Genomic DNA, 144,179 nt, shown 5'->3' with positions numbered 1-144,179 from the left:
CAAACCCTGCTCCTAGCAACAACAATTTTATACCCCTGCCCCTTTAGGAAAACTAGTTTATTTTGTAAATTACTTTCTGTTGTAAAATACTCCCATTCTATGACATTCTCTTTACTTTATTATAATGGTGCTTCCTAGTGTTTAATCTGTATAATAATATGCACAGCCACCTACTGAGGTGGACTCACGTGCTAAAGTTTCATCGATGAACTGCCATGAGCCCTATCTATGTTAGAAGCTGTGACAGAAACTGTACAAGGAGATAACTGCAGCAGAAAAGACACATCTCATTTATGTGAAGTACAAAGCTGATTGTTACTTTGTTAGAAATAGATTTTCATGTAGGAATAGATTATCATGTATTATATTGTCTAATTTTCATTTTTTACATCAGTCATGGCATAACGCCTTTAACCACCTAAGCCCCCCTAACTTAAACACCCTTAATGACCAGGCCACTTTTTACACTTCTGACCTACACTATTTTCGCCGTTTATTGCTCGGTCATGCAACTTACCACCCTTATGAATTTTACCTCCTTTTCTTCTCACTAATAGAGCTTTCATTTGGTGGTATTTCATTGCTGCTGACATTTTTACTTTTTTTGTTATTAATCGAAATTTAACGATTTTTTTGCAAAAAAATGACATTTTTCACTTTCAGTTGTAAAATTTTGCAAAAAAAACGACATCCATATATAAGTTTTTTGATAAATTTATTGTTCTACATGTCTTTGATCAAAAAAAATGTTTGGGTAAAAAAAAAATGGTTTGGGTAAAAGTTATAGCGATTACAAACTATGGTACAAAAATGTGAATTTCCGCTTTTTGAAGCAGCTCTGACTTTCTGAGCACCTGTCATGTTTCCTGAGGTTCTACAATGCCCAGACAGTAGAAGAAACCCCACAAATGACCCCATTTCGGAAAGTAGACGCCCTAAGGTATTCGCTGATGGGCATAGTGAGTTCATAGAACTTTTTATTTTTTGTCACAAGTTAGCGGAAAATTATGATTTTTTCTTTTTTTCTTTTTTTTTCTTACAAAGTCTCATATTCCACTAACTTGTGACAAAAAATAAAAACTTCCATGAACTCACTATGCCCATCACGAAATACCTTGGGGTGTCTTCTTTCCAAAATGGGGTCACTTGTGGGGTAGTTATACTGCCCTGGCATTTTAGGGGCCCAGATGCGTGCAAAGTAGTTTGAAATCAAAATCTGTAAAAAATGACCGGTGAAATCCGAAAGGTGCTCTTTGGAATGTGCGCCCCTTTGCCCACCTTGGCTGCAAAAAAGTGTCACACATCTGGTATCGCCGTACTCAGGAGAATTTGGGGAATGTGTTTTGGGGTGTCATTTTACAAATACCCATGCTGAGTGAGAGAAATATCTTGGCAAAAGACAACTTTTCCCATTTTTTTTATACAAAGTTGGCATTTGACCAAGATATTTATCTCACCCAGCATGGGTATATGAAAAATGACACCCCAAAACACATTGCCCAACTTCTCCTGAGTACGGCGATACCAGATGTGTGACACTTTTTTGCAGCCTAGGTGGGCAAAGGGGCCCACATTCCAAAGAGCACCTTTAGGATTTCACTGGCCAATTTTACAGATTTGGATTTCAAACTACTTCGCACACATTAGGGCCCCTAAATTGCCAGGGCAGTATAACTACCCCACAAGTGACCCCATTTTGGAAAGAAGACACCCCAAGGTATTCTGTGAGGGGCATGGCGAGTTCCTAGAATTTTTTATTTTTTGTCACAAGTTAGTGGAATATGAGACTTTGTAAGAAAAAAATAAATAAATAAAAAATCATCATTTTCCGCTAACTTGTGACAAAAAAAAAAAAATTTCTATGAACTCACCATGCCCCTCATTGAATACCTTGGGGTGTCTTCTTTCCAAAATGGGGTCACATGTGGGGTATTTATACTGCCCTGGCATTCTAGGGGCCCTAATGTGTGGTAAGTAGGTAAATGACCTGTGAAATCCTAAAGGTGCTCTTTGGAATGTGGGCCCCTTTGCCCACCTAGGCTGCAAAAAAGTGTCACACATGTGGTATCGCCGTACTTGGGAGGAGTTGGGCAATGTGTTTTGGGGTGTCATTTTACATATACCCATGCTGGGTGAGATAAATATCTTGGCAAAAGACAACTTTTCCCATTTTTGTATACAAAGTTGGCATTTGACCAAGATATTTCTCTCACCCAGCATGGGTATATGTAAAATGACACCCCAAAACACATTGCCCAACTTCTCCTGAGTACGGCGATACCACATGTGTGACACTTTTTTGCAGCCTAGATGCGCAAAGCGGCCCAAATTCCTTTTAGGAGGGCATTTTTAGACATTTGGATCCCAGACTTCTTCTCACGCTTTCGGGCCCCTAAAATGCCAGGGCAGTATAAATACCCCACATGTGACCCCATTTTGGAAAGAAGACACCCCAAGGTATTCAATGAGGGGCATGGCGAGTTCATCAAATTTTTTTTTTTTGCCACAAGTTAGCGGAAATTGATTTTTTTTTGTGTTTTCTCACAAAGTCTCCCTTTCCGCTAACTTGGGACAAAAATTTCAATCTTTCATGGACTCAATATGCCCCTCACGGAATACCTTGGGGTGTCTTATTTCTGAAATGGGGTCACATGTGGGGTATTTATACTGCCCTGGCATTTTAGGGGCCCTAAAGCGTGAGAAGAAGTCTGGAATATAAATGTCTAAAAAATTTTACGCATTTGGATTCCGTGAGGGGTATGGTGAGTTCATGAGTTCATGTGAGATTTTATTTTTTGTCACAAGTTAGTGGAATATGAGACTTTGTAAGAAAAAAAAAAAAAAAAACAATTTCCGCTAACTTGGGCCAAAAAAATGTCTGAATGGAGCCTTACAGGGGGGGTGATCAAAGACAGGGGGGTGATCAATGACAGGGGGTGATCAGGGAGTGTATATGAGGTGATCACCCCCCTGTCATTGATAAACCCCCTGTAAGGCTCCATTCAGACGTCCGTATGTGTTTTGCGGATCCGATCAATGTATCCGTGGATCCGTAAAAATCATACGGACGTCTGAATGGAGCCTTACAGGGGGGTGATCAATGACAGGGGGGTGATCAATGACAGGGGGTGATCAGGGAGTGTATATGAGGTGATCACCCCCCTGTCATTGATCACCCCCCTGTAAGGCTCCATTCAGACGTCCGTATGTGTTTTGCGGATCCGATCCATGTATCCGTGGCTCCGTAAAAATCATACGGACGTCTGAATGGAGCCTTACAGGGGGGTGATCAATGACAGGGGGGTGATCAATGACAGGGGGGTGATCAGGGAGTCTACATGGGGTGATCAGGGGTGATCAGTGGTTCATAAGGTGGTTAATAAGTGACAGGGGGGGTGTAGTGTAGTGGTGTTTGGTGCTACTTTACACAGCTACCTGTGTCCTCTGGTGGTCGATCCAAACAAAAGAGACCACCAGAGGACCAGGTAGCAGGTATATTAGACGCTGTTATCAAAACAGCGTCTAATATACCTGTTAAGGGTTAAAAAAATCGCATCTCCAGCCTGCCAGCGAACGATTGCCGCTGGCAGGCTGGAGATCCACTCGCTTACCTTCCGATCCTGTGAACGTGCGCGCCTGTGTGCGCGTTCACAGGAAATCTCGCGTCTCGCGAGATGACGCATATATGCGTAACTGTGCGCAGGGCTGCCGCCTCCGGAACGCGATCCTGCGTTAGGCGGTCCGGAGGCGGTTAAGGACATGAGCCTCTTGGATGTCCTGCCCATGGTAGTAAAAATAAAATAGAGCCAACCTCACCTGAACTGTAGTTCTTCCTGGCACTAGTGGCTAGTGTATAATATATGTATTATATAGAAATACAGTATCATACATGTAGCATTGCCATGTTTTACAGAGAGGTGCTATTATACAGTTGTCAGGACATGTCCTTTAAATAATAATGGGTTTTTCCTTGACAAAAAGTGATGTAGTGAGTAGCGTTGAGTGCGAATATTCGAATAGCGAATTTTAATCTCAAATATCGGCACATTGAGAATTTGCGAATATTTAGAATATAGTGCTATATATTCGGACTAACGAATATTTGTCATTATTTCCATCTGAACAAGATTACTCCCTGCTCCCTGACTCATTGGCCCACATGCAAGAAGTAGGGAGGAATCATGGAGGAGAGCATATTTAAAAGAAGAAAAACTACCACAAGAGGACACAGTTTTAAATTAGAGGGGCATAGGTTTAAAAGTAATATAAGGAAGTATTACTTTACTGAGAGAGTAGTGGATGCATGGAATAGCCTTCCTGCAGAAGTGGTAGCTGCAAATACAGTGAAGGAGTTTAAGCATGCATGGGATAGGCATAAGGCTATCCTTCATATAAGATAGGGCCAGGGACTATTAATAGGATTCAGATATATTGGGCAGACTAGATGGGCCAAATGGTTCTTATCTGCCGACACATTCTATGTTTCTATGTTTCTATGTGTTCAGATGGAAAAAATTGTGAATATTCTAAAAACGAAGATATAGCACTATATTCTATAGTGCTATAAATTTGTTTTTGACCCACGCCTGTATTGAACGTGCAATATTCGCATATTACGCGATCATTACCTTGCCAATTTTCACGTAAAAAAAAAGAATGTTGAATATAACCAATATACGAATTCATGAATATATGACGAATATTTTACAAAATATTTGTGAAATATCATGAATTCAAATATGATCCCTGTCGCTCATCACTAGTAGTAAGGTCATTTAGCCAATCATGTGTATCACAGATCAGCCAAATGTATTGAAGGACACTGTAAACTGAGGGATTAGACTTTGACTTTGTGTTTCCCAGTAGTTAAGAGAACAACTACTAACCGGATTGCTGGAGATTGGTCTTCACAAGGGAACATCACACTCCAGGGATTATTGTGTGGGGTGGCATAATGTACAGTAGTTGGACACTTTTCAGGTACAGTAACAGTTTGGAATTGTGCGCGGTCATGTTTTCTATGAGCCCCTAATTAATTGGTATATTAATTAAAATGTCATAGATGGTGGCAGCGTGTTGGGGTGCATGAAAGACTGTGTCGGAGTGTTATCTAGGTTCAATCTGAGGCCTGTGTGTAGAGGCGTGAGACAGGTTACGTGACAGGGTGGTTATCGTACGTGACGGTTACATAGTAACATAGTAAATAAGGCCAAAAAAAGGCATTTGTCCATCCAGTTCGGCCTGTTATCCTGAAAGTTGATCCAGAGGAAGGCAAAAAAAAAAAAAAAACTGTGAGGTAGAAGCCAATTTTCCCCACTTATGGGGAAAAAAATTCCTTCCCAACTCCAATCAGGCAATCAGAATAACTCCCTGGATCAATGACCCCTCTCTAGTAGCTAAAGCCTATAATATTATTACACTCCAGAAATACATCCAGGCCCCTCTCAAACGCTTTTAGTGAACTCACCATCACCACCTCCTCAGGCAGAGAGTTCCATAGTCTCACTGCTCTTACCGTAAAGAATCCTCTTATATGTTTGTGTACAAACCTTCTTTCCTCCAGACGCAGAGGATGTCCCCTCGTCACAGTCATGGGGATAAATAGATGATGGGAGAGATCTTTGTACTGACCTCTGATATATTTTTACATAGTAATTAGATCTCCCCTCAGTCGTCTTTTTTCTAATGTGAATAACTCTAATGTTGATAATCTTTCAGGGTACTGTTGTCACGACCGCTATCCCAGCAGCAGTCGTGTCGCACCAGACGGAGGGGAAGGGGGACCCTTATCTACGGATGGGAAATAGAATGGCCACCCCTGACTAACCCTAAGCTGGCACCTGTCTGCCCTGATACCCTAGACGGGGTGTCAACCCGTGCGACGAGCAGGATGCATAAACCCTCAGTCGCCCTAACAAGACTGGACTGGGGAAAGGCCGATGGGAGCGCTAGTCACCATCACTCACGTCTAGGAAAACAACAGGGGAAGACAGCAACAAACAAACAACAGCAGAGATAGACTTATCCAGTCACGAGCAGAGAAGGCGATCCCAAACACGACAGTCCACGCCGGACAAGAGCTCCACAGCAACACCATCAAACGATCTCCTTCCAAGGTCAGAGCAGCACTGGAAGTAAGGACTATATCTGGCAATGACTGCAAGTGAAACTGAAACTAATATAGTAGCTGGGAGTGGCAGACAGGACTCACCTGAGAAGGATGCCTACAAACTCCCAGTCAGGACAAAAAGGTTCACAAGGCAAAACCCAGATGACATACCCTGAACCACGGAGCAAACTCACAAGCTATCGCGAGTAGCAAGTCGCTGCGAACTTCTCCTCCCAGACCTGTCTGGATCAGTCACAGTCGTGACAGTACCCCCCCTTTCTACGAGGGGCCCCTGGACCCTCAAGACCAGGCCTCTTCGGATGGGAGCTATGAAAAGCCCGAATGAGTCTGTCCGCTTTTATCTCTGATGCTGGAACCCACATTCTCTCTTCGGAACCATAACCTTTCCAGTGCACCAGGTACTGAAGAGAGCGGCGAACATATCGTGAATCAACAATCTTTTCTACCTGAAACTCAAGACTGCCATCAACAACCACCGGTGGAGGCGGTAGCGGCAATGGTTCAGGAGGTTCTACATATCTCTTAAGCAGAGATCTTTGGAAGACATTATGGATCCTTAGAGTCTGAGGTAGCTCCAGACGAAAAGCCACCGACTTAATGATCTTAATTACCCTAAAAGGACCAATAAATCTCGGACCTAATTTCCACGAGGGAACCTTCAACTTGATATTTCTGGTAGACAACCACACCAAGTCATTCACCCCAAGGTCCGGACCTTCAGAACGCTTCCTATCTTCAAACTTTCTTGCACACTCTGCCACACTGAAGAAAGTGAAGACGCAAATCGTTCCTCCTCGGGAATCAAAGACGGCCCCCCCTCAAAAAACGTACAAAACTGAGGATGGAAACCATACGCACCAAAAAATGGTGACTTATCGGTGGATTCTTGACGACGATTATTAATGGCAAAATCGGCTAACGGTAAATAAGATGACCATTAGAGTTGAGCGAACACCTGGATGTTCGGGTTCGAGAAGTTCGGCCGAACTTCCCGGAAATGTTCGGGTTCGGGATCCGAACCCGAACCGAACTTCGTCCCGAACCCGAACCCCATTGAAGTCAATGGGGACCCGAACTTTTGGGCACTAAAAAGGCTGTAAAACAGCCCAGGAAAGAGCTAGAGGGCTGCAAAAGGCAGCAACATGTAGGTAAATCCCCTGCAAACAAATGTGGATAGGGAAATGAATTAAAATTAAAATTAAAAAAAAAAAAATGAACCAATATCAATTGAACAGAGGTCCCATAGCAGAGAATCTGGCTTCACGTCAGCAGAGAATCAGTCTCTTCATGCCATAGCAAAGAATCTGGCTTCATGTCAGCAGAGAATCAGTCTCTTCATGCCATAGCAGAGAATCTGGCTTCATGTCACCCACCACTGGAAGAGGCCACTGTCACATATTTAGGCCCCGGCAACCCAGCAGAGGAGAGAGGTCCGTACAGAGAATCTGCCTTATGTCAGCGCAGAATCTGTCTTCATGTCCTAGCAGAGAATCAGCTTCACGTCACCCACCACTGGAACAGGCCACTGTCACACATTTAGGCCCAGGCAACCCAGCAGAGGAGAGAGGTTCCCGTAACAGAGAATCTGGCCTTATGTCAGCGCAGAATCTGTCTTCATGTCATAGCAGAGAATCAGGCTTCACGTCACCCCACCCTGGAACAGGCCACTGTCACACATTTAGGCCCAGGCACCCAGGCAGAGGAGAGAGGTCCCGTAACAGAGAATCTGGCCTTATGTCAGCGCAGAATCTGTCTTCATGTCATAGCAGAGAATCAGGCCTTCACGTCACCCACCACTGGAACAGGCCACTGTCACACATTTAGGCCCAGGCACCCAGGCAGAGGAGAGAGGTCCCGTAACAGAGAATCTGGCCTTATGTCAGCGCAGAATCTGTCTTCTCTGTCATAGCAGAGAATCAGGCTTCACGTCACCCACCACTGGAACAGGCCACTGTCACACATTTAGCCCAGGCACCCAGGCAGAGGAGAGAGGTCCCGTAACAGAGAATCTGGCCTTATGTCAGCGCAGATCTGTCTTCATGTCATAGCAGAGAATCAGGCTTCACGTCACCCACCACTGAACAGGCCACTGTCACACATTTAGGCCCAGGCACCCAGGCAGAGGAGAGAGGTCCCGTAACAGAGAAATCTGGCTTATGTCAGCGCAGAATCTGTCTATCATGTCATAGCAGAGAATCAGGCTTCAGTCACCCACCACTGGAACAGGCCAATGTCACACATTTAGGCCCGGCACCCAGACAGAGGAGAGGTTCATTCAACTTTGGGTTGCCCCCGCAATATAATGGTAAAATGAAATTAAAAATAGTATTGAATAGGAAGTGCCCTGGAGTAGAATAATATATTGTTAAGGGGAGGTAGTTACTATTAATCTGCACAAGGGATCGGACAGGTCCTGTGGGATCCATGCCTGGTTCATTTTTATGAACAGTCAAGCTTGTCCACATGGCTGTAGACAGGCGGCTGCGTTTGTCTGTAATGACGCCCCCCCTGCCGTGCTGAATACACGTTCAGACCAAAACGCTGCCGCCGGGCAGGCCAGCACCTCCAAGGCATAAAAGGCTAGCTCTGGCCACGTGGACAATTTGGAGACCCAGAAGTTGAATGGGGCCGAACCATCAGTCAGTACGTGGAGGGGTGTGCACAGGTACTGTTCCACCATGTTAGTGAAATGTTGCCTCCTGCTAACACGTTCCAGTATCAGGTGGTGGTGCAGTTAGCTGTGGCGTGTTGACAAAACTCTTTCCACATCTCTGCCATGCTAACCCTGCCCTCAGAGGAGCTGGCCGTGACACAGCTGCGTTGGCGACCTCTTGCTCCTCCTCTGCCTTCGCCTTGGGCTTCCACTGGTTCCCCTGTGACATTTGGGAATGCTCTCAGTAGCGCGTCTACCAACGTGCGCTTGTACTCCGCGCATCTTCCTATCACGCTCCAGTGTAGGAAGTAAGGTGGCACATTGTCTTTGTACCGGGGGATCCAGCAGGGTGGCAACCCAGTAGTCCGCACACGTTAAAAATGTGGGCAACTCTGCTGTCGTTGCCGCAGGCACTGCAGCATGTAGTCGCTCATGTGTGCCAGGCTGCCCAGAGGTAAGGACAAGCTGTCCTCTGTGGGAGGCGTATCGTCATCGTCCTGAGTTTCCCCCCAGCCACGCACCAGTGATGGGCCCGAGCTGCTTTGGGTGCCACCCCAGCTGTGAACATGCTTCATCCTCATCCTCCTCCACCTCCTCCTCATCCTCGTCCTCTGTCCTCAGTAGTGGGCCCTGTCTGGCCACATTTGTACCTGGCCTCTGGTGTTGCAAAAAACTCCCTCTGAGTCACTTCGAAGAGACTGGCCTGAAAGTGCTAAAATGAACCCTCTTCCTCCTCTTTCCTCCTGGGCCACCTCCTCTTCCATCATCGCCCTAAGTGTTTACTCAAGGAGACATAGAAGTGGTATTGTAACCGTGATAACGGCGTCATCGCCACTAGCCATGTTGGTGGAGTACTCGAAACAACGCAACAGGGCACACAGGTCTCGCATGGAGGCCCAGTCATTGGTGGTGAAGTGTGTCTGATCGCAGTGCGACTGACCCGTGCGTGCTGCAGCTGAAACTCCACTATGGCCTGCTGCTGCTCGCACAGTCTGTCCAGCATATGCAAGGTGGAGTTCCACCTGGTGGGCACGTCGCATATGAGGCGGTGAGCGGGAAGGCCGAAGTTACGCTGTAGCGGCAGACAGGCGAGCAGCGGCAGGGTGGTGAACGCCGGAAGCGCGAACAGACGGCCCGCACTTTATGCAGCAGCTCTGACATGTCGGGGTAGTTGCGAATGAACTACCTGCACCACCAAATTCAGCACATGCGCCAGGCAAGGGATGTGCGTCAAACCGGGCTAGTCCCAGAGCTGCAACGAGATTTCGCCCATTATCGCACACCACCAGGCCGGGCTTGAGGCTCACCGGCAGCAACCACTCGTCGGTCTGTTGTTCTATACCCCGCCACAACTCCTGTGCGGTGTGGGGGGCCTGTCCCCAAACATATGAGTTTCAGAACTGGCCTGCTGACGTTTACCCCGGGCTGTGCTGAAGTTGGTGGTGAAGGTGTGTGGCTCACTAGATGAGCAAGTGGAAGAAGAGGAGGAGGAAGCTGAGTAGGAGGAGGAGGAGACAGGAGGCAAAGAATGTTGCCCTGCGATCCTTGGCGGCGGAACGGACGTGCGCCAAACAGCTCTCCGCCTGGGGCCCCAGCCGCCACTACATTTACCCAGTGTGCAGTTAGGGAGATATAGCGTCCCTGGACGTGCTTACTGGTCCACGTATCTGTGGTTAGGTGGACCTTGCCACAGATGCAGTTGCGCAGTGCACACTTGATTTTATCGGACACATGTTTGTGCAGGGAAGGCACGGCTCTCTTGAGAAGTAGTGGCGGCTGGGAACAACATACTGTGGGACAGCAAGTGACATGAGCTGTTTGAAGCTGTGTGTGTCCACCAGCCTAAATGACAGCATTTCATAGGCCAGTAGTTTAGAAATGCTGGCATTCAGGGCCAGGGATCGAGGGTGGCTAGGTGGAATTTACGCTTTCTCTCAAATGTTTGTGAGATGGGAGAGCTGAACGCTGCCGTGTGACATGGTTGAGATGCTTGTGACGCAGGTGGTGGTGTTGGTGGTACATCCCATGTTTGCTGGGCGGCAGGTGCCAACGTTCCTCAGAGGTAGAGAAGAGGCCGAGGAGGCGGCAGCAGCAGAAGAGGCCGAGGCGGCGCAGCAGCAGAAGAGGTAGCAGGGGGAGCCTAGAGTGACTTCCCTTGTTTTAAGGTGTTTACTCCACTGCAGTTCATGCTTTGCATGCAGGTGCCTGGTCATGCAGGTTGTGCTCAGGTTCAGAACGTTAATGCCTCGCTTCAGGCTCTGATGGCACAGCGTGCAAACCACTCGGGTTTGTCGTCAGCACATTGTTTGAAGAAGTGCCATGCCAGGGAACTCCTTGAAGCTGCCTTTGGGGTGCTCGGTCCCAGATGGCGGCGGTCAGTAGCAGGCGGAGTCTCTTGGCGGCGGGTGTTCTGATTTTTCCCACTGCTCCCTCTTTTGCTACGCTGTGGCTCGGATCTCACCACTGCCTCTTCCTCCGAACTGTGAAAGTCAGTGGCACGACCTTCATTCCATGTGGGGTCTAGGACCTCATCGTCCCCTGCATCGTCTTCCACCCAGTCCTGATCCCTGACCTCCTGTTCAGTCTGCACACTGCAGAAGACGCAGCAGTTGGCACCTGTGTTTCGTCATCATCAGAGACGTGCTGAGGTGGTATTCCCATGTCCTCATCATCAGGCACAATAAGTGGTATGTGCGTTAGTGCATTCTATCTCTTCCACCCCTGGGGAAGGGCTAGGTGGATGCCCTTGGGAAACCCTGGCAGCAGAGTCTTCAAACAGCATAAGAGACTGCTGCATACTTGAGGCTCAGACAGTTTCCCTGATATGCATGGGGGTGATGTGACAGACCGATGGGCTTGGTTTCATGCGCCATCTGTGCGCTTTCTGCAGAAAGACTGGGTGGGAGATAATGTGAACGTGCTGATCCACTGTCGGCCACCCAATTGACTAATGCCTGTACCTGCTCAGGCCTTACCAACCTTAGAACGGCATTGGGGCCCCACCAAATATCGCTTGTAAATTCTGCTGGCTACTGGGACCTGAGGAGTTTGTTCACTAGGACGTGTGGCTGTGGCAGAACGGCCACGTCCTCTCCCAGCACCAGAGGGTCCACTAACACCACCACGACCATGTCCACGTCCGCGTTCCCTTATTAATGTTTTCCTCATTGTTCCCGTTCACCATAATTTTGAGAAAGGCAATTTGGGAATAGTTTTTCAACCCAGAACAAAAAATGTGCTTTTACGGTCACTACAAATAACTTGACCAGATAAAACAGTACAGATTTGGTTGAATAGAAATGTCAGGGCCTGTTTTTTTTTTGCGCTAGTGTGACAGGTATAGGTTTAATCACAGAATCAGACTTCTATCTGCACGTAGCGTGTGTCTTAGGTTTTTCTGAATGACACTATCAGCACCTTCAATGTAAGATATCCTTTTTGGGATAGATTTCAAGTAGGCCTCAAATACCAGAAACTAGTTATTTTGAGAATGGCAAATTTGGGAATAGTTTTTTCAACCAGACAAAAAGTCTGCTTTTTACGGTCACTACAAATAACTTGACCAGCTAAAACAGTACAGATTTGGTTGAATAGAAATGTCAGGCCTGTTTTTTTTTGCGCTGTGTGACAGTATAGGTTTAATCACAGAATCAGACTTCTATCTGCACGGTAGCGTGTGTCTTAGGTTTTTCTGAATGAAACTATAGCACCTTCAATGTAAGATATCCTTTTTGGGATAGATTTCAAGTAGGCCTCAAATACCAGAAACTAGTTATTATGAGAATGGCAAATTTGGAATAGTTTTTCAACCCAGAACAAAAAGTCTGCCTTTACGGTCACTACAAATAACTTGACCAGCTAAAACAGTACAGATTTGGTTGAATAGAAATGTCAGGCCTGTTTTTTTTGTGCTTGTGTGACAGTTATAGGTTTAATCACAGAATCAGACTTCTATCAGCACGGTAGCGTGTGTCTTAGGTTTTTCTGAATGACACTATCAGCACCTTCAATGTAAGATATCCTTTTTGGGATAGATTTCAAGTAGGCCTCAATATACCATAAACTAGTTATTTTGAGAATGGCAAATTTGGGAATAGTTTTTCAACCCAGAACAAAAAGTCTGCTTTTACGGTCACTACAAATAACTTGACCAGCTAAAACTGTACAGATTTGGTTGAATAGAAATGTCAGGCCTGTTTTTATTTTGCGCTATGTGACAGGTATAGGTTAAACACAGAATTAGACTTCTATCTGCACGGTAGGTGTGTCTTAGGTTTTTCTGAATGACACTATCAGCACCTTCAATGTAAGATATCCTTTTTGGGATAGATTTCAAGTAGGCCTCAAATACCAGAAACTAGTTATTTTGAGAATGGCAAATTTGGGAATAGTTTTTCAACCCAGAACAAAAAGTCTGCTTTTACAGGTCACTTCAAATAACTTGACCAGCTAAAACAGTACAGATTTGGTTGAATAGAAATGTCAGGCCTGTTTTTTTTGGCTACGTGTGACAGTATAGGTTTAATCACAGAATTAGACTTCTATCAGCACGGTAGCGTGTGCTTAGGTTTTCTGAATGACACTATCAGCACCTTCAATGTAAGATATCCTTTTTGGGATAGATTTCAAGTAGGCCTCATATACCAGAAACTAGTTATTTTGAGAATGGCAAATTTGGGAATAGTTTTCAACCCAGAACAAAAAGTCTGCTTTACGGTCACTACAAATAACTTGACCAGCTAAAACAGTACAGATTTGGTTGAATAGAAATGTCAGTCTATTTTTTAGGCGCTGGGTGACAGGCTCAACTTGCCCCTGATGTAGTATATGGCCAAAAATAACCACACTGTTGATGGTTAAATGCACTTGGGTGACACAGGCTCAGCCTGCACCAGATGTAGTATATGGCCAACAAATAACCAGACTGTTGATGGTTAAATGCACTTCGTGACACAGGCTCAGCCTGCAGCTGATGTAGTATATGGCCAAAAAATAACCAGACTGTTGATGGTTAAATGCACTTCGGGACACAGGCTCAGCCTGCAGCTTGATGTAGGATATAGCACAAAATAACCACACTATTGATGGATAAATACACTTTGTGATAGCTTGTGCTGGCGCACCACAAGTCACAAAAATGGCCGCCGATCACCCCAGAAAAAAGTGATCTAAAAAGCCTCTGGGCAGCCTCAAAAAAGGTGAGCAAGTCAATATTAGCACTTGCAATGATCCCACAGCTGAAGATCGATCACAGAACGAAGTCTTTTGGAGGAGTTAATCTGCCTAATCTCGCCCTAATGTCGCAGCTGCAACCTCTCCCTATGCTTGAATCAGCAGAGTGACGTGCAGCGCAACGTGACCCAAGCTTATATAGAGGCTGGGTCACATGCTGCACTGGCCAATCACAGCCATGCCAATAGTAGGCAAGGCTGTGATGGCCTCTTGGGGCAAGTAGTATGACGCTTGTTGATTGGCTGCTTTGCAGCCTTTCAAAAAGCGCCAAGAAAGCGCCGAACACCGAACCCGAACCCGGACTTTTACGAAAATGTTTGGGTTCGGGTCCGTGTCACGGACACCCCAAAATTCGGTACGAACCCGAACTATACAGTTCGGGTTCGCTCATCCCTAATGACCATTCCTCCTTATTTTCGGAAACAAAGCATCTCAAATATGTCTCTAGGTTTTGATTGGTACGTTCAGTCTGACCGTTGGACTGTGGATGGAAAGATGAAGAAAACGACAGATGAACCCCTAAACGAGAACAAAAAAGCTTTCCAAAATTTAGAAACAAATTGGGTACCAACGATCCGAAACAAGATACGGAAGGGACCCCTGTGAAGCTTCACGATGTGTCCAATAAAAACCTGAGCCAGTGTGTTAGCATTAGTCATGCGGCAAGAGCAATAAAGTGCAACCATTTTACTGAATCTGTCAACAACTACAAGATAAACAGTCTTCCCCGCTGATACTGGTAGATCCGTAATGAAATCCATTGACAGGTGCGTCCAAGGCCTGTTGGGGATGGCCAGAGGTAAAAGACGCCCTGCCGGACGAGTATGATCTACCTTAGAACGAGCACAGGTAGCACATGCAGACACAAAATTCAACACCTCCTGGCGCCATTTAGGAGCCACCAGAACCAACGAGAAACTAACTCAGAGGTTGCCCAACTACCTGGTGTCCTCAGTGTGGAGTTATGGTGTTCTTTTAGTATCTCCCAGTCGTAAATTTTCTGGCACAAACAGTTAACCCGAGGGGCAGGAAGTCCGGGCGTCCCCTGAGCTTCCAACACCCTCCCCTCCAAACCTGAGTGTAATGCAGAGACCACCACCCCCTTTTGCAAAATGGGCTCTGGTACCTCAACATCACCCCCTCCAGGAAAACTTCGAGACAATGCATCCGCCTTAGTATTTTTTGCCCCCCGGGCGATAGGTTTATTACAAAATTAAACCTAGTAAAAAAATAACGACCACCGAGCCTGTCTAGGGGTGAGACGTTTAGCAGACTCCAGAATATAATAAGTTTTTGTGATCAGTAATCACCGGGTGACGGGATGAACCGCCCCCCTCCAAAAATGAACGCCACTCCTCAAAAGCCAACTTAATAGCCAAAAGTTCCCTGTTGCCAATATCATAGTTCCTTTCTGCAGTAGACAATTTCTTCGAAAAGAAAGCACACGGACGCCATTCACCAGGGGACGGGCCCTGAGATAGTACCGCTCCCACCCCCACCTCTGATGCGTCAACCTCTACAATAAAAGGAAGCGAGACATCTGGCTGTACGAGAATAGGGCGCGAGTGAATCTCTCCTTCAGAGATGCAAAGGCAGTTTTGGCTGCATGTGACCATTTGGAAAAATCGGATCCCTTTCGGGTCATGTCCGTCAGTGGTTTGACCACCAAGGAATAGTTCTTTATAAACTTTCTATAAAAATTGGCAAACCCCAGGAAGCTTGCAATGCCTTCAGGTTCTCAGGCAGATCCCAGTCTATAATCGCCCGGACTTTCTCTGGATCCATGCGGAAACCTGAATCTGACAACACATACCCCAGAAATGGCAGTTTCTTTTACGGCGAACACACATTTTTCTAACTTAGCAAACAATTGTTGGCCCTTAATACTGCAGCACTGTCTCACATGGATCTTATGTGTATCCAGATCCGGGGAATAGACCAGGATGTCATCAAGATATATCACAACAAATCTCCCGATAAGGGACTAAAAATATCGTTGACAAATTGTTTGGAATACCGCAGGCGCATTAGTAAGACCAAATGGCATGACCAGATTTTCATAATGCCCTTCCGGAGTATTAAAAGCCGTCTTCCACTCATCCCCCTCTTTTGATGCGAACCAGGTTATAGGCTCCTCTGAGATCCATTTTGGAGAACCATTTAGCACAGCAACCTGATTAAAGAGGTCGGGAATGAGAGGGAAGAGGATAGGGATCTCGGATAGTTATCCGGTTTATATTCCCGGAAATCCAGGCAAGGATGTAGGCCCCCATCTTTCTTTTTAAACGAAAAAGAACCCTGCAGCCACAGGTGAAGAAGAGGGTCTGATGTGTCCTTAGCCAAACTCTCCGAAATATAATCTTCATAGCCTTCCTCTCCAGGCCGGAAAGATTGTAAAACCTGTTTTAGGTAGTTTTGCCCCAGGTAATAGATTAATCGGGGCAATCATATGGACGATGAGGTGGTAAACGCCTGACAACCTTCTCAGAGAACACATCCATAAATCGACAGAAAGGCAGGTAAAGATGTTACAGAGAGTGTAGAGCACCTACTACTCAAGCAGTTGTCCTTACAATGTTCACATCCACTCCACAATCTCCCCGGCCTGCCAATCCACCACTGGATTGTGGAGTCACCAGCCAGGGAAGCCCCCAATACCATAGGAGCCGGAAGACCGTCCAGGACATAACAAGAGATATGCTCTTTATGGAGGTCCCCTACCTGCAGATGGATATATGGATGATCTGAGTTAACTCTCTCTGAGTAAGAGGGGAGGGAGTCGATGGCAAAAACAGGAATAGTTCTGCATACCGGTTCCAGAGTAAAACCCAGAGCCTGGCAAACCGTGAATCCACCAAGTTGACCCCCGCCCCCACTGTCCAAAAAGACGGAACAGATCTCAGTTTTATTGCCCGCCTCAACGGAGCGGACAACAAAAACTGAGACATGCGTATGGAGGGAAACGAATACGCCCAGACTGTTCTCGTCCGCACAATCTTGGGACTCTATTTTCGTCGCTCCTTTGTTTGTGGTCTCTGGGTTCTGAGGGACAAATCTTACAAAATGACCCCTCCCCCCACAACGAAAACAAACCTCTGACCTACGGCGGAACTTAGGAGGATTCACCCGTCTAGTGGCGCCCCCTATTTGCATTGGTTCGACTGGACCATAACAGACCGATCCCTGCCCTAAGAGGCCATCCGTAAAATTTAATAGTCTCTCCCTGAGTCGTCTGTCGATTCTTATGGACAGAGACATAGCAGCCTCAAGAGACCCAGGGACCCTCGTATACCGCCAGCGCGTCTTTTATTTTTTCAGACAACCCCTGCAGAACTGACTCCTAAGGGCCGAGTCGTTCCATAACGTATCAGTAGCCCACCTACGGAATTCGGAACAATATAGTTCAGCGGACCGGTTCTCTTGCCGAAGTCTACGTAGCTTAGACTCAGCCAGTGAGACCCTGTCCGGTCATCATATACGAGACCCAGGGCTTCAAAAAACTCCTCCACTGATCGTATAGAGCCGGAGAGTCTGATGGTAGGGAGAAAGCCCAAGCCTGCGGATCTCCTTGCAGGAGAGAAAATACAATGCCCACCCGTTGTTCCTCCACCGCCGGAGGATCTAGGGCGTAACCTGAAGAACAATTTGCAAGCTTCTCTGAAGGTTACAAATTGGTCTCTCCCTCCTGAGAACCTATCAGGTGAAGCCACTTTTGGCTCAGGAGTACCTTGGTTTCCCGTAGCAACGGTGGAACCCAAGGATTGCTGCTGCAGCACTGTTGCTTTTAATCCTGCCACTTCAAGGGATAACCCCTGTAATTGTTTCGCCAAAACCGAAACCGGATCCATAGTGGAACAAAAAAAAAACAAAGCAAAACAGCAAGCAGAAAAAAAAAAAAAAAAAAGAAATGTCACTTTTTTTTTTTTTTAAAAGGCCAGATATACTGTCACGACCGGTATCCCAGCAGCAGTCGAGGTCGCACCAGACGGAGGGGAAGGGGGACCCTTATCTACAGAGGGAAATAGAATGGCCACCCCTGACTAACCCTAAGCTGGCACCTGTCTGCCCTGATACCCTAGACGGGGTGTGAACCCGTGCGGCGAGCAGGATGCATAAACCCTCAGTCGCCCTAACAAAACTGGACTGGGGAAAGGCCGATGGGAGCGCTAGTCACCATCACTCACGTCTAGGAAAACAACAGGGAAGACAGCAACAAACAAACTACAGCAGAGATAGACTTATCCAGTCACGAGCATGAGAAGGCGATCCCAAACACGACAGTCCCACGCCGGACAAGAGCTCCACAGCAACACCATCAAACGATCTCCTTCAAGGTCAGAGTAGCACTGGAAGTAAAGACTATATCTGGCAATGACTGCAAGTGAAACTGAAACTAATATAGTAGCCTGGGAGTGGCAGACAGGACTCACCTGAGAAGGATGCCTACAAACTCCCAGTCAGGACAAAAAGGTTCACAAGGCAAACCCCAGATGACATACCCTGAACCACGGAGCAAACTCACAAGCTATCGCGAGTAGCAAGTCGCTGCAACCTTCTCCTCCCAGACCTGTCTGGATCAGTCACAGTCGTGACAACTGTAGTCCCCCCATTCAGTTATTACTTTAGTTGCCCTCCTCTATACCCTCCTCCGCTCTGCTATGTCTGCCTTGTTCACAAGAGTCCAGAACTGTACACAGTATTCCATGTGTGGTCTGACTAGTGATTTGTAAAGTGGTAGGACTATGTTCTCATCACGGGCATCTATGCCCCTTCTGATGCAACCCATTATCTTATTGGCCTTGGCAGCAGCTGCCTGACACTGGTTTTTGCAGCTTAGTTTGCTGTTCACTAAAATTCCTAGGTCCTTTTCCATGTCATGTTACCCAGTGTTTTACCATTTAGTATTTACTGGTGACTTGCATTATTCCTTCTCATGTGCATAACCTTACATTTGTCAGTGTTAAACCCTCATCTGCAACTTCTCTGCCCAAGCCTCCAATCATCCAGATCCATCTGTAGCAGCATACTAGTCCTCTTCCGTGTCAATTACTTTACACAGTCTAGTGTCATCTGCAAAAATGTATATTTTACTGTGCAAGCCTTCTACAACATCATTATAAATATATTGGAGAGAATAGGGCCCAATACTGACCCCTGAGGTACTCCACTAGTGACAGTGACCCAATCTGAGTGTGTACCATTAATAACCACCCTCTGTTTTCTATCATTGAGACAGTTACTAACCTTCATATAGAAATTTTCTCCCAGACCAAGCATTCTCATTTTAAATAATAATCTTTTATGCGGTACAGTGTAAAATGCTTTGGAGAAGTCCAGATATACAACAACCATTGATTTGCCGCTGTCAAGTCTAGAACTTATCTACTCATTCTCATAGAAACTGATTAAATTACTTTGACATGACCGATCCCTCATAAAGCCATGCTGATATGATGTTATTTGCTTATTTCATTGAGGTACTCAAGATAGCATAGATAGAAAACCTTCAAACAGTTTACCCACGACAGATGTTAAACTTACCGGCCTATAGTTTTCCGGGCTCTGTTTTTGGACCCTTTTTGAATATTGGCACTACAATTGCTATGCGCCAATACTGTGGAATGCTCCCTGTCAGTATAGAGTCCTTAAATATCAGAAATAAAGGTCTGGCTATGACATTACTTAATTCTCTTAGGATACGGGGGTGTATGCCATCTGGTACTGGCGATTTGTAAATTTTTATCTTTTTAAGACGGCCGCTGTACGTATTCCTGGGTCTGACAGGGCACTTTTAATGGGAATTAACTGTTACATTCTGCATTTCATCTGACAGTTTTTTTTATTCAGTGAATACAGTGGAGAGTTTTTTTTTTTAATAGCTTTGCTTTCTCATCGTCGCTCTCTGCAACTTCCCCCCTCATTACTCTGTAGAAAGCTGACACCTTCAGATTTATACTTTTTACCATTTATATAATTGAAAAACATTTAGGGTTATTTTTGCACTCTTTGGCAACTAATCTCTCGGTCTCTAGTTTGGCTGCTTTTATTTGTTTTTACATATTTGTATTTTTTTCCTTATAGTTTTTCAGTGCTTCCTCGCTACCCTCCTGTTTTAGTGATTTAAATGCTTTCTTTTTGTCATTTATTGCTTTCTTTACAGTTCTATTTATCCACATTGGTTTATTCTTGGTCCTTAACCTTTTATTCCTCTAAGGTATGTACCTCTCACAATTAGATTTTAGATGCTTTTTGTGGCTGTATTTTTATTTTTGAGGACTTTGTCACAGTTAGTTAGGCCTATGGGCTCTCTTAGTTGGCTAAATTTTGCTTTTTTTGAAGTTTGTTACAGATGTAGTAGAGTTAAACACTCATGCTTTATGAGATGTGTTATCTAAATTAAATGCGGTAAGCAAACACATTCAATTGCTTTTCAATGGCTTTTGTTTCAAGATAACACGATGAGTTAAGAAATTTGAGTTAAGAGTTAACCCTGCTACATCTGTATTTTTGTTCCTCCCTGAAGAAACACTCTTTTAAATGATATTGAAAAGTTATTACTTTATGGTCACTATTTCCCAGGTGTCCCCCGATCTGCACATCTGTTGTTCTGTCAGGTCTATTGGTTAATACTAAGTCCAGTATGGCCATCCCTCTAGTCGGGTCCTGAACCAGTTGGGAAAGGTAATTGTCTTTAGTTATTACCAAGAATCTGTTTCCTTTATGAGATATACAAGTTTCAGTTTCCCAGTCTATATCTGGGTAGTTTAAGTCCCCCATAACAACCACCTCATTATGATCTGCTGCCTCGTCTATCTTGTTTAGTAGCAGATTTTCAGTGGACTCTGGTATATTAGATCATTTATAATAAACTCCTATTAGTAATTTATTATTGTTTTTAGCTCCATGTATCTCTACCCACAGTGACCTCCACATTTTCATGTCCCTCACTTATATCTTCCCGGAGTGTAGGGCTTTAGAGAGGACTTTACATAAAGGCAGACCCCTCCCCCTCTCCGGTTTTGGTGATCCTTTCTAAACAGACTGTAACCTTGTACATTAACTGCCCAGTCATAGCTATCATCCAGCTATCATCCAGCCATGTCTCAGTTATTCCCACTATGTCATAGTACTCCTCACACATCACTAATTCCAGTTCCCCAGTTTTATTAGTCAGGCTTCTGGCATTAGTATATATGCATTTAAGAGGTTTATATATCTTCCCATCCTATAATGTAATTACCCTCTCCCCCAGTGCCTAGTTTAAACACTCCTCTAACCTTCTAGCCATCTTCTCCCCCAACACAGCTGCCCCTTCCCCATTGAGGTGCAGCCCATCCCTACGATAGAGCCTGTAGCCAACAGAGAAGTCGGCCCAGTTCTCCAGGAACCCGAACCCCTCCTTCCTACACCAGTTCTTGAGCCACTTGTTAAGTTAGTTTAAGTCCCCCATAACAACCACCTCATTATGATCTGCTGCCTCGTCTATCTTGTTTAGCAGCAGATTTTCGGTGGACTCTGGTATATTAGATCATTTATAATAACCTCCCTAATCTCCCGCTGCCTTTCTTGTGTGGCTCGTGGTACTAGTAGTATTTCTGAAAATACTACCTTTGAGGAAGCTTTTGACCTAAATCCCTAAAATAATTTTTAAGGACACTCCACCTACCTCTAACTTTGCCATTGGTTCCAATATGGACCATGACCGCTGGATCTTCTCCAGTCCCTCCCAGTAATCTGTCAACCCGATCTGCGATATGTCGAACTCAAGCGCCAGGAAGACAACATAGAATGCCCTATCTGTACCCCTAATAATTGAGTCTCCCGCTACCAGCACCTGTCTGGCCTGCCCTGCTCTCCTGGTCCCCTGCTTTCTGGAGCTGACATTGCCCTGACTGGCAGAGGAAGTGTCTGGCTGCAGCAGTGCTCTCCCTAAACTGACATCCCCCTCATCTGCCAACCGTGCAAACTTGTTGGGGTGTGTCAGACCAGTTACTTATACTGTTATGCCTTATGACAATGTGTTCGCCTAGTTATCTTTCATTTTCACTTAGTTGGAGCCTTACACATTGTTTACTGGAGTTAAAACTATATACTGTCTCCTTGAATGTCGTATTTGTGTTATGTGATAAATTGTTTATGTTATTTTAATATTTATTTTTCCAGTCACAATTTATATTTTATTCATGATTTTTGTGGCATGTGCATGTAAGAGGGTATGAATTATTATATACTTAATAGGAATTCTTTTATTAAAGTGCTGATAATGATACTGGCTGTTGTTCGTGTCAATGATTGAGTGTACACAATGTAGTCAGAATGGGGCTTGGGAAGACATAGGCTCTAGCCTTTAAGAATAAGTGAAGAAAATCTTGCCCAAGCAACCATAGGAGGGGCAGTAGTATGGGTATGGACATGTCAGAGAGGAAGGGTGGTGAGACTGGAGGAGTTAGGCCAATAGCACTGGTGTACCGCCCATAGCAGACCACGCAGTTGCTATGGGGCCCAGGATTTTGAGCGGCCCAGGCAGGCTGATTGGCCCCGCCCCTTTTCCAATCGAAGTACGTCTCCCTTCCTCCTTGGCCCTGCAGCCACCCACCAAATACTTTTGCCTGCTGTGCTCTGCTGCTTCCCCTGTTTAGTATCGCTACAGCAGCAGAGCACTGTGTGAGAGAGAGGGCTCGGCACGGTTAGCAGCGCTTCACTGCTCTAACCTCCTGACCACTGACCTGGTGAGCCCTGGCATGCACGGTAGTGCAAACTCCATGAGCTGTTGGGATTCCCATATCCCACAGGGAAACAAACAGCAGACAGCACATTCTAAATGACCGTTATGTAGTCGCTCACACGCAGAGGGGGAGGGGGACACACTAGGGTGCTGACGGCTGGTTAAACCCATGTGTGTTATGTAGGTGTAGCAGGGAGTTAGTGGTTGTGCTGGTGTGTATACAGGTGAAACTCGAAAAATTTGAATATCGTGCAAAAGTCAATTTTTTTCAGTAATGCAAATTAAAAGGAATTGCATTAATGCAGCTTAAAATTTGAATTTTGTGAAAAGGTTCAATATTCTAGGCTCAAAGTGTCACACTCTAGTCAGCTAATTAATTAATATCCCCTGAGCAAAGGGTACATCAAAATTGTTACTTTTGGGTTTCATAAGCTGTAAGCCATAATCATCCAAATTATAACAAATAAAGGCTTGAAAATATCTTGCTTTGCATGTAATGAGTCTATCTCATATGTTAGTTTCACCTTTTAAGTTGGATTACTAAAATAAATGAACTTTCCAAAATATTTAAATTTTTCGAGTTTCACCTGTATATACACACAGACGTGTTCACAGCTTCCCATAGACTTCAAACCCCCCATAGACATATGCTTGAAATTCCGAAGGGGGGTTCAGTCCCTGTCCCTCATTGCCTATTTGCCTTATGACTTGATATTTCTAACAGGGCAATGAGGGGAAGGGATTGGCCCCCAGAATTTAAAGTACAGTATATGTCTATGTAATATTATTAGTGTTGAGCGGACTTGTGTTTTGAAGTTCAGCGTACAAGGTTCGGGTTATCTAAGAATTCCATTATGGATTCCGCTACCATGGACCATAACTTATGGTCTATGGTAGCGGAATCCATGACGGAACTCTTAGATAACCCGAACCTTGTATGCCGAACTTGAAAACACAAGTTCGCTCATCCCTAATTATTATGTGTGTGTATATAATCATATATATTACATACACACACATACTACTAATGACAACATCTGCATGTATTTTTTTTATTGGGGGGGGGGGGGCAATTCTGAGTTTTGCTATGGGGCCATTGGGGCCCTATGATTTCTATGTATGAGCCTGGCCAATAGTCAGAAGGAAATGACAAAAAAAAATGGCAGTCAGATTAGAAGGCTGATTGCATCTGATAGGTAGTCATATAGAAAAGAGACAGACAAGATGTCAATGAGAGAATTTGATATAAGAAACCTAGTATGGGGTGGATGAGTAGAGTAATCCTTATGACAATTAGTGAGAGACATATTACAGAAAAGTGGATTATAAAATCCCTGCTAATATTATAGAAGCTAAACAAGTTGGGACTATTCAAGATGTGTCTCTTCTTGGAGATGGGAACTGGTGTAAAGCAGAACAGCTTAGTTGCCCAGAGCAACCAATCATATTCCACCTTTTATTTTTCACAGCTCCTTTGAAAAATGAAAGGTGGAATTTGATTGGTTGCTATTAGGGATGAGCAAATTTCATATTTTGAATTTCGAGTTCGGGTTGTGGTATAATCTGAATTGCTTTATAGATTCCGTTACCACGGACCATAATGCAATTCCATGACGGAATGCATAACAGAATGCCTTTAGAGGCATTCCGTTATTCATTCGGTCATAATGGAAGTCTTTGGCCTGCATAACGGGTTCGTCCGGTTTCCGTTATGCTGGAGTCCTCTCCTGCATAACGGAAACCGGACTGATCCGTTTTGCAGGCCATAGACTTCCATTAAGACCGAATGAATAATGGAATGCCTCTAAAGGCATTCCGTTATGCATTAAGTCATGGAATTGTGTTATGGTCCGTGGTAACAGAATCCATAACGCAATTCAGATTATACCACAACCCAAACCCGAACTCGAATTTCAAAATATGAAATTCCCTCATCTCTAGTTGCTATGAGCAACTAGGTCAGTTGTACTTTAAACTAGTTTGATAAATCTCCCCCACTGTATTATTTGTTCTTAGTTCTTAGCAATTTCAGACACATTCGTCCGCAAAAGCAATCCAAAGTCTTTTGAATAATTTCAGACAAATCACATAAAAAACAGCAGCCTGTGCAATTTTCCAGCTAATATCGGTGGGGAAAACCACAAAAGAGAAGAAAACGAAAGACCACATGACACTGGGAGGAAGTTGCACTGGGGATGGCCTGCACTGATTAGCTCAGAGGCGAGCAGTAGAAAGTCAGGGGGACTGTATGCAGGGAGATCCCTATGCTGACTAAGAAGAAGCGCCATACTGTGTTCAGCTTCTGACCTAGACGGAGTGTGTCTAGCAGTGTATGACAAAAAAAAAAAAACATTACAGATGCAAGAAACCAATGTAGTGTCATAGGAGCACTGTAGGGAGATAGAGATATGTATAATCTGTAGATTTTTGTGAATTTTATTAGGGAAAGCTTTGAGGGAAAGAGAAGGGCTGGTCACACTGCTTAAAACAGCTTATTGCTGCTCAGCTTAGCTGTTTATCATTACATAACCATCTGCAGAAAAAAAAATAAAAAATTTCTGTATTTGCATAGAGAGTAGTGTTGGTCGAGCACCAAAGTGCATGGGTGCTCGAGTGCTCAGGTAGAACACCTCGGGATGCTCGGGTGTTCACCCAAGCACAATGGAACTCAATGGGAGAACCCGAGCATTAAACAGGCACCCTCTGCTCTGAAGAGGGGAGGGTGTCTGGTTCATAGTAAAAGGTCAGAAATTGATGAAAACACCACTGAAATTGTTCGGTAACAGCATGGGAGGATGTCTGGATGCATCTTGGACTCCCAGGTCGCTGCTGGGAATGATGTTGTCTGAGTAGTAAGCCAATTTTACAGATGGACAATAATACCCACCAAACAGAAGATAAAATGATTTAGAGGAAAAATTGTTAGGAAACATTCTTTCCTGTATATTTACTTGTATATAAAGTGCAAGTGCTGCCAAACATTACAAGGTAGAGGCACTCCGATACTGCTGAGCTGACCATCTAAAACATTATGGGCGAGGGCCTGCTGCCGAGCTGACCATCTAAAAAATTTTGTGGGTGAGGGCCTGCTGCCGAGCTGACCATCTAAAAAATTTTGTGGGCAAGGGCCTGCTGCCGAGCTGACCATCTAAATAATGTTGTGGGCGAGGGCCTGCTGCTGAGCTGACCATCTAAAACATTATAGGCGAGGCCCTGCTGCCGAGCTTACCATCTAAAACATTTTGTGGGCGAGGGCCTGCTGCCGAGCTGACCATCTAAAAAATGTTGTGGGCGAGGGCCTGTTGCCGAGCTGACCATCTAAAAAAATTTGTGGGCGAGGGCCAGCTGCCGAGTTAACCATCTAAAAATTCTAAAACATTAGAAGCGAGGGCAGCCTAATAAGCATTAGTGATGAGCGGCATAGGCAATTTTCTAATTCGCAATATTTTGCTAATTTTTGGTCGAATATTCGCCATAAATTCACAAATTTGAGAATTCGTGATCTCCAGTCATTGTTTACTTGATTGTATAAATCTGCAATGTAATATATTCGCAATAAATTTGCGATAAATTTGTGATTAGAATAATCAACACTATTCGCGAATACAAATATATAGCACTATATTTTGAATATTCGCAAATTATCAAAGTGGCGACATTCGCGATTAAAATTTGCGATTGGAATAATCGCGCTCAACACTAATAGGCATGTTGATATGATGGAGGAGGAGTAAAAGGACGGGAAAAGGGAGATTGAACTATGTACCCTTTTTAGTGGTGGAAGGGGTGCATGGGAATACAGTGTATTCAATACACCATAAAAGCCACATTTAGAGTGCCTTTATGTTTAGCCGCTTTCCTCTGGTGGAGTAAATAAGTCACGGGCAATCCAGGCCTTGTTAACTTTTATAAGAGTCAACCGGTCAGCATTTTCAGTTGACAGGCGGATGCGCTTAGCAGTTATTATGCCCTCAGCAGTACTAAATACATGCTCTGACAAAACGCAGGCGGCAGGGCAGGCCAGTTTGTGCCACGTGTCTAGCTTGGACACCCAATAGTTATAAGGCACACAGGGATCACTGAGAATGATGACACAGTCTGCTATGTACTCCTTTACTATCTTCCAAAACTTTTCCCTCCTTGTGACACTAGGTCACGCATCAGGTTGAGGGTGCTGGCTAGGTGTCATAAAACTGTCCCAGGCCTTGGAGAGTGTTGCCCCGCCTCTGTTGAAACTGCTGTGCGTTCCCCTCGTTTCCTCTCCTCGGTTGGCCAAGGAACTACGTACTTTGCAGCCAGCGTAGTCAGCTGGAAATGTTTAAGCAGTTTTTCCACAAGGACCTTCTGGTATTGCACCATTTTGCTCGTTCTCTCCACCACAGGAATGAGAGATGAGAAGTTCTCTTTGTAGTGGGGGCCGAGAAGGGTGAACAACCAGTAATCGGTGTTGGCCAAAATGCGTACAACGCGAGGGTCACGGGATAGGCAGCCATACATAAAATTAGCCATGTGTGCCAGAGTCCCAACAGACAAGACTTTGCTGTCCTCTTCCTCCTCTTCTACCCATCCACGCTGAACAGATGGAATGAAACTTCCATGGGTACTACCCTCTGTAGCGGAGGCAACCGTCTCCTGCTCCTCCTCCTCCTCATCATTCAATTCGTGCTGAGAAGACGAACTGAAGGTGGTCTGGCTATCACCCTGTGTACTTTCTTCCCCCATTTCCACCTCTTCCACATGCAAAGCTTCTGCCTTAATTGTGAGCAGCGAGCGTTTGAGTAGACATAGAAGTGGGATGGTTAAGCTGATAACAGCGTTATCGCCGCTCACCATCTGTGTTGATTCCTCAAAGTTGCGTAAAACCTCGCAGAGGTCAGACATCAATGCCCACTCGTTGCTTGTTAAGAGCAACAGCTGACTGGAATTGCAACGACCATGTTGCAGCTAATATTCTAATACTTCCCTCTGCTGCTCACAAAGCCTGGCCAACATGTGGAGCGTCGAGTTCCAGAGCGTGCTCACGTCGCACAACAGTCTGTGAGCTGGCAATTGCAAAGGCTGCTGCAGCGTTGCCAGACCGGCAGAAGCTGTCGATGACTTGCGGAAATGGTCAAACACGTGGTGCATCTTCACCAGTAGCTCAGGCAAATTGGGGTAGGTTTTGTGAAACCTCTGAACCACTAGGTTGAACACGTGGGCTAGGCATGGTATGTGTGTGAGCTTGCCGAGCTCCAAAGCCACCACCAAGTTACGGCCATTATCAGACTCAACCATGCCTGGTTGTAGGTTGAGTGGCAAGAGCCACAGCTCTGTCTGGTCCCTTATTCCCTGTCACAGCTCTGCGGCGGTGTGCTGTTTGTCCCCTAAGCAGATCAGTTTAAGCACGTCCTGTTGCCGCCTCCCCATTCTTAGGTTGGGTCAGTGACTTCATCGTCCACCGCCTCCTCTTCATCCTCCTGACTTGTTGACCTAACAACAACCTCAGTTATTGTATCTCAACTGTATCTCACCCTCATCATGAACCTCTTGAGACACTAATTGCGGTTGACTTATTGGCAACTGTGTCTCATCATCATCATCAACCTCGTGAAACACTAATTGCCGTTCCCCACCGTCATCTTCTTCTTAATGTGAATGCTCCAGAGTTTGGGAATCAGGGCACAAGATCTCCTCATGTCCATCTTCAAGCGGGCTTGGCAAGAGGCCCAAATTAAGGAATGGTGATGAAAACAGCTCCTCAAAATATCCGAGTGTGGGATCACTTGTTTGCCAAGACTCTCCATGGTGGGTGGAAGGAGTATCAGGGTGAGGATTCTGTTGACCAGACTCTTGGCTACTGAGACAGGACTTTGTGGAAGACAGGGTGGTGCTTAACAGACTGGAAGCATTATCTGCTGCAATCCAACCGAACATCTGGTCGCACTGGTCTGACTTCAAGAGTGGTGTTCTGTGCCGCCCTACAAACTGGGACAGGAAGCTAGGTATCATAAATGAGTGTGCTTCTTGTGCTCTGCCAGCAGGCACAGTTTCACCGCGCCCAGGACCATGGTCTCAGCGTGCACCATCAGTAGCACGGCCACTTCCCCGTCCCTTACTGCTCGCCTTGTGTATATTAAATGGTATATATGCTTGCAAGTATGTCACATGTACAGTAGCGCAGGTTTTGTAAGTGTATACGCAAATAAAGTACACAGCATGTCACAGATAATTTTAGGATGCGCACACGTTAAACAAAAGGTATAGCGCAAGTAATGTCGCTGTCACCACCGCCTAATAAAAAAATATACTGAATGAATGACACTGATATTTAGGATGCGCACACGTTAAACAGGAGGTATAGCGCAAGTAATGTCGCTGTCACCACCGCATAATAAAAAATTACACTGAATGAATGTCACTGATATTTAGGATGCGCACACATTAAACAGGAGGTATAGCACAAGTAATGTCGCTGTCACCAGCGACTAATAAAAAATTACACTGAATTAATGTCACTGATATTTATGGGCAAACGTTATACAGGAGATGTAGTGCAGGTAATTTCGCTGCCACCAGCAGCAAAAATATTTGACTGAATGTCACTGATATTTTGGATACGCAAACGTTATACAGGAGATGTAGCGCAGGTAATGTAACTGTCTGCAGCGGACACCGTCTACGTAAAAAGTACTCTGGATGTCACAGATATTTTTAGGCTGCGCACACGTTACACAGGAGATGTAGCGCAGATAATGTCACTGTCACCAGCGATGAAAAAAATTACACTGAATGTCACTGATATATCGGATGTGCTAACGTTATACTGGAGATGTAGCACAGGTAACGTCGCTGCCACCAGCAGCAAAAATATTTGACTGAATGTCACTGATATTTTGGATACGCAAACGTTATACAGGAGATGTAGCGCAGGTAATGTAACTGTCTGCAGCGGACACCGTCTATGTAAAAAGTACACTGAATGTCACAGATATTTTTAGGCTGCGCACACATTAGATAGGAGATGTAGCACAGATAATGTCGCTGTCTGCAGCGGCCAAACAATTGCAAGCTATTTAGCGCAGGTTGTGCTAAATATATATATTGCTGCCACACACAATAGTCCTTAAAAGTACTTTTGGGTCTCTAACAAGTTTTAGCAATTTAGCGCAGGTTCGGATAAAAATATATATTGCTGCCACACACAACAATAGTCCTTAAAAGGACTTTTGGGTCTATAACAAGTATAAAAGCTAAAATATTCACTCACTACACTATCTCTCTCTTCTGCTCTCCATCTCTCCCTGACTAAGACTGAGCCGAACACGTGTCATCGGGTGCTATATAGCACTCGATGATGCGTTCTGGCCAGTCAATCACTGTAATGCCAGTAGCCAACATGGCCACGGCATTACAATAAATGGCAGTACTTACCTGCACATTTATTGGCTGTGTAGCAGCCAACAAACGTGCGGGGAGGAGACTCGAGTATCGCGATGTGTCGAGCATTGCAATGCTCGAGTAAAATTAGTTTTCGGCCAAGCATGCTCGCTCAACACTAATAGAGAGTTTTCCCTTCCCCCCTTTCCCCCCCTAACCTCTAGTTTCTACATAGGCTTATGGCTTATTGCCAGCATAGCACCTCAATAGAATTCTGCTGCAAACACTGAGCACTTGCACAATTTTTTCAGTGCATTTTAGCCATGTTATTAAACAAGTTGCATTACAGTGCCTTGCAAAAGTATTCACCCCCTTGACTTTTTTCGTGTTTTGGTGCCTCACAACCTGGAATTAACATGGATTGTTTGATGATTTGCATCATTTCATTTACAGAACATGCCCACAACTTTGAAGATGTTTTTTTTTTATTGTGAAGCAAACAACAAATAGGACAGAATAACAGTAAAAGTCAATGTGCATAACAATTCACCCCCCCTAAAGTCAATACTTTGTAGAGCCACCTTTTGCAGCAATCACAGCTCCAAGTCACTTTGGATAAGTCTCTATGAGCTTGCCAGATCTTACCACTGGGATTTTTGCCCGTTCCTCCTTGCAAAAATGCTCCAGCTCCTTCAAGTTGGATGGTTTGCACTTGTGAACAGCAATCTTTAAGTCTGACCACAGATTTTCCATTGGATTGAGATCTGGGCTTTGACTAGGCTATTCCAACACATTTTCTTGATTCCCCTTAAACCACTCAAGTGTTGCTTTAACAGTGTGTTTGGGGTCATTGTCCTGCTGTAAGGTGAACCTCCATCCTAACCTCAAATCATGCACAGAGTGGTACAGGTTTTGCTCAAGAATATCCCTGTATTTAGCACCATCCATCTTTCCCTCAACTCTGACCAGTTTCCCAGTACTGGGTGCTGAAAAACATCCCCACAGCATGATGCTGCCACCACCATGTTTCACTGTGGGGATGGTGTTCTTTGGGTGATGTGATGTGTTGGGTTTGCACCAGACATAGCGTTTTCTTTGATGGCCAAAAAGTTCAATTTTAGTCTCATCAGACCAGAGCACCTTCCTCCATACATTTTGGGAGTCTCCCACATGCCTTTTCACAAACTCACAATGTGCTTTTTTGTTTTTAGCTTAAAGTAATGGCTTTCTTCTGGCCACTCTACCATAAAGCCCAACTCTATGGAGCGTACGGCTTATTGTCGTCCTATGTACAGATACTCAAGTCTCTGCTGTGGAACTCTGCAGCTCCTCCAGGATTACCTTAGGTCTCTGTGCTGCCTCTCTGATTAATGCCCTCCTTGCTCTGTCCATGGTTCTGATGGGCGGCCGTCTCTTGGCAGGTTTGCTGTTGTGCCATGTTCTTTCCATTTGGTTATGATAGATTTGATGGTGCTCTTGGGGATCATCAAAGATTTGGATGACTTTTTATAATCTAACCCAGACTTATACTTCTCAACAACATTGTCTCTTACTTGTTTGGATAGTTCCTTGGTCTTCATGGCAGTGTTTGGTTAGTGATGCCTCTTGCTTAGGTGTTGCAGCCTCTAGGGCCTTTCAAAAAAGGTGTGTATATGTAATGACAGATCATGTGACACTTAGATTGCGCACGTGTGGACATCATATCACTAATTATAGGACTTCTGAAGGAAATTGGTTGCACCAGAGCTTTTTATCGGCTTCCTAACAAAGGTGGTGAATACATACGCACATGCCAATTTTCTGTTTTCATTTTCTAAACAATAGTTTTATTTATATATTTTTCTCATTTCACTTCACCAATTTAGACGATTGTGTTCTGATCCATCACATAAAATTCAGATTAACAAAACATTGAACTTAAGGCTGTAATGTAACAAAACACGAAAAAAGTCAAGGGGGTGAATACTTTTGCAAAATTGCGAGGGTGTTGGTAGCAGCAGAAATAAACAGCAGAGACAATGTATTGCCAGAACATCCCAAAAAACTGCCAGGGCAATATCTGCTTCAGGAACTGATGATGCCACTGGTACTAAGGGCGCAGGCGCAAAACATGCCAGATCAAAGCCAAGCTCAGCTGCAGCTAGCTCTGTGTGGATGTGAGAGTATTTTTGGTCTGACAGTTTTTCTCCACAGTGCCGAAAAACATGAGCCATGTGCAAGATTTTCTGGTCAAAAATAAGCTGTAAGCGGGGGGCGGAGCCTGGCCGTTGGTGTGGATGGCTGTGTGGGAGACCAGCTCCTCCACGTCCCAGCATCTTTAACCTTTTAAAAAGCGGTGACCTGTGAAATAATGGTCAAATACGGGCGAGACAGAGGGCTAGAAGCGCGCGAAGCTGAAGTAGAAGCCGACGACTCAGAGGCAGATAGTGACAGATGCGGTGCGACATTCAGATGCGGAAGGAAGGCTCCTGCTAGTCAAGGGCTTAATAGCAAACAGCAAATTTACATTAGCAAATTTTTACGTCCCTAACAAATCACCAGTTCGCTGGCTCCTACAGGCTCTAGACACCCTCAAACTGTTCGCGGAAGGTCAAATAATCCTAGGCGCAGACTTAAATCTAGTGCTAGATCCATTGGTGGACTCATCCTCAACTAAGTCCCATATATCACAAAAACTCCTTAGCAAGCTCCACAAGAAGCTTCATGAACTACAGCTAATAGATGTATGGCGTAGCCTCAAACCCTCAGTCAAGGATTTTTCCTTCTACTCTAGCCCACATGGGACATACCAGAGGTTAGATTACATTTTGACTTCTTCATCTTTTCTCTCCAACTGTAGGTCAGCTGAAATTGGAACTATCACGATGTCGGATCATGCACCATGCACAGTGACCTTCTCCCTGGCCTCCCTACCGAACAGAGAATGGAGCTGGAAACTGAACGAATCTTTACTACTCAATCAATCTCACTTGGATCAGGTTAGGACCCAATTGTTGGAGTATTTTGCGATCAATTCACTCTCACACAGCTCACAGCCCATGATATGGGAGGCCCATAAGGCATTTGTTAGGGGGTGTTTTATTTCACTGGGTTCCAGAGTTAAGAAGGAGAGACAGAAGGAAGTAGACACACTTTTGGAGAAGATAGCAAAAGTAGAGAAGATACACAAAGCTTCACTAAAAACAGAACACCAAAAAGCTTTGACAGAGCTTAGGTTACAACTTCGTGACCTTCTCAATCAAAGGATTATGAGACAGATGCTGAATTTTCAGCATAGAGTATACGCGCATGGTGATAAAGGAGGGAAGTTGATGTCTTCTCTACTAAAGAAAGCTAAAAATATAACATATATTACAGCTATAAAAAAACTAAATGGTAATTTGACACAGGAAACACCAGAGATAGCCAGGGCCTTCAGAAAATTCTATTCAGCCCTATATAATATCCGCGGGGGTGGCACACCTGCTGGAGACTTACATAGAGAACAAAATATTAAGGAGTTCCTGAGCTCCCTGCATCTACCGAACATAACAAAGGAAGACTCTACATATCTTACTAGTCCAATAACGGCAGAAGAAGTGACAAACACTCTTAAAAGTTTCCCACCAGGAAAGAGCCCAGGACCAGATGGTCTGTCCTTGATATATTATAAAAAATTTCAAGACATCTTGATCCCTAGATTTACAGAAGTCTGTAACGCTCTGCTACAGGGTGACTTCTTGCCTAGACAGACGCTAGAATCCCATGTCACCTTGATCCCTAAAGAAGGGAAGGACCCCCAGAACTGTGGCAGTTATCGTCCAATTTCCCTCCTGAACCTGGACTTGAAACTATGGGCCAAAATCTTGGCTTGCAGAATGAGTAAGCTTTTGCCAAATCTGATAGGATCAGAACAGTCAGGATTCGTCCAGGGGCGGGATGGGAAGGATAATACTCACAGAATATTTCATGCCATACACATAGCACATAAAAAAGGGTTCCCCCTAGCCTTACTAAGCATCGACGCCGAAAAGGCGTTCGACAGGGTCAACTGGATGTTCATGAAAATGACTCTGCAGAGGTTCGCCTTTCCGGATGCATTTGTACAGGCGATTCTAACTCTCTACAGAAATCCCTATGCCAGACTAAAAGTAAATGGAACTTTATCGCCGGCCTTCAATATCACCAATGGAACTAGGCAGGGCTGTCCCTGTCTCCCTCATTGTTCATATTAGTAGTGGAAACACTTTTACAGTTAGTCAGACAGTCAAAAGATATCTCGGGAGTCAAATACGGTCAGAGAGAACTAAAATGCACTGCCTTTGCGGATGACCTATTGTTCCTAGAAAAGACCCTGAAAAAGGACTAAGCCCCTTGATAGAGAAAATAGATACTTATAGCTCACTGTCAGATTTTAAAGTTAACCACTCCAAATCTGAGCTACTAAACATATCCCTCCCGAGAACCAAAGAAATGGCCCTGAGGAATCAGCTTCCTTTCCAGTGGACTAAGGGACCGATTAAATACTTAGGGATACATATTCCCAAAGACACCAAAGACTTATATTTACATAACTTTACCCCCCTCTTAAAAGAAATACGGGATCCGCTGCAAACTTACAACCTACCTTATCTCTCCTGGATGGGTAGGAAAAACATTTTAAAAGCCTATGTAATGCCCAAAATTTTATACGTCATGCTGTTAGTTCCAATATGGCTTCCCAAATCCTTTCTCTCAAGCATAAGAAGTATGTTTTCTAAATTCCTATGGAATGGTAGGAAACCTCGGATCTCTCATAGAATCCTGACTAGAAATAAGGAACAAGGGGGTCTAGGACTACCAGATGTTGCTAGCTATTATAAAGCAATACAGCTCAATAGATGGCTGGAACTAGTAGACCCTAAAACACAACCAGATGTTCAGGCTATATGCAGACAGAGTGCGGGCCAAAGTTTCCAGAAACATTTATGGCTACCAGATAAACACACAAAAAGAGATATAGATGTAGACCCCATGCTCATAGGATTAGGAGAGGTCTGGAGAGAAATGAGCAAAATCCTAGCACCTAATCCATCTCCACTGATGCCGGTAAGCCTCATTCCGGAACTCCTTAATAAAAACAGCAGAGACAAACCGCAGTTATGGTCTTATTTTACATCTATTAAGTTTAGTGAGGTCGTGCCTGAGCTGGAATCTTCCATCCTCAAATTGCTTCCAAGCGAGATAGTAGACTCATCAGGATTTTTTCTCATGAAGTCCCATATTAGAGCTGTGTGCGGGGAATTGAAAGAGCAGTACCCACTGCAAAGGTCCATGACTGATTTTGAGAAATTGATGTGCTCACCAATCACAGTCGCAAGAAAGGTTGCAAAGCTTTATCCTTTGGTGGGAGGCCTGGGAGAACCACTGAAACCCCTATATCTTAGGGAATGGGAAAAGGAATTGAACAGAACTCTAAGTGATGCAGAGGTCAAAAGAGTACTAGCAAACTCACATGGATTTTCAATTTGTACACGCTTAAAAGAAAACCACTTCAAATTGCTAACAAGGTGGTATAGAACACCTGACTTCCTTTTCAAGAGAGGATTGTCTGATACAAGGGAGTGTTGGAGATGTGGAGAGGGAGTAGGCACATTATCACATATATGGTGGGAATGTCCCAGAATTAAAGATTATTGGGGAAAAGTAGAAGCAACAATACAGAAACTCACAACCCCAAGTTTCAAACTCAAGTTAGAAATGATAGTTTTATCTCTCCCCGCATCGGATTATGCGCCATCAAAAAAGAACCTAGTTTCGCATCTCCTAGCAGCAGCCAAGATGTTAATTCCTCTACATTGGCTAGATACAGACCCTCCCTCCATACTTGAATGGAAAGCGAAGGTCAACCAAATCTGTAAATTTGAGGAGATGACAGGGTGGATAAATAGGACTCATGATAGGTTTCTAAAGGTGTGGAGCCCTTGGAGATCTCTGGCGGAGGTGCCTCCGGACGGAAACAGTACTAGTAGAAGTAATGCCAATAGCTGAAGAAATAATGTATGTCAAGGCTCCCTTCCATACTCCTCTCCTCCCCCCCCCTTCCCCCCCCCCTTCCCTTCTGTTTATATCTTAATTCTCTGTGGATCCCTTGATCCTCTCTCTGTCTATTTCAAATGGTCTCTATTTGACGTCTACTTATGTTCCCTTGCATGATTTTAATGTAGAGTCTAGGGAATGAAATCAGACAAGCGCAAAATTAAAAACATACGCTATTTCCCTTACTAAATGGGAAAGTCTAAGTATTCGATAAAATGAGAACCCATATCTGCTCATAAGTAAGGCATTAAAATGGATATTATGTGGTTTCTTATGTGACTTTCTATGACCATGAAATGCATATTTTGTTACTGTATTCTTTTTGAAAAATTGAAAATAAAGAATTTATAAAAAAAAAAAAATAAGCTGTAAGCACCAGGGGTCATCTCTCGATCCAAATTGAAGTGCCCACCATCTAGTGCAATTGTAGTGCCCTCCTTTTTCCGGTCTCCTTTGTGGCAGCCAGGCCACATCCACATACAGTACAGTATTCTTGCCAAAGTCATCATCAGTTACTGCTTCTCCCACTCACACTATTCCTCCTTCTCTTCCTTCTCCTCTTCCACAGTGCATGCCACGGTGAACACCTGGAGCAGCTGTCACTGCTCACAGGGTCAATGTTTCTCATGGCAGTGGTGAGGCAGCATGTTTGTGTCAGTCTGGTAACTGAAGGGTTAAATAGAATAAGCTATATGATCTGTATGAATGACAGGATGTATGGTGACATCATACTAGAGGGTGAATGTATTTACATTAGCCTTATTTCCATATAAGGAATTGTTTCTACTCAGCACCATGGTATATATGAACCACATCTGTTTCCTATATGGATGGATGTATAAGAAGCCATAATTGGCCAGATAAAATCAGAGCTGGTTTAGAGACCATACTGTGTGTGTGTCATTGATAGCTCTCCAGACGTCTGTCATTGGGGATGAAGGAGGAATCAGGGTGCATACAGAAGCAGAACACTTTCCGCTGGGGGCTCGTCCGGAATAGAACACACAGGAATTCGGTAAGTACAGAAACTTCCTGCCTTTAGGACTGGGGAGATTCCGATGCTTTCCGAAAACTCTGTTGTTTCTATCTTGATTCCACTTCAGACACACTGAAAGGAATAGTATCTATCTTTAGGCAAGATAGACTATAAATAGACTACTGGCCAAGTCTAAAAGATAAATTCTTTAGGGAAAGATTTACAAGAGGAATTCTTTTGGGAAGAATTCAAATATTCTCTGCACCCTGGTTTCTCTTGTCAGCCAATTTCTATTGCTTCTTATCTGTCGCTTTCTTAAGCCCTCTTTTATGTTATGATGTTATGAAGCATTAAGTCATTTTATTTTATGCTGAAGGTAAGCAGCAAATGATACAGTGAAAACTGTACTAACTTTATTATGTGTGTCCTGGAGAACCGTAAGACGCACCACCACTCTGGCGAGGGGAAACCCGCTAACCCAGAAACTGGTGAACGCAAGTGACGGTTTTAAGGGATAATACTAACAGACAGTTGAGAAGGAAGTTGAGCATAGACATAAGTCCTCTCTACCCAGTTGACAGGAATTGTCTGAGCCTTTACGGTTCAGTGTAGCCAGTCCTGGGGAGAGTTCAGCCCTGCCTCCGTCTCAATTAAGTTATAAGAAATGGGTGCAAAGCAAGGAAAGGTCTCTCCACCCCCTCCGTATGTAGGAGAAACATGTAAGGATTATGTAGCCCGGGTCTGTGGGACTGATTATTATTTAGTTATTACCTGGGTGGATAATATGGCAGGATGGACAGAGGGGATGAAGAGTAAAAAATCTGTTCCCTCGGGAAGGGGCTAATGACATCTTCCATATGGACATGGTAAAAGGGTTATGTTTGGGTGACACTGAAGCTTACAAATATTATGGTCCAGACCCCCAGTGGGACACGCAGTATATGAAGTTGGGATGGGGAAATTGGCTTACTTATGCACCATATTGGTATGACAGACCAAATAAAAAGGTTAAGAAACAGAAGGCAGAGAACCAGGAGGGATATAAAAAGAAACATGGGGTGAATACTTTTGCAAAATTGCGAGGGTGTTGGTAGCAGCAGAAATAAACAGCAGAGACAATGTATTGCCAGAACATCCCAAAAAACTGCCAGGGCAATATCTGCTTCAGGAACTGATGATGCCACTGGTACTAAGGGCGCAGGCGCAAAACATGCCAGATCAAAGCCAAGCTCAGCTGCAGCTAGCTCTGTGTGGATGTGAGAGTATTTTTGGTCTGACAGTTTTTCTCCACAGTGCCGAAAAACATGAGCCATGTGCAAGATTTTCTGGTCAAAAATAAGCTGTAAGCGGGGGGCGGAGCCTGGCCGTTGGTGTGGATGGCTGTGTGGGAGACCAGCTCCTCCACGTCCCAGCATCTTTAACCTTTTAAAAAGCGGTGACCTAAGAAATAATGGTCAAATACGGGCGAGACAGAGGGCTAGAACCCCCAGACACACCAAAATCGCATAAAGGGCAGCAAGATATGGAGAAATTTCTCAAAAAGAGAAGCTCACACTCACCGGGAGCAAATGCTAAGATGGCCGCGGCGCGCGAAGCGCGCGAAGCTGAAGTAGAAGCCGACGACTCAGAGGCAGATAGTGACAGATGCGGTGCGACATTCAGATGCGGAAGGAAGGCTCCTGCTAGTCAAGGGCTTAATAGCAAACAGCAAATTTACATTAGCAAATTTTTACGTCCCTAACAAATCACCAGTTCGCTGGCTCCTACAGGCTCTAGACACCCTCAAACTGTTCGCGGAAGGTCAAATAATCCTAGGCGCAGACTTAAATCTAGTGCTAGATCCATTGGTGGACTCATCCTCAACTAAGTCCCATATATCACAAAAACTCCTTAGCAAGCTCCACAAGAAGCTTCATGAACTACAGCTAATAGATGTATGGCGTAGCCTCAAACCCTCAGTCAAGGATTTTTCCTTCTACTCTAGCCCACATGGGACATACCAGAGGTTAGATTACATTTTGACTTCTGCATCTTTTCTCTCCAACTGTAGGTCAGCTGAAATTGGAACTATCACGGTGTCGGATCATGCACCATGCACAGTGACCTTCTCCCTGGCCTCCCTACCGAACAGAGAATGGAGCTGGAAACTGAACGAATCTTTACTACTCAATCAATCTCACTTGGATCAGGTTAGGACCCAATTGTTGGAGTATTTTGCGATCAATTCACCCGCACACAGCTCACAGCCCATGATATGGGAGGCCCATAAGGCATTTGTTAGGGGGTGTTTTATTTCACTGGGTTCCAGTGAAGAAATAATGTATGTCAAGGCTCCCTTCCATACTCCTCTCCTCCCCCCCCCTTCCCCCCCCCCCTTCCCTTCTGTTTATATCTTAATTCTCTGTGGATCCCTTGATCCTCTCTCTGTCTATTTCAAATGGTCTCTATTTGACGTCTACTTATGTTCCCTTGCATGATTTTAATGTAGAGTCTAGGGAATGAAATCAGACAAGCGCAAAATTAAAAACATACGCTATTTCCCTTACTAAATGGGAAAGTCTAAGTATTCGATAAAATGAGAACCCATATCTGCTCATAAGTAAGGCATTAAAATGGATATTATGTGGTTTCTTATGTGACTTTCTATGACCATGAAATGCATATTTTGTTACTGTATTCTTTTTGAAAAATTGAAAATAAAGAATTTATAAAAAAAAAAAAATAAGCTGTAAGCACCAGGGGTCATCTCTCGATCCAAATTGAAGTGCCCACCATCTAGTGCAATTGTAGTGCCCTCCTTTTTCCGGTCTCCTTTGTGGCAGCCAGGCCACATCCACATACAGTACAGTATTCTTGCCAAAGTCATCATCAGTTACTGCTTCTCCCACTCACACTATTCCTCCTTCTCTTCCTTCTCCTCTTCCACAGTGCATGCCACGGTGAACACCTGGAGCAGCTGTCACTGCTCACAGGGTCAATGTTTCTCATGGCAGTGGTGAGGCAGCATGTTTGTGTCAGTCTGGTAACTGAAGGGTTAAATAGAATAAGCTATATGATCTGTATGAATGACAGGATGTATGGTGACATCATACTAGAGGGTGAATGTATTTACATTAGCCTTATTTCCATATAAGGAATTGTTTCTACTCAGCACCATGGTATATATGAACCACATCTGTTTCCTATATGGATGGATGTATAAGAAGCCATAATTGGCCAGATAAAATCAGAGCTGGTTTAGAGACCATACTGTGTGTGTGTCATTGATAGCTCTCCAGACGTCTGTCATTGGGGATGAAGGAGGAATCAGGGTGCATACAGAAGCAGAACACTTTCCGCTGGGGGCTCGTCCGGAATAGAACACACAGGAATTCGGTAAGTACAGAAACTTCCTGCCTTTAGGACTGGGGAGATTCCGATGCTTTCCGAAAACTCTGTTGTTTCTATCTTGATTCCACTTCAGACACACTGAAAGGAATAGTATCTATCTTTAGGCAAGATAGACTATAAATAGACTACTGGCCAAGTCTAAAAGATAAATTCTTTAGGGAAAGATTTACAAGAGGAATTCTTTTGGGAAGAATTCAAATATTCTCTGCACCCTGGTTTCTCTTGTCAGCCAATTTCTATCGCTTCTTATCTGTCGCTTTCTTAAGCCCTCTTTTATGTTATGATGTTATGAAGCATTAAGTCATTTTATTTTATGCTGAAGGTAAGCAGCAAATGATACAGTGAAAACTGTACTAACTTTATTATGTGTGTCCTGGAGAACCGTAAGACGCACCACCACTCTGGCGAGGGGAAACCCGCTAACCCAGAAACTGGTGAACGCAAGTGACGGTTTTAAGGGATAATACTAACAGACAGTTGAGAAGGAAGTTGAGCATAGACATAAGTCCTCTCTACCCAGTTGACAGGAATTGTCTGAGCCTTTACGGTTCAGTGTAGCCAGTCCTGGGGAGAGTTCAGCCCTGCCTCCGTCTCAATTAAGTTATAAGAAATGGGTGCAAAGCAAGGAAAGGTCTCTCCACCCCCTCCGTATGTAGGAGAAACATGTAAGGATTATGTAGCCCGGGTCTGTGGGACTGATTATTATTTAGTTATTACCTGGGTGGATAATATGGCAGGATGGACAGAGGGGATGAAGAGTAAAAAATCTGTTCCCTCGGGAAGGGGCTAATGACATCTTCCATATGGACATGGTAAAAGGGTTATGTTTGGGTGACACTGAAGCTTACAAATATTATGGTCCAGACCCCCAGTGGGACACGCAGTATATGAAGTTGGGATGGGGAAATTGGCTTACTTATGCACCATATTGGTATGACAGACCAAATAAAAAGGTTAAGAAACAGAAGGCAGAGAACCAGGAGTGATATAAAAAGAAACATGGGGTGAATACTTTTGCAAAATTGCGAGGGTGTTGGTAGCAGCAGAAATAAACAGCAGAGACAATGTATTGCCAGAGCATCCCAAAAAACTGCCAGGGCAATATCTGCTTCAGGAACTGATGATGCCACTGGTACTAAGGGCGCAGGCGCAAAACATGCCAGATCAAAGCCAAGCTCAGCTGCAGCTAGCTCTGTGTGGATGTGAGAGTATTTTTGGTCTGACAGTTTTTCTCCACAGTGCCGAAAAACATGAGCCATGTGCAAGATTTTCTGGTCAAAAATAAGCTGTAAGCGGGGGGCGGAGCCTGGCCGTTGGTGTGGATGGCTGTGTGGGAGACCAGCTCCTCCACGTCCCAGCATCTTTAACCTTTTAAAAAGCGGTGACCTGTGAAATAATGGTCAAATACGGGCGAGACAGAGGGCTAGAACCCCCAGACACACCAAAATCGCATAAAGGGCAGCAAGATATGCAGAAATTTCTCAAAAAGAGAAGCTCACACTCACCGGGAGCAAATGCTAAGATGGCCGCGGCGCGCGAAGCGCGCGAAGCTGAAGTAGAAGCCGACGACTCAGAGGCAGATAGTGACAGATGCGGTGCGACATTCAGATGCGGAAGGAAGGCTCCTGCTAGTCAAGGGCTTAATAGCAAACAGCAAATTTACATTAGCAAATTTTTACGTCCCTAACAAATCACCAGTTCGCTGGCTCCTACAGGCTCTAGACACCCTCAAACTGTTCGCGGAAGGTCAAATAATCCTAGGCGCAGACTTAAATCTAGTGCTAGATCCATTGGTGGACTCATCCTCAACTAAGTCCCATATATCACAAAAACTCCTTAGCAAGCTCCACAAGAAGCTTCATGAACTACAGCTAATAGATGTATGGCGTAGCCTCAAACCCTCAGTCAAGGATTTTTCCTTCTACTCTAGCCCACATGGGACATACCAGAGGTTAGATTACATTTTGACTTCTGCATCTTTTCTCTCCAACTGTAGGTCAGCTGAAATTGGAACTATCACGGTGTCGGATCATGCACCATGCACAGTGACCTTCTCCCTGGCCTCCCTACCGAACAGAGAATGGAGCTGGAAACTGAACGAATCTTTACTACTCAATCAATCTCACTTGGATCAGGTTAGGACCCAATTGTTGGAGTATTTTGCGATCAATTCACCCGCACACAGCTCACAGCCCATGATATGGGAGGCCCATAAGGCATTTGTTAGGGGGTGTTTTATTTCACTGGGTTCCAGTGAAGAAATAATGTATGTCAAGGCTCCCTTCCATACTCCTCTCCTCCCCCCCCTTCCCCCCCCCTTCCCTTCTGTTTATATCTTAATTCTCTGTGGATCCCTTGATCCTCTCTCTGTCTATTTCAAATGGTCTCTATTTGACGTCTACTTATGTTCCCTTGCATGATTTTAATGTAGAGTCTAGGGAATGAAATCAGACAAGCGCAAAATTAAAAACATACGCTATTTCCCTTACTAAATGGGAAAGTCTAAGTATTCGATAAAATGAGAACCCATATCTGCTCATAAGTAAGGCATTAAAATGGATATTATGTGGTTTCTTATGTGACTTTCTATGACCATGAAATGCATATTTTGTTACTGTATTCTTTTTGAAAAATTGAAAATAAAGAATTTATAAAAAAAAAAAAATAAGCTGTAAGCACCAGGGGTCATCTCTCGATCCAAATTGAAGTGCCCACCATCTAGTGCAATTGTAGTGCCCTCCTTTTTCCGGTCTCCTTTGTGGCAGCCAGGCCACATCCACATACAGTACAGTATTCTTGCCAAAGTCATCATCAGTTACTGCTTCTCCCACTCACACTATTCCTCCTTCTCTTCCTTCTCCTCTTCCACAGTGCATGCCACGGTGAACACCTGGAGCAGCTGTCACTGCTCACAGGGTCAATGTTTCTCATGGCAGTGGTGAGGCAGCATGTTTGTGTCAGTCTGGTAACTGAAGGGTTAAATAGAATAAGCTATATGATCTGTATGAATGACAGGATGTATGGTGACATCATACTAGAGGGTGAATGTATTTACATTAGCCTTATTTCCATATAAGGAATTGTTTCTACTCAGCACCATGGTATATATGAACCACATCTGTTTCCTATATGGATGGATGTATAAGAAGCCATAATTGGCCAGATAAAATCAGAGCTGGTTTAGAGACCATACTGTGTGTGTGTCATTGATAGCTCTCCAGACGTCTGTCATTGGGGATGAAGGAGGAATCAGGGTGCATACAGAAGCAGAACACTTTCCGCTGGGGGCTCGTCCGGAATAGAACACACAGGAATTCGGTAAGTACAGAAACTTCCTGCCTTTAGGACTGGGGAGATTCCGATGCTTTCCGAAAACTCTGTTGTTTCTATCTTGATTCCACTTCAGACACACTGAAAGGAATAGTATCTATCTTTAGGCAAGATAGACTATAAATAGACTACTGGCCAAGTCTAAAAGATAAATTCTTTAGGGAAAGATTTACAAGAGGAATTCTTTTGGGAAGAATTCAAATATTCTCTGCACCCTGGTTTCTCTTGTCAGCCAATTTCTATCGCTTCTTATCTGTCGCTTTCTTAAGCCCTCTTTTATGTTATGATGTTATGAAGCATTAAGTCATTTTATTTTATGCTGAAGGTAAGCAGCAAATGATACAGTGAAAACTGTACTAACTTTATTATGTGTGTCCTGGAGAACCGTAAGACGCACCACCACTCTGGCGAGGGGAAACCCGCTAACCCAGAAACTGGTGAACGCAAGTGACGGTTTTAAGGGATAATACTAACAGACAGTTGAGAAGGAAGTTGAGCATAGACATAAGTCCTCTCTACCCAGTTGACAGGAATTGTCTGAGCCTTTACGGTTCAGTGTAGCCAGTCCTGGGGAGAGTTCAGCCCTGCCTCCGTCTCAATTAAGTTATAAGAAATGGGTGCAAAGCAAGGAAAGGTCTCTCCACCCCCTCCGTATGTAGGAGAAACATGTAAGGATTATGTAGCCCGGGTCTGTGGGACTGATTATTATTTAGTTATTACCTGGGTGGATAATATGGCAGGATGGACAGAGGGGATGAAGAGTAAAAAATCTGTTCCCTCGGGAAGGGGCTAATGACATCTTCCATATGGACATGGTAAAAGGGTTATGTTTGGGTGACACTGAAGCTTACAAATATTATGGTCCAGACCCCCAGTGGGACACGCAGTATATGAAGTTGGGATGGGGAAATTGGCTTACTTATGCACCATATTGGTATGACAGACCAAATAAAAAGGTTAAGAAACAGAAGGCAGAGAACCAGGAGTGATATAAAAAGAAACATGGGGTGAATACTTTTGCAAAATTGCGAGGGTGTTGGTAGCAGCAGAAATAAACAGCAGAGACAATGTATTGCCAGAGCATCCCAAAAAACTGCCAGGGCAATATCTGCTTCAGGAACTGATGATGCCACTGGTACTAAGGGCGCAGGCGCAAAACATGCCAGATCAAAGCCAAGCTCAGCTGCAGCTAGCTCTGTGTGGATGTGAGAGTATTTTTGGTCTGACAGTTTTTCTCCACAGTGCCGAAAAACATGAGCCATGTGCAAGATTTTCTGGTCAAAAATAAGCTGTAAGCGGGGGGCGGAGCCTGGCCGTTGGTGTGGATGGCTGTGTGGGAGACCAGCTCCTCCACGTCCCAGCATCTTTAACCTTTTAAAAAGCGGTGACCTGTGAAATAATGGTCAAATACGGGCGAGACAGAGGGCTAGAACCCCCAGACACACCAAAATCGCATAAAGGGCAGCAAGATATGCAGAAATTTCTCAAAAAGAGAAGCTCACACTCACCGGGAGCAAATGCTAAGATGGCCGCGGCGCGCGAAGCGCGCGAAGCTGAAGTAGAAGCCGACGACTCAGAGGCAGATAGTGACAGATGCGGTGCGACATTCAGATGCGGAAGGAAGGCTCCTGCTAGTCAAGGGCTTAATAGCAAACAGCAAATTTACATTATCAAATTTTTACGTCCCTAACAAATCACCAGTTCGCTGGCTCCTACAGGCTCTAGACACCCTCAAACTGTTCGCGGAAGGTCAAATAATCCTAGGCGCAGACTTAAATCTAGTGCTAGATCCATTGGTGGACTCATCCTCAACTAAGTCCCATATATCACAAAAACTCCTTAGCAAGCTTCACAAGAAGCTTCATGAACTACAGCTAATAGATGTATGGCGTAGCCTCAAACCCTCAGTCAAGGATTTTTCCTTCTACTCTAGCCCACATGGGACATACCAGAGGTTAGATTACATTTTGACTTCTGCATCTTTTCTCTCCAACTGTAGGTCAGCTGAAATTGGAACTATCACGGTGTCGGATCATGCACCATGCACAGTGACCTTCTCCCTGGCCTCCCTACCGAACAGAGAATGGAGCTGGAAACTGAACGAATCTTTACTACTCAATCAATCTCACTTGGATCAGGTTAGGACCCAATTGTTGGAGTATTTTGCGATCAAGTCACCCGCACACAGCTCACAGCCCATGATATGGGAGGCCCATAAGGCATTTGTTAGGGGGTGTTTTATTTCACTGGGTTCCAGTGAAGAAATAATGTATGTCAAGGCTCCCTTCCATACTCCTCTCCTCCCCCCCCTTCCCCCCCCCCCTTCCCTTCTGTTTATATCTTAATTCTCTGTGGATCCCTTGATCCTCTCTCTGTCTATTTCAAATGGTCTCTATTTGACGTCTACTTATGTTCCCTTGCATGATTTTAATGTAGAGTCTAGGGAATGAAATCAGACAAGCGCAAAATTAAAAACATACGCTATTTCCCTTACTAAATGGGAAAGTCTAAGTATTCGATAAAATGAGAACCCATATCTGCTCATAAGTAAGGCATTAAAATGGATATTATGTGGTTTCTTATGTGACTTTCTATGACCATGAAATGCATATTTTGTTACTGTATTCTTTTTGAAAAATTGAAAATAAAGAATTTATAAAAAAAAAAAAATAAGCTGTAAGCACCAGGGGTCATCTCTCGATCCAAATTGAAGTGCCCACCATCTAGTGCAATTGTAGTGCCCTCCTTTTTCCGGTCTCCTTTGTGGCAGCCAGGCCACATCCACATACAGTACAGTATTCTTGCCAAAGTCATCATCAGTTACTGCTTCTCCCACTCACACTATTCCTCCTTCTCTTCCTTCTCCTCTTCCACAGTGCATGCCACGGTGAACACCTGGAGCAGCTGTTACTGCTCACAGGGTCAATGTTTCTCATGGCAGTGGTGAGGCAGCATGTTTGTGTCAGTCTGGTAACTGAAGGGTTAAATAGAATAAGCTATATGATCTGTATGAATGACAGGATGTATGGTGACATCATACTAGAGGGTGAATGTATTTACATTAGCCTTATTTCCATATAAGGAATTGTTTCTACTCAGCACCATGGTATATATGAACCACATCTGTTTCCTATATGGATGGATGTATAAGAAGCCATAATTGGCCAGATAAAATCAGAGCTGGTTTAGAGACCATACTGTGTGTGTGTCATTGATAGCTCTCCAGACGTCTGTCATTGGGGATGAAGGAGGAATCAGGGTGCATACAGAAGCAGAACACTTTCCGCTGGGGGCTCGTCCGGAATAGAACACACAGGAATTCGGTAAGTACAGAAACTTCCTGCCTTTAGGACTGGGGAGATTCCGATGCTTTCCGAAAACTCTGTTGTTTCTATCTTGATTCCACTTCAGACACACTGAAAGGAATAGTATCTATCTTTAGGCAAGATAGACTATAAATAGACTACTGGCCAAGTCTAAAAGATAAATTCTTTAGGGAAAGATTTACAAGAGGAATTCTTTTGGGAAGAATTCAAATATTCTCTGCACCCTGGTTTCTCTTGTCAGCCAATTTCTATCGCTTCTTATCTGTCGCTTTCTTAAGCCCTCTTTTATGTTATGATGTTATGAAGCATTAAGTCATTTTATTTTATGCTGAAGGTAAGCAGCAAATGATACAGTGAAAACTGTACTAACTTTATTATGTGTGTCCTGGAGAACCGTAAGACGCACCACCACTCTGGCGAGGGGAAACCCGCTAACCCAGAAACTGGTGAACGCAAGTGACGGTTTTAAGGGATAATACTAACAGACAGTTGAGAAGGAAGTTGAGCATAGACATAAGTCCTCTCTACCCAGTTGACAGGAATTGTCTGAGCCTTTACGGTTCAGTGTAGCCAGTCCTGGGGAGAGTTCAGCCCTGCCTCCGTCTCAATTAAGTTATAAGAAATGGGTGCAAAGCAAGGAAAGGTCTCTCCACCCCCTCCGTATGTAGGAGAAACATGTAAGGATTATGTAGCCCGGGTCTGTGGGACTGATTATTATTTAGTTATTACCTGGGTGGATAATATGGCAGGATGGACAGAGGGGATGAAGAGTAAAAAATCTGTTCCCTCGGGAAGGGGCTAATGACATCTTCCATATGGACATGGTAAAAGGGTTATGTTTGGGTGACACTGAAGCTTACAAATATTATGGTCCAGACCCCCAGTGGGACACGCAGTATATGAAGTTGGGATGGGGAAATTGGCTTACTTATGCACCATATTGGTATGACAGACCAAATAAAAAGGTTAAGAAACAGAAGGCAGAGAACCAGGAGGGATATAAAAAGAAACATGGGGTGAATACTTTTGCAAAATTGCGAGGGTGTTGGTAGCAGCAGAAATAAACAGCAGAGACAATGTATTGCCAGAGCATCCCAAAAAACTGCCAGGGCAATATCTGCTTCAGGAACTGATGATGCCACTGGTACTAAGGGCGCAGGCGCAAAACATGCCAGATCAAAGCCAAGCTCAGCTGCAGCTAGCTCTGTGTGGATGTGAGAGTATTTTTGGTCTGACAGTTTTTCTCCACAGTGCCGAAAAACATGAGCCATGTGCAAGATTTTCTGGTCAAAAATAAGCTGTAAGCGGGGGGCGGAGCCTGGCCGTTGGTGTGGATGGCTGTGTGGGAGACCAGCTCCTCCACGTCCCAGCATCTTTAACCTTTTAAAAAGCGGTGACCTGTGAAATAATGGTCAAATACGGGCGAGACAGAGGGCTAGAACCCCCAGACACACCAAAATCGCATAAAGGGCAGCAAGATATGCAGAAATTTCTCAAAAAGAGAAGCTCACACTCACCGGGAGCAAATGCTAAGATGGCCGCGGCGCGCGAAGCGCGCGAAGCTGAAGTAGAAGCCGACGACTCAGAGGCAGATAGTGACAGATGCGGTGCGACATTCAGATGCGGAAGGAAGGCTCCTGCTAGTCAAGGGCTTAATAGCAAACAGCAAATTTACATTATCAAATTTTTACGTCCCTAACAAATCACCAGTTCGCTGGCTCCTACAGGCTCTAGACACCCTCAAACTGTTCGCGGAAGGTCAAATAATCCTAGGCGCAGACTTAAATCTAGTGCTAGATCCATTGGTGGACTCATCCTCAACTAAGTCCCATATATCACAAAAACTCCTTAGCAAGCTCCACAAGAAGCTTCATGAACTACAGCTAATAGATGTATGGCGTAGCCTCAAACCCTCAGTCAAGGATTTTTCCTTCTACTCTAGCCCACATGGGACATACCAGAGGTTAGATTACATTTTGACTTCTGCATCTTTTCTCTCCAACTGTAGGTCAGCTGAAATTGGAACTATCACGGTGTCGGATCATGCACCATGCACAGTGACCTTCTCCCTGGCCTCCCTACCGAACAGAGAATGGTGCTGGAAACTGAACGAATCTTTACTACTCAATCAATCTCACTTGGATCAGGTTAGGACCCAATTGTTGGAGTATTTTGCGATCAATTCACCCGCACACAGCTCACAGCCCATGATATGGGAGGCCCATAAGGCATTTGTTAGGGGGTGTTTTATTTCACTGGGTTCCAGTGAAGAAATAATGTATGTCAAGGCTCCCTTCCATACTCCTCTCCTCCCCCCCCTTCCCCCCCCTTCCCTTCTGTTTATATCTTAATTCTCTGTGGATCCCTTGATCCTCTCTCTGTCTATTTCAAATGGTCTCTATTTGACGTCTACTTATGTTCCCTTGCATGATTTTAATGTAGAGTCTAGGGAATGAAATCAGACAAGCGCAAAATTAAAAACATACGCTATTTCCCTTACTAAATGGGAAAGTCTAAGTATTCGATAAAATGAGAACCCATATCTGCTCATAAGTAAGGCATTAAAATGGATATTATGTGGTTTCTTATGTGACTTTCTATGACCATGAAATGCATATTTTGTTACTGTATTCTTTTTGAAAAATTGAAAATAAAGAATTTATAAAAAAAAAAAAATAAGCTGTAAGCACCAGGGGTCATCTCTCGATCCAAATTGAAGTGCCCACCATCTAGTGCAATTGTAGTGCCCTCCTTTTTCCGGTCTCCTTTGTGGCAGCCAGGCCACATCCACATACAGTACAGTATTCTTGCCAAAGTCATCATCAGTTACTGCTTCTCCCACTCACACTATTCCTCCTTCTCTTCCTTCTCCTCTTCCACAGTGCATGCCACGGTGAACACCTGGAGCAGCTGTCACTGCTCACAGGGTCAATGTTTCTCATGGCAGTGGTGAGGCAGCATGTTTGTGTCAGTCTGGTAACTGAAGGGTTAAATAGAATAAGCTATATGATCTGTATGAATGACAGGATGTATGGTGACATCATACTAGAGGGTGAATGTATTTACATTAGCCTTATTTCCATATAAGGAATTGTTTCTACTCAGCACCATGGTATATATGAACCACATCTGTTTCCTATATGGATGGATGTATAAGAAGCCATAATTGGCCAGATAAAATCAGAGCTGGTTTAGAGACCATACTGTGTGTGTGTCATTGATAGCTCTCCAGACGTCTGTCATTGGGGATGAAGGAGGAATCAGGGTGCATACAGAAGCAGAACACTTTCCGCTGGGGGCTCGTCCGGAATAGAACACACAGGAATTCGGTAAGTACAGAAACTTCCTGCCTTTAGGACTGGGGAGATTCCGATGCTTTCCGAAAACTCTGTTGTTTCTATCTTGATTCCACTTCAGACACACTGAAAGGAATAGTATCTATCTTTAGGCAAGATAGACTATAAATAGACTACTGGCCAAGTCTAAAAGATAAATTCTTTAGGGAAAGATTTACAAGAGGAATTCTTTTGGGAAGAATTCAAATATTCTCTGCACCCTGGTTTCTCTTGTCAGCCAATTTCTATCGCTTCTTATCTGTCGCTTTCTTAAGCCCTCTTTTATGTTATGATGTTATGAAGCATTAAGTCATTTTATTTTATGCTGAAGGTAAGCAGCAAATGATACAGTGAAAACTGTACTAACTTTATTATGTGTGTCCTGGAGAACCGTAAGACGCACCACCACTCTGGCGAGGGGAAACCCGCTAACCCAGAAACTGGTGAACGCAAGTGACGGTTTTAAGGGATAATACTAACAGACAGTTGAGAAGGAAGTTGAGCATAGACATAAGTCCTCTCTACCCAGTTGACAGGAATTGTCTGAGCCTTTACGGTTCAGTGTAGCCAGTCCTGGGGAGAGTTCAGCCCTGCCTCCGTCTCAATTAAGTTATAAGAAATGGGTGCAAAGCAAGGAAAGGTCTCTCCACCCCCTCCGTATGTAGGAGAAACATGTAAGGATTATGTAGCCCGGGTCTGTGGGACTGATTATTATTTAGTTATTACCTGGGTGGATAATATGGCAGGATGGACAGAGGGGATGAAGAGTAAAAAATCTGTTCCCTCGGGAAGGGGCTAATGACATCTTCCATATGGACATGGTAAAAGGGTTATGTTTGGGTGACACTGAAGCTTACAAATATTATGGTCCAGACCCCCAGTGGGACACGCAGTATATGAAGTTGGGATGGGGAAATTGGCTTACTTATGCACCATATTGGTATGACAGACCAAATAAAAAGGTTAAGAAACAGAAGGCAGAGAACCAGGAGGGATATAAAAAGAAACATGGGGTGAATACTTTTGCAAAATTGCGAGGGTGTTGGTAGCAGCAGAAATAAACAGCAGAGACAATGTATTGCCAGAGCATCCCAAAAAAATGCCAGGGCAATATCTGCTTCAGGAACTGATGATGCCACTGGTACTAAGGGCGCAGGCGCAAAACATGCCAGATCAAAGCCAAGCTCAGCTGCAGCTAGCTCTGTGTGGATGTGAGAGTATTTTTGGTCTGACAGTTTTTCTCCACAGTGCCGAAAAACATGAGCCATGTGCAAGATTTTCTGGTCAAAAATAAGCTGTAAGCGGGGGGCGGAGCCTGGCCGTTGGTGTGGATGGCTGTGTGGGAGACCAGCTCCTCCACGTCCCAGCATCTTTAACCTTTTAAAAAGCGGTGACCTGTGAAATAATGGTCAAATACGGGCGAGACAGAGGGCTAGAACCCCCAGACACACCAAAATCGCATAAAGGGCAGCAAGATATGCAGAAATTTCTCAAAAAGAGAAGCTCACACTCACCGGGAGCAAATGCTAAGATGGCCGCGGCGCGCGAAGCGCGCGAAGCTGAAGTAGAAGCCGACGACTCAGAGGCAGATAGTGACAGATGCGGTGCGACATTCAGATGCGGAAGGAAGGCTCCTGCTAGTCAAGGGCTTAATAGCAAACAGCAAATTTACATTAGCAAATTTTTACGTCCCTAACAAATCACCAGTTCGCTGGCTCCTACAGGCTCTAGACACCCTCAAACTGTTCGCGGAAGGTCAAATAATCCTAGGCGCAGACTTAAATCTAGTGCTAGATCCATTGGTGGACTCATCCTCAACTAAGTCCCATATATCACAAAAACTCCTTAGCAAGCTCCACAAGAAGTTTCATGAACTACAGCTAATAGATGTATGGCGTAGCCTCAAACCCTCAGTCAAGGATTTTTCCTTCTACTCTAGCCCACATGGGACATACCAGAGGTTAGATTACATTTTGACTTCTGCATCTTTTCTCTCCAACTGTAGGTCAGCTGAAATTGGAACTATCACGGTGTCGGATCATGCACCATGCACAGTGACCTTCTCCCTGGCCTCCCTACCGAACAGAGAATGGAGCTGGAAACTGAACGAATCTTTACTACTCAATCAATCTCACTTGGATCAGGTTAGGACCCAATTGTTGGAGTATTTTGCGATCAATTCACCCGCACACAGCTCACAGCCCATGATATGGGAGGCCCATAAGGCATTTGTTAGGGGGTGTTTTATTTCACTGGGTTCCAGTGAAGAAATAATGTATGTCAAGGCTCCCTTCCATACTCCTCTCCTCCCCCCCCTTCCCCCCCCCTTCCCTTCTGTTTATATCTTAATTCTCTGTGGATCCCTTGATCCTCTCTCTGTCTATTTCAAATGGTCTCTATTTGACGTCTACTTATGTTCCCTTGCATGATTTTAATGTAGAGTCTAGGGAATGAAATCAGACAAGCGCAAAATTAAAAACATACGCTATTTCCCTTACTAAATGGGAAAGTCTAAGTATTCGATAAAATGAGAACCCATATCTGCTCATAAGTAAGGCATTAAAATGGATATTATGTGGTTTCTTATGTGACTTTCTATGACCATGAAATGCATATTTTGTTACTGTATTCTTTTTGAAAAATTGAAAATAAAGAATTTATAAAAAAAAAAAAATAAGCTGTAAGCACCAGGGGTCATCTCTCGATCCAAATTGAAGTGCCCACCATCTAGTGCAATTGTAGTGCCCTCCTTTTTCCGGTCTCCTTTGTGGCAGCCAGGCCACATCCACATACAGTACAGTATTCTTGCCAAAGTCATCATCAGTTACTGCTTCTCCCACTCACACTATTCCTCCTTCTCTTCCTTCTCCTCTTCCACAGTGCATGCCACGGTGAACACCTGGAGCAGCTGTCACTGCTCACAGGGTCAATGTTTCTCATGGCAGTGGTGAGGCAGCATGTTTGTGTCAGTCTGGTAACTGAAGGGTTAAATAGAATAAGCTATATGATCTGTATGAATGACAGGATGTATGGTGACATCATACTAGAGGGTGAATGTATTTACATTAGCCTTATTTCCATATAAGGAATTGTTTCTACTCAGCACCATGGTATATATGAACCACATCTGTTTCCTATATGGATGGATGTATAAGAAGCCATAATTGGCCAGATAAAATCAGAGCTGGTTTAGAGACCATACTGTGTGTGTGTCATTGATAGCTCTCCAGACGTCTGTCATTGGGGATGAAGGAGGAATCAGGGTGCATACAGAAGCAGAACACTTTCCGCTGGGGGCTCGTCCGGAATAGAACACACAGGAATTCGGTAAGTACAGAAACTTCCTGCCTTTAGGACTGGGGAGATTCCGATGCTTTCCGAAAACTCTGTTGTTTCTATCTTGATTCCACTTCAGACACACTGAAAGGAATAGTATCTATCTTTAGGCAAGATAGACTATAAATAGACTACTGGCCAAGTCTAAAAGATAAATTCTTTAGGGAAAGATTTACAAGAGGAATTCTTTTGGGAAGAATTCAAATATTCTCTGCACCCTGGTTTCTCTTGTCAGCCAATTTCTATCGCTTCTTATCTGTCGCTTTCTTAAGCCCTCTTTTATGTTATGATGTTATGAAGCATTAAGTCATTTTATTTTATGCTGAAGGTAAGCAGCAAATGATACAGTGAAAACTGTACTAACTTTATTATGTGTGTCCTGGAGAACCGTAAGACGCACCACCACTCTGGCGAGGGGAAACCCGCTAACCCAGAAACTGGTGAACGCAAGTGACGGTTTTAAGGGATAATACTAACAGACAGTTGAGAAGGAAGTTGAGCATAGACATAAGTCCTCTCTACCCAGTTGACAGGAATTGTCTGAGCCTTTACGGTTCAGTGTAGCCAGTCCTGGGGAGAGTTCAGCCCTGCCTCCGTCTCAATTAAGTTATAAGAAATGGGTGCAAAGCAAGGAAAGGTCTCTCCACCCCCTCCGTATGTAGGAGAAACATGTAAGGATTATGTAGCCCGGGTCTGTGGGACTGATTATTATTTAGTTATTACCTGGGTGGATAATATGGCAGGATGGACAGAGGGGATGAAGAGTAAAAAATCTGTTCCCTCGGGAAGGGGCTAATGACATCTTCCATATGGACATGGTAAAAGGGTTATGTTTGGGTGACACTGAAGCTTACAAATATTATGGTCCAGACCCCCAGTGGGACACGCAGTATATGAAGTTGGGATGGGGAAATTGGCTTACTTATGCACCATATTGGTATGACAGACCAAATAAAAAGGTTAAGAAACAGAAGGCAGAGAACCAGGAGGGATATAAAAAGAAACATGAGTTAGAAAAAGAATTGACAAGGGGTTCACCTCAGAAGCCCCCTCCTCCCTATTTAGGAAATATTCCACAGATATATCCATCCCTTTTCAAAAGATGACTTATATTTACTGGCTGGATATACTGCTACCAACCACCCACAGCTCCCCAGCTCTCACAGCCACCTCCGCAGTTGCCCCAACCTATGCCTGATCAGAGTGGTCAGGATCCAGCGGCTGGTGCTGTTGGTGATGGGGATGTCATATCTCCCAAGCGCCTTAGATCACAAAAGTATTTTCCCAAACCTGAACATATACCTCATCCTGATGTGGACAGTGACCTTGAGGAACAGTTCCCTTTTATGACTGTAGGGGAGACCTTGTTAAAGAAACCTATTGAAGTAGATGATATTAATAAGATTGTTAAACACTGCCCTAAACACTCTTCATCTTCATCTGGGACATTTCATTATTTGAAGAGAGCTTGTAAAGGGAGATGTCTGACTCAGGAGGATATGCGCCTTATAATAGATGGGATAGTTGGGCACAATTCCCCCTGGGATTGGAGTAAGGTCCCCTCTATAAGCACTGTAGAGCCCCCGAATACGCCGGCAGAAAATTATAAATTAAATACTGGGGCAGGCATAGACACAATGTGGGAAGAAATTAAGTGTGAAAAGGAGAGGTGTTTTCAGACTAGGTCCTCGTTGCCGACTGCTGTAGGCTGTAAACAAAAATCAGCAGAGTCTCTTATAGACTTTTGGAAGAGGTTTAATGAAGTTTGGACTCTGGAGGCAGGAATGAGTAATCAGGATAATATGCATTCTATGCTCATTTAGACTTTCCTTACCAATCTACAGCCACATCTCCAGCTTACTCTTAAACAAATGATCTCCAAATGGCCTGGTCTTAATAAAGATCAATTCCAAAATAAGTTAATGGAGAAAGATGCGGCAGGTTGTTTTGAAATAGTAAGACCTAAAGAGGCCTATTACCAAACTCAGGATAGGAATTGTCCCTCGAATTAGCCCAATAGGGGAAGTGGCAGAAGAAGGGGTAGAGGGCCATGCTCTGGGAAAGGTGGGAATAATAGAAATCGTCCTGCAGGTTGCTTTAATTGTGGTAAGACTGACCACTGGATCAGTCGATGCCCTTACCCACTCAGGCAACATGCCCTAATTGATACCCAAGCTCAAGGCACCCAACCATATCCACAGGCTCAGATCCGAGATCTTCCCCCAACACTGCCACAGCCCCAGAATAATACCCCTCGTTTTCCCGTACCCTGGGGGCAGCAGACATCACAATGAGGATGCCAGGGGGACAGTATCCCAGCATTCACTCTCATCACAAACCACTATAAGGAATCGCCACTGATTGTGTTAACCATAGAGGATGTCCTCTTCCTTTTCTTGTGGAATCTGGTGCTACTAGTAGTACTATATGTGAGGATTATTATAGTTGTCCAAGAGAGAATGCTGAGCCCTCTGTGGGAATTAATGAGATACTGACCAGATCTTATAAAAATCTTCACCTCTCGATCCAACATCCATACAAGCACCAGTCAATGTTCACACACAGTTTTTGGATCATTCCAAATTGTCCTGTGAATTTATTAGGGAGAGATTTGTTTGTTCTGTTAAGGTTGCAGTTGGGGATTAGCAAAACGGGACACCTACATGTCACATCCTCAATTATTCCCATTCATGTACCAAAGGATAATTGTTTTTTATATTTGGGATGCCAACCTCAGGATCTGCTACTTGATCCGGTTCCTCCTGAGGTTTGGGCAAATACTGACCAAGATGTTGGCCTTATCTCTTGTACACCATATAAGGCAATGTTTAAGCCTGGCGCTGCACCTGTTTATATTAAACAATACCCTCTTTCCCCAGAAGAAGAAAAGGGGATTGAGTCTATGTTGATGGAATTCCTAGAGGCAGGGGTTATTGAGGAAATTATTTCCCCCTATAATACACCTATCAACCTAGTGAGAAAGGCAGATAATACCTTTAGGTTTGTCCAGGATCTTAGAGCGGTAAATGCACAGATCATACCTATAGCCCCTGTTGTTCCAGACGTACCATCTCTGCTATCAGCTATTCCTGCCCATGCAGAGTTTTTCTCTGTTATTGATTTAAATAATGCATTTTTTACTGTCCTAGTTGCCAAGGAGACACGGCCCCTCTTTGCCTTCACATTTAAATTTCGCCAGTATACTTGGTGTAGAATGCCTCAGGGTTATGTAGACTCCCCAGTAGTCTACTCCATTGTCCTCCAAGTTACACTGCACCCTTGGACTTCCCCTCATGGTTCTCTCCTTCTACAATATGTGGACGATCTCCTCATATGTAGTTCTACTCGGGACAGACTGTGTTAGTTTATTACTGTGGTTATGTGAATGTGGTCACAAAGTTTCTAGGAAGAAATTACAATGGTGTACGGAAAGTTTTGAGTATTTGGGCTTTGTTCTCAGTAAAGGTGAGAGGAAAATCAGCCATGCCAGAATTACCGCCGTACTGGGTCTGCCCCACCCACAAACCAAGAAAGACATGTTGACCTTTCTTGGCATGATTGGTTACTGCCGCCAAGGGATTGCTGATTGTTCCTACTATGATAATATTCTGAGGCAAGCCACTAATACTGATATGCCTGATTTCATTAAATGGTCTGATGAAATGTTACAAGCTTTTAGTCATTTAAAATGTGCAATGGTTTCAAGTCCTGGTTTGGGCCTACCCGACTATGGCGTGATGTTTCACTTATTTGCCAGGGACAATTGTAAAATCATGGCGGGAGTCATGGAGGCAAATTCCGCCCTGTTGCTTTTTTCTCAAAAGTGGTTCCCGTGCCTATCACCCTAGGTCATCCCACCACTCTGCATACCTCACACAATCTTCAGGTCCTGTTGAAGAACATACATACACAACATATGTCAGCACAAAGACTGAGTGGATATGAAGTTTTGTTGCTATCTAATCCTCAACTTCATATCAAATACTCAGCACCCACATTCAATCCAATGGCTATACTGAATGTCCTACTTGGCTACAAGGGAGAGCAGGATGATTTGCCTCCTCCCCATGCATGTACTGAACTTATTCATGAACATACCTCACCTAGGCCTGACTTACAGTCCACACCCATTGAAAGAGCACCTGATATTTTTGTGGATGGATCCTGTTCCCGCCCTAATGATAACACTTATCATGCAGGATACGCTGTGGTTCAACTCCCTGATGTTATTCTAGAATTGAATCCTATACCTTTTCAGTCAGCCCAAGCAACTGAACTGATTGCCCTAACTAGAGCTTGTTGTCTTTTTGAGGGGAGAGATGTAAATGTATACACCGATTCCAAATATGCCTTTGGGGTTGTACATGATCATGGGGTAATCTGGCAAAGGAGAGGCATCATAGCTGCAGATGGGAGGCAAATCTCACATTCCACCCTAGTACATGATCTCCTGGCCGCCATCCAATTACCAAGCAAAGTTGCTATTATCCATTGTAAGGCACATACTGGTCTCCAAACGCACATAGCTAAAGGGAATGCCCTAGCTGATCAGGCAGCAAAAGAGGCTGCTATTAGAACGGCAGCAACAGTTCAAATGCCCTCCCTAGTTCCAGACATTACCCTTACTGACAATCTATTGCTAAGCCTCCAGGATTTGGCTACTAGTATTGACAAAATAGAATGGCAGTCGGTATGTGCAGTACAAGACCCTGATACGGGTCTTATCTGCAAAGATGGGAAACCATGTATTCCAGTTGCAAGTGCCCCGATTTTAATTGCACAATATCATGGTCTTGGCCATAGGGGAGCACAGGCAACCACTGACCTCATTCGGAGAGATTTTTTTATCAAAGGTACAATCTTATGTTTCACGGTGTATTATATGTCTCAGAAACAACCCAAATAATTCAAAGAAGGTCCAACACCAGCATCTGAATTACCCGACTTCACCATTCACTCACTTACAAATTGACTTCACCCATATCCCAAAGACAGGAAGAAAGCAGGAGTATGCCCTTGTAATTGTGGATATGTTCTCTAGATGGCCGGAGGTTTTTCCTACTACCAATGAAACCACACAAATTGTGGTAAAAATTTTGTTACAAGAGATCATCCCCAGATGGGGGTGTCCTGTTCAAATTGACTCAGATAATGGCCCAGCTTTTGCATCCAGTGTATGTAAGGAGCTTTCCAAAGCACTTAGGATTGACTGGAAGTTCCACCTCCCTTATCACCCACAGAGTTCCGGGGTAGTAGAAAGGATGAATAGAACAATTAAAGAAAAAATAAGGAAAATTACTGGAGGCACGTTCACTAGTTGGAAAAAGTTCTTGCCTATAGCCCTAGCAGAAATTAGGATGCAGCCTAATAAGAATACTGGTTACTTACAATTTGAGGTCCTAATGGGAAGACCCTTCCCCACCACTTGGGGTCCAAAGGCCCCCGTGATAGAAAAAGGGGATCTAGAAGTAGAACAGGCAGAATATGTGAGGAAACTTGTAGAAACTTTAGATCAAATTGAACGAGATGTTGCTCGTGCCTCTCCTTTCTCTCCACAGGAACCTATGCATCCTTTCCAACCAAAAGACATGGTGATAGTTCAGCACCTGGCAAAAGGACGAAAACAGACTGAGTTCCCGTTTGGACCACCCACCCGAGTGGTAGCAGTCACCAGAACAGCGATTCTCACAGAAGAGGCTCCAATCTGGATTCATGCTAGCAGAGTGAAAAGGGTCCCTGAGGCTTCTTCTCCGGTGACGGACAAAGACAAAGAGGGTGAAGCAGGTGTGAAATCCCTGAACAAAGAGGGGAGCTCAGAAGAAGTTTCCCTGAAAAGTACCTTGCCACAGGCTGAAGATGATGACCACACAATATTCTGGGAGATTTGTTTGTCTGCTGATAATTAGTAATCTTTGTGTTTTCTTGCCAGTCTGGCTTATTACTACATGTATTTATCACCCAGAGGAGATGAGTTTCTTCTGCGGTGCACCAAATAATCGGTCAGTATATAAAAGACCTCAGGAGCAAGATCCCTTTGCTCCCGTCCCCTTTTATTCTGAACAGAATAGTATAGTCAGGATGGCAAATGCCCTAAATGTTAGTTCATTGTGCCTTAAAGACTTACAGAGCCCACGGGATCTTATACAAACATGTGTTATTGCTGTGCCTACACCCGATGAATCCCTCCTTGAAGTCTGGTCGATGGCTAACAATACACAATCTTTTATTCCCTTGTATGACTTCTGTGGGGAGTGTCAGAAATTAGGAAATAGCAGGGATGATATTAGAATAATTACTATTAATGTGACTACAGCAGAGACTTGTTTTACCTTTTCCCAGGATATGACTTTATATTGTGATAGTAGAGACATAAAAAGTGGATTACCTAAAAATAGAGATGGCCTTGCGGTTCGCCTGGCGGTCGTTTCGCGGCGAACTTTGCATGTTCGCGTTTCACCGAACATATGCAGAAATTTGCGCCCCGCCATATTCTTTTACATTGTGAAGAACTTTGACCCATGACACATCCATCAGGTGGTACAGGACAGCCAATTGAGACATTTCAGCACATGGACATACCACCTACCTTATAAATAAACCTGATCTGTCCGCCATTTTACATTCAGTGTTTTGCCAGTGTAGGGAGAGGTTGCTGTGTGGAGCAGGGACAGGCTGTTAGGGATACCAAACGCTAGCTAATAGGGCCTCAAAAGTCATTTTAAGCATTAGTATAGGTGTGCTATCGATATGTGTGATACACAGAGGGGTGCGATATACTTATAATATACTTTTATAATGATCACCTGGAAGTCAGGGGCCTACGGGCTAGGGGTTTACTAGGGCCATTTTTATATAGGGTAAGGTTCCGGACAGGGTCACTCTTATCAGGGCGGGTGGTCTGTGGTTAAGCTATCAGGGCCAGAATAGCACCCCTCTGTAGGGCAATATCAGGGACAGTTCTTTGCCCACCCTGTCCTTCAATACCACATCATCATCTAGCCCAGGGATGGATGTTTTTTTGCTTTCCCTCCTGTATTCATCAATGTTTACTTGAACCCCCCCGGATTGTGGTAGGACATATGGTTTCTGATTTTGTGCCGCCGAGCACCTGATTTTGTGCCGCCGAGCACTTGTTATTGCCTACAACATCTATGCTTTTTGGTTAACTTTAATAATTTCATTTATTTTCATTTTGAGGGATATATTTTCCACATGTCCGCAAAATGGGTCCGCATCCGTTCCGCAATTGGGTGCAGACCCATTCATTTTCAATGGGGCCGGAATGTGCTGTCCGCATCCGCGGATCCGCACTTCCGCATCTGTGCTTCCGTTTCCAGAAAAAAATAGAACATGTCCTATTCTTGTCCGCAATTGCAAACAAGATTAGGCATTTTCTATTATAGTGCCGGCGATGTGCGGTCTACAAATTGCGGAATGCACATTGCCGGTGTCCGTGTTTTGGGGATCCGCAAAACACTTACGGACGTGTGAATGGACCCTCATAGTAAAATTATTAAAGGTTACGTTTTATCTTCATGTATATTCTAATGGATTGACTTCCTTGTACAATGTTATAATATAATTTCTATGTTAGAAAGTATATTATAGTGCATTTGTATTGTGCAGCAGTTGTGTGCGGTTCTGCTGCGATACTGCAAGTATATATAGGGACAAGCGTTTTTGGAACAAATAATTTCTACTGGTGTGATATACCAGTCCCCCCCCCAAAAAAAACTGATTAAAGCGGGGTGTTATATACCAATATACTTTCTTTATAGTGCATTTGGGTACTGTATAGTGCATTTGCGCAGGCGCGTACGCGAAAATTAAATTGCCGATATTTCGCATTGAAAACAAAAATTAATGGAGATCGCAAATTCGAAAAATACATCGGGTATGTCACTGTCCATGTTGTGGGACTATTTGTGCCTTCTAATAATTATTTATTGGCTGCAAATATGAGCTGAAGGTTTTTCAGGTTCGCCTGCCATTAAAATGAATGGGACCCGCCGCGAACTTGCGGTTCGCCTAACATTTGATAGCGTTCGCGAACTGCCCAGGCAGATGTTCGTCCATCACTATCTAAGAATAGTGTATATGATTATATTGATGACACTTGTAAAAAGAATAGTAGGCTTGCTAGCTCCCTGAATAATTCCATGAGTTGTAATAAGACCATTGTGACTCCCAGTTTTATCAATAATATAATGTTCCCTAAGGGATGGTTTTTGTCTTGTGGTAACAGCACTTACAATTACATTCCTGCTAATGCTATTGGAGGTCCCTGTGCATTATCCATGCTGACTTTGGCCCTTCCCAGTCAACCCCCTATCAGGAGAGCTTACAGATCGGTTACCAAGACTTTATCAGAAGACTGTGACTCTACTTTACCCCTTCTCAGCCGTGCATAATATACAATTTTGGGCGCCTCTATATTAGGAGTGCCTGGAATGGCTATATATAATACTCATACTATAAATTCTATTGCATGTGACTTGGCTAAATCTCTGAATCATACCTCTATCGCCCTATCAGACATGCTTTTAGATCTACAAGGCGTAAGAGGAGCAGTGCTAGAAACTACAGGGTGGGCCATTTATATGGATACACCTTAATAAAATGGGAATGGTTGGTGATATTAACTTCCTGTTTGTGGCACATTAGTATATGTGAGGGGGGAAACTTTTTCAAGAGATTTAGTAGTTTCAGGTGCTGCACATCTTGTATCATCTGAAGGCAATCGTCTATGCTGTGAAGATACGAGATGTGCAGCACCTGAAACTACGGATACTGGAAGCCTGTGCTAGCATTTATCCTGCGGTGTTGCTATCAGTGTGTGAAGAGTGGGAGAAGAGGGTTGCATTGACAATCCAACACAATGGGCAGCACATTGAACACATTTTGTAAGTGGTCAGAAACTTATAAATAACTCATGAAAGAATAAAGTTACGTTAAAACCAAGCACACCATTGTTTTTCTTGTGAAATTCCCAATAAGTTTGATGTGTCAAATGACCCTCTTCCTATTGAAAAAACAAAAGTTGGATTCAAAATGGCCGACTTCAAAATGGCCACCATGGTCACCACCCATCTTGAAAAGTTTCCCCCCTCACATATACTAATGTGCCACAAACATGAAGTTAATATCACCAACCATTCCCATTTTATTAAGGTGTATCCATATACATGGCCCACCCTGTAGATTTGCTGTGGATTATCTGTTACTTAAACATAATAAAGGATGTCAAGATTTTAAAGGAATGTGTTGCTTTAATTTATCTGACCATTCCAGATCAATCCAGTCCCATATTCATGCGTTACATGAAATTGCCAATAATATCAAGAAGGATGTTGATTCATCCTCTTGGTGGGACTGGTTATTGAGCTGGCTGCCGGATTTGAGTTGGTTAAGAACATTATTTATCAGTATTATAATTATAATTGCTTCCTTGATTATCATATGTTGTTGTATCCAATGTATCCCTTCCCTCATACAGATTTTTTGTGTAATGTGTCCAAAACCCACAGATCCTGGACAATCATATGCTACTTACCTCTCTATGAGAGAAAGAAGATAAGTCATATTCATTACTTAAGAGGGGATTGAAGGGTTAAATAGAATAAGCTATTTGATCTGTATGAATGACAGGATGTTGGGTGACATCATACTAGAGGGTGAATGTATTTACATTAGCCTTATTTCCATATAAAGAATTGTTTCTACTTAGCGCTATTGTATATATGAACCACATCTGTTTCCTCTATGGATGTATGAATAGGAAGCCGTAATTGTCCAGATAAAATCAGAGCTGTTTCAGAGACCATACTGTGTGTGTGTCATTGATAGCTCTCCAGGCGCCTGTCATTGGGGATGAAGGAGGAATCAGGGTGCATACAGAAGCAGAAAACTTTCAGTAACCACACCAGAAACTTACCCATCTCTTTTACATCCTCCTCCATGGACATCCTCCTGTCCCCAACAGCATTAGGGCCGATTGTTGCTCCCACTCACCCTTCCTACTATCATATATGTAAAGTGAAGTGTTGCCATGCCGTGTTAGAGCTGATCGACCTGGGCAAGAGTAGTCACAACTGGCCCAGTATGGTCTGTCTATTTTTTCTTGCCCTGTCTCCAGTGTCATCTCAGAGAGGGTTCTCCACATGGTAAGGGGCATCAGGGAACCCAATTGGAAAGTGTACAAACATCACTATTGTCAAAATGAAATAGCCGCTGTGGGCCTGCCTACTATCATGTACTCTACCTTATAGCTGCTACATCCACCGTTGCCACTATCATTCCACTGCCACTGTCTGCCTGCCTAAAAGCATGTTCTGTACCATATGGCTGCTGCTACCAGTTGCAACTTTCTGCTGATAATCCCCTTCTGCAACTCCATTACCCCTATTGCCACTACCATTATCATGCCAAGTCACCACTACTACTACTACTACTACTACTACCACTAAACAGCCACACACACATCTACTGCCTTGCATGTTCTAAGCTGTACTGCTGCCACTACTATTGTTGCTGCATACCACTTTTGCACTACTCTTTTCACTTTCACACTGTACTGCTGCTGCTCCCAATTAAATGGGATAATTTTTCCAATCTCATTCAGAACAAGCCACTGTTTTATCTGACAAATAATACTTATGTGTGTATAAATCCGCTAATGTATTCTGTCCCTGTTAACACATCATTTTGAATGCTTGTTCAGAACTGTTTCTTATGACAGTAACATGTTTATGGGTATTTTAAACGCTTGGTCCCACCAAGACACTTTTTTTTCCTATGACACCATGTGTGCTTAACACCATTTGCCTCTGATAAGGGACAATTTTTGTAAGCTTTCTAATATGAAAAAGCATAACACATGTGACGGCAGTGTTTGTAAACACATTGGGGCACATTTATTACCACCAGCTTTTAGACACAGGTCTAAACCCCTGCACTGGCGTTGGATCCGCCTGAGTTATGAAGATGCGCTGTCACAGACGTACCGAGATATACGAACGTTCATACGACAGGTGGCAGGAGATCTGGGAGACTGGCAACACGTGGTTTGATCTGACATGTTTTCCTTTTGGATCAAATGACATCTGTGTTGTTTCTGTGCTTGACACACCTTCTGTCCCCAGGTGTGGCTATTGTGGTCATTTAACCTTCTCTATTTATTGTTGTTTCTTCCACTATGCTATGCGGTTTATAGCTTCTGGTGGACTTGTGGTCAGCTTGTGTTTTGGTTCTTAGCTGAGTTCCTAGTGCTACCAATGCTTCATTGAAGATAAGTGTTTCCTTTCCCTTTTGTATTTTGTTTTTTTCCGCCACATTTCTTCCTCGAATACGATGGATCCGCACTATCCTTCCAGTTTTTAATAATGCGTTGGACAGTTCTTAACCCAATTTTAGTAGTTTCTGGATCCAGAGAAAGAACATGCTATATCGGACTGGGATCGACCCAAAAATCTAAAGGCTCTTATGTGGTTTTGGGGTTCACCCACTATTACCAAAAATGTATTCAGAATTATTCAACAGTGGTGAAACCCTTTAAGTGACATGACTAAGAAAGCGACGGATGTCTCAGTATTGTCTGATTCGGCGTTGAGAGCCTTTTCTGCAGTTAAGGAGTGCTTCTCTTTTGCCCCTATATTGGTGCAGCCGGATGTATCACAACTAGTGTTGAGCGAACAGTTCGGGTCCGTACCGAATTTTGGGGTGTTCGTGACACGGACCCGAACCCGAACTTTTTCGTAAAAGTTCGGGTTCGGGTTCGTCGTTCGGCATGTATTTTGGCGCATTTTGAAAGGCTGCAAAGCAGCCAATCAACATGCATCATACTACTTGCCCTAAGATGCCATCGCAGCCATGCCTACTATTGGCAAGGCTGTGATTGGCCAAGTGCAGCATGTGACTCAGCCTCTTTATAAGCTTGTGCGCACGTCGGGACGTGCTCACTCCCGATGTGAATAGAACAGGGATAGACGCAGCTGATGCTAGGGCGAGAATAGGCAGGGATAATAGAATAACTGGAAGCAAATTTCTCTCCTCCACCTGTGATTCATCTGAACAACTGCAGCTGAGCTGCTTTTTTGATAGGGATTGGCTATTTTTAGAGTGGCCAGAGTGATTTTTCCATCCACATGTACCTGGGCTGACCGCCGGCCGCCATTTTGCGACTTGTAGTGCTGCAGCAGAAGCTGCCACAGTGTGCATTCCAAAGCTCCAAACAAGTCAGACATCTACACCTGGGATTCAGACCAATAGCGATTTAGCAGCACAGTCCAAGGCTATTTTTTTTAAAGGTTGTGCAGACCATTTTGTGGCGCATGTTACTGGGCTGATAGGCGGCGGCCATCTTGGGACTAGTGCTGCAGCACAATCTCTCCCAACGTCCATTAATCACTTGTAATAGTGGTCTGTGCCATAGAAATCCTACATCAGGGACTTGGGTGTGCTTGTGTCACCCCTACTAATACCAGTCCACCTGTAATCCATACAGTGAAAAGCCATAAAGTATTCCAGTGAGGGAATTTTTTTTTTATTTAAAAAAGGCCAAGTTAGTTTATCTGGCGTTCAATATACTAGATACAGTTAGGCCTGCGTTTCATACATCTGGAATTAGCAAACTAATGTGCTGGGGTTGGGAAAACATATATGTACCCATACTAGAATCTGTCAAAGAAAACGGTACTCACATATAACAGTCATTCCATCTGTAATCCATACAGTCAAAAGACTGAAAGTATTCCAGTGAGGGGATTTTTTTTATTTAAAAAAGGCCAAGTTAGTTTATCTGGCGTTCAATATACTAGATACAGTTAGGCCTGCGTTTCATACATCTGCAATTAGCAAACTAATGTGCTGGGGTTGGGAAAACATATATGTACCCATACTAGAATCTGTCAAAGAAAGCGGTACTCACATATAACAGTCATTCCATCTGTAATCCATACAGTCAAAAGACTGAAAGTATTCCAGTGAGGGAATTTTTTTTATTTAAAAAAGGCCAAGTTAGTTTATCTGGCGTTCAATATACTAGATACAGTTAGGCCTGCGTTTCATACATCTGGAATTAGCAAACTAATGTGCTGGGGTTGGGAAAACATATATGTACCCATACTAGAATCTGTCAAAGAAAGCGGTACTCACATATAACAGTCATTCCATCTGTAATCCATACAGTCAAAAGACTGAAAGTATTCCAGTGAGGGAATTTTTTTTATTTAAAAAAGGCCAAGTTAGTTTATCTGGCGTTCAATATACTAGATACAGTTAGGCCTGCGTTTCATACATCTGGAATTAGCAAACTAATGTGCTGGGGTTGGGAAAACATATATGTACCCATACTAGAATCTGTCAAAGAAAACGGTACTCACATATAACAGTCATTCCATCTGTAATCCATACAGTCAAAAGACTGAAAGTATTCCAGTGAGGGAATTTTTTTTATTTAAAAAAGGCCAAGTTAGTTTATCTGGCGTTCAATATACTAGATACAGTTAGGCCTGCGTTTCATACATCTGCAATTAGCAAACTAATGTGCTGGGGTTGGGAAAACATATACGTACCCATACTAGAATCTGTCAAAGAAAGCGGTACTCACATATAACAGTCATTCCATCTGTAATCCATACAGTCAAAAGACTGAAAGTATTCCAGTGAGGGAATTTTTTTTTATTTAAAAAAGGCCAAGTTAGTTTATCTGGCGTTCAATATACTAGATACAGTTAGGCCTGCGTTTCATACATCTGGAATTAGCAAACTAATGTGCTGGGGTTGGGAAAACATATATGTACCCATACTAGAATCTGTCAAAGAAAGCGGTACTCACATATAACAGTCATTCCATCTGTAATCCATACAGTCAAAAGACTGAAAGTATTCCAGTGAGGGAATTTTTTTTATTTAAAAAAGGCCAAGTTAGTTTATCTGGCGTTCAATATACTAGATACAGTTAGGCCTGCGTTTCATACATCTGGAATTAGCAAACTAATGTGCTGGGGTTGGGAAAACATATATGTACCCATACTAGAATCTGTCAAAGAAAGCGGTACTCACATATAACAGTCATTCCATCTGTAATCCATACAGTCAAAAGACTGAAAGTATTCCAGTGAGGGAATTTTTTTTATTTAAAAAAGGCCAAGTTAGTTTATCTGGCGTTCAATATACTAGATACAGTTAGGCCTGCGTTTCATACATCTGGAATTAGCAAACTAATGTGCTGGGGTTGGGAAAACATATATGTACCCATACTAGAATCTGTCAAAGAAAGCGGTACTCACATATAACAGTCATTCCATCTGTAATCCATACAGTCAAAAGACTGAAAGTATTCCAGTGAGGGAATTTTTTTTTTATTTAAAAAAGGCCAAGTTAGTTTATCTGGCGTTCAATATACTAGATACAGTTAGGCCTGCGTTTCATACATCTGGAATTAGCAAACTAATGTGCTGGGGTTGGGAAAACATATATGTACCCATACTAGAATCTGTCAAAGAAAGCGGTACTCACATATAACAGTCATTCCATCTGTAATCCATACAGTCAAAAGACTGAAAGTATTCCAGTGAGGGGATTTTTTTTATTTAAAAAAGGCCAAGTTAGTTTATCTGGCGTTCAATATACTAGATACAGTTAGGCCTGCGTTTCATACATCTGGAATTAGCAAACTAATGTGCTGGGGTTGGGAAAACATATATGTACCCATACTAGAATCTGTCAAAGAAAGCGGTACTCACATATAACAGTCATTCCATCTGTAATCCATACAGTCAAAAGACTGAAAGTATTCCAGTGAGGGGATTTTTTTTATTTAAAAAAGGCCAAGTTAGTTTATCTGGCGTTCAATATACTAGATACAGTTAGGCCTGCGTTTCATACATCTGGAATTAGCAAACTAATGTGCTGGGGTTGGGAAAACATATATGTACCCATACTAGAATCTGTCAAAGAAAGCGGTACTCACATATAACAGTCATTCCATCTGTAATCCATACAGTCAAAAGACTGAAAGTATTCCAGTGAGGGAATTTTTTTTTTATTTAAAAAAGGCCAAGTTAGTTTATCTGGCGTTCAATATACTAGATACAGTTAGGCCTGCGTTTCATACATCTGGAATTAGCAAACTAATGTGCTGGGGTTGGGAAAACATATATGTACCCATACTAGAATCTGTCAAAGAAAGCGGTACTCACATATAACAGTCATTCCATCTGTAATCCATACAGTCAAAAGACTGAAAGTATTCCAGTGAGGGGATTTTGCTTATAAAAAATAATATATTTCATTGTGGTGCGAGTTGAATCGCAACAATGAAGAAAAATACTATTAAGGGACGAGGACGCGGTCGTGGTGGTGTCCGTGGAGCCTCTGTTGCTGGTAGAGGACGTGGCCGTTCGGCCCCAGGCGCACACAGTAGGGAACGAACTCCCTCAACTAGCCGGCAGAATGTACCGCAATATCTCGTGGGGCCCAATGCCGCTCTTAGGATGGTAAGGCCTGAGCAGGTACAGGCATTAATCGATTGGGTGGCCGACAGTGCTTCCAGCCCGTTCACCACATGGTCTTCCACCCAGTCTTCTGCGGAAAGCGCACAGGTGGCACCTGAAAACCAAGCCCATCAGTCTGTCACATCACCCCCAAGCATATCAGGGAAACGGTCTGAGCCACAAGTTATGCAGCAGTCTCTTCTTCTGTTTGAAGACTCTGCTTCCAGGGTTTCCCAGGGGCGTCCACCTAGCCCTTCCCCAGTGGAGGAAGACATACCATGCACTGACGCACAACCACTTATGTCTCCAGATGAAGAGGACATGGGAATACCACCACAGCAGAGTCACCGACTCTCTGATGATGACGAAACACAGGTGCCCACTGCCGCGTCTTTTTGCAGTGTGCAGACTGAACAGGAGGAGGTCAGGGAGGGAGACTGGGTGGAAGACGATGCAGAGGACGATGAGGTCTTAGACCCCACATGGACTGAAGGTCGTGGCGATGACTTTCACAGTTCAGAGGAAGAGGTAGTGGTGAGACCGAGACAACAGCGAAGCCAAAGAGGGAGCAGGGGGCCAAAGCAGACGAGCCGCCGCCCCCAGAGTTCGCCTGCTACTGGACATCGCCAACAGGGACCCAGCCCCACAAAGGCAGCTTCAAAGAGTTCCCTGGCATGGCACTTCTTTAAACAATGTCCTACCGACAAGACCCGAGTGACTTGCACGCTCTGCCATCAGAGCCTGAGGCGAGGCATTAACGTTCTGAACCTCAGCACAACCTGCATGACCAGGCATCTACATGCAAAGCATGAACTGCAGTGGGGTACACACCTTAAAAACCAGGCACTCGCTGAGGCTCCCCCTGCTCCCTCTACCGCTGCTGCCTCGGCTTCCGCCTCGAGAGGAATGTTGCCACCTGCCGAGCAGCAAACAGAGGATGTGCCACCGACACCACCACCACCGCCACCGTCAACTAGCGTCTCCACTATATCACACAGCAGCGTTCAGCTCTCAATATCTCAAACCTTAGAGAGGAAGCGCAAATTCCCCCCGAGTCACCCTCGAGCCCTTGGCCTGAACGCCAGCATTTCTAAACTGCTGGCCTTTGAAATGCTGTCATTCCGGCTGGTGGACACAGACAGCTTCAAACAGCTGATGGCCATGGCCGTCCCGCAGTATGTGGTTCCCAGCCGCCACTACTTCTCCAAGACAGCCGTGCCTTCCCTGCACATGCAAGTGTCCGATAAAATCAAGTGTGCACTGCGCAACGCCATTTGTGGCAAGGTCCACCTAACCACAGATACGTGGACCAGTAAGCACGGCCAGGGACGCTATATCTCACTAACTGCACATTGGATAAATGTAGTGGCGGCTGGGCCCCCGGCGGACAGTTCCTTGGCGCACGTCCTTCCGCCCCCTAGGATCGCAGGGCATCATTCTCTGCCTCCTGTAGCCTCCTCCTCCTACTCGGCTTCCTCCTCCACTGCTTCCACCAGCTCATCCGGTCAGCCACACACCTTCACCACCAACTTCAGCACAGCCCGGAGTAAACGTCAGCAGGCCATTCTGAAACTCATATGTTTGGGGGACAGGCCCCACAGCGCAAAGGAGTTGTGGCGGGGTATTGAACAACAGACCGACGAGTGGTTTCTGCCGGTGGGCCTCAAGCCAGGCCTGGTGGTATGCGATAATGGGCGAAATCTCGTGGCAGCTCTGGGACTAGCCGGTTTGACGCACATCCCTTGCCTGGCGCATGTGCTGAACTTGGTGGTGCAGAGGTTCATTCACCACTACCCCAACATGTCAGAGCTGCTGCATAAAGTGCGGGCCGTCTGTGCGCGCTTCCGCCGTTCACATCCTGCCGCTGCTCGCCTGTCTGCGCTACAGCGGAACTTCGGCCTTCCCGCTCACCGCCTCATATGCGACGTGCCCACCCGGTGGAACTCCACCTTGCACATGCTGGAGAGACTGTGCGAGCAGCAGCAGGCCATAGTGGAGTTTCAGCTGCAGCACGCTCGCGTCAGTCGTACTGCCGAACAGCACCACTTCACCACCAATGATTGGGCCTCCATGCGAGACCTGTGTGCCCTGCTGCGCTGTTTCGAGTACTCCACCAACATGGCCAGTGGCGATGACACTGTTATCAGCGTTACAATACCACTTCTATGTCTCCTTGAGAAAACACTTAGGGCAATGATGTTAAAGGAGGTGGCCCAGGTGGAGGAGGAGGATGAGGGCTCGTTTCTAACACTTTCGGGCCAGTCTGTTCGAAGTGGCTCAGAGGGAGGATTGTTTAAGCAGCAGAGGACAGGTTCACAAGTCGCCAGCCAAGGCACTGTACTGGAGGACGAGGAGGATGAGGAGGAGGAGGTGGAGGGGGACGAGGATGACGCAAGTTCACAGCGGGGTGGCAGCCCAGGCCCATCACTGGTGCGTGGCTGGGGGGATACGGTGGACGATGACGATACGCCTCCCACAGAGGACAGCTTGTCCTTACCCATGGGTAGCCTGGCCCACATGAGCGAATATATGCTCCAATGCCTGCGCAACGACAGCAGAGTTGCCCACGTTTTAACGTGTGCAGACTACTGGGTGGCCACCCTGCTGGATCCCCGGTATAAAGACAATGTGCCCACTTTAATTCCTGAACTGGAGCGCGACCGTAAGATGCGCGAGTACAAGCGCACGCTGATAGAGGCGCTCTTGAGAGCATTCCCACATGTCACAGGGGAACAGGTGGAAGGTGAAGGCAGAGGAGTGGCAAGAGGTCGCCAACGCAGCTGTGTCACGGCCAGCTCATCTGAGGGCAGGGTTAGCATGGCAGAAATGTGGAAAAGTTTTGTCTCCACGCCACAGCTATCTGCACCGACACCTGATACGGAACGTGTTAGCAGGAGGCAGCATTTCACTAACATGGTTGAACAGTATGTCTGCACACCCCTCCACATCCTGACGGATGGTTCGGCCCCATTCAACTACTGGGTTTCGAAATTGTCCACGTGGCCAGAGTTAGCATGTTATGCCTTGGAGGTGCTTTCCTGCCCGGCGGCCAGCGTTTTATCTGAACGCGTATTCAGCACGGCAGGGGGCGTCATTACTGACAAGCGCAGCCGCCTGTCCACAGCCAACGTGGACAAGCTGACCTTCATAAAGATGAACCAGGCATGGATCCCACAGGACCTGTCCCTCCCTTGTGCAGAGTAGTCCTTATTAACTGCCTAAAACATGTCTTGTTGTGCTACGGGCCACTTCTTTATTTGATACAAATTTTATGAAACCCACAGTTGAATGAAACTCTTCTCTGTCTGGGCGCCGGGGCCTAACCAGATGAAAGTGGCCGGTTAAACTAACGGGTGACATGAAGCCATAACCTCTGCCATGCTACCTCTGTCTTCTGTCTGGGTGCTGAGGCCTAAGTCAAATAAAGCGGTCTTCTGCTGTGCTGGGGGATATGAAGCTAATCTCTGACCTCTCTCCTCTGTCTGGGTCCAAAGGCCTAAATCACTGAAAGAGGCCTTCTCCTGTGGTGTGTGATATGATGCCAGAATATGTGCTGTGGGGCCTCTCTCCTCTTCCTGGGTGCAGGGGTCAAAGTAACTAAATGGTGGCTTCTCCTGTGGTGGCTGATATGATGCCAGAATATGTGCTGTGGGGCCTCTCTCCTCTTCCTGGGTGCAGGGGTCAAAGTAACTCAATGGTGGCTTCTCCTGTGGTGGCTGATATGATGCCAGAATATGTGCTGTGGTGCCTCTCTCCTCTGTCTGGGTCCAAAGGCCTAAATCACTGAAAGAGGCCTTCTCCTGTGGTGTGTGATATGATGCCTGAATATGTGCTGTGGTGCCTCTCTCCTCTTCCTGGGTGCGGGGGTCAAAGTAACTCAATGGTGGTTTCTCCTGTGGTGGCTGATATGATGCCAGAATATGTGCTGTGGGGCCTCTCTCCTCCTCCTGGGTGCAGGGGTCAAAGTAACTCAATAGTGGCTTCTCCTGTGGTGGTTAGTATGATGCCAGAATATGTGCTGTGGGGCCTCTCTCCTCTTCCTGGGTGCAGAGGTCAAAGTAACTCAATGGTGGCTTCTCCTGTGGTGGCTGATATGATGCCAGAATATGTGCTGTGGGGCCTCTCTCCTCTTCCTGGGTGCAGGGGTCAAAGTAACTCAATGGTGGCTTCTCCTGTGGTGGCTGATATGATGCCAGAATATGTGCTGTGGTGCCTCTCTCCTCTGTCTGGGTCCAAAGGCCTAAATCACTGAAAGAGGCCTTCTCCTGTGGTGTGTGATATGATGCCTGAATATGTGCTGTGGTGCCTCTCTCCTCTTCCTGGGTGCGGGGGTCAAAGTAACTCAATGGTGGCTTCTCCTGTGGTGGCTGATATGATGCCAGAATATGTGCTGTGGTGCCTCTCTCCTCTTCCTGGGTGCGGGGGTCAAAGTAACTCAATGGTGGCTTCTCCTGTGGTGGCTGATATGATGCCAGAATATGTGCTGTGGGGCCTCTCTCCTCTTCCTGGGTGCAGGGGTCAAAGTAACTCAATGGTGGCTTCTCCTGTGGTGGCTGATATGATGCCAGAATATGTGCTGTGGTGCCTCTCTCCTCTTCCTGGGTGCGGGGGTCAAAGTAACTCAATGGTGGCTTCTCCTGTGGTGGCTGATATGATGCCAGAATATGTGCTGTGGGGCCTCTCTCCTCTTCCTGGGTGCAGGGGTCAAAGTAACTCAATGGTGGCTTCTCCTGTGGTGGTTAGTATGATGCCAGAATATGTGCTGTGGGGCCTCTCTCCTCTTCCTGGGTGCAGGGGTCAAAGTAACTCAATGGTGGCTTCTCCTGTGGTGGCTGATATGATGCCAGAATATGTGCTGTGGGGCCTCTCTCCTCTTCCTGGGTGCAGGGGTCAAAGTAACTCAATGGTGGCTTCTCCTGTGGTGGCTGATATGATGCCAGAATATGTGCTGTGGTGCCTCTCTCCTCTGTCTGGGTCCAAAGGCCTAAATCACTGAAAGAGGCCTTCTCCTGTGGTGTGTGATATGATGCCTGAATATGTGCTGTGGTGCCTCTCTCCTCTTCCTGGGTGCAGGGGTCAAAGTAACTCAATGGTGGCTTCTCCTGTGGTGGCTGATATGATGCCAGAATATGTGCTGTGGTGCCTCTCTCCTCTTCCTGGGTGCGGGGGTCAAAGTAACTCAATGGTGGCTTCTCCTGTGGTGGCTGATATGATGCCAGAATATGTGCTGTGGGGCCTCTCTCCTCTTCCTGGGTGCAGGGGTCAAAGTAACTCAATGGTGGCTTCTCCTGTGGTGGCTGATATGATGCCAGAATATGTGCTGTGGGGCCTCTCTCCTCTTCCTGGGTGCAGGGGTCAAAGTAACTCAATGGTGGCTTCTCCTGTGGTGGTTAGTATGATGCCAGAATATGTGCTGTGGGGCCTCTCTCCTCTTCCTGGGTGCAGGGGTCAAAGTAACTCAATGGTGGCTTCTCCTGTGCTGATTGATATAAAGCTGATGGTTGTGCCATCTGACATGGTTGCCAGGGTCTGATTCAATGGGGGCCTACTCCTGTGGTGGGTGATCTAAATGCCTGATTCTCTGCTGTGAAACCTCTCTCCTCCGTCTGGGTGTAGGGGTCAAAGTCTTTCAAAGTCGCCTTCTCCTGTGCTGATTGATATGAAGCTGATGGTTGTGCCATCTGACATGGTTGCCGGGGTCCCATTAAATTGTGGCCTACTCCTGTGGTGGTTGATATGATGCCTGATTCTCTGATGTGGAACCTCTCTCCTCTGTTTGGGTGAAGGGGTCAAAGTAACTAAATGGTGGCTTCTCCTGTGGTGGCTGATATGATGCCAGAATATGTGCTGTGGGGCCTCTCTCCTCTTCCTGGGTGCAGGGGTCAAAGTAACTCAATGGTGGCTTCTCCTGTGGTGGCTGATATGATGCCAGAATATGTGCTGTGGTGCCTCTCTCCTCTTCCTGGGTGCGGGGGTCAAAGTAACTCAATGGTGGCTTCTCCTGTGGTGGCTGATATGATTCCAGAATATGTGCTGTGGTGCCTCTCTCCTCTTCCTGGGTGCAGGGGTCAAAGTAACTCAATGGTGGCTTCTCCTGTGGTGGCTGATATGATGCCAGAATATGTGCTGTGGGGCCTCTCTCCTCTTCCTGGGTGCAGGGGTCAAAGTAACTCAATGGTGGCTTCTCCTGTGGTGGTTAGTATGATGCCAGAATATGTGCTGTGGGGCCTCTCTCCTCTTCCTGGGTGCAGGGGTCAAAGTAACTCAATGGTGGCTTCTCCTGTGCTGATTGATATAAAGCTGATGGTTGTGCCATCTGACATGGTTGCCAGGGTCTGATTCAATGGGGGCCTACTCCTGTGGTGGGTGATCTAAATGCCTGATTCTCTGCTGTGAAACCTCTCTCCTCCGTCTGGGTGTAGGGGTCAAAGTCTTTCAAAGTCGCCTTCTCCTGTGCTGATTGATATGAAGCTGATGGTTGTGCCATCTGACATGGTTGCCGGGGTCCCATTAAATTGTGGCCTACTCCTGTGGTGGTTGATATGATGCCTGATTCTCTGATGTGGAACCTCTCTCCTCTGTTTGGGTGAAGGGGTCAAAGTAACTAAATGGTGGCTTCTCCTGTGGTGGCTGATATGATGCCAGAATATGTGCTGTGGGGCCTCTCTCCTCTTCCTGGGTGCAGGGGTCAAAGTAACTCAATGGTGGCTTCTCCTGTGGTGGCTGATATGATGCCAGAATATGTGCTGTGGTGCCTCTCTCCTCTTCCTGGGTGCGGGGGTCAAAGTAACTCAATGGTGGCTTCTCCTGTGGTGGCTGATATGATTCCAGAATATGTGCTGTGGTGCCTCTCTCCTCTTCCTGGGTGCGGGGGTCAAAGTAACTCAATGTTGGCTTCTCCTGTGGTGGCTGATATGATGCCAGAATATGTGCTGTGGTGCCTCTCTCCTCTTCCTGGGTGCAGGGGTCAAAGTAACTAAATGGTGGCTTCTCCTGTGGTGGTTGATATGATGCCTGATTCTCTGCTGTGAAACCTCTCTCCTCCATCTGGGTGTAGGGGTCAAAGTCTTTCAAAGTCGCCTTCTCCTGTGCTGATTGATATAAAGCTGATGGTTGTGCCATCTGACATGGTTGCCAGGGTCTGATTCAATGGGGGCCTACTCCTGTGGTGGGTGATCTAAATGCCTGATTCTCTGCTGTGAAACCTCTCTCCTCCGTCTGGGTGTAGGGGTCAAAGTCTTTCAAAGTCGCCTTCTCCTGTGCTGATTGATATGAAGCTGATGGTTGTGCCATCTGACATGGTTGCCGGGGTCCCATTAAATTGGGGCCTACTCCTGTGGTGGGTGATCTAAATGCCTGATTCTCTGCTTTGAAACCTCTCTCCTCCGTCCGGGTGTAGGGGTCAAAGTCTGTCAAAGTCGCCTTCTCCTGTGCTGATTGATATAAAGCTTATGCTTGTGCCATCTGACATGGTTGCCGGGGTCTGATTTAATGGTGGCCTACTCCTGTGGTGGGTGATCTAAATGCCTGATTCTCTGCTGTGTAACCTCTCTCCTCCGTCTGGGTGTAGGGGTCAAAGTAACTAAATGGTGGCCTACTCCTGTGGTGGGTGATATGATGCCTGGTTCTCTGCTGTGGGACCTCTCTCCTTTGTCTGGGTGCTGTGGTCAAAATAATAGTAAGTGACCTTCTCCATTGGTGGGTGACTTGAAGCCTGATTCTGTGCTATGGGACCTCACTCCAATTAATATTGTTTAATTTTTATTTATTTTATGTTAACTCATCATTTCCCTATCTACATTTGTTTGCAGGGGATTTAACTACATTTTGCTGCCTTTTGCAGCCCTCTAGCCCTTTCCGGGTGTGTTTTACAGCCTTTTTAGTGCCCAAAAGTTCGGGTCCCCATTGACTTCTATGGGGTTCGGGTTCGGGATGAAGTTCGGGTCGAGTTCGGATCCCGAACCCGAACATTTTTCGAAAGTTCGGCCGAACTCGTCGAACCCGAACATCCAGGTGTTCGCTCAACTCTAATAACAACCTTTCATTGTGGAAGTTGATGTGTCCGAGGTGGGGGTAGGAGCAGTTTTATCGCAGGGCCCGTCACCTGGTAAATGGTGCCCATGTGCATTTTTCTCTAAAAAACTCTCTGCCGCAGAGAGAAATTACGATGTGGGTAACAGAGAGTTGCTGGCCATTAAGTTAGCTTTTGAGGAGTGCCGTGATTGATTGAAAGGGGCGATTCATCAGATCACGGTGTTAACAGATCACAAAAATCTGGCTTACTTGAAGTCGGCTAAACAATTGAACCCGAGGCAGGCCAGATGGTCTTTGTTTTTACCAGATTCAATTTCATTGTCTCTTATTGTCCTGTGGTTAAGAACATCATGGCAGATGCTTTGTCATGTAGTTTTCCTGGAGGTGGTGATTTTGAAGATCCGAGTCCAATACTGTCGGAAGGGGTGGTTATATCGTGATCTAGAGGTGAAGGTGTTAAAGGCTGAGGGAGCCACACTGGAGTCTTGCCCCTCTGGGAAATTGTTTGTTTCATCAGAATTGGGTCATAAGTTGTTTGAGGAACATCACTATACGGTTCTTATGGGACACCCTGGGAGTAGATCCACTGCCGAGCTCATCTATCGTAGATTCTGGTGGCCGGGGTTTTGCGTAACTCTGTTGAGGACTATGTGTCGTCCAGACCATGGACTCACTTGTCTATGGATTTTATTACTGATCTGCCCAAGTCGTCTGGAAAGACCGTTATTCTGGTGGTAGTTGATTGCTTTAGTAAAATGGTGCACTTTATAGCATTGCCGGGTCTACCTAATGCTAAAACACTTGCACAAGTGTTTGTTGACAACATTGTAAAACTTCATGGCATTCCCTCTGATGTGGTCTCGGATCGTGGGACTCAGTTTGTGTCCAGATTCTGGAAGGCATTCTGTACTCAGCTGGGGGAACAACTGTCTTTTTTTTTCTGCTTTTCATCCTTAGACGAATGGACAGACAGAGCGCACTAATCAGAGTCTGGAGACTTACTTAAGATGTTTTGTCTCTGAGAACCAGGAGGAATGATCCTCATTTTTGTCTTTGGCAGAGTTTTCCATAAACAATTGTAGAAGGAGTACACTGGTAAGTTGCTGTTTTTTGGGGCATATGGGCTTCACCCGCAATTTGACACATTCTCTGGTTCGGATACTTCCGGTATCCCTGAGGAGGAATGTTTTTCTTAATCATTGTCTTCTATATGGCGGAAAATTCAAAATAACTTGATGAATATGGGCAACAAGTATAAACGTGTGACTGGCAGGAAATGTATGAATGGTCCGGACCTAAGTGTGAGTGATTTTGTGTGGCTGTCCACAAGAAATATTAAGTCGAAGGTTCCTTCTTGGAAGTTGGATCCAAGGTTTATTGGTCCTTATAAGATCACTGCCATTTTTAATCCTGTCGCTTTTCATCTTAAACTTCCTCAGGTATTGAAAATTCATAATGTGTTTCACAAATCTTTGTTGAAGAGATATGTTGAACCTTTGGAGTCATTCCCCTTGCCACCCGCTCCTGTCATGATGGACGGCAGTTTGGAATTTCAGATCGCCAAGATTATTGACTCTCGAGTTCTCCGTAGATATCTTCAGTATCTTGTTCTCTGGAAGGGTTATAGACCAGAGGAGAGGATGTGGGTACCGGCATCTGACGTGAATTCCAGTCGTTTGGTGAAAGCCTTGCGCACAGGTCTCAATTGGATAAGGTTGGTCCTGGGTGCCTGGATGTCACCCGTAGAAGGGGGGGTACTCTCATGGATGTAGCGAGACATACAAATATTTCTGCGACAAGTGGCATGAGATCTATGAGGCTGGCAACACGTGGTTTGATCTGACATGTTTTCCTTTTGGATCAAATGACGTATGTGTTGTTTCTGGTGCTTAAAACACCTTCTTTTCCCATGTGTGGCTATTGTGGTCATTTAACCTTCTCTATTTATTGTTGTTTCTCCCACTATGCTATGCGGTTTATAGCATCTGGTGGACTTGTGGTTAGCTTGTATTTGGTTCTCAGCTGAGTTCCTGGTGCTACCAATGCTTCATTGAAGATAAGTGTTTCTTTTCCCTTTTGTATTTTGTTTATATATATGTGTGTGTGTTGCCTTTCCCTGTTGTTTGTCATTAGGCCTGAGGGAGACTCCTGTTCGTCCTTCCCTTTGGAGGAACAGGTATACCCATCCTGAGATTAGTTCCAGGGTCCTAAAGGGAGAGATAGGATTCTAGGTATCCGGTGTATGAACTTGTCTACCTTTGTGTCCTGTTCATACTGGTAGTCTGTCAGGATTGGAGTTAGGGTTTTCTCTAGGAAGTGTCCATCTTCCTTACCTAGTTTACAGGCCTTATTCCGGTATCCCCTTTCCCATCTATGCTCGGTGTGGTGTTTTCCTCCCACACACGAGCGTGACTGGCGCAGGCCAGCAGGCAAGCCAGTTCATAACATGTGACTTCCTTCATTAGCTATCAGCTGCTAACGTTAAAAGTAGAAAGTGGTCCTAATAATGTGACTCGACTGTGTGTATGTGTATTGTGGAGTTTCGCTCTGGTAGATAGGGTAAGCAGGTGCAGTACAGAGCCAAAATACATGTTCTTAACTCAAAATGCCAGTGATTATTCACACTTGAAGCAATTGCACAAAACAGCACATAACTTTGTAGTCTTGGGTAGAGATGTCGCGAACATAAAATTTTCCGTTCGCGAGCGGCGAACGCAAATTTCCGCAAATGTTCGCGAACCGCAATAGACTTCAATAGGCAGGCGAATTTTAAAACCCACAGGGACTATTTATGGCCACAATAGTGATGGAAAAGTTGTTTCAAGGGGACTAACACCTGGACTGTGGCATGCCGGCGGGGGATCCATGGCAAAACTCCCATGGAAAATTACGTAGTTGATGCAGAGTCAGGTTTTAATCCATAAAGGGCATAAATCACCTAACATTCCTAAATTGTTTGGAATAACGTGCTTTAAAACATCCAGTGTGTGTATGCGATCAGGTATGATGTTGTATCGATCAGGTAGTGTAAGGGTTACGCCCGCTTCACAGTGACAGACCAAACTCTGACAGACCAAACTCCCCGTTTAACGCACCGCAAACAGTCCATTTGCACAATAGCAAACTGCCCATTTGCACAAGGTTGGATACCAAGCTAGCCATGTCCCGTTCCTTGTCCTCACTGACTTCATTGAAGGTCTCTTCTGCCACCCAGCCACATACAACACCAAGGGTCCCCGAAAGGTGACAACAAGCCCCCTGGGACGCCTGCTGTGGTTGGTCTTCCACCTCCTCAAAGCCACCTTCCTCCTCTGACTCCTCTTCTTCAGACTCCTCTTCCAGCGTTGCCGCAGGTCCAGCAATCGACGATGACAAGGCTGCTTCTGGTGGTGATGGTGACCACAACTCTTCCTCTTCATGCTCATCTACGGCCTGATCCAGCACTCTTTGCAGGGCACGCTCCAGAAAAAACGCATATGGGATGAGGTCGATGATGTTGCCTTGGGGTGACTGACCAGGTTTGTCACCTCCGCAAAAGGACGCATGAGCCTACAGCCATTGTGCATGAGCGTTCAGTAATGCGGCCAAAAAATACCCAGCTCTGCAGAGGCTGTCCTCTTTCTTTTTTAAATTAAAAAAATCTGTTCTTACCAGTTTAATCTCTGTTTTGTCCTCTATCAGGGGCCGGTGTATGGAATAGATTTTTGGAATCGGGAGATGGAAAAAGATGGTTGGTCGGTCCTCTTACTTCCAATTTGGGGCACTGCGCATGCGTCATGGAATGTACTGTGCCACCCTATATGAGTGGTGTGTTAAGTAGTACTATTCCTATCAGTTAAATCCCTGCTACGTCCCCTATCAGGGGACGTGTATCGAATAGATTTTAGGAACCGGGAGATGGAAAAAGATGATTGGTCGGTCCTCGTGCTTCCAATTTGGGGCACTGCGCGTGCGCCGTGCAATGTACTATGCCACCCTATATGAGTGATGGGCAGTGGGCACAGTACAGTCTGTGGGCCTGACACTCACTGGCAGGCAACTGCAATTATATTACGGAGGAAAAATTAAATGACTTTTTTATCTGCAAGGTGCTGTGCCACCCTATATGAGTGGTGGGCAGTTGGCACAGTACAGTCTGTGGGCCTGACACACACTGGCAGGCAACTGCAATTATATTACAGAGGAAAAATGTAATCAATTTTTTTATCTGCAAGGTGCTGTGCCACCCTATATAAGTGGTGGGCACTGGCAGTGGGCACAGTACATTCAGTGGGCCTGACACACACTTGCAGGCAACTGCAATTATATTAAAGGGTAAAAATAAAAATACTTTTTTTATCTGCAAGGTACTGTGCCACCCGATATGAGTGGTGGGCACTGGCAGTGGGCACAGTACAGTCTGTAGGCCTGACACACACTGGCAGGCAACTGCAATTATATTAAAGGGTAAAAATTAAATTACTTTTTTATATGTGGCCTGGCTCATCCACTTGAGAGGGGAGTGGTCAGTCACCAGGCAGAATTTTCTCCTGAATAAATAATAGCGGAGAAATTCTAGTGCCTACTTGATAGCCAGGCACTGTTTCTCATTATACTGTACCTGGTTTCGGCTGGGGTGAGCTTGCGGCTTAGGAAGACAATTGGATGCTCCTCCCCGTTGACTTCCTGAGACAGTACAGCATCTATGCCTACTTCGGAGGCATCCGTTTGTACCACAAACTTCCTCTTGAAGTCGGGCGTCACTGAAACCTGTGACCCACACAGGGCCGACTTCAAAGCGGCAAAAGCCTCTTCAATCCGATCATCCCAGCAAACCATCACTGATTTTCGTCCCTTCAAGAGCCCTGTCAAGGGCACGGCTAGAGTAGCAAAGTGGAGAACATACCTCATGTAATAGCCTACCATTCCCAGGAATGACTTTATTTGCCTAGTGGTGACAGGTCGGGGCCAAAACCGTATCACCTCTATTTTGTTCACTTAGGGTTTGATGACTCCGCGCCCAATGACATACCCCAGGAACTTAGTCTCTTCTAACCCTATAGCACATATTTTTGGGTTAGTGGTCAGGCCAGCTTCCCGAAGGGAGTCCACTACAGCCTGCACTTTGGGTAGGTGACTTTCCCAGTCAGTACTGTGGATGACAATGTAGTCCAGGTAAGCCGAAGCTTACCGATGATGTGGACGAAGCACAATGACCATTAGTAGCTAGTGGCGGGGGTGCCATGCAGACCAAAGGGTAAGACCTTTTATTGATACAGCCCCTCAAACGTGATGAAGGCAGTTTTCTCTTTGGCAGGCTCTGTTAAGGGCACCTGCCAGTACCCTTTCATGAGGTCCAAAACAGAAAAATACCGGGCTTGTCCTAAACTCTCGATGAGCTCATCCACCCGGGGCATGGGATACGCATCGAATTTGGAAACCTTGTTAAGTTTTCGAAAGTCGTTACAAAACCGCAACATCCCATTCGGCTTGTGTATAGTATACTATAGTACTGGCCCACTCACTTTTTGACTCCTCAATGACGTTTAGCTGCAACATTAGCACGGACGTCCGTAGATGTTTTATGTGCAGCAACTTAGAGACTTCCCTCATCACCTTAGACATAAAAGGGATCTGTTGGTCGGTCAGAACCTCTTTAGGTAGTCCTACTCAGGAAAACATCTCCATTAACTCCTTAGCTATGAGTTTGGCCGAGGTATGTCGCAGTGGCACCGCCTCCGAGTACCGAGTGGCGTAGTCTAGAATGACTAAGATGGGTTGATTCCCTCTGGCAGACTTCGGTACTGGGCCTATGAGGTCCATAGCTATTCGGTCAAACAGTACTACGCTAATCTGGAGATGTACTAGGGGACTACAGAAATGTGGCTGGGGGCTAGTTATCTGGCAGGTCGGGTAAGACTTACATAACTTTTCCACTTCTTTGAATATGCTGGGCCAGTAAAACCGCTGTAGAATACGATCCTGAGTTTTCTGTACCCCCAGGTGACCCCCGAGAATGTGTTGGTGGGCTAAATCTAACACAAGCTTGCAATAAGCCTTGGGGACCACCAACTGTTAAATATGCTTACCCCGTTAATAGGTTTACCCAATGCAACATATCCTGATGAACCACAAAATGGGGAAACACTGACTCTGCCCCAGGTTGTTGTGGTTCACCATCTACTATTAACACACTTTCCCAGGCGCGGGATAGGGTTGGGTCCCGACGGCCGGTACCAAAATTATTCCCAGAGACATTTAGGTCTGCCAATTCAGGACCCAGCAGCACGTCCTCCACGTCTTCCACCATCACACTTAGCGGGGTTGTCTCCCTCCGAAGTGGTAGTCACCTCTACCGCTGGCCCTTCTGTCTCAGGTTCCCAGGGTTCTGGTCTCCCCCCTGAGCTGCGCCACTCTGCTAAGATTACCTCTGTCTCATGGGTATCAGTCACTCTCATAGCAGGCCACAGTGCCGGGAAGCCCGGGAAGTCTCTCCCTATTATAAGTTTGAGACACCAGGGCGGTGGGAAAGTCTTTTAAGTCTCAATGGATGCACATGACCCTGACTTTCCGGCCAGTATACTCTGCTGACCGTACCAGCTGAGCCCTTACTAGGGACACCCGGACTCCCGGAGTCCAGCAGAGCCTACGCTGGAGTGTCTCCTACCTCCACCTGGCACAGGTGATTTAGATTTTTTGGGGTACCTGCTGCACACAGCTTCCTGGCATACATAGCGACTGATGGTAGCCATAGTTAGTATCCATGGGTTCCACCTGATGGGTACAGTCAGCTCTTACATGGCCGGCTCCTGTCACTGACAGCAGACTATGGGAGCCAGGTCCTTCGAGGGTACACCCCGGGTGGGTTTGGTTGATACAAGTCGCCGGGTCTGGGATGGAAATTTCCGGGGTTTGACTTCCCCCCTCCAGAAAGAGCCCCCTATAACAGTCTTAGTAGCCTTGTAGCACTCCACCAGGTCCACCATTTCTAGGGCGTTGCCAGGAGACACCTGGTCGATCCAGTGCTGGAGAGGGGGTGGCAGAGCCTTCTAGAACATATCAGCCAATAGTCTATCCAGCATAGCCAGGGGACTCAGCACATCAGACTGTAGTCACTTTTGCAAGAGGTGCAGTAAGTCATAATACTGGTTCCTCGCAGGCTCAGCCGGCTTAAACCCCCACTGATGTACCCACTAAGCCCGGACCAACACATTCACCCCCAGTCTTGCCAAACTCTCATCCTTTACGTTTTGGTAGTCGGCAGCTTGATCGTCCAGCAAGTCGAAATACACCGGCTGGGAATCGGATGCAAGGAATGGAGCGACGACCTCAGCCCACTGGTCACAGGGTAGCTTTTCCCTGATGGCCACTTTCTCGTACATCGCCAGGTAGGTTTTAATGTCGTCTGCAGGGGTCATCTCAGGAATCGCGGCACGGACTGCTTTCCGGGAATCGTGGACGCTCGGGGTTGCTCCTGCTGTCTGCAAAGCCATCACATGTTGTAGCAGCAACTGGTTAGTCTCCTGCTGCTGCTTATTAGCCTCACATTGCTGAAGGTTTGTCTCTCGCTGCTGCAGATTAGCCTCCATGAGGGCCTACACAACAGCCTCCATTTTGTCGTGGGGCACTGGTTGTAATACAGCTGGTTTAATGTACGACATACAACCGTGCCTGAAAAATGCGGAAACCAAAAATATTGGCGTTCACGCCAGCCTCACTGCTTTTGCCCACATCCTCCACCAATTGTGGGGTTTTGCTCTGGTAATTAGGGTAAGCAGGCACAGTACAGAGGCAAAATACAAGTTCTTAAATCAAAACGTCAGTGTTTATTCACACTTGAGGCAATTGCACAAAACAGCACGTAACTTTGCAGTCTTGCTGATAATTCACACACAATGGAAAGTTCATATAACACAAGTCACCTTGCTGGCAGTTCTGCCTCCAGTAGTCCACAGCAGGCTTTAGGGGGCCTGTTTCTTCAGCGTGTGGCTCTCAGCCCTCCAGCACAAAGCCTCAAATCCTCAAAACAGAGACATCTCTGCTGAGCCCAGCTGCCTATTTATGGATAGCCAGGTGCTGCCAAAAACCGGACTGGCACTTAAACTCCGGTCCGGTATTTGACCTCACCTGGCTGGAAAGGTGGACAACCTTTTCTCAAGTATAGTATATCCAAAGAAAAGGCAGCCCTCCGACTGTGGTGAAAGGTGATGACCCGTTTATTCCCTGGCAACGTTTCAGCCCACACAATGGGCTATATATATATATAACTCAGGGGTTACCTAGCCCTCTGAAATCGCCCCTCTTCAACATCATAGATTTGGGTGCAAATTGACCACAAATAGCTTTATTATTATTGGCCACTAACTACACATTAGTTCTTCTTAACTACCAGGAGCTAGGTCTATCACCCAGTGTCCCCAAAACATTTCACATTTCATACCATATGTCTGGTGCTGCAACTCCCATAGGTCTTGGCACTGCCTGATTCTTCTTCCGACTGGGAGCCCTGTTGAAAGAACTCAGTTCTTATGTAAATGAAGTCTTCAGCTGGCTACTAATTAAGTGTCATTAAAGGGGTTTTCCAAGATTTTGATATTGATTACCTATCCTGAGGATAGGTCATCAAAATCTATTTGATGGGGGTCCGACTCCAATCAGCTGTTTTGAGAAGGCACAGGGCTCCTGTAAGCACCATTGTCTGTTCACCAAGCATGACACCGTACATCATATAGCGGGTGTGCTTGATTACACAGCTCAGCCCCATACACTTGAATGGGGCTGAGCTTCCCTAGGCCACGTCACTTGCCTAGAGAAAGATGAGAGAAGGCCACGGCACTCCAAGGAGTGCCACAGCCTTCCCAAACATCTGATCAGAGGGGGTCCCGGGTGTATGACTCCCACAATCAGATACTGATGACCTATCCTGAGGAAAGGTCTTCAGTATCAAAATCTCAGAAAATCCCTTTAAAAGCACAGTTGTTAAAAAAGTGCCCACATATTTGCTAGAAGGTATAAGCAAGTCAGTGGTTAAAAAAAAAACATACAGTAGTAAACATATTATAACCTTCTGCCTATAAACCTCTGCAAACAATGAGACACAAAGAGAGAGAGGCATTTTTCCTTTCAGTTGCAATAACTTTGTATATACAAAGAAATTATTTGGAACAATCAATTTGTATACTTTAGTTAAATGTTTATTTAATTTTAATGTGTGTTCTCATGTGAATTTTTTGCTCTATTGTCTACAGCAGTGGCCAGAAATGCTATTTAAGACAGTTATACTTTCACAGCTGTTATTTGTCTATAAAGTATGTTTTAAACCCTCAATTTCCTGCTTTTAAACAAATATGTATTATAAACAGCATAGAGAACATTATTACATAGTAAGAAACAGCAATAAAAACATGCATTGGTGTATTACAAGTTAAAGTGGTTCTCAGCAAAGTTATGGAATTACTTTGGTGCAGAAGTCATATCTGAAAAATGCTTTGTGGCTGGAAAATCTAACTCTCTTCTGATTCTACCGAATTTATTTAGAAATGTGGGTTGAATTTTAATAGTAATAAATCAAATTGCTCATTTCTTATATATATATATATATATATATATATATACAGTACAGACCAAAAGTTTGGACACACCTTCTCATTCAAAGAGTTTTCTTTATTTTCATGACTATGAAGGCATCAAAACTATGAATTAAAACATGTGGAATTATATACATAACAAACAAGTGTGAAACAACTGAAAATATGTCATATTCTAGGTTCTTCAAAGTAGCCACCTTTTGCTTTGATTACTGCTTTGCACACTCTTGGCATTCTCTTGATGAGCTTCAAGAGGTAGTCCCCTGAAATGGTCTTCCAACAGTCTTGAAGGAGTTCCCAAAGATGCTTAGCACTTGTTGGCCCTTTTGCCTTCACTCTGCGGTCCAGCTCACCCCAAACCATCTTGATTGGGTTCAGGTCCGGTGACTGTGGAGGCCAGGTCATCTGGCGCAGCACCCCATCACTCTCCTTCATGGTCAAATAGCCCTTACTTTCAAAGTTTTCCCAATTTTTCAGCTGACTGACCTTCATTTCTTAAAATAAGGATGGCCACTCGTTTTTCTTTACTTAGCTGCTTTTTTCTTGCCATAATACAAATTCTAACAGTCTATTCAATAGGACTATCAGCTGTGTATCCACCTGACTTCTCCTCAACGCAACTGATGGTCCCAACCCCATTTAAAGGGAAGAAATCCCACTTATTAAACCTGACAGGGCACACCTGTGAAGTGAAAACCATTTCAGGGGACTACCTCTTGAAGCTCATCAAGAGAATGCCAAGAGTGTGCAAAGCAGTAATCAAAGCAAAAGGTGGCTATTTTGAAGAACCTAGAATATGACATATTTTCAGTTGTTTCACACTTGTTTGTTATGTATATAATTCCACATGTGTTAATTCATAGTTTTGATGCCTTCAGTGTGAATCTATGATTTTCATAGTCATGAAAATAAAGAAAACTCTTTGAATGAGAAGGTGTGTCCAAACTTTTGGTCTGTACTGTATATAAGAGTAGAGATGTCGCGAACATAAAATTTTCAGTTCGCGAACGGCGAACGCAAATTTCCGCAAATGTTCGCGAACAGGCGAACTGGGCGAACTGCCATAGACTTCAATAGGCAGGCGAATTTTAAAACCCACAGGGACTCTTTCTGGCCACAATTGTTTCAAGGGGACTAACACCTGGACTGCGGCATGCCGGAGGGGGATCCATGGCAAAACTCCCATGGAAAATTACGTAGTTGACGCAGAGTCGGGTTTTAATCCATAAAGGGCATAAATCACCTAACATTCCTAAATTGTTTGGAATAGCGTGCTTTAAAACATCAGTGGGTGTATACGATCAGGTATGATGTTGTATCGATCAGGTAGTGTAAGGGTTACGCCCGATTCACAGTGACAGACCAAACTCCCCGTTTAACGCACCGCAAACAGTCCATTTGCACAACCGCAAACTCCCCATTTGCACAAGGTTGGATACCAAGCTAGCCATGTCCCGTTCCTTTTCTTCACTGACGTCATTGAAGGTCTCTTCCTCCACCCAGCCACGTACAACACCAAGGGTCCCTGAAAGGTGACAACAAGTCCCCTGGGACGCCTGCTGTGGTTGGTCTTCCACCTCCTCAAAGCCACCTTCCTCCTCTGACTCCTCTTCTTCAGACTCCTCTCTCTGCATTGCCGCAGGTCCAGCAATCGACGACGACAAGGCTGCTTCTGGTGGTGATGGTGATCACAACTCTTCCTCTTCATGCTCATCTACGGCCTGATCCAGCACTCTTCGCAGGGCACGCTCCAGAAAAAACGCATATGGGATGAGGTCGATGATGTTGCCTTGGGTTTGACTGACCAGGTTTGTCACCTCCGCAAAAGGATGCATGAGCCTACAGCCATTGTGCATGAGTGTTCAGTAACGCGGCCAAAAAATACCAAGCTCCGTTCTTAACAGTTTAATCTCTGTTTTGTCCCCTATCAGGGGCTGGTGTATGGCATAGATTTTAGGAACCGGGAGATGGAAAAAGATGCTTGGTCGGTCCTCATACTTCCAATTTGGGGCACTGCGCGTACGCCTTGCAATGTACTGTGCCACCAGATATGAGTGGTGTGTTTAAGTAGTACTATTTCTATCAGTTTAATCCCTGTCACGTCCCCTATCAGGGGACGTGTATGGAATAGATTTTAGACAACCGCAAAGAGTTGTCACTTGTTGACACACTCATGGCATAAATTTTATTCCTCTATGCGTCAATCTTGGTGTAGTGATGACTGTGCTCGTGTGCACGTTTGGGAGATTGCAGGCGATGGGGTTTTTTCAAAGTCTATGGTCGTGCTGAGGTAGTTCAGTGACAGTTAAGTGACCCAGAAAACAATGATTCTGCAGTGTGGGCCCATTGTTGGCCTAGTAGGCTTTAATGATCATCTTAGATGATCACAAAGAAAATTAATGTTTTTTGTATGCAAAATTATCCAGCCGATCGCTTTTGGTCTGTTCACAATGAAGCAACGACCTTATCATCTGGGGTGTGCCAACATTGCCATTGCCAACACACTCATAGAGGTGGTCGCTTCATTGTGATACGCAAGCCCCTTCACCACAACAAGGTAATGATCACAAAGTGGAATTGACACCTGTATGTGCCTTTTTTTTTGTTTTGTTTTTGCAGCCACAGTGCAGCACCAGCGGCCAGAAGAATTGATGTTTTCCAGGCAGAAAGTGCACTAAAACATTGCGGCTTGAACCCTAGTTGGTGGCAGATAAGTCATGCAAGTCATCCGGCATGCAGAGATAAAATACAGCAGCGTGTGGACCATTTTTAGCCCAAGGCAGCTCATCTCATCACCAGGCCTTTATTAGTCAAATGTATCGCCCTCTGTCAGTCCCTTCGGGATCCATGCCTCATTCATCTTAATAAAGGTGAGGTAATCTAGACTTTTTTGACCTAGGCGACTTCTCTTCTCAGTGACAATACCTCCTGCTGCACTGAAGGTCCTTTCTGACAGGACACTTGAAGCGGGGCAGGCCAGAAGTTCTATCGCAAATTGGGATAGCTCAGGCCACAGGTCAAGCCTGCTCACCCAGTAGTCAAGGGGTTCATCGCTCCTCAGAGTGTCGATATCTGCAGTTAAGGCGAGATAGTCTGCTACCTGTCGGTCGAGTCTTTCTCTGAGAGTGGACCCCGAAGGGCTGTGGCGATGCGTAGGACTTAAAAAGCTCTGCATGTCCTCCATCAACAACACGTCTGTAAAGCATCCTGTCCTTGCCGGCGTGGTCGTGGTAGGAGGATTACTTTCACCTCTTCCCCTGTTAGATTCCCGTTGTGCTGTGACATCACCCTTATACGCTGTGTAAAGCATACTTTTTAATTTTTTGGAACTGCTGCATCCTTTCTGACTTGCGGTAATTCGGTAAAATTTCAGGCACTTTCTGCTTATACCGGGGGTCTAGTAGCGCAGCCACCCAGTACAGGTCGTTCTCCTTCAGCCTTTTTATACGAGGGTCCTTCAACCGGCACGACAGCATGAAAGACCCCATTTGCACAAGGTTGGATGCCGAACTACTCATGTCCCGTTCCTCGTCCTCACTGATCTCACTGAAAGTCTGTTCTTCCCCCCAGCCACGTACAACACCACGGGTACCAGATAGGTGACAACGAGCACCCTGGGATGCCTGCTGTGGTTGGTCTTCCTCCTCCTCCTCAAAGCCACATTCCTCCTCTGAATCCTCTTCCTCACACTCCTCTTCCACCGTTGCCGCAGGTCCAGCAAGCGATGCTGATAAGGCTGTTTCTGGTGGTGATGGTGACCACAACTCTTCCTCTTCCTCTTCACGTTCATCTACGGCCTGATCCAGCACTCTTTGCAGGGCACGCTCCAGAAAGAAAACAAATGGGATGATGTCGCTGATGGTGCCTTCAGTGCGACTGACTAGGTTTGTCACCTCCTCAAAAGGACGCATGAGCCTACAGGCATTGCGCATGATCGCCCAGTAACGTGGCAAAAAAATTCCCAGCTCCGCAGAGGCTGTCCTAGCACCCCGGTCATACAAATACTCGTTAACGGCTTTTTCTTGTTGGAGCAGGCGGTCGAACATTAGGAGTGTTGAATTCCAACATGTTGGGCTGTCACAAATCAAGCGCCTCACTGGCATGTTGTTTCGCCGCTGGTTATCTGAAAAGTGCGCCATGGCCACGTAGGAACGCCTGAAATGGCCATACACCTTTCTAGCTTGCCTGAGGACATCCTGTAAGCCTGGGTTCTTATGCACAAAGCGTTGTACAATCAGATTCAACACATGTGCCATGCACGGCACATGTGTCAACTTGCCCAAATTCAATGCCGCCAACAAATTGCTCCATTGTCACACACCACTTTGCCGATCTCCAGTTAGTGCGGAGTCAGCCACTGATCCACCTGTGCGTTCAGGGCGGACATGAGTGCTGGTCCGGTGTGACTCTCTGCTTTCAGGCAAGTCAACCCCAAGACGGCGTGACACTGTCGTATCCGGGATGTGGAATAGCCCCTGGGGAGCTGGGGGGGGGGGGTGCAGTTGATGTGGAGCAAGACGCAGCAGCAGAAGAGGACTCAGCCGAGGAGGTTATAGAAGAGGATGGAGTAGGAGGAGTAGAGGAGGTGGCAGAAGGCCTGCCTGCAAGTCGTGGCGGTGTCACCAACTCCTCTGCAGAGCCACGCATTACATGCTTGGCAGCCGTCAGCAGGTTTACCCAATGCGCAGTGTAGGTGATATACCTGCCCTGACCGTGCATTGCAGACCAGGTATCAGTGGTCAGATGGACCCTTGCCCCAACACTGTGTGCCAGACATGCCATGACTTCCTTTTGCACAATAGAGTACAGGTTGGGGATTGCCCTTTGTGAAAAGAAATTTTAGCCGGGTACCTTCCATTGCGGTGTCCCAATAGCTCCAAATTTTTTGAAGGCCTCAGACTCCACCAGCTTGTATGGTAAAAGCTGGCAGGCTAAGAGTTCCGACAAGCCAGCTGTCAGACGCCGGGCAAGGGGGTGACTCTGTGACATTGTCTCATATTGGGCAGACTAGATGGGTCAAATGGTTCTTATCTGCCGACACATTCTATGTTTCTATGTTTCTATGTTTCTTCTTACGCTCAAACATGTCCTTGACAGACACCTGACTGTGGGCAGATGAGCAGGAACTGGTCAAGGTGAGAGACGAAGTGGCGGATGGTTGAGAGGGGGCAAGGAGGACAGCAGTGGTTGACGTGGCTGAAGATGCTGGACCAGGAGGAGGATGGCGGCTTTGAGTTTGTGTGCTGCTTGTACTCATGTGTTGATCCCATAGGCGTTTGTGATGATAGCTCATGTGCCTTCGCAAAGCAGTTGTACCTAGGTGGGTGTTGGACTTCCCACGACTCCGTTTCTTTTGCACAGGTTGCAAATGGCATCGCTGTTGTCAGAGGCAGACACACAAAAAAAATGCCACACTGCTGAGCTTTGCAATGGCGGCATTCTGGTGGTGGCAACAGCATGCGTTGACTGGCGTGCTGTCTGGCTGACCCCGGGTGCCGATGCATGCTGTCTGAATGTGCCACTAGCTCTTTGCGACGACATCCCCCTGCTTCCAACTCGTCTCCTCCTCCTCTCTGTTTCCCCATCTGAACTTTCCCCCTGTTCTTCTTCTCTTCGAGCGGGCACCCACGTGACATCCACGGACACATCGTCATCATTAACCGCTTCACTTGTATCTGACAACTCAGCAAAGGAAGCAGCAGCGGGTACAACATCATCATCATCACACCGTACGTCCATGTGTGTAATGCTGCCTGACTGAGACATATCCCTGTTATTTACATCCTCTGGCAATAATGGTTGCGCATCACTCATTTCTTCCAACTGATGTGTAAATAACTATTCTGACAGATCAAGTGAAGCAGCTGTGGTGCTAGTGTTGGTGGTGGCGGCAGGCGGGCGAGTGGTAACTTGAGAGGTGCCCAAAGCTGAGCTGGAGGAGGATGGTGCGTCAAGGTTACGAGCGGAAGCTGTAGAAGATTGGGTGTCCTGTGTTAGCCAGTCAACTATGTCCTCAGAACTTTTCAAGTTCAGGGTACGTGGCCTCTGAACACTGGGCATTATTCTAGGGCCAAAGGGAATCACAGCACCACGACCACGACGGCCCCTGCGGGGTGGCCTGCCTCTGCCTGTCATTTTTTTTAGATTAGTTTAGTTGTACTATGCGTGCAAGCTACTGTGACACCAGATATGAGTGCAAGAAAACAGGATACGTCCCACGGCGCGAAATGCCGTCAACCAGTCACCAGGATCAAGAAGGAATCTTTTATTGCAGCGATACAACGCGTTTCGGGGAATCACTCCCCTTCATCAGGTACAAAGAAGCTGCAGACTGTGATTCGTGCCGTGGGGCGTATCTTGTTTTCTTGTGCCTACATTTGCACAACCACACAAGGTGAGCCTTGCTAGTTCTCTCTGCTTATAATTTTATACCCACAGAATTACCCTATGGTGCGCCCATCAGTTTTTTTTACAGTTTTAACCAGCCTGTCATATCATAACCAGATATGAGTGGCACTGTGCACTGGCAGAAGATGGCAGAGTAGACGCTGTAGGCCTGACACACACGCTTGCAGACAACTAACTGCTATTCAATCTATTACAGTCCAAATTTTTTTTTAAATGTAATCTACTGTGACACCAGATATGAGTTGCACTGGTGACACTGTGCACTTGCAGGGCCTGAAACACACACACGTGCAGGCAACTGACTGCTATTATATTACAGTCAAAATTTGTTTTTTGTTTGTTTATGTAATCTACTGTGATACCAGATATGAGTTGCACTGGTGTGACACTGTGCACTGGCAGGGCCTGAAACACACACGCTTGAAGGGAACTGACTGCTATTATATTACAGTCAAAATTGTTGTTGTTCTTTTAAATGTAATCTACTGTGACACCAGATATGAGTTGCATTGGTGTGACACTGTGCACTGGCAGGGCCTGAAACACACACTCTTGCAGGCAACTGACTGCTATTATATTAAAGTCCAAAAATATATATTTTTTTAAATGTAAACTACTGTGACACCAGATATGAGTTGCACTGGTGACACTGTGCACTGGCAGGGCCTGAAACACACACTCTTGCAAGCAACTGACTGCTATTATATTACAGTCAAAATTTGTTTTTGGTTTTTTAAATGTAATCTACTGTGACACCAGATATGAGTTGCACTGGTGTGACACTGTGCACTGGCAGGGCCTGAAACACACATGCTTGCAGGCAACTGACTGCTATTATATTACAGTCAAAAAAGTTTTTTGTTTTTTTTTATGCAAGCTACTGTGACACCAGATATGAGTGGTGGCACTGGGCAAGTGGGCACAGTATACGCTGTGAGCCTGACACACACGCTGGCAGGCAACTGCAATTAGATTACAGAGGGAAAAAAAGAAGACTGATGTACTAGCCCTAAAAAGGGCTTTTTGGGGTGCTGTCAGGACGCTGCCCTTTACAGCAGAGATCAGATGAGTCTTTCAGGACTGGAGTGGACACTGAATACACTAGCCTAGCTATCGATTTCCCAATTAAATCAGCAGCAGCTACACTGTCCCTCCTCTCACTAAGACTGCAGCTTCCGAATGAATCTAAAATGGATGCTGTACAAGAGGTGGGAGGGTCTGGGAGGGAGGGTATGCTGGTGATTGGCTAAAATGTGTCTGCTGACTGTGAGGTACAGGGTCAAAGTTTGCTCAATGATGACGAATAGGGGGTGGACCGAACATCGCATACAGTAGGTGAACCCGATTTTGTGTCAATCTCGCTCTCTTTCTCGGCGAGATTAAGCACCTACGAGCCCCATCGCGGGAGCCAGCGCCGAGCTGGCTTGCCGCGATGGAGACAGAGCCGTCATAGAAGCGACGGGAGATCCGACTTGGATTCCCGCCAATTCTACACGTGTGCGGCGTTTGTTATGAATCCTGAGGGGGAAAAAATCCGGCATGGGTCCCCCCCTCAGGAGAATACCGGGCCCTTAGGTCTGTTATGGGTTGTAAGGAGAGCCCCCCCTACGCCGAAAAAAACGGCGTAGGGGGTCCCCCTACAATCCATACCAGACCCGTATCCAAAGCACGCTACCCGGCCAGCCAGGAAGGGAGTGGGGACGAGCGAGCGCCCCCCCCCTCCTGAGCCGTACCAGGCTGCATGCCCTCAACATGGGGGGGTTGGGTGCTCTGGGGCAGGGGGCGCACTGCGGCCCCCCCACCTCAGAGCACCCTGTCCCCATGTTGATGAGGACAGGGCCCCTTCCCGACAACCCTGGCCGTTGGTTGTCGGGGTATGCGGGCGGGAGGCTTATCGGAATCTGGGAGCCCCCTTTAATAAGGGGGCCCCCAGATACCGGCCCCCCACCCTAAGTGAATGAGTATGGGGTACATCGTACCCCTACCCATTCACCTGCAAGAAAAGTGGTAAAAACACAAATAAACCACACAGTGTATTAAAATATTTTCTTTTTCTGCTCCGGAGGCCGCCCCCTGTCTTCTTTATTAGCTCTTTTACCAGGGGGGGCTCTTCTTCTTCCGCTATCCCGACGGGTCTTCTCCGCTATCCGGGGGGTCTTCTCAACTCTCCGGGGTTCTCCTTCTGTCTTCGCCGCTCTCCGTTGTTGACTCGGCGCACCCCGGTTCTTCGTCTCGCTAAATTTTTATTTAAAATCCGAGATCTCGCGAGACGAAGAACCGGGGTGCGCCGAGTCGCACCCCGGTTCTTCGTCTCGCTAAATTTTTATTTAAAATCCGAGATCTCGCGAGACGAAGAACCGGGGTGCGCCGAGTCAACAACGGAGAGCGGCGAAGGGGGGGCTCTCCTTACAACCCATAACAGACCTAAGGGCCCGGTATGCTCCTGAGGGGGGGACCCATGCCGGATTTTTATTTAAAATCCGGCGGGGACTTCCCCCTCAGGATTCATAACAAACGCCGCACACGTGTAGAATTGGCGGGAATCCAAGTCGGATCTCCCGTCGCTTCTATGACGCGCTTGCTGGGATGTGCTGTCACTATTCCAATGAGTGCGAGATCTCGGCACCATGTCGCCGAGTATCAGCGCGACGCTGTCGTGCTAAAAGCACAATATCACAAACACCTACTGTATGTTCGCTCGCGGCGGCGAACGCGAACAAGCTACGGATGGAGCAGAGTTAACACTCCTGTTTTCTGAGATTTCTGAGTTGTGTTATCTAATCTAAGCAATGGCTTTTGTCTCAAGATAATGCCATGAGTTAAGAAATTTGAGTTAAGAGCTGGAGTGCTAACCCTGCTCCATCTGTATGTTTGCTGGGAACTGTTCGCCGGCGAATAGTTCGGGACATCTCTATTAGTGGAAAAAGAAAAAATATATTTGCCGGTCAGCGGTGCAATTATATGTTTTAAAGCCTTTTGTGTTGTGTATAAGTGGAAAAGAATAAGGGCCTATTTGCCGTTCAGTTGTGCAGTTATATGTTCTAAAGCTTTTTTTGGTGGGTATTAGTGGCACAAAAAAGTACTTGCCGTTGTGTGGTGAAGTGAGAAAATTATAACCCTTTTTGGCATGTATTAGTGGTAAAAAAAAAGGGCTTATTAGGGCTCTTTGACACTTGCGTTGTCCGGATCCGTCGTGCACTCCATTTGCCGGAGGTGCCCGGAAGTGAACTGAAAGCATTTGAAGACGGATCCGTCTTCAAAATGCGTTCAGTGTTACTATGGCACCCAGGACGCTACTTACAGTCCATGCGGCTCCCAGGGCGCTCCAGAATGACGTCAGAGCGCCCTATGCGCATGGATGACGTGATCCATGTGATCACGTCACCCATGCGCGTGGGGCGCCCTGACGTCACTCTGGGGCGCCCTGGGAGCCGCACGAACGGTAAGTATACTGCTCCCCCGCTCCCCACTACACTTTACCATGGCAAACAGGACTTTAGTGTTCTGGGAGCCATGGTAACCATTCAGAAAAAGCTAAACGTCGGATCCGGTAATGCGCCGAAACGACGTTTAGCTTATGGCTGGATCCGGATTAATGCCTTTCAATGGGCATTAATTCCGGATCCGGCCTTGCGGCAAGTGTTCAGGATTTTTGACCGGAGCAAAAAGCGCAGCATGCTGCAGTATTTTCTCCGGCCAAAAAACGTTACGTTCCGGAACTGAAGACATCCTGATGCATCCTGAACGGATTTCTCTCTATTCAGAATGCATGGGGATAATCCTGATCAGGATTCTTCCTGCATAGAGCCCCGACGACGGAACTCTATGCCGGAAAAGAACAACGCAAGTGTGAAAGAGCCCTTAGCCGTTGTATACTGACAGTTTTTCAAATTCTTTTTATTTATTTATTTATTTTTTTATTTTATCTAACAGTATGTCAGACATAGAAGTGTCAGGCCCTGCACAGGGGAGTGGCAGAGGCCTAAATGTTTCTGGCGCAGGCAGAGGTCACAGCAGAGTAAGGGGGCGTGGTAGCAGGGGTCACAGCGAGAGGCCTGAGCTCCCGGTGTCATCTAGAAGTCATGTCTTGACCAGCAACTCAGCGGTTCTTGAATGGTTGACTTGGTCATCCACTTCGTCCTAAGTGACATCAGACACCCCCAGCCAAGAGTCAGTGGATTCCTCTGACACTACGCTTAGTTGGCATGGCCCGGGAGCAGGCCCTGTGCCCTCACCTGTCCTCAACCTGCCTCTGTCCTTTTCTGTTCCCTAAGCCAAAGAAGTATTGGATGTTGTGGGCTCAGCTACACTATACAGTGGAATACAAGCTACAAGCCAAGATCTGGAGGAGACATCCGCCGCTTCCTCCACTATGTGTGCAAGTAGTGATGAGGAGAGTGGCGTGGGAGCTGGTGTTGCGAGCGGTCAGACTCCTGATCAAGAGACGATTGAGAAGGACATAAGTGACTTGCAGACAGTACTCGATGATGATGATGTAGCTGATCACACTTGGGAGCCGGGTGACGAAGGGGCTTAATCATCATCGGGAGAAGAGGGTGGCAGGTTGCGCATGAGGCAGCAGCGGAGCCAGCAAGTCGCTAGCATTGACAGGAGTCAGCAGGCTTGCAGCAGTGGGAGGTTGGGAGCCAAACGTGCCTGGGGTAGATTACCCGATTCGTAGGAGCTTACCTGCCTGGGAAGTAGCGATGCAAGGGTTCACGGAGGCAGTCAGTCATTGCGTAGTGTTGGTGGTAAAATCACTGTGCAAAACCAACCTCGCCACTGGGTGCTGGAGAAGCCTTGTTGCCAGCCTCTTGCCCCAGGATTATAGGCCCTCTCATCAGCCCATGCTAAACTTAAACCCCATGGCGATTTGACTGTGCTTGTGGCATCTGAGCGCTGTTTGGATATATTGAGCGCTCAGATCCAAGCCATCTGGGGATATGTTAAATGTCTATGTTTACTGTAATGGTTGGGACATTGTATATTTGAGTAGTGATGTCTGTCCTATTGTCTCTACGTGTGTATTGGCGATTTCCCTTTGTCCTGAGAGATAATTGAATTACTCCTTGGTTGTCTCCAGGACAGAAGACATTGTGTATTCTCCTGCCTGTGATAATTACATCAACCCATTGTGTAAGGTAATTGTATCACAGGCAGAGGGAAGGATTTTGTGTGGGAGTGTTTTACTGTATTGTACGTGTTTATTGGTTGTTTTTACAAAACCCTGTGGGTGGTACCAATGTTATATAAGAACAATGAACACACAGCTCTGGCTGACCACTGCTTTACCCTCAACACGGAGCTTGGTCTCGTTCTTGGGGGGATTCACTGTAAGCTGTTAGAGATTGATTGCTAGGAGTGTAAGCCGCTTGGGTGCATTTCCTATTCGTCTGCTAGCAGTTGTTTGTGAGGTTCCATTCGGAGTTTGGAGCATTCCCTTATATGCCGTTAAAATCACCTTCTCAGCGGTGTGGCAGTTTTTTGTTAAGCCGCCGGAGGTGGTGAACAAGGCCATATGCAGAATATGTGGGCAGAATCTTAGCACCACGGTCCTGCGTCTACATCTGTGGCATTACCATAAAGTGGCTCGGGAGAACCGTGGCTCCGATGTGGTGGTCCAGCCTGTCACAGCAACCACTGCATCACCCAGTGGCACGCGGCCGATTTTAGGCAGTCAAGGCTCTACCATCTCAGCCAAAGGGAGCTGTCTGTCCTTCCCATCATCTGCTGGTCCTGATGCTCCTGCTCCTCGCCCTCCTACTTCTCGTCAGTCATTCCATCAGCAATTGATCACAGAAGCTATTGCCAAGAGACAACAGTATGCATACAGTCATCCAACGGCACAGAAGCTGAACATGCTCCTATCCAAGTTGCTGGTGCTGCAGTCCTTCCCTTTTCAAGTGGTGAACTCTGCACCTTTCAGAGAACTGATGGCTTGTGCCGAGCCGAGGTGGAGAGTCCCAAGCCATAATTTCTTTGCCAAAAAGGCAGTACCAGCCCTGCACACACATGTAGAACAGAAGGTGGGCCAGTCCTTGAGCTTGCCATGTGGATTTGTAACTACGGTCAGGGACAATACATAGAAACATAGAATGTTGTGGCTGGATGGGCCACTAAGACCAAGAGCACCTGTTCCACATTGTCTAGCTGGAGTGATCCACAGATAGTTTATCTACATAGAAAACATAGAATGTGTCAGCAGATAAGAACCATTTGGCCCATCTAGTCTGCCCAAAATACATGTCCTTTATGGCCCACTGGGTGAATGTGGTTCCTGCACAGCCACACCAGCAACTTGGCCAGGTGACGCCGCTTCCGCCTCCACGTTCTCACGCCGTTGGTACTGCGGCAATGTCTGCCTCCTCATCCTCCAGAGTGTCCTCAGCCTCCACTGCAGAGACAATTCACAGTGCCCTCCAGCATACCACATGTGCAGGGCACGGCGGTGTCACTCTGTTCTGCACCTCGTTTGCCTGGGCGAACGGAGTCACACAGGGGAAGAGCCGCTCCGTGTCCTTTATCAAAAAATCGAATCCTAGCTTTCTCCGTGACAACTGAAAATTATAACCATGGTGATGGACAACGGGAAGAACATGGTGTCAGCGCTGCGTCAATGAGGGCTGTGCCATCTGGCCTGCATGGCACATGTGTTCAATCTGGTTGTCAAGCGCAGTGGCGTAACTACCGGGGAAGCAGCTGCTTCGGGGCCCGGGCTGCCAAGGGGGCCCGGCAGCGTGTGTGATCGATGTCTTACTGTTCAGGGCCCCTTCACAGCAGCTGATCAGGCCCCCTCGCTAATGTGATCTAATCTTACTGTCTCCTAAAGTCTTCCGATGTGTCTGGGATTCGAACCCACAACCTCCAAGTCTGAGTGTATCAGATGCAAAGCATTTACCCTCACAACCATAAAGGCTGCATTACAACTGATTGAAAAAAAATGAGACTTCAACTGTTATAGCTGGCTAAGTGTACATCTATACACATGACAGCTGCCCCAACACACCCAGCACTGCTATATCTCTATATGAAAGCTGTCCCAGCACACTCAGCTCTGCTATATCTCTATATATGAGCAGCTGTCATGTGTATAGATGTACACTTAGCCAGCTATAACAGTTGAAGTCTCATTTTTTTTCATTCAGCAACAAGGCATCTCTTATGGTCTAGAGGTTAGGTGCTTTGCCTCTGATACAGAAGGTTGTGGGTTTGAATCCCAGCAGAAACCTTTTCTGAAATACAAGCACTGACTCCATATATGGACATACAGGAAGAGGCTGCATCGCATCGCTGACATGGAGGTAAGTAGAAGTGTTTATTTTTATTTTTTTAATACCCGACTGTTACTGCCATGGGGGAGCGGGGGGCACTTGATACTGGCACATGGGGGGGGGGGAGGCACCTGATACTGGCACATGGGGGAGAGGGGGGGTTGGCACCTGATACTGGCACATGGGGGGGGCAGAGGCACCTGATACTGGCACATGGGGGGAGGAGGGGTTGGCACCTGATACTGGTGATTGGGGGGGGAAAGGGGTTGGCACCTGATACTGGCACCTGGGGGGGGAGAGGCACCTGATACTGGCACATGGGGGAGGCACCTGATACTGGCACCTGGGGGGGGGAGAGGCACCTGATACTGGCACATGGGGGGGAGAGGGGTTGGCACCTGATACTGGCACCTGGGAGGGGGGGTTGGCACCTGATACTGGCACATGGGGGGGGAGAGGCACCTGATACTGGCACATGGGGGGAGGCACCTGATACTGGCACCTGGGGCGGGGAGAGGCACCTGATACTGGCACATGGGGGGGAAGAGGGGTTGGCACCTGATACTGGCACCTGGGGGGGAGGGGGGGGTTGGCACCTGATACTGGCACATGGGGGGAGGCACCTGATACTGGCACCTGGGGGGGAGGGGGGGTTGGCACCTGATACTGGCACATGGGGGGGGAGAGGCACCTGATACTGCCACTTTTTTTGTGGGGGGGGAGATGGCACTATGATACTGGGACATGTGGGGGGGGGGAGGAGAGAGGCACTTGATACTGGCACATGATGGGGGGGCATTATGGGGGACACTAGGCCGGCAGCCTATCAGAGGCCGGAAACTGAGGGGCATCTACTGGGGCACTATATATGGGGCATTTTATACTGGTACATTATGGGGGGCACTAGCAGGAAGGGGGGAGAGGAGCACTATGGAGGCATTTACTGGGGGCACTATATAGGGGTATTTTATACTGGGACATTATGGTGGCACTATGGGGACATTAGCTCAACTGGGGGCATTACAAGGGGGTATTTTTGCACTGTCACATTATAAGGAGAATTATTACTACTGGGGGGGGCATTATGGTGGGCTTTATTACTCCCCCATGGTATGACCCCCTAGTAGCAGCACCAGCCTCACCCTGCTCTGCTATCCCTCTGCCCCTTCTCCAAATCCTTATTATGAAATCTTTCTCATTAGGATAAAGCACAACATCAGCTCCGCCGAGCCCCCGGCCAAAGTGTGGAAGTGGCGTCTGAGATCCCCAAGGGTCAAGTAACTGTAAGTTTTCATGTGAAATATGTTTATGTTATACACATATAGCATCCACTGTGCTCCACAATATACAGTATACCGCTACACTGTGCCCCACAATATACAGTATACCGCTACACTGTGCCCCACAATATACAGTATACCGCTACACTGTGCCAAAGGAGTGGGGTTTACACCGGAGGAGGGAGGTGCGAAGCGCGCTGGGGGGGGCCCTTACAAATATTTGCTGTGGGGCCCAGTCACTTCTAGTTACGCCCCTGGTCAAGCGGTTCCTGAAGTCTTCCATCCATCTGCAAGACATCCTAAAAATGGCTAGGAAACTTTGCATGCACTTCGTACACTGTAAAGCACGCCCTCCTTGAGCTGCATCGGAAGAACAGCATCCCCCAAAATAGGCTGATATTCGACGTTTCCACCCGTTAAAATTCCACCCTCCATAGGTTGGACCGACTGTACGAAACAGAGAAAGGATTTCTTGATGTTCCAAGGAGACAGGAGTACTCCCCTGTGTAACTTTGATGTCAGCCAGTGGCAGCTCATGTGTGGACACCTGTCGATTGCTCAGGCCCTTTAAGGAGGCCACGTTATTTGTCAGTCGCCAGGACTACGGGATGAACAACGTCATTCAAATGCTTCATGTCCTGGAACAGATGCTGGTAAATCTGGCTAGTCAGGGGTAGTGTTGAGCAAGAATATTCGAATAGCGAATTTTTGTCACGAATATCGCCACTTCGAGAATTTGTGAATATTTAGAATATAATGCTATACCGTATATTCGTTATATCGAATATTCAGCATTTTTTTTCCATCTGAACACATGATTCCTCTCTGCTTCTTGCTTGTGGGCCAACAAGAAGGAAGCAATGTCAAGTTAACAACAATACATAGTGCACCAATCAGAAATCTGTAATTAGACCTGCTAAAATGTGAAGTTGCGTGTAGTGCGATGAAATATTCTAATCACTGCTGATTAGCGCAATTGTGAATATATTGGAGCACTTGACTCTATCTGCATATAAAGCTATTCTAATGTTCTGCTGTGCCAACCATTTTCTCCAGTCTCAGAAAACTTATACCGGCTTGAAAAATGTAGCCAAAGTGACCCACGCCTGTATTTCACTTTACGAATTTGCATTACGCGATTTTTGCATTGCCGATTTATCGAATTCAATAAAATAATCTCGAAATCTCGAAATTTGCGAAGATATGACGAATATTCTACAAAATATTTGTGAAATATTGCAAATTCTAATATAGCCTCTGCCGCTCATCACTGGTGCCTAGATCTCACGGCCACATGAGCACTGTGGGGGATGAACTAGAGAAGGAGGACATTGGAGCACAAGCAATGTGTAGCGAAAGGGGTGGTTTTGCTACACCGGTTATAGGAGAGGAGGGGCAAGAGCAGTCAGAGGAGTTACAGGATGATGAGGGTGATGAGGCAGACGACCCAGTATGCAGTGGAGATGGAGGCAGGGAGTCCCTCTGAGTCACTTTCACAAATGGCCCAATGCATGCTTACTTGCTTGTATAGTGACAGCGGAATTGTCACCATTCGGAAGAGGGATGACTTCTTGCTCTCCACCTTTATGGACCCTCACTATCGGTGCAAAATGGGGGCCATTTTTACACCCGCTTAGAGGGAGGACAAACTGAACTACTATAGAGACATCCTATGTGGTCAGTTGGCCGCTGCCTATCTGCACCATTGTCCATCCTCACGCAGGTCTAACCGGGGGGGCCTCACGTTCCTCTGCCATGGCTGCTGTGGTAGGGTGGGGTGCAGGAGCAGTTCCAGCTCCATCAGCAGCAACTTTAGTGTAGAGTCGCTAATGAGCAGCTTTCTTTACCCGCCTAGTGAATAAAGTACTCACCAGCAGCAGCAACTAGACCTGGAGCAGAACCTCAACCAGCAAGTCGTGGCATACTTGGACAGTACCCTGCCACCCCACATTGAAGATCTGCTGGACTACTGGGCAGCCAAACTGGATTTGTGGCAGCAACTAGCAGAGTTTGCCCTGGAAAGCTGTCCTGCCCGGCCAGTAGTGTGGCATCAGAGCGGGTGTTTAGTGCGGCGGGGGCCATAGTTACCCCAAGAAGAACTCACCTGTCCACCCAAAATGTGGAGAGACTGAACTGTGTCAAGATGAATCCGGCGTGGGTCAGCCAGGATTTCCACCCACCAATGCTTGATGCATCATACTAGATCATCCATGGTGCCACACCAACACTTTGACAAAAGAGACCGGTTTCTTCTGGCTACTTGCCTCAGCTACTATTCTGATGCTTTCACCCTCCTGATGCCACACATCTGATGCCAAGTGCTCCTTTTTTCACCCACCATCTTCAGCGGGTACTGGTATTGCCACCCACCTCCACACTATGTCACCTTGCCACTCTGTGGCCTCCTCATGCTGCTGCCACCTCAACACAATGTCACCTTGTCACTCTGTGGTCTCCTCAAGCTCCTGCCACCTCCACACTATGTCACCTTGCCACTCTGTGGTCTGCTCATGCTGCTGCTACCTCTACACTATGTCACCTTGCCACTCTGTGGCCTCCTCATGCTGCTGCTACCTCTACACTATGTCACCTTGCCACTCTGTGGCCTGCTCATGCTGCTGCCACCTCCACACTATGTCACCTTGCCACTCTGTGGTCTTCTCATGCTGCAGCCAAATCTACACTATGTCACCTTGCCAATTTGTGGCCTCCTGATGCTGCTGCCACCTCCACACTATGTCACCTTGCCACTCTGTGGCCCCCTGATGCTGCCGCCACCTCCACACTGTCATTTTGCCACTCTGTGGCCTCCTGATGCTGCTTCCACCTCACCACTATGTCACAGGGCCACTCTGTGGACTTCTCATGCTGTTCTCACCCTCCCCACTTCATGACTGGACCATTATTTCACTTTTCGGCCTGACTGACATCATTTATTTGACCCTTCTGATCTGTCAGAAGGAAGTAAAAATGAGATGCACAATGGATCCTGTTTGTGTGGCAGCTGTAAGGCCTATATGGTCCTATCAGAATTGGCTTGTGATTTGGTAGCCAAAAGCAGGAGTGGGTACAAAACGCAAAAGACATGCAAATATTGCATTCATGTGTCATCTCTGTTTTGGATCCACTCCTGTTTTTTTTTTGCATTAGCAATACTGATGGATTACTGACCAACTGCTGACTGAGTTAAGGCGGACCCTCAACAGACAGGATCCATTATCTGTGGGTTATTGTTCTGAAGGATCAAAGGAAGGGCAAAATAATCAGTGACGTAAACATACTTACTGCTGACACCCTCTCCACCGGCTGAATAGAATTTTTGAAAAATTTGCTCATCTTTAATTGTAACCTTGTGCCCCAAAACCACTGAAAACAATGAGACACAGAAAGAGAGAGGCCTTTTTCCTTTCAGCTGCATGCAATAACTTTGTATAAACATATTTAGAAATGATATGGAACAATCAATTTGTATACTTTAGTTGAGTGTTTATTTCATTTTAATGTGTGTTCTTATGTGAATTTATTTCCCTATTGTCTATAGCAGTGGCCAGAAATGCTATTTAAGATGGTTACACTTTCACAGCTGTTATTAGTCTATAAAGTATGTTTTAAACCCTTAATTTCCTACTTTTAAACAAATATGTATTATAAACAGCACAGAGAACAGTATTACATAGTAAGAAACAGCAATAAAACATGCAGTATGGAATACAATTTAAAGTGGTTCTCAGTAAAGTTATGGAATTACTTTGGTGAAGAAGTCATTTCTGCAAATGGTCTAATATGGAGAGTATGCAATTTCATTTACACTGTGAAACTAGTCTGTATAAGGAAATAATTTAATGCTGGTATGGTGCTGCTCTTTTTTCATTAACTCTTATGAGGGTGCAGCCACCTTTTTCTTGCAGGTTTTTTCTTGCTTGTAGAAAATGCAAGGACAATCTGTAATTTTCTGCTTTTGAGTGACCCATTTTTCAGACTTTTTTCCTACACAGAAGTCTACAAGACAAAAATTTAAGAAAACACCACACACAAAGCATGCTGTACAAAAACAGTAAAAGTAAAAAAGAAATTGCAGTGTTTAAAATAAAAAAGACCACCCATAGACTTGTGCTGGATACATGGGACTGTTTGTAAAAGCCCTATTGGTATTTTAAAGGGGGTTATCCCATGATCAATGTAAAACATGAAAATAATACATTCTAGAAAACATGTGGGTACTTTTTTATAGTAATATATACTGTATATGTATAAAATGGTTTATGGCTGCTGCTCTCTTGTGCCTATGGCTGCTGCCTTAATGCACACAATTTAGGACCATTGTTCATATAACTCTCTTCCTTTGCAGTACTGTAAGGGTTAACCTCCTCTTGCTCTGTGAGATGCTTCGACACTGTTCCTAATTACTAATGATCTTCTGCGATATCACTGTGCTGCTGACCTCACTTCCTTTCCTGAGCAATTGGTCTGTACAGATCTTGCTAGATCTCTTTAACCTGCTAGAGCCTGTGAAAGAGCTATAATCCATTTGTCTGCCTGTGTACTGACCACTGAGTGTTTCCTAGTTCCTGAACCTCTGCTGCCTAACCTGTGCCTGTTCATTGTACTGATTTTGTGCCATCTGCCCTGACCGTTGCATTTTTTCATGGATTCACACGTACTCTGCCAGCCCTAACCCCTTTTGTTTCCTGACTACATGTCTTCCTTGTTCCCATGGTGCCACACATTGGTGAGAAAGTTAAAAACAACAAATCTTCGACACTCTGTAAAAACTTCACTTCTTTATTGGAAAATCCTTAAAAAACATCTTGTACAATGAATAAAAACCAGACTTACTGTATGCATTTCAGACATTGTATGACTTGTCCTAAATCATGGTATACCATGCTGTAGAATATTTTTTGTGGGACAACCACTTCAAAGCTCTGCATTGGAACCTTCAGCACAGATTCAGTCATCTCAGACACCTTGAAAGAATCCAATGGACCACATTGTAGGTCAATGGCACTAATGTACTGAGGGTGGGATAAGGGCAGAAGACATATTAGGTTAAGTGTTGTAGCTGGCAAAGTGCCCTGCAGTTAAATATGGTAGTTAGACAGGGAAGGAGGCAGGTATGCTATGCTAAATACTCAAACATACTTGCTAACATTTTTCTATGTTCATTATATCTATGTCCATTTTATTATGTGCTGTTTTCATTTAAGCTTACTAACCTGTTACACCTCCAGTGCATTCTGTTCACATCAGTCACTCTCTTCTTCCTTCACTGATGTACAGCTCACCTAAATTATTCACCTTCTGAATCAACGTATCCCATCATGTCCCAACACATTGTATTTCCGTGTCACAGGGGCAATCAAAGTATTTTACACCCAAAAAAGTGGCTATGTATCACCAAACACAATTAACAGACTCATTTACCCTGTGTATTGTCTGAACGTGAGTTTGGCTCGGCGGGGGGGGGGGGGGGTATCACGGAGAGGTGCATCCATAGCCAACTTGAACAAGCTCACGTTCAAGTTCTCTGCCTTGGTTCTCTGCCTCCTTGTTCAAGATTATAATTTTTTTAAATTTTATGTTATTTTAAGTCATTTATCCACATTTGTTTGCAATTGTACTGCTCTTACCCCCATTTTGCTTCCATATGCAGCCCTCTAACCCTTTGTATAACTTATTTACAGCCATTTTTCAGCCCCAAAGTTCGGGTTCCCATTGACTTCAATAGGGTTCAGTGTTCTGGGTCAAGTTCAGGTCAAGTTTGGAACCCGAACCCGACAAACCCGAACATCCACGGGTCCGCTCATCCCTATTAGTAATGAGTGCATGATTAAATTGGTGATAGCCACACCAGCAAATGCATACTGCAAAGACAAATACACTAAACAATTGAATATGAGGTTCTTAGCAAATTTTTTCAAAATTATTTATGGAAGCTTATGCTAAGTGCTACCTTCTTTTGCTGCCAACCAGTCTCCAATGAATTCAGGGCAAGCAGACTCCACACGCTGTATATACTGGACCCACTCTACATGCTACATTTCTTGGTGCCAGCAGGCCTCCGATGAATACAGGGAGAGCAGATTCCAGATTTACACCACACTAATTAAAATAAGCCCGTGGAATAGATAATAAATCATGTAATTAGGGTTTTGTTTATTACAGCGTTTATTATGTTGTAAAAATGATATGACAAACTTATTATTTGGGTTAGTATGATTATGATGATATCAAAATTTCATAGATTTTGTTTTTTATTACTTTACTAACTTTAAAACAAGTTAAAAAAGTATTTAAAATTGATTTTTATTGCCATATTCTGATACCCATACTCTTTTTAATATTTCCATCAACCGAACTGCATTGGGCTAAATTTATGCAGAATGAATTATTTCCGTTACAGTGTTCATTGTGTAAGAAAAATAATCAGAAATTTTAATAATAAATGGAAAAGAGAGTGTTTTAAATGTTTATGATATATATCAGTGCCTTGAAAAAGTTAATTTACAGAACATGCCCACAACTTTGAAGATTTTTTAAATATTTTTTGGAAGCAAACAACAAATAGGACAAAATAACAGAAAAAGTCAATGTGCATAACGATTCACCCCCCCTAAAGTCAATACTTTGTAGAGCCACCTTTTGCGGAAATCACAGCTCTAAGTCGCTTTGGATAAGTCTCTATGAGAATTGCCATATCTTAACACTGGGATTTTTGCCAATTCCTCCTTGCAAAACTGCTCCAGCTCCTTCAAGTTGGATGTTTTGTGCTTGTAAATTTAGACCTGCGGTTTGCGGCTTTACCTGCGGTTGCGGCGGCTGTGCGGCGGTGCCATCGGGTCCCCAAGAGACTGTAGGGGGGACCCGATGGCATGGAAGGCAGCGCGATGTCTAAGGAAGGCACCGTGCTGCCTTCCGGTGAAGAGCCTGTGAGATCCAGCCCCCTGGATCTCACAGGCCCCGGAAGCTGTACACACAGCCAATGCATTCCAATACTTCTGTATTGGAATGCATTGCAAAGGAATATAGCCCCCAAAGTTCAAGTCCCAAACTGGGACAAAAAAAAAGTGAAAAAAAAAGTAGAAAAAAGAAAGTTTTCCTCCCAAAAAATTAAAAGTAAAAAAATAGTAAAAAAAAAGTATACATATTAGGTATCGCCGCGTCCGTATCGACCGGCTCTATAAACATATCACATGACCTAACCCCTCAGATGAACACCGTAAAAAATAAAAACTGTGCTAAATAAACCATTTTTTTGTCACCTTACATCACAAAAAGTACAACAGCAAGCGATCAAAAAGGCGTTTGCCCACCAAAATAGTACCAATCTAAAAACTACCAAATAAAAAAACTATGGCTCAGAATATGGAGACACTAAAACATAAAAAGCTGTTATTGTGTAAAACTTACATAAATAAATAAAAATGTATACATATTTGGTATTGCCGCGTTCATATCCCCTTCACGCAACATCACGTACATGTACGTGAGGGAATGTGGTGCCTCACCGCATCCCCACGTGCTTGTACGTGATCGGCTTTCTCTGTCAGCGCAGGGAGCAAAGCGCTGAAGGTTCAGTGAAGCCGGCGTGCAAGGGTTGCTAGGCAACCAGAGAAGCCGACAGGAACTGTATTGGAGCTCTGACCCGCCCGCGATCGCTGTGATTGGTCCATTACTGCAGAGGGACCAATCGCAGCGCATCGGGGCAGGTAAGGGGGGGATTAGGGAGGGACTATGTGCTTTTCCTTCTCTGATCGTCCCAATTCCTGTCAGGGAAGCGATCAGAGAAGGAGAGAGTGTAAAAATCTTCCCGACCTATGATGAGTATACTCGTCATGGAGCACTGCTACTTAGCGCGCCATGATGAGTATACACATCATGGCATTCAACTGTCACCATGTCTGCAGACATGGTGACAGCGCTGAGATCCCGGCTGTTACACACAGCCAGGCACCTTGGGTCAATGTCGAGGGGGGTCCTGTGACCCCCCCCCCTATCGGCGATCACTGCAAACCACAGGTCAATTCAGACCTGCGGTTTGTAGCGCTTTCTGCAGTTTCTGATCCCCGCGGTCCCTGACCGCAGGGATCAGAAACTTTAGTATGTCCAAAATAAAGATTTTTCACCCCCCCCTGCACCCCTGAATGATATTATGTGGGCGGGTGGTGCAGGGGGGGTGTCGCAGGCGGTGCGGGAGGTGCGGTAAGGTGCGGGAGGCGAGCGGTGCGGCAGGCGGGACCGCGATCCCCCGCCCACCTCCCCTTGAATGATCATTGGCGTCTAGTGGGTATACCAGGGTGCCAGCACATACAGCACATACACCGTACGGACCGCTGTATGGAAAAGGTTAACAGCTCAGGGAGCTCCCTCCCTCTCCCATCGGGGGGCTGCTGTGCCTTTGCAGCCCCCCGATGGGAGAGGGAGAGAGCCCCCAGATAGCCCCCGACAGCCCCGTCCTTACCCTTCCCCGTCTGCGCAGTTCTGATCAGTACTGAGCAGACAGGGAAGGTTCCCATGGCAACAGGATGCCTCTCAGGCGTCCTGCTGTCCATGGTGCTGAACAGATCTGTGCTAAAAGGCATAGATCTGTTCAGACAAGTGTAAAATACAGTACAGTACAATATATATTGTACTGTACTGTATTATACAGACATCAGACCCACTGGATCTTCAAGAACCAAGTGGGTCTGGGTAAAAAAAAAAGTAAAAAAAAGTGAAAAAAGTAAAGTTTAAAAAAAAAACACATTTATCACTGAATAAAAAAAATAAAAATAAAATACACTACACATATTAGGTATTGCCGCGTCCGTAACGACCTGATCTATAAAACGGTCATGTTACTTTCCCCGCACGGTGAACGCCATAAAAATAAAAAAATAAAAACTATGAGGAAATTGAAATTTTGCCCACCTTACTTCCTAAAAAAGGTAATAAAAGTGATCAAAAAAGTCGCATGTGCGCCAAAAAAAGTACCAATCAAACCGTCACCTCATCCCGCAAAAAATGAGCCCCTACATGAGACAATGGCCCAAAAAATAAAAAAACTATGGGTCTCAGACTATGGAGACACTAAAACATGTTTTTTTTTTGTTTCAAAAATGATATTATTGTGTAAAACCCTGATAAATTATAAAAAGGTAGACATATTAGTTATTGCCATGTCCGTAAGAACCTGATCTATAAAAATACCACATGACCTAACCCCTCAGGTGAACACTGTAAAAAAAATTAAATAAAAACGGTGTCAAAAAAGCAATTTTTTTGTTACCTTACATCACAAAAAGTGTAATAGCAAGCGATCAAAAAGTCATATGCACCCCAAAATAGTACCAATCTAACCGTCATCTCATCCCGCAAAAATGATACCCAACCTGAGACAATCGCCAAAAAACTGAAAAAACTATGGCTCTCAGACTATGGAGACACTAAAACATGTTTTTTTTGTGTCAAAAATGATATTATTGTGTAAAACCTAAATAAATAAAAAAGTATACATATTAGGTATCGTCACGTCCGTAAGAACCTGCTCTATAAAAATAGCACATGATCTAACCTGTCAGATGAACGTTGTAAATAATAAAAAATAAAAACAGTGCCAAAACAGCTATTTTTTTGGCAAATTTTCCATTTTAATCCATTTTTTCCAATAACAAAGCAAGGGTTAACCCTTGCTTTGTTACTGGAAAAAATGGATTAAAATTGTAAATTTGCAAAAAAAATTAAATTCTGAAATTTCATCTCCATTTGCAAATAACTCTTGTGGAACACATAAATGTTTAACAAAGTTTGTAAAATCAGTTTTGAATACCTTGAGGGGTGTAGTTTCCAAAATGGGGTCTTTTTTGGGTGGTTTAAATTATGTAAGCCTCACAAAGTGACTTCAGACCTGAACTGGTCCTTAAAAAATGGGTTTTGGAAATTCTCTGAAAAATGCTTCTAAACTTCTAAGCCTTGTAACGTCCCCAAAAAATAAAATGTCATTCCCAAAATGATCCAAACATAAAGTAGACATATGGGGAATGTAAAGTAATAACTATTTTTGGAGGTATTACTATGTATTATAGAAGTAGAGAAATTGAAACTTGGAAATTTTCACATTTTTCAAAATTTTGGGTAAATTTGGTATTTTTTTATAAAAAAAAATGAAATTTTTTGACTCCATTTTACCAGTGTCATGAAGTACAATATGTGACGAAAAAACAATCTCAGAACGGCCTCGATAAGTAAAAGCGTTTTAAAGTTATTCACACATAAACTGACACTGGTCAGATTTGCAAAAAATAGCCTGGTCCTTAAGGTGAAAAATGGCTTGGTCCTGAAAGGGATATAGACCGGCTCTATAAAAATATCACATGACCTAACATCTCAGATGAACACCGTAAAAAATTAATAATAAAAACTGTGCTTAATAAACAATTTTTTGTCACCTTACATTAAAAAAAGTGTAATAGCAAGCGATCAAAAAGTCATATGCACCCCAAAATAGTGCCAATAAAACACTAAAACATGATTTTTTTTGCTTCAAAAATGAAATCATTGTGTAAAACTTACATAAATAAAAAAAAAATATATATATTAGGTATCGCCTCGTCCGTATCGACCGGCTCTATAAAAATATCACATGACCTAACCGCTCAGATGAACACCGTAAAAAATGTAAAATAAATACTGTGCTAAATAAACCATTTTTTGTCACCTTACATCACAAAAAGTGTAATAGCAAGCGATCAAAAAGTCACACGCACCCCAAAATAGTGCCAATAAAACCGTCATCTCATCCCGGAAAAATCATACCCTACCCAAGGTAATTGCCTAAAAACTGAAAAAATTATGGCTCTCAGACTATGGAAACACTACTGTAAAACATGATTTTTCTTGCTTCAAAAATGAAATCATTGTGTAAAACTTACATAAATAAATAAAAAGTATACATATTAGGTATCGCCGCATCCGTGACAACCTGGTCTATAAAAATATCACATGATGTAACCTGTCAGTTGAATGTTGTAAATAACAAAAAAAAACTCCTTCACCATGCTATGTACTCCTTCACCATCTTCCAAAACGAGGATCTATTGTAGGTCAAGTCTTGTGCCAGCAGCCGACTTGCTCCTGGCCTCCACAACGTTCACCCAGCGTGCCGTCATGGTGAGGATTGTGTTGACCAAACTTTTGGCTACTGAGTCTGGACTTGTAGGTGAGGGCCTGCTGCCGCTTTGATGACTCTAGACAACTTCTAGGTGATTGCACGTCCCCGTGACGGCGATGATCTATTTGGATGTCTGCCCTATCAACTTTGGAGCAATTTTTAAACAAGGACCTTCTGGTAAAGCACCGTTTTGCTTGTCCCCTCCACCAGAGGAATGAGAGATGAGAAGTTCTCTTTGTAGCGGGGTTCGAGAATGGTGAACACCCAGTAATTTGTGTTGTCTAAAATGTGTATAACGCGAGGGTCATGGGAAGACAGCCTAACATGAAGTCAGCCATGTGTGCCAGAGTACCAACAGGCAAGACTTTGCTGTCATCATCAGAAGGTGATCTGACCCTGCAAAAGATTGTAGGTGAGGGCTAGCAGGTGAGCTGACCCTGTAAAACATTATATGCGAGGGATAGCAGGTGAGCAGACCCTGTAAAACATTATATGCGAGGGCCTGGAGTTGAGCTGACCCTGTAAAACATTATATGCGAGGGTCTGCAGGTGAGCTGACCCTGTAAAACATAATATGCGAGGGCCTGCAGGTGAGCTGACCATGTAAAACATTATATGCAAGGGCCTGCAGTTGGGCTGACCCTGTAAAACATTATATGCAAGGGCCTGCAGTTGAGCTGACCCTGTAAAACATTATATGTGAGGGCCTGCAGTTGAGCTGACCCTGTAAAACATTATATGTGAGGGCCTGCAGGTGAGCTGACCCTGTAAAACATTATATGCAAGGGCCTGCAGGTGAGCTGACCCTGTAAAACATTATATGCGAGGGCTTGCAGGTGAGCTGACCCTGTAAAACATTATATGCGAGGGCCTAAAGGTAAGCTGACCCTATACAAAACTATAGGCGAGGTCATATATGCGACGGCATGATATGTGACGAATAAGCTTGTATGCAAATTTTTGGAGCAATTTTTCAACAAGGACCTTCTAATATTGCAGCATTTTGCTCGTCCTCTCCACCTGAGGAATGAGAGATGATATTTTATCTTTGTAGTGGGGGTCAAGAAGGGTGAACACCCAGTAATCCATGTTGTCTAAAATGCATAAAACGCGCGGGTCGCGGGAAAAGCAGCTTAACATGAAGTCAGCCATGTGTGCCAGAGTACCAACAGGCAAGACTTCGCTGTCGTCATCAGGAAGATGACTGTCCATCTATTCATCCTCTCCCTCCTCTTCTGCCCACCCACGCTGAGCAGATGGAATTAAACTTCCATGGGTACTACCCTCTGTAGAGGAGGCAACTGTCTCCTGCTTCTCCTCCTCTTCATTATCCAATTCATGCTGAGAAGACGGACGGAGGGTGGTCTGGCAATCACCCTGTGTAATGTCTTCTTCCCCCATTTCCACCTCTTCCACATGCAAAGTGTTGTCCTTAATTGTGAGCAGCGAGCATTTGAGTAGACACAGAAGTGGGATGGTTACGCTGATAATAGCGTTATCGCAGCTCACCATCTGTGTTGATTCCTCTAAGTTTTTTAAAACATCACAGAGGTCAGACATCCATGCCCACTCCTTGCTTCTGATTAGCGGAAGCTGACTAGAAATGCAACAACCATGTAGCAGCTGGTATTCCACTACTGCCCTCTGCTGCTCATAAAGCCTGGCCAACATGTGGAACATGGAGTTCCAGCACGTGCTCACATCGCACAACAGTCAGTGAGCTGGCAATTTCAAGTGCTGCTGCAGCGTTGACAGATCGGCTGAATGACTTGCGAAAATATGCACAAACGCAGCGCACCTTCACCAGTAGCTCATGCAAATTGGGGTAGGTTTTGAGAAACCACTGAACCACGAAGTTTAAGATGTGGGCTAGGCATGGCACGTGTGTGAGCTTGCGGAGCTCCAAAGCCGCCACCAAGTTACGGTCATAATCACACACAACCATGCCTGGTTGTAGGTTGAGTGGCGAGAGCCACAGCTCAGTCTGTTCTCTTATCCCCTGCCACAGCTCTGCGGCGGGGGGCTGTTTGTCCCTTAAGCATATCAGCTTCAGCATGGCCTGTTCACGCTTCTCCACTGCAGTGCTACACTGCTTCCAGCTACCGGCTAATGGCTGACTGGTGCTGCACACGGATAATTAAGAGGTGGAGGAGGAGAAGTGGGGTTTGGAGCCTCTAACGTAGATGGAGCCGGAATCCCTGCTCGATGTAGGTTTTGCAATCCTCGGCGTCGGTAGCACCTGAGCCATCCCAGGGTACGACTCGCTTCCAGTCTCTACAACGTTCACCCAGTGTGCCATCAGGGAAATGTAGCGTCCCTGGCCAAATGCACTTGTCTATGTGTCCGTGGTTAAGTAGACCTTCTCAGTAACTGCATTGGTCAGGGCACATGTGATGTTTCGGGACACATGTTGGTGTAAGGCAGGCACGGCACACCTTAAAAAATTGTGGCGGCTGGGGACAGAGTACCGTGGGACGACCGCCAACATCAGGCTGTGGAAGGCCTCGGTGTCCACAAGCCTAAATGGCAACATTTCCAGGGCCAGTCATTTTGAAAGGTGCGCATATAGTGCTATGGCCTGTGGGTGGGTGGCTGGGTATTTGCACTTGCGTTCAAATGCCTGGGGTAAGGACATTTGGACGCTTGGACAGGGAAGTGGATGTGATCGCTGAAGGTGCTTGCGAATGTCCAGGTGCAGGGCGGGAGGCATCCTCGCCTGCGCCTTCTGGCAATTGGCCAGAATGTACCATAGGGGAAGAGAAGGCAGTGGTGTGACCCGCAGACACAGATTGTGGACCCAGGCATTCGTCCCAATTATTATGGTGCTTGGATGCCATGTGGCGGATCATGCTGGTGGTGGTGAGGTTGCAAGTGTTCACTTCCCGGCTAATTTTGGTGTGGCACAGGTTGAAAACTACTATTCTTTTTTCGTCCGCACTTTCTTCAAAACACCCACCCCTTGGCAAGGGAGATTTCCTCAAGGGGGTGCTCCATGGAACAGTTGCGGGCCTGTGTGGTGTGGCCCGCCTTCGCCCTTTTGCCACTCCACTGCCTCTTCCAGCCTTTTGCGGTGCTGCAGATCTCTCCCCTTCTGTACTGCTGTCCTCGATCGGCTTTCCACATTCCTAGGTAGGGTCAGTGACCTCATCATCCACCACCTCCTCTTCCACTTCCTCACTCTGATCATCTTCTTGATTTGTTGACCTAACCACAACCTCAGTGATTGACAACTGTGTCTCATCATCATCCACCTCATTAAACACTAATTGCTATTTCCCACCGTCATGTTCTTGCGACTGTGGATGCTCATAAGGTTGGGAATCAGGGCACAAGATCTCATGTCCCTCGTCAAGCGTGCTTGGCGAGAGGGGCAAATCAAGTAATGGTGATCAAAAGAGCTCCTCAGAATATCCGAGCGTGGGATCACTTGTTTGCCCAGACTCTCCATGGTGGGAGGAAGGAGGATCAGGGTGAGAACTGTGTTGAGCAGACTCTTGGCGGAAGACAGGGTGGTACTTAACCGACGGGAAGGATCATCTGCTGCAATCCAACCGACCACCTGGTCGCACTAGTCTGACTTCAAGAGTTTTTTCCTGCGAAGCCCTGAAAACTGGGACATGAAGCTAGGTTTCGTGGATGATTGTTTTTATTGTGCTCTAGCAGCAGCCACAGTTTTAAGGGCCAAGGCCTATAAGTGAACCATCAGCATCATGGCCACTTCCCGTCCCTTAATGCTCGCCTTCTTCATATTAATATTTATATGCTTGCTTGACACACAAGATGTGTGTAACGGGGTGCCGAAGGCGCACTCGGTCTCCCATCAGCCGCAGACCTGCTGCTTAGCTTCGGGAGCGAGGATCTGTGTTTGACCTTGTTTCCTGCTCCTAGGTCTGCCTTGAGTGCCGAGCTGATCACTCGGTGCTCGACTGGTCGGTCTGTCGGTCATGTGATGCTGGCCACGTCACATGACCCTCACTCCCCACTATAAATACAGGCAGCCTGCTGGCCACAGGTTGCCTGTTAATTTTAGTTATCTGGTGATTGTTTTGTTCCTGCATACTTACCTGATCCTGTGTTCCCTGACGTTTCTCTGCCTGCTCCTCCTGTACTGCGCATCTCTCCTGGTATCCTGACCCCGGCTTCCACCTGACGATTCTTTGCGGACTCCTGGTGTACTTCGTTTCTCTCCTGGTATTTGACCTCGGCTTTTCCTGACTATTCTTTTCTCATTCCTTAGTACTGCGTAGCTCTCTAGGTATTGACCCGGTCCGTTCACGTTCCGTTATTTGTCTTGTGTGTCTTCCCAGCACGTATCCTAAGTTAGGGACTGCCGTCTAGTTGTCCCCTGTCATTAGGACTTGCGAGGCAAGTAGGCAGGGCCAGGGATGAGGGTGGAGCGCAGTGGTCACTATCCTCCCCCCTGTGTGTAGGGTACATTACCGTCACAGATTAACAGGCCGTAACCTAATCACTGTATCATGAATCCTCTGGTGACCCTGACTGACCATGTCTCTAACCTGATGCAGATTGTGCAGGAGCTAGGGGAGAAACTCTGTTCTTTTGAGTTAGGACATGGTACTTCCATCCCTCAGGCCTCCAGTCCACATTTAGAGCCCCAGATTAAGCTTCCTGAGCCCTTTTCTGGAGATCGGAAGAAGTTTGTTTCCTTTAAAGAAAATTGAAAACTTCTTTTCCATTTGCGCCCCGTATCCTCTGGCCCCGAGAGTCAACGCGTGGGCATTGTCATTTCCCGGTTACAGGGTGATCCCCAGGACTGGGCATTTTCTTTACCTGCTGACACCAGTCGTTTAACATCAGTGGAGGTTTTTTTTCAGGCCCTGGGTACCCTGTATGATGAACCAGACAGGACACTGGTAGCCGAGACTGCTCTAAAAGTTCTGGTTCAGGGCGATCTACCTGCGGAGGAGTATTGCACCCAATTCAGAAGGTGGTGTGTTCCCTCAGGATGGAATGAACCAGCACTTAAGAGTCAGTTCAGGTCAGGTCTGTCTGATAACTTAAAGGATCTTCTAGAGAGTTATCAGCTTCCAGAGACTCTAGAGGAGATGATGACCCTTGTAGTCCGACTTGACTGACGGGTTAGAGAGAGACGACAGGAACGACAGTTCTCTTCTCAGATGGTGGTCCAGCCTGAGGTCTATCCCAGAAACAATACTGAGGTCTCTACCGAAGAACCCATGCAGGTCGGCATGACTCAAGGGAATCTGCGCCGCAGACGTGGAGTGTGTTTTTACTGCAGAGATCCTGACCATTGGATCAACCAGTGTCCAAAGAAGGCCTTCTCCATTAAGTCTCCCAAGGCAAGGCAACCTAAAGACCAGGTACACCCTGATATCATGAAATGTAAGCTTTTGGTACCTATAACAATATCTCTGGGGGTTAATTAATGGCCGGGTAAGGCCTTTATTGACTCTGGTTCAGCGGTTAGCTTTATTGACTCTGAGTACGCCATTAGATTGGGTATTCCCATTTTTCCTCTTCCTACACCTATCCATGTCATGGCTATTGACGCCACTCCCCTGGTAGGTTGTATGGTAAGGTCATGTACCTCAGAGATTTCTTTAACCGTGGGGGTGTGCCACTCTGAGAAATGTTCCCTCTTAGTCCTGGAGAACTTACCGGTCGAGGTGGTACTAGGGTTGCCTTGGCTCCGATTACACAACCCCACTATTGATTGGTCCAGGGGAAGTTGGTGAAATGGGGACCTAAGTGTGACTCTTGCTTGTCTGTGGTACAAGCAGGGGTCTCAGTAGAATCTGATATATTACCCACGGTCATTAGGGAATATTCTGATGTGTTCTCATCACCTACCCCAGAGGTTCTACCACCTTATAGACCTTATGATTGCACCATAGAGTTAGTAGAAGGTGCCAGGTTTCCTAAGGGGCGTATTTATAATCTCTCTCAGCCCGAACGCAAGGCCATGGAGGATTATATTAAGGAAAGCCTCGGTAAGGGGCACATTAGACCTTCTGTCTCTCTTATGGGAGCAGGGTTTTTCTTCATTAAGAAGAAGGATGGTGGTCTTAGGCCATGTATCGATTACCGGAAATTGAATAAGATCACTATCCAGAATATATACTCTCTCCCATTGATTCCAGATTTATTTAACCAGGTTCTGGGGGCAACTTGGTTTTCTAAAATTGACCTGAAAGGGGCATATAATCTAATCCGAATCAAGGAGGGAGACGAATGGAATACGGCTTTCAATACTCCGGCAGGGCACTTTGAATATCAGGTTATGCCTTTTGGACTCAGCAATGGCCCAGCTGTGTTCCAAAACTTTATGAATGATATTCTTAGAGAGTTTTTAGGTAAATTTGTCATTGTCTATCTTGATGACATTTTGATATTTTCTCCTGATTTCAAATCTCATGTGTCTCATGTTAGACAAGTATTAGAGGTGTTGAGGGAGAATCAGTTGTCCGCTAAACAAGAGAAATGTGTCTTTGGTGTACAGGAGATACTGTTTCTAGGGCATCTCCTGACCCCTCACTCCTTCAAGATAGATTCTGGTAAGGTACTAGCTATTAAGGAATGGGTAAGGCCTTCATCCTTAAAGGCCTTACAACGGTTCTTAGGTTTTGCCAATTACTACCGTAAATTTATTAAGAATTTTTCAGTAATTGCTAAACCGTTGACCGACCTTACTAAGAAAGGGGCGGATTTGGAGAACTGGTCTACTGAGGCCATTACTTTGTTTGAAACACTAAAAAAGGCATTCAGTAGCGCTCCCATTCTGATCCAGCCAGATCAGGAGAGACCTTTTATTGTGGAGGTGGATGTGTCTGAGGACGGCGCAGGAGCAGTCCTTTCACAAGGTCCTGCTAGTCTAACTAACCTAAGACCGTGTGCATTCTTTTCCAGAAAATTTTCTTCAACCGAGAGAAACTACGACATAGGGAATCGGGAGTTGCTGGCCATTAAGTGGGCATTTGAGGAGTGGAGGCATTTTTTGGAGGGGGCAAGACATTGTGTAACTATTGTCACTGACCATAAGAGCCTTATGTTTCTCGAATCTGCTAAGAGGTTGAATCCCCGTCAGGCTAGATGGGCAATTTCAGGCCTGGAAGTAAAAACGTGAAGGCTGATGCATTATCTCAGAGCTTCCATGCTTTTCATCCTACAGAGGCACCGCCTGAATCCATCCTACCAGCAAATATCTTCATAGCAGCATTAACCCAAGATATCTAGGCTCTCATTAAGGCTGAACAACATCTGGCACCGGCAACCACCCCAACAGATAAGTTGTTTGTTCCCATACAATTTCGTCTCCAGCTGTTGGGTGAGTGTCATGATTCTGCCTTTTGTAGACATCCTGCTTTTGAGGGCACTAGAGAGCTGGTTTCTAGATCCTATTGGTGGCCCACTCTATTTAGGGATGTCAAGTCCTACGTGTCAGCCTGTGAGGTTTGTGCTAGGTCTAAGACACCTAGGACTCGCCATGCTGGTAAACTACGACCCCTACCCTTTCCCAGTAGACCCTGGTCCCATATCTCGATGGACTTTATTACTAACCTGCCGCCGGCGGAGGGTAAGACTGTGGTTTGGGTAGTGGTCGATAGGTTTAGCAAGATGGTTCATTTCATTCCTCTGTCTAAACTCCCAAATGCCAAGACCCTGGCATCTATTTTTGTGAAAGAAATTGTACGGTTACATGGTATCCCGAAAAATATTGTATCTGACAGGGGTGTGCAGTTTGTGTCGAAATTTTGGAGGGCTTTTTGTCAAAGATGTCAGATTTCGTTTTCTTTTTCCTCTGCCTACCACCATGAGAGTAATGGGCAGACTGAACGCCTTAATCAAATTTGTTTACGCAAATTTTCTGGTTGGGGATAAGGTGTGGTTATCCTCCAAGAATCTCTCTCTCAAGGTAGATTCTAAAAAATTTGCTCCTCGTTTTATTGGACCATATAAGATCATGGAGGTGATTAACCCAGTATCGTTTAGGTTGGAACTGCCCGAGTCATTCCACATTCATAATGTGTTCCATAAATCTCTACTTAAAAGATATGTTGAACCAGTAGTACCATCAAAAGCCTCGCCTCTGCCGGTTCTTGTTAATGATGCTGTTGAGTATGTGGTGTCTAAAATAGTGGATATCAGGAAGGTGCGTAATTCCTTGCAGTACCTGATTCACTGGAAGGGGTATGGACTTGAAGAGAGATCTTGGGTACCTGCCAGGGAGGTTCATGCTCCTAGACTTGTTCGAAAATTTCATTTAGAACACCCTGAAAGGCCATCCCCTGAAGCCTTGGGTCCGGTGGGCCCTCGTAAAAGGGGGGTACTGTAACGGGGTGCTGAAGGCGCACTCGGTCTCCCATCAGCCGCAGACCTGCTGCTTAGCTTCGGGAGCGAGGATCTGTGTTTGTCCTTGTTCCCAGGGCAGCTTTGCTAGCTGGGAGGCTCCCTGCTCCTAGGTCTGCCTTGAGCGCCGAGCTGATCACTCGGTGCTCGACTGGTCGGTCTGTCAGTCATGTGATGCTGGCCACGTCACATGACCCTCACTCCCCACTATAAATACAGGCAGCCTGCTGGCCACAGGTTGCCTGTTAATTTTAGGTATCTGGTGATTGTTTTGTTCCTGCATACTTACCTGATCCTGTGTTCCCTGACGATTCTCTGCCTGCTCCTCCTGTACTGCGCATCTCTCCTGGTATCCTGACCCCGGCTTCCACCTGGCGATTCTTTGTGGACTCCTGTTGTACTTCGTTTCTCTCCTGGTATTTGACTTCGGCTTTTCCTGACTATTCTTTGCTCATTCCTTAGTACTGCGTAGCTCTCTAGGTATTGACCCGGTCCGTTCACGTTCCGTTATTTGTCTTGTCTGTCTTCCCAGCACATATCCTAAGATAGGTACTGCCGTCTAGTTGTCCCCTGTCATTAGGACTTGCGAGGCAAGTAGGCAGGGCTAGGGGTGAGGGTGGAGCGCAGTGGTCACTATCCTCCCCCTATGTGTAGTGTACGTTACCGTCACAATGTGGCACAGATGTCACAGTTCACAGCAAGCACAGTATATGAAAAAAGTACGTAAAAGTATGGAAAAAAGAAAATAGATTTCACTTATATTTTTTATATCTCTGGCCCTGACACAGAAGGTATTGCACAGATGTCACAAGTTACTGCAGACACCCTTCTATAGGAAAAGTACTTAAATGTATGGAAAAAATATACTAGTTTTCACTTATATTTTACTATCTCTGGCCCTGACACACAGAAGGTATTGCAGAGATGTCACAAGTCACTGCAGACACCCTCTATAGAAAAAGTATGGGAAAAAAATTGATGGCTATATTAATTGCTGCCACCACACACAATAGTCCTTAAAAGGACTTTTGGGTCTTTGAAACATTTTTCAACTAAATAGATTGCGATCACACTCCCTACACTATCTGTCCCTTCCTAAGCGCAGCTCTCCCTGACTAATAATGAGCCGAACTCCCGCCATCGATCACGTGTTCCGGCCAGCCAATCACTGTAATGCCAGTAACCAACAAGGCTACGGCATTACAGTGATGGCAGTACTTACTTGCACGTTTATTGGCTGCATAGCAGCCAAGAAATGTGCAGAATGGAGGTTCGAGCATGGCGCTCGAGCACATGCGGTACTCGGCCAAGTATCGCCATGTGCCGAGCATAGCGATGCTCGAGCCGAACAGCAGTTCGGCCGAGCATGCTCGCTCAACACTAGTGGGCGGCCGTCTCTTGGCAGGTTTGCTGTTGTGCCATGTTTTTTTTCATTTGGTTATGATAGATTTGATGGTGCTCCTAGCGATCATCAAAGATTTGGATATTTTTTTATAACCTAACTCTGACTTGTACTTCTCAACAACATTGTCCCTTACTTGGTTGAAAAGTTCCTTGGTCTTCATGGCAGTGTTTAGTTGGTGATGCCTCTTGCTTAGGTGTTGCAGCACCTGGGGCCTTTAAAAAAAGGTGTGTATATGTATTGACAGATCATGTGTCACTTAGATTGCACACAGGTAGACATCATTTCACTAAGTATGTGTCTACTGAAGGTAGTTGGTTGCACCAGAGCTTATGGGCTTCCTAACAAAGGGAGCGAATACATACGCCAATGCCAATTTTTGGTTTTCTATTTCTAAACAATAGTTTTATTTATATATTTTTCTCATTTTCCTTCACCAACTTAGACTATTGTGTTCTGATCCATCACATAGAATTCAGATTAACAATATATATGTATATATATATATATACAGTGGATATAAAATATATATATGTATATATATATATATATATATACAGTGGATATAAAAAGTCTACACACCCCTGTTAAAATGTCAGGTTTCTGTGATGTAAAAAAATGAGACAAAGATAAATAATTTCAGAACTTTTTCCACCTTTAATGTGACCTATAAACTGTACCACTCAATTGAAAAACAAACTGAAATCTTTTAGGTGGAGGGAAGAAAAAATAAAATAAAAATAAAATAATGTGGTAGCATAAGTGTGCTCACCCTCTTATTGTTGGGGATGTAGCTGTGTTCAGAATTAAGCAATCACATTCAAAATCATGTTAAATAGGAGTCAGCATACACCTGCCATCATTTAAGTGCCTCTGATTAACCCCAAATTAAGTTCAGCTGGTCTAGTTGGTCTTTCCTGAAATGTTCTTAGTCGCATCCCACAGCAAAAGCCATGGTCCACAGAGAGCTTCCAAAGCATCAGAGGGATCTCATTGTTAAAAGGTATCAGTTAGGCTGGGTTCACACTTAAAAACCAATGCTTCCCTATGGCCCTGGTTCTCACTTGAGCGTTTTACAGCGCGTTTGAACGCGCTGAAAAACGCCCTACGCTCCAACAAGTTCTTGAGCTTCTTTGGGGCATTTTGTCGCGCTTTTGCGGCCATAGGATAGCATAGGAACGCGCATATATGTTATTTTGAGCGTTTGTGACCATCAAAACGCGTGTACGAACGCGCGTTCGGCACATAGCAACAGGCAATAAAAGGACACACCCCTAGTGAGAGGCAAATGTGCAGCCTGACCAAGATGGAGGAAGCAGGCTGTGATAGTGAGACACTGATCAGGCTTGTGCGTTCAAAACGCTGCCTGTATGACATCCAGGATGCAAATTTCAAAAATATGAGAAGCAGGAAGCAGGCATGGGAGGACATTGGCCAAAACATCTGGCCACAGTGGATGAGCTTATCCAAAACAGGGAAAGAAGGGCAAGGTATTTACATGTGTGTTCTGAGTGTAAAAAGGAACTCCTTGTGTGCACTGGTGTAAAAACTTTATATGTAATAGTCCAGCCCAGCTCTACCTGCGGCCCTCCAGCTGTTGTCTAACTACAACTCCCGTTATGCTGTGCTGTATTTTACTTGCTGTAGCCTGTCCAGGCATGCATGGATTTGTAGTTTTGCTACAGCTGGAGGGCTGCAGCTTCACCATCCCTGTTCTAGTATATGGGCAGTCAGTGTTTGCCGTCATTCACATTCTGGCACAATGTAGTGGGCCAGTATGCTCAATTTGCACTTGTTCCACTGTGTTTCGCCAGATGGCTCTGTTCCAATCAGGAAATGTATTTGAATTTCAAATGTTGGCCTACATTTGTGGTGCGGACTGGTGGTATAAAGTTGATATGGATATTGTCTACGGTTAAACATTATTGTGCTTGTGGGCTATTGCAGCACTGGCACATTATAGGTGAGTGTATGTGTACAGTACCAGTATTGGCCACATAAATGGGACCCCTAATTCCGCCCACATTGTTTTCCCTTGTTAATGGACGAGTATTGGGCCCATAAATGGGACCCCTAATTCCGCCCACATTGTTTTCCCTTGTTAATGGACGAGTATTGGTGGGCACTATTGGTGCTTCTACAAGGGGCACTATATAGGTGAAAAAGGGCATTGCACACATTCACTCTTCAAATCTTTTAATGCAGCCATTACACTAATCAAATAAAATGGAATATTAAAAGATAACGAAACAATCTTTGCAGCAGAAAAAGACAAAATAATTGAAATTTATATGGCTTGCATTTGCCAAGGTAACTCCCCCTGTGTTGACATGAAATATGCAGTGAAGTGGTCCCGAATAGCGGCACCATGTGTGGTCCCACGAACACCGCTGCGAATAGTACTCTCCATGGAATGGCTCAAAGAATCCTCAAAATTGAAGCCATCCCTTTGTCTGACAAAATTGCGAAGAGCACATGCTGCTTTCACAGCCGAGATGGCGGGTCTCCAATTTAAGATGTATGGGTGAGTGCAGAACTCGCCATTTGTTGGATAATATGCCGAATGCACATTCCACCACCCTGCGTGCTCTTGTCAGACGATAATTAAAAACACGGCGCGCAATGGAGAGACCACGGCTGGAGTATGGCCTCATAAGATGCTCACCTAGAGAAAATGCCTCGTCCCCAACAAAAACAAATGGCATAGACGGATAAGTGGTGCCAGGCAGTGTGGTGTCCCCGGGAAGGTCAAGGGAATTATTAATGAGCATTTGACCAAAGTCAGAATGCCCAAAAACAGCAGAGTCAGAGCTGCTGCCATAGGAACCCACATCGATGTAACGGAAACAATAGTTAGCATCACATACTGCAAAAAGAACTACAGAAAAGTATTTTTTATAATTAAAGAACTGACTGCCACTCCTCATTGGCTTCAGAACGTGGATGTGTTTGCCGTCAATTGCTCCTACACAGTTTGGGAAATTGCATGTTAGCTGAAAAGTATCCGAAATTTTCAGCCACTCCTCCTTGTTTGGTTGGCCCATGACAGCAGCATGTAGGACATGCCAAATGGCGATACAGGTTTCCTTCACGATCACACTGGCTGTGGATTTCCCGATCAGGAAGGTGTAGTGAAGACTGATCAAAGAGTGGCCAGTAGCTAGATAGCTGCAAAAATGATTGAAAATCAGGATTTAAATTAATGGATGATGTTTTTTTTTAAATATAGTCAACGTACTTAAAAGCAAGTGGAAGAGCCTGAAAGATGCTTTCGTTCGTCATCGGCGCAAGGAGAGGGAACAGAGGAGCGGAGCTTCGCCAGGAGCACGGTCCAGTTATGTGCATGCCGAGCAAATGGCGTTTCTTATGCCATGCACTGAAATGCGGAGGTGAGTCCAGTGCATACACATGCAGGAGAGGGTGTGGTATGACATGCATTCACTTTCATATCTTGCACATACTTATGTATATTTTCAAGCTCACAGCACCGATAGTAGCTGGTCCCAACCTCAACAGCAGGAGGAGGATAAGGGGGAGGTCAACAGAGACAGTGAGGCCTGTGCGTCAACGGGGCCACTAAGTCCTCCTCCACCCGATCCCACCCCTACATTCCAAACCCCCACACAGCCTGCACCACCTGTCGTGGAACCCGCAAACCTTAGGATTCACCGACCAAAAAGGAGAAGGCCAGAACGCCATGAGGACCGGCTAATTGCATGCCTGGATGCACTTGCCCATCCAGCACCCAAACTCTCTTGTGATGGGCTTTTCCTGTTGAGTTTGGAGGAAAAAATGCAGCAAGTGCCCAGAAGTAGAATCACAGAAGCGAGGGAAACATTAACAAGGGTGCTAGACAGCTTCATTCCATGTTATGACATCACACAGGCCAACAATGCACCACAACATCCACCACAACATCCACCACAACATCCACCACAACATCCACCACAACATCCACCAACCACTCACACATACACATCACAAACATACCCACAAACTAACATACCACACCCTCACAACACATGGCACACACAACCCCAATCCTCATACACCTATCCCTCCACCAGCATGGGCAACAACCCCTCCACCACCGCTCCAATGCAATCTGGCCAACAATCAGGCGGACTGAGAGAGGCCATGCGGGATCCTGAGCCACATTTTACCTTTCCACACTACCAAAATCTGTGAAAATTAACAGACATAATTTTGTGTGTCAGGGGTGTTGTGCATTGATTGTTTTTTGTTGTAAATTTCCGACTAATTTTACGTTCTAAAGAAAAATAGTTATGTTGTTTGTGTAAAACACACTTTGCGCATTTTTGAAGGAACTGGAACATGTTCGGTAACTTTTCCCCAAATTAAAGCCATTTGCAAAGTTTGTGTGACTCTTATTTAGAAGGGAGTGGTTCCGTATGGAAAAATGTGGGTAAACTATGTAAGTATGGTATCTATATGCCAAATTTAAAAAGCATACACATCAAATCCCCCCCCCCCCCCGCAAAAACAATCAAACGTCACAACCACCAGTTGAAAATAACAAAGGCCACACTAATATCCAGTCACCACACAATGCAAATGCTTTATAAGGCCACAATTAGAGTCTACTTACCGCAAAGTAATAATCAGTCTTTCCGCTGGTGGTATACTGTCCCGCATGAAGGTGTCCTGACGTTCTAAATGGGTGCCCAACAACCCCAGGAGCTCATCAAAGCTGTTCCAACCAAAAATGGGGAGGGTTAACATTCACAAAATACTACAACTGGTACCTTCACAATTGCAACACCACTATTATAACTATTGTATATGTACAAACCTGGTGATGGACATCCGCGTGTATGAAAAAAATTTGTCTTCATGGGCCTGGAGGCCCACGTACAGTGCCCAAAACTGTCCCCTTTCATTTGGATTGGCAATGACAGGATGGACCCAGAAGCGTCGCCTGTTCTCTCTCCTTCGCCGCAAACGTCCGAGATGGATTGCTGCAACAATTGCCACAATTGGTCGCCTTCTGGAAAATTCCATGACTGCAAACAATCCTCTCTCCCAAAACACATGAAATTGCCCACCTGCATATCTCTCTCATTAGACACCTTTCATATAGACAGGGCTGTATTTTCATAGGACAAAACTGCTGTCCATCATACAAACGCGCGTAATACGCACGTTGGCTATGGCCAAAAACGCGCACAAAAACGCGCATAAAACACGCGACAAAAACGCGCGTTAAACGCGCATATCAAAAACGCTCAGGTCTGAACCCAGCCTAAGGAGAAGGGTACAAAAGAATTTCCAAGGCATTAGATATACCATGGAACACAGTGAAGACAGTCATCATCAAGTGGAGAAAATATGGCACAACAGTGACATTACCAAGAACTGGACGTCCCTCTAAAATTTATGAAAAGACGAGAAGAAAACTGGTCTGGGAGGCTACCAAGAGGCCTACAGCAACATTGAAGAAGCTGCAGGAATATCTGGCAAGTACTGGCTGTGTGGTACATGTGACAACAATCTCCCGTATTCTTCATATGTCTGGGCTATGGGGTAGAGTGGCAAGACGAAAGCCTTTTCTTATAAAGAAAAACATCCAAGCCAGGCTACATTTTGCAAAAACACATCTGAAGTCTCCCAAAAGCATGTGGGAAAAGGTGTTATTGTCTGATGAAACCAAGGTTGAACTTTTTGGCCATAATTCCAAAAGATATGTTTGGCGTAAAAACAACATTGCACATCACCAAAAGAACACCATACCCACAGTGAAGCACGATGGTGGCAGCATCATGCTTTGGGGATTTTTTTCTTCAGCTGGAACTGGGGCCTTAGTTAAACTAGAGGGAATTATGAACAGTTCCAAATACCAGTCAATATTGGCACAAAACCTTCAAGCTTCTGCTAGAAAGCTGAACATGAAGAGGAACTTCCTCTTTCAGCATAACAACGACCCAAAGCATACATCCAAATCAACAAAGGAATAGCTTGACCAGAAGAAGATTAAAGTTTTGGAATGGCCCAGCCAGAGCCCATACCTGAATCCGATTGAAAATCTGTGGGGTGATCTGAAGAGGGCTGTGCACAGGAAATCTGACAGATTTGGAGTATTATTGCAAAGAAGAGTGGGCAAATCTTGCCAAGTCAAAATGTGCCATGCTGATAGACTCATACCCAAAAAGACTGAGTGCTGTAATAAAGTCAAAAGGTGCTTCAACAAAGTATTAGTTAAGGGTGTGAACACTTATGCAACCATATTATTTTATTTTTATATTTTTTCTTCTCTCTACCTAAAAGATTTCAGTTTGTTTTTCAATTAAGTTGTACAGTTTATAGGTCTCATTAAAGGTAGAAAAAGTTCTGAAATGATTTATTTTTGTCTCATTTTTTTACATCACAGAAACCTGACATTTTAACAGTGGTGTGTAGACTTTTTTTTATATTCACTGTGTATATATATGTATGTATATATATATATATATATATATATATATATATATATAGTCTAAATTTGATTACCGAAATGTATCTTTCCTTGAGTCAAAAGGCAGCACACAAAAAGGGTTAATGTCTTGCTCCTCCCATCTAAAACAGAAGATTAATTAACCCCCCTATAAAGGAGTGCACACCTATTAGGCAAACGTGTTTTTTTCCAAGCAATGTCTTTTTCAGGGAGAAATATATGTGCTGCCTTTGGACTCAAGGAAAGAAATTTTGGTAAGCAAATTTAGACTTTCCTTATCGTCCTTCAGGCAGCACACAAAAAGGAATCTGAAAAGCATTATTAAACAGGGGGGGGGGGGGTAGAAATGATACCCTTAATGAGCATTTATCTGTCAAAGGCTGAATCACAAGCACCAAAAACTGTACGTCCAGCTTATATTGTTTTGTAAAGATGCGTGGAGAAGACCAATGCGGCCCTGCATTTTTTTTTTCTTGCCCAAATGACTAAGTGGACTGAGTTGAGTGTGCTATGACTCCACCTGGTAACTGGAGTACTTGAAATTGAGAAGCAGACTTAATAGTACTTCTTAATAGAATAGTACTACTAGTAGAATAGTACTTGGATCCAAGTAGTGTGGGCTTGCTGGCTTTCATACTTCTCTATAAACAGCTGGTCAGCAGACTTGATGGATTCTGGTCCTCCAATGACCAGTGGGTGGAGCTCATCTTGTTCAGCTGATTGAAGATTGTGATAGATAGAAGATGAATTCCTTAACTTACATTCATGTCAGATGAGACCTTTGGTAGGATATAGGGCATCAACCTTAAAATCAAGACTACTTGATGTACTTTCTGATATGGCCCTTTACATGATAGAGCTTGCAAAGTCTGACACCTTCTTGGTTGATGCAATTGCCACCAGAAATAAAACCTTCCAAGATACAAACCTTAGTGGTGTTTCTGTAAGAGGCTGAAGTGGAGATTCAACCAGGGTCCAGAGAAGAAAAGCCAGATTCCAAGCTGGAATAGGAGGCTTAACCGATTAATTTAAATTGAATAAAGAACATAAAAAAATGCATGAATGCACGAAGGCTCCATCTATGCGAGCAGTGGCAGCACTCTTACAGTGTCAGGTTTTAACCCAAACTGGAAAACTTCCTGTAAAAAAGTGTAAGATTTCAGACAGATCAGAATTCTGCAAAGTTTACACCACCATATCTTACAGGCTTTTCCTCAGTCGTGAACTGTCAGATTGCAGGCTGTAAACTGAAACATCTCCAGTTTGAATGCTGTAGGCGTGCTTGAACCAGAAGATTCGGCTGGACTGTATCTCTAATAATTTCCTCTGTAAAGTTGCAGCCAGTGAGGGAACCATGGCCTCCTGGCAAGATGAGCACTATGGCTATGACTGAGACTCTCGTTTGATTTTCCTGAGTTCTCAGGATATGAGGGGAAATGGAGGAAAATTTGGATGAAAAATTCCTTCCCAACTGAAAGACAGGCCATCTATTCTTTCTGGTTGATCAGTTGGCTTCATAGAGCAGAACTTCATGAGCTTTGTATTGGAGCCTGTCACCATTGCATCTATATGGGTGTACCCCACCTGCACACAATCTGTTTAAAAATACAGTCATTGAGACTTCAACTGTGACCTTTTTAACAGATCCACCTGAACATTCAGAGTTGCCTTGATTTATTCTTTACAGATATACCATGACCTGGATAAATGAGAACCTTCACAGACATATCACAACTAACACTCCAGGCGATGATGATAAACTAAAGGCAAGTCAAGTAAATTGAAGATGAGATACCCTGGTGAGTGATGGCCAACCTGAGAACCTGTGATGGGTTGGCAGTAACGTGCAAGTATATATATGAGATCTTGGCTAAAAAATCATCCTGCAGGCGAATGTAGATGAGAAGAAATTGGTTTAGACATGTCAGATCTAGCCTCCATCTTACCTGTGGCTTTGGTACGGCATACACTCTCGAAAAGACCGCAGAAAATTCCTGGAAAAGAGGTCAAGATTTTCCTGTGAAGTCCTGAAACCACCAAATGAGGCTTTGTGAAGGGTTAAGTTTTATTTGCCTTGTGGGCAATTTCTTTAACCTGAGGGAGTAACCTGAGTACAAGATTCAATCCAGGTGTCTGATGAAATCTTTGCACAATTTGACAAAGGATTCTGTAAACTTGCTCCCACCGGAAGCCTGGCATCCTAAATTTTATGTTTTCCTGTTCCAAATTTCTACTTTCTAGTGCTTGGAGAGCCTGAACAGTTAGAACTTACTCTTCTTTATCTGTCCCTTCTGAACCCCTCTAAGGTGATCTTTGGAATGAAAATGACAAGAATAAAACTAGACCTACAGATGTAGCAACTAGGGATGAGCGAACCCGAACTGTATAGTTCGGGTTCGTACCGAATTTTGGGGTGTCCGTGACACGGACCCGAACCCGAACATTTTCGTAAAAGTCCGGGTTCGGGTTCGGTGTTCGGCTCTTTCTTGGCGCTTTTTGAAAGGCTGCAAAGCAGCCAATCAACTAGCGTCATACTACTTGCCCCAAAAGGCCATCACAGCCATGCCTACTATTGGCATGGCTGTGATTGGCCAGTGCAGCATGTGACCCAGCCTCTATTTAAGCTGGAGTCACGTAGCGCCGCACGTCACTCTGCTATGATCAGTATAGGGAGAGGTTGCAGCTGCGACGTTAGGGCGAGATTAGGCAGATTAACTCCTCCAAAAGACTTCATTCTGTGATCGATCTGCAGCTGTGGATCATTGAAGTGCTATTATTGACTTGCTCACTTTTTTGAGGCTGCCCAGAGCGTTTTTAGATCACTTTTTTTCTAAGGTGATCGGCGGCCATTTTGTGACTTGTGGTGCGCCAGCACAAGCTATCACCAAGTGTATTTAACCATCGATAGTGTGGTTATTTTGTGCTATATCCTACATCAGCTGCAGGCTGAGCCTGTGTCACCGAAGTGCATTTAACCATCAACAGTCTGGTTATTTTTTGGGCATATACTACATCAGCTGCAGGCTGAGCCTGTGTCACCGAAGTGCATTTAACCATCGACAGTCTGATTATTTTTTGGCCATATACTACATCTGCTGCAGGCTGAGCCTGTGTCACCCAAGTGCATTTAACCATCAACAGTGTGGTTATTTTTTGGCCATATATTACATCAGGGGCAAGTTGAGCCTGTCACCCAGCGCCTAAAAAATAGACCTGACATTTCTATTCAACCAAATCTGTACTGTTTTAGCTGGTCAAGTTATTTGTAGTGACCGTAAAAGCACACTTTTTTTTCTGGGTTGAAAAACCATTCCCAAATTTGCCATTCTCAAAATAACTAGTTTCTGGTATTTGAGGCCTACTTGAAATCTATCCCAAAAAGAATATCTTACATTGAAGCTAGTGATAGTGTCATTCAGAAAAACCTAAGACACACGCTAGCGTGCTAATAGAAATCTGATTCTGTGATTAAACCTATACCTGTCACACAGCGCAAAAAAAACCAGGCCTCACATCTCTATTTAACCAAATCTCTACTGTTTTAGCTGGTCAAGTTATTTGTAGTGACCGTAAAAGCACACTTTTTTTTCTGGGTTGAAAAACCATTCCCAAATTTGCCATTCTCAAAATAACTAGTTTCTGGTATTTGAGGCCTACTTGAAATCTATCCCAAAAATAATATCTTACATTGAAGCTAGTGATAGTGTCATTCAGAAAAACCTAAGACACACGCTAGCGTGCTGATAGAAATCTGATTCAGTGATTAAACCTATACCTGTCACACAGCGCAAAAAAAACAGGCCTCACATCTCTACTTAACCAAATCTCTACTGTTTTAGCTGGTCAAGTTATTTGTAGTGACCGTAAAAGCACACTTTTTTTTCTGGGTTGAAAAACCATTCCCAAATTTGCCATTCTCAAAATTGTGGTGAACGGGAACAATGAGGAAAACATCTAATAAGGGACGCGGACGTGGACATGGTCGTGGTGGTGTTAGTGGACCCTCTGGTGCTGGGAGAGGACGTGGCCGTTCTGCCACAGCCACACGTCCTAGTGAACCAACTACCTCAGGTCCCAGTAGCCAGCAGAATTTACAGCGATATTTGGTGGGGCCCAATGCCGTTCTAAGGATGGTAAGGCCTGAGCAGGTGCAGGCATTAGTCAATTGGGTGTCCGACAGTGGATCCAGCACGTTCACATTATCTCCCACCCAGTCTTCTGCAGAAAGCGCACAGATGGCGCATGAAAACCAAGCCCATCGGTCTGTCACATCACCCCCATGCATATCAGGGAAACTGTCTGAGCCTCAAGTTATGCAGCAGTCTCTTATGCTGTTTGAAGACTCTGCTGCCAGGGTTTCCCAAGGGCATCCACCTAGCCCTTCCTCAGAAGTGGAAGAGATAGAATGCACTAACGCACAACCACTTATTTTTCCTCATGATGAGGACATGGGAATACTACCTCAGCACGTCTCTGATGATGACGAAACACAGGTGCCAACTGCTGCGTCTTTCTGCAGTGTGCAGACTGAACAGGAGGTCAGGGATCAAGACTGGGTGGAAGATGATGCAGGGGACGATGAGGTCCTAGACCCCACATGGAATGAAGGTCGTGCCACTGACTTTCACAGTTCGGAGGAAGAGGCAGTGGTGAGACCGAGCCAACAGCGTAGCAAAAGAGGGAGCAGTGGGCAAAATCAGAACACCCGCAACCAAGAGACTCCGCCTGCTACTGACCGCCGCCATCTGGGACCGAGCACCCCAAAGGCAGCTTCAAGGAGTTCCCTGGCATGGCACTTCTTCAAACAATGTGCTGACGACAAGACCCGAGTGGATTACACGCTGAGCCATCAGAGCCTGAAGCGAGGCATTAACGTTCTGAACCTGCATGACCTGGCACCTGCATGCAAAGCATGAACTGCAGTGGAGTAAACACCTTAAAAACAAAGAAGTCACTCAGGCTCCCCCTGCTACCTCTTCTGCTGCTGCTGCCTCGGCCTCTTCTGCTGCTGCCGCCGCCTCGGCCTCTTCCTCCGCCTCTGGAGGAACGTTGGCACCTGCCACCCAGCAAACAGAGGATGTACCACCAACACCACCACCTGCGTCACCAAGCATCTCAACCATGTCACAAGGCAGCGTTCAGCTCTCCATCTCACAAACATTTGAGAGAAAGCCTAAATTCCCACCTAGCCACCCTCGATCCCTGGCCCTGAATGCCAGCATTTCTAAACTACTGGCCTATGAAATGCTGTCATTTAGGCTGGTGGACACACACAGCTTCAAACAGCTCATGTCACTTGCTGTCCCACAGTATGTTGTTCCCAGCCGCCACTACTTCTCCAAGAGAGCCGTGCCTTCCCTGCACAAACAAGTGTCCGATAAAATCAAGTGTGCACTGCGCAACGCCATCTGTGGCAAGGTCCACCTAACCACAGATACGTGGACCAGTAAGCACGGCCAGGGACGCTATATCTCCCTAACTGCACACTTGGTAAATGTAGTGGCGGCTGGGCCCCAGGCGGAGAGCTGTTTGGCGCACGTCCTTCTGCCGCCAAGGATCGCAGGGCAACATTCTTTGCCTCCTGTCTCCTCCTCCTCCTACTCAGCTTCCTCCTCCTCTTCTTCCACCTGCTCATCCAGTCAGCCACACACCTTCACCACCAACTTCAGCACAGCACGGGGTAAACGTCAGCAGGCCATTCTGAAACTCATATGTTTGGCGGACAGGCCCCACACCGCACAGGAGTTGTGGCGGGGTATAGAACAACAGACCGACGAGTGGTTGCTGCCGGTGAGCCTCAAGCCCGGCCTGGTGGTGTGCGATAATGGGCGAAATCTCGTTGCAGCTCTGGGACTAGCCGGTTTGACGCACATCCCTTGCCTGGCGCATGTGCTGAATTTGGTGGTGTAGAAGTTCATTCGCAACTACCCCGACATGTCAGAGCTGCTGCATAAAGTGCGGGCCGTCTGTTCGCGCTTCCGGTGTTCACACCCTGCCGCTGCTCGCCTGTCTGCGCTACAGCGTAACTTCGGCCTTCCCGCTCACCGCCTCATATGCGACGTACCCACCAGGTGGAAATCCACCTTGCATATGCTGGACAGACTGTGCGAGCAGCAGCAGGCCATAGTGGAGTTTCAGCTGCAGCACGCACGGGTCAGTCGCACTGCGGATCAGACACACTTCACCACCAATGACTGGGCCTCCATGCGAGACCTGTGTGCCCTGTTGCGCTGTTTCGAGTACTCCACCAACATGGCCAGTGGCGATGACGCCGTTATCAGCGTTACAATACCACTTCTATGTCTCCTTGAGAAAACACTTAGGGCGATGATGGAAGAGGAGGTGGCCCAGGAGGAAGAGGAGGAAGAGGGGTCATTTTTAGCACTTTCAGGCCAGTCTCTTCAAAGTGACTCAGAGGGAGATTTTTTGCAACACCACAGGCCAGGTACAAATGTGGCCAGACAGGGCCCACTACTGGAGGATGAGGAGGACGAGGATGAGGAGGAGGTGGAGGAGGATGAGGATGAAGCATGTTCACAGCGGGGTGGCACCCAAAGCAGCTCGGGCCCATCACTGGTGCGTGGCTGGGGGGAAACACAGGACGATGACGATACGCCTCCGACAGAGGACAGCTTGTCCTTACCTCTGGGCAGCCTGGCACACATGAGCGACTACATGCTGCAGTGCCTGCGCAACGACAGCAGAGTTGCCCACATTTTAACGTGTGCGGAATACTGGGTTGCCACCCTGCTGGATCCCCGGTACAAAGACAATGTGCCCACCTTACTTCCTACACTGGAGCGTGATAGGAAGATGCGCGAGTACAAGCGCACGTTGGTAGACGCGCTACTGAGAGCATTCCCAAATGTCACAGGGGAACCAGTGGAAGCCCAAGGCGAAGGCAGAGGAGGAGCAAGAGGTCGCCAACGCAGCTGTGTCACGGCCAGCTCCTCTGAGGGCAGGGTTAGCATGGCAGAGATGTGGAAAAGTTTTGTCACCACGCCACAGCTAACTGCACCACCACCTGATACGGAACGTGTTAGCAGGAGGCAACATTTCACTAACATGGTGGAACAGTACCTGTGCACACCCCTCCACGTACTGACTGATGGTTCGGCCCCATTCAACTTCTGGGTCTCCAAATTGTCCACGTGGCCAGAGCTAGCCTTTTATGCCTTGGAGGTGCTGGCCTGCCCGGCGGCCAGGGTTTTGTCTGAACGTGTATTCAGCACGGCAGGGGGCGTCATTACAGACAAACGCAGCCGCCTGTCTACAGCCAATGTGGACAAGCTGACGTTCATAAAAATGAACCAGGCATGGATCCCACAGGACCTGTCCATCCCTTGTGCAGATTAGATATTAACTACCTCCCCTTAACAATATATTATTCTACTCCAGGGCACTTCCTCATTCAATACTATTTTTAATTTCATTTTACCATTATATTGCGGGGCAAACCAAAGTTGAATGAACCTCTCCTCTGTCTGGGTGCCGGGGCCTAAATGTGTGACAGTGGCCTGTTCCAGTGGTGGGTGACGTGAAGCCTGATTCTCTGCTATGACATGAAGACAGATTCTGCGCTGACATAAGGCCAGATTCTCTGTTACGGGACCTCTCTCCTCTGCCTGGGTGCCTGGGCCTAAATGTGTGACAGTGGCCTGTTCCAGTGGTGGGTGACGTGAAGCCTGATTCTCTGCTATGACATGAAGACAGATTCTGCGCTGACATAAGGCCAGATTCTCTGTTACGGGACCTCTCTCCTCTGCCTGGGTGCCTGGGCCTAAATGTGTGACAGTGGCCTGTTCCAGTGGTGGGTGACGTGAAGCCTGATTCTCTGCTATGACATGAAGACAGATTCTGCGCTGACATAAGGCTAGATTCTCTGTTACGGGACCGCTCTCCTCTGTCTGGGTGCCGGGGCCTAAATGTGTGACAGTGGCCTGTTCCAGTGGTGGGTGACGTGAAGCCTGATTCTCTGCTATGACATGAATACAGATTCTGCGCTGACATAAGGCCAGATTCTCTGTTACGGGACCTCTCTCCTCTGCCTGGGTGCCTGGGTGCCTGGGCCTAAATGTGTGACAGTGGCCTGTTCCAGTGGTGGGTGACGTGAAGCCTGATTCTCTGCTATGACATGAAGACAGATTCTGCGCTGACATAAGGCCAGATTCTCTGTTACGGGACCGCTCTCCTCTGTCTGGGTGCCGGGGCCTAAATATGTGACAGTGGCCTGTTCCAGTGGTGGGTGACGTGAAGCCTGATTCTCTGCTATGACATGAAGACAGATTCTGTGCTGACATCAGGCCAGATTCTCTGTTACGGGACCTCTCTCCTCTGCCTGGGTGCCTGGGCCTAAATGTGTGACAGTGGCCTGTTCCAGTGGTGGGTGACGTGAAGCCTGATTCTCTGCTATGACATGAAGACTGATTCTGCGCTGACATGAAGCCAGATTCTCTGCTATGGCATGAAGAGACTGATTCTCTGCTGACATGAAGCCAGATTCTTTGCTATGGCATGAAGAGACTGATTCTCTGCTGACGTGAAGCCAGATTCTCTGCTATGGGACCTCTGTCCAATTGATATTGGTTCATTTTTATTTTTTTTATTTTTATTTTAATTCATTTCCCTATCCACATTTGTTTGCAGGGGATTTACCTACATGTTGCTGCCTTTTGCAGCCCTCTAGCTCTTTCCTGGGCTGTTTTACAGCCTTTTTAGTGCCCAAAAGTTCGGGTCTCCATTGACTTCAATGGGGTTCGGGTTCGGGAAGAAGTTCGGATCGGGTTCGGATCCCGAACCCGAACATTTCCGGGAAGTTCGGCCGAACTTCTCGAACCCGAACATCCAGGTGTTCGCTCAACTCTAGTAGCAACGCTAGCGATCACTGTTTTTGCATAGCGTCACTACCAAATCGCGACTTCTCCTCTAACTTAGTAAAAGTGAGAAAATTCAGGGTGCAATTAGGGTTTGTAAACAGCAGATAGCGCATGGAGCTGCTTTTGCATTCACATACAATATACTAGCGCTTTGGAGCTTGCTGTCAGGCAGGCGGTAATCCTTGCACTGGCAGTGTGGGTGTGTGCACATTCATAGATCCACCTAGGATATAAATACAGGCCGCTACACAAGTGTAAAAACATAAAAACGAATAAAAATATTTACTGTATACGTAAATATAAAAGACAATTAGCCAGCAATGAATGTCATATGTGAACCATACACAGACCTGGACAAATCTAGCAGAGCCGAATTTGTCATTGAACTCTCTGAGGGATATGTGCTTTCGTAACTCTCAGAGGCTTTCACGATGGAGTAATATCCATCGATGTGTAATACAGTATATCCTTGCTTAACAATCAACCCGGCTCTGCTACATCGACCTAGGCAAAAAAAAAAAATCAAACTGTAAAATGTACATTTGTGCTTGTAGGTGATGTGTGTGTGCACCCCACTAGTGGCTTGTACAGTACATCCTCCACGCCAGTATCTTAATGCAGGACTGTATATGTAAACTCTGAGAACATCATAAGCTTGTAAAGGAAAAGCAATAAAAAAAGACAACAATGTAATCAATAATATACTGAGCTGAGTTTGTCATCTGGCCCAGTGTGAACTGGGGATGTTACAGAGGAGCGCAGGTATTACAATGCACAAATGATGCGGCCCCCCTCATTACATGTATACAGCGATCCACGATATCATCTGATGAATGAATCAAAATATAAAATACATGCACACACACACATGCATACACAAATACATATGACTGTACACATACACACTTAACACATACACATTAATATACACATAAATACACACAAATATATACATACAAAAACACACATTAATACACACACATATACTGTACACTCATATTTTTACAATTACAATTAATCAATAATCCTCATTTAAAGGTATTCCACGAGATCAAGACAGTAACTCCACAGTGTTAAACAAAGAGTTTAACTGATTAAACAGGCAAGCGCTGACTCATAGTCAAGTGCACAGAACATATCGCAATACACAGTGAGGAGCGAGGTAAATACAGTTTTAACAGCCAAGTTTGATGCTAAAGTCCTGATTCCTTCACCGCAGTAGTGTTACATATTGTAAATTTCACTTACAGTACTTGGAGATGAGCTTTTCAGTCCAGAGATATGTGGGGCTGTACAGTTACCCTACCTCTTTCTACTTGAGCGCTGAATAGTTAACTTTTTAGAATGTTTGTTTTGATAGCTACAGTCTTAGGGTCCATTCACACGTCCGTTGTTTCTTTCCTGATCTGTTCCGTTTTTTGCTGAACAGATCTGGACCAGATCTGGACCCATTCATTTTCAATGGGTCCTGTAAAAAAACTGACAGCTCAATGTCTGATTTTTTTCAGGACCCATTGAAAATGAATGGGTCCAGATCTGGTCCAGATCTGTTCAGCAAAAAACGGAACAGATCAGGAAAGAAACAACGGACGTGTGAATGGACCCTTATAGATATCAAAAAATAGTTAATCAAATTCACAGCAACTTGGCTTTCCCTTTCAAGTTGGATATTTCAATGGCCGCGGGATGCTTCCAGAGTGGATACTTGCGCTTTTCTTTTATGTTCAGGACATATAGAAAATAATCATGGATGCATTTATATTTATATATGCATATAAGAATATGATAAAAGTACAAGGATACATAAGGATATAAAAATCAAAAAATTGAGAAAATATATGTATAAAAAATATATAAAAAAATTTAAAAACTAGAAATTATGCACTAAAAATACAAAGAAAATACTTGGCAATTAGTGCAGTGTCTTCATATATAGAAAGGGATGTATGATTGCTTCATTCTCATATCTATTAGTTAGAAAACATATTTATATGTATGTTTTTTATTTTAAACAATAACATTATTTAATCTAATCTAAAGGGGTTTTGTGACTTTTGTGTGTTTTTTTCGCTTATGATTGTTTCATGTTCTATTACTAGAAAAGTCCTGGTAGAAGGCCGATCAATGTTCTTAATGGGTTCTGGAGAGGTGTATAACTGTTTAAATACATAAATACACTAAGATCTTCCTCTGACAGAGAGATAGATAGGTAGAATAGATAGCATAGATAGATAGATGGATATGGAGCTCGACTGGCAGGCGTTCAGCGCTGGTTCGTAGCAGGGAGTCACACCAGGGTAAAAATAATATACATAAACATATATATATATATATATATATATATATACACTGCTCAAAAAAATAAAGGGAACACTTAAACAACACAATGTAACTCCAAATCAATCACACTTCTGTGCAATCAAACTGTCCTCTTAGGAAGCAACAATGAGTGACAATCAATTTCACATGCTGTTGTGCAAATGGAATAGACAACAGGTGGAAATTATAGGCAATTAGCAAGACACCCCCAATAAAGGAGTGGTTCTGCAGGTGGTGACTACAGACCACTTCTCAGTTCCTATGCTTCCTGGCTGATGTTTTGGTCACTTTTGAATGCTGGTGGTGCTTTCACTCTAGTGGTAGCATGAGACGGAGTCTACAACCCACACAAGTGGCTCAGGTAGTGCAGCTTATCCAGGATGGTACATCAATGCGAGCTGTGGCAAGAAGGTTTGCTGTGTCTGTCAGCGTAGTGTCCAGAGCATGGAGGCGCTACCAGGAGACAGGCCAGTACATCAGAAGACGTGGAGGAGGCCGTAGGAGGGCAACAACCCAGCAGTAGGACAGCTACCTCCGAACAGGAGGAGCACTGCCAGAGCCCTGGAAAATTACCTCCAGCAGGCCACAAATGTGCATGTGTCTGCTCAAACAGTCAGAAACAGACTCCATGAGGGTGATATAAGGGCCCGATGTCCACAGGTGGGGGTTGTGCTTACAGCCCAACACCGTGCAGGATGTTTGGCATTTGCCAGAGAACACCAAGATTGGCAAATTCGCCACTGGCGCCCTGTGCTCTTCACAGATAAAAGCAGGTTCACACTGAGCACATGTAACAGACGTGACAGAGTCTTGAGACGCCGTGGAGAACGTTCTGCTGCCTGCAACATCCTCCAGCATGACCGGTTTGGCATTAGGTCAGTAATGGTGTGGGGTGGCATTTCTCTGGAGGGACGCACAGCCCTCCATGTGCTCACCAGAGGTAGCCTGACTGCCATTAGGTACCGAGATGAGATCCTCAGACCCCTTGTGAGACCATATGCTGGTGCGGTTGGCCCTGGGTTCCTCCTAATGCAAGACAATGCTATACCTCATGTGGCTGGAGTGTGTCAGCAGTTCCTGCAAGACGAAGGCATTGATGCTATGGACTGGCCCGCCCATTCCCCAGACCTGAATCCAATTGAGCACATCTGGGACATCATGTCTCGCTCTATCCACCAACGTCACGTTGCACCACAGACTGTCCAGGAGTTGGCAGATGCTTTAGTCCAGGTCTGGGAGGAGATTCCTCAGGAGACCGTCCGCCACCTCATCAGGAGCATGCACAGGCGTTGTAGGGAGGTCATACAGGCACGTGGATGCCACACACACTACTGAGCCTCATTTTGACTTGTTTTAAGGACATTACATCAAAGTTGGATCAGCCTGTAGTGTGTTTTTCCACTTTAATTTTGAGTGTGACTCCAAATCCAGACCTCCATGGGTTGAAAAATTTGATTTCCATTTTAAAATTTTTGTGTGATTTTTTTGTCAGCACATTCAACTATGTAAAGAACAAAGTATTTCAGAAGAATATTTAATCAATTCAGATCTAGGATGTGTTATTTTTGTGTTCCCTTTATTTTTTTGAGCAGTGTATATATATATATGATAAAATAATTGGTGTAGATGGTAATAATATACTGTACTGAAGTGCAATAAAAAAAAATAATATATATATATATATATATATATATATATAAATATATATAAATATATCAATCGATCAAATAGCATCCACATACAGGCATGAGCCTATTAAAAATAAAAATGGAAAAAATTATCCTATTGGGAATTAATACAAAAAGTCTTAATAAGAACAAAGTGAACAGACTTTATTTATATTAATATTTATAGATACAAAGGAATTCTATGTACTAGATTATTAACATAATTAATCAGGCAAAAACTGGAGCGCTGAGCAGCACAAGCGCTCAACGCCCAATTCTGTACATAAGACATACACATTAATACACACACATACATGTACACTCTCATACAGTACACTGCAGACATTTATAGACAATTTTTAATTTCCAGCCCTGCACAGACAGGGGCCCCTGGACCCCCCACCTTCCCCTCTTATGGATTGTTATGCAGATATACTGTAGTATGAGAATTCCGAGTGCAAGGACAAGAAACTGTGGACAATTAGTGGTAATTGTACTGTAGGTTTGTGTCAATGATATACAGTAAGTGTTTTCTGCAGAGGGATGATTTATCGGTGATGCAGTAATAAGCGCTACACAAGTGTAAAAAAAAAAAAATATATATATATATATATATATATACGTAAATATACAGGACAATTAAAGACAATTATTTATTCCGTGATCCATATAATGAGATATAGTGATGGTAGTAAGAAGCAGTAATATAACTCCGCCATAGCGCTTATTAATATCATACTGGCACACTCCAAACCAAGTATGATATTAATAATCTATCTATCTATCTCTCTATTTATCTACAGTGGATATAAAAAGTCTACACACCCCTGTTAAAATGTCAGGTTTCTGTGATGTAAGAAAAAATGAGTTAAAGATAAATCATTTTAGAACTTTTTCCACCTTTAATGTGACCTATAAACTGTACCACTCAATTGAAAAACAAACTGAAATCTTTTAGGTAGAGGGAAGAAAAATAAATAAATAAATAAATAAATAATGTAGTTGCATAAGTGTGCACACCCTCTTATAACTGGGGATGTAGCTGTTTTCAGAATTAAGCAATCACATTTAAAATCATGTTAAATAGGAGTCAGCATACACCTGCCATCATATAACCGCCTCCGGACCGCCTAACGCAGGATTGCTTCCTGGAGGCGGTCGATTCATTCCTCGTAGACGCGCCGATGCCTCATCTCGCAGTGCGGGCCGGCAAAAGTTAAAGGAGGAGTTCGTCACCAGCCGGCCAGCCAATGATCATCGCTGGCTGGCCTGTGATTTTCAAAAAATAAAATCAGAAGCCATTTAACACATTATATTTATAAATATAGTGTGTTAAATGGCTTCTGTGCTCTCTGTTGGGTCCTTTTCGTCGGTTGGTCCCAGCAGAGAGCACACATCACTGTAAGTACACAAGACACAGCACATTTAGCCCCCCATCACCCCAATTAACCCCTTGATCACCCCTGTCAATCACTAGTGAAAGGGAAAAAAGTGATCAGTGTAAACTGTCACTTTTTTTTCCCACCAGTATTGACTGTTAGGTTTTAGGTTAGTTTAGGCCCATTTGGTAGGTAGTTAGCGTCAGTTAGCGCCCAGCCCAACGCACCGCATTCACTGATTCGCTGATTAGCGTATCGCTAATCAGCATTGGTACTTTTATAGTATCTGTAAGTGATAAGAACTGATCACAGTCAGATCTATAATAGTATTAGTGTCACCTTAGTTCGCCCTCTACCCAAAATGCAGTGTTTGCCCGATCAAGCCTGATCGGTCGCCCGCACGTGCGTTCACCCACGCCCGCCCCGCTGCAGTGAAAAAATTATTATTATTTTTTTATCACTGCACAATCACTTCACAAGCGCTACGGCGATAAAAAAAAAATCAGTTTTGATATTTTTTATCAATCGCAGCGGCATCCTGTACTTCGCTAGCCTCCCATTTGTAAGACAGGCTTGCTTTTTTTTCTTGGGTAGTCTCAGGGAATACCCCCTAAATTTAGTTGACCAAATGGCAAGTAAGGGGTATTCTTCTGAAGAGGCCTACAGGATTCTGACCCAGTCGGATGAGGAATGGGAACCCTCATCTGAC

This window comes from Bufo bufo, chromosome 5 (assembly GCF_905171765.1).
Source record: "Bufo bufo chromosome 5, aBufBuf1.1, whole genome shotgun sequence".
Classification (NCBI taxonomy): domain Eukaryota; kingdom Metazoa; phylum Chordata; class Amphibia; order Anura; family Bufonidae; genus Bufo; species Bufo bufo.
The sequence above is the reverse complement of the archived record's forward strand: the minus strand, read 5'-3'. Positions refer to the sequence as shown.